Source organism: Tasmannia lanceolata, unplaced genomic scaffold (assembly GCF_043159265.1).
Source record: "Tasmannia lanceolata isolate RefF3 unplaced genomic scaffold, GAP_Taslan_0.1 ptg000018l, whole genome shotgun sequence".
NCBI lineage: Eukaryota > Viridiplantae > Streptophyta > Magnoliopsida > Canellales > Winteraceae > Tasmannia > Tasmannia lanceolata.
This window is the reverse complement of record NW_027518695.1, coordinates 33,549,131-33,693,309: the sequence shown is the minus strand read 5'-3', so window position 1 is coordinate 33,693,309 and position 144,179 is coordinate 33,549,131. Positions and strand designations below refer to the sequence as shown.

The following is a 144,179-nucleotide window of genomic DNA, read 5'->3' as shown; positions in this document are numbered from 1 at the left end:
CAATTCCAATGTGCATCCAAGAGTAGGGCTAGATGTGGGACCAAGAAATCTTGGGTTCCCAAAACCCCCATATGATGATATTCATATTGTGTAGATTAGGGGTTTTTGAACTTAAAATTGAATATATTTTCATTTGTATGTTTTGTTTGATAACCCCTCTTGTATTGTAAAAATATTTTAACTAGGGGGAGTTAAAATTGAATTTTTCTTTGAAAAAGGGGGAGCTTTAAAATCGTAAATTTTAAACCCTTGTTTTTTCTTACCCCTTCTTTTTGTTGATGACAAAGGGGGAGAAGAATCTAGAGTAAAGTCTCTAGTGTAAGAAAAATGTGAAAAGAATATATGCTTTGATTTGTAAATCTCTTGTGCTTGTCATCATCAAAAAGGGGGAGATTGTAAGCCCAATGGTTTTTACCTTGGCATTCCCATCTTGTTTTGATGATTCCAATACACAAGTGATCATTTATCACTAATGTGTTTGTTTGTCTAAGTTGTAGATCTTGATAAAGTAAGATCAAGGATGCTTGGATTGAAGGCCAAGAAGCCCACATTGGACCACTAATTGGAAGGCCAAAGTCATCAAGCAAGAAGTCATGAAGACATGAAGACATGAAGAAATTAATATTGAAGACCATTTTTTAATGTAATTGATCCAAACCTAGATTAGGTTTTTAGAGGCATAATTAAAGTAATCTCACACACCCTAAATAAACAAGTGATTGTACTTGTGGAGTTCCAACACCTTGGAACCCTCATAGCAATCCCATCTTGGTTGAGAACTGGAAGCCCAAAAACAGAATTGAAAATCTGCTCTGCATAGGCTTCTCGGAACTCCGAGAGGTTTTCTGAGAACTCCGAGAATTCTCGGAACTCCGAGAATTATTCTCGGAACTCCGAGAAATGGTCCAGTAGACTTTTTCCAATTTCTGTGTGGCTTCTCGGAACTCCGAGATTTTTTCTCGGAACTCCGAGAATTCTCGGAACTCCGAGAACACTCCAACGGTCTGAAAAAGAGCCGTTTGGAATTTTGCTGGAATTACCATAATGCCACTGAACGGTCATATTTTGTTTTTCCTATAAATATGGGTGTTCTAAACATACAAACAATCCATCCTAACACTCTTAAACTTCATTTGAATACCCAAGAGTGAATCAAGCTTCAATTGTGCCTCTCATCACCAACTCTAGGATTTGGATCATAGGCTCTCAATTGTACATCTTTTGTAACCCTTGTGAAGGGATTTTTTAGTTCTTTCTTTCATCTTTCAAGATTTGTATTCGGGCGAGTATTCGGAGAAGCGGAGCCCTTTTTCTCCGTGGTGAGGATTGCCACCAAGGTTAAAGCAATTGTAATTGGCACCGATCTTCGCCAAGGTTAAGAAGATCAAATAGTGAAGCCATCAACGGGTTTGGTTGGTGGAGTGGAGTAGGCCTCGGGTTTGAGGACCGAACCACTTTAAATCTCGGGTGCACTCTTTCTATCTCTTTGCTCTTTCATTTGCATTGCACCATTAGATTTAACTTGTATGCTAAATATTGTTTTTGATCTCTTAATCGGTTTAAGTTTTTCAAATTGGTAAATTCTATTTTTCTTAAACAACCGTATTCTCCCTCCTCATAGTTGCCATTTCTATTATAACTTGGGACCCCCTATATCGGATTTTCAACTTTAAATTTTCTTCGCATTTCAGAAGGTATACACCCGCCTTTTCCAGTGCCATACACTATGGACTTTAGAAGAAAGTGAATATCAATGAAAAACAGACTTCTAAGGACTCAACAAAGAAGATGCAGATTATTAAAGGGACTTGACTCACTTTCGATTCACCCTTAGATCTGATGTGTTATTTTGTTATGGTAAGGCTAGCCACTTTTAGAGTAATCTCGAGAACAATATCAAGAGGTTCTAATTTCCTCCATCAGGATTTCCGTCATGGTTATTACCCCCTTCGGATTGCTTAGTCTTAATGCCCCTAGTTTAGAAAGGTGTCAAAGTAAGTCCTGTCGACCCTACTCAGATTCCAAGATCCTTCCCTGTGTAGTGATTGTTTCTCCATCTTTTCGATTTCACTCTTCCCAAGAAGTCACAACTATTGTTCTTCCATGTTTTCGGTCTAACAAACCACTTGTCTCAACTCTTGCTTGCACTACTCGCACTCGAATTTTGGAATTCTTCATAACTGAGGAACTCTTCCTTTATCTCATGAGCTCACTATTTATGAAAAATCCTTGCCTCTGACTAGATTGCCTTCTTGAGTTTTCATTCTATCAGACCGCTACCCTCACTTTGCATAAGCCCACTCCTTTGGTTGTAGACTTAGCAAGAAAATAATTCTCACTTTTCTCTAGGCCGCCCTTTCGGGTTTTCAACCTAGCGGGTCTTCAGACTCTCGTTCTTTTCTTTTCTTTCTGTTTTTTTATTCGCCTTGAACCTTTGCTTGTTTCACCAGAAGGACTTTTTAGGTAGGCTCGGGTTCAAAAGGGTTAGATATCAAAAGTTCAAACGATTTGGACCGAATCTGGTCTTGCCAGACTACCTACGTACCCCAAAAATGGAGGATCAGGTCCCCGTAGTTCGCTTTGGGGTTTACAAAGAATGGTTTAGCTTTTTAGCTTCAAAATTTTGGAAGGGAATAATTGACATTTATTCCAAAGGTTGACCGAACCTGAGTTGATCAAGTTGCCTACGTACCTCTGAAGAGGTGGGGATCAGGTCCGCGTAGTTCAAACTTATAAAAAAATGCCCCTGGTTTATAATGTGGTTAGAAAAAAAATGGTTTGATTTGAATTTTTGGCCCAAAGGGTTTACAAACGAATTTTTAAACGTTAGGATTTTGGCTATAAAGACTCAAACGTCCAAGGATGACCTCCTGGTGTTTTGGCGCATAAGCTCTTCCGCTTAAGGTTCAAAGACTTTGAATTTTTTTATCGAGGAGTTTGGCGGTTTTCTGGCAAGACTTTAACAACGGTGCTCCATTCTCTTCTCGAGATCTTGAATTCATGCTCAAGATTCTTCAACTTTCATTTGTCTCCAAATAGTAAAGACGATTCTCATATGCGATCTATCTCATTGACTCCATCATCTGGGTCTTTGATATTCCAAAAGAATTGTCATATGGACACATTCCATTCTCTTTGTCTTTCTCTCATATTCTAAACATAAAAAATGTCATTTTTTTCTTGAAATATTCCACCTCAGAATCATAATGAAAATACACAACCCAATTGTTCTTTTAGGGCTCAAATCTATGACTTCATTTTTAGAAAGTCTTCTCTCACTTCTTCATCAGCTCCATAGAACGTCTGATGTCCATCTCTCTTGAATTTTGCTCTTTGACCCGATGTCTCAAACAAATGGAGTCTTGCTTTGCACCATACCTTGGCATTCACCTGGTTTATCCTTATAGGATCAAGCAAGACTACTATGCACCCTTCTAAATAGGTTTATCAATTCTTCGCGCTCCTCGAGAGATAAAATTTTGCCAATCCATCTTTCTTGAGTTTCGGATTTCAATACCACTATCAATAGCTTTGATTTCTTCTTCAACTGGCTATGCTAGACGCTCTTCCTCTCATTTGACCATTTTTCAGATCTTGAGGGGAATTTCGTCTGCATTCTCGTTCGAGAAAGGTGTATTTAGTCATTTAAACATTAGATCTAAGAGTGAACCAAAGAATATCAAAGATACGAAATCAACAACTTTATTGAATTGAAATATATAAGTACATCAGTAACTCTTTGACGTGCCTCAATGGGCTCTACATCAGACTTAACAGCAGATTGGACATTGACTCGACAAGAAGACTGACAAACACTATATATTCTGAATTATTGATGACACGGCTAGACTTACCGAATTTGACACAAGAGTTAGTATAAACTCAACAAAAGACAAACTCTGAAAACTTGACACTTCTTCATGAGCAAGAGAGTGGCATTGAAAGTTCTTGGGCGGTATACCCTCCTCCATGATAAAAGTATCTACTGAGTTCGATCCCGAAGTAGGAATCTCGGAAAGGATAACCCTTCAAGGCCAGGGTTAAGTAAGACAATAAAAGACTATGTTGGCAATGTAGGGGAAGCAATAGACTGTCTGGATCAAATGTGATTGGACATGGTTAGTCTTTTGGAGGAATGGTCTTTCGTTGAACACAGACTCTTGACTTGGAAGCGCACACACTAGATCAACAGTCATGAGATAAGAATTCTGAACAAATAAAAATAAGAGAAATCTTGAGCATATCTGTTGGTAACTCAAGTCAAAATGTCAAAAATGATGACATGATCTAAGCAAACTGGGTCTCAAAGAAATCCTCAATCAACTCCTTTAAATTTTCTTCGGGTATGACTTCTCTTCTTTCGGGTATGAAAGAGTCAAGAACGATAAACACCCTTAATCTAAATAGGTTTTGATCTCAGCATGTATCATGCACTCATGGGATAAATGGGCAAGACATAACCAATCCATTAATGATCACGGTATGATACAAGAGTACAAAGTGAAGGAAGGGAAAACATAAATCAAATGGATAATCAATGGCTCATATGATAGACCATGGCCATAAGAATGACAAAAGTAGGGTCAAAGACTAGATCTAAAATTTGAATGAAAGATGAACACGCAAATAATTTTTATGTACAAAGAATCTCTATAAAAAGGTAAATCCTAACCAATGGATATACAAGTGGAATGTAACCAATAGATTTACAAGTGGAATGTAACCAATGGATCAAAAGATAAACCACGGCCACGAAAGTGATAGAGAAAGAGCCATAGGCTAAGTCAAAATCTGAAAATTGAATTGATATAATTGATTTGAATTAGATAAGGAACCCTCATTAAATACGAAAGCCCTAAACTAATAATCAATATAAATAGGTACATATATATATACACCCTAATCAGGGGCACCAGCTCTAAATATAATCCCGCAGAGTCAAGACATTTGACTCAAGACAGACATGTGAGTACACTAGAATTGCGTTGTAGCCACATAAGGTGAGCTACAATAATCTATGGATAGGACATGGCTCCTAAATCTAGGCTCCAACATGCGTAAGCAACACATGTTCGTCTTTATATGGATGTAATATATATATAAGCACATGCAGATCCTAATTGGGTTTCACTAAGTCAGCAGATATATTTATATACATAATATATTTAAAATGAAAGTAGGGCTCCGGACTCAATATATCGGGTACTATGCTTATGATCCATACTTAACATGTATAACACAAGTACGCCTAGTGTTATACATAGTATACTTCATTGCTAATCGGCTGCTATAAACACAAGTACACCTAGTGTTTACGGCTGCAGCACCGACACATAGCTTGGAAATAAATACAACAGCACCATCAGGGTATGGTATCCCAGTCGGGCACGTATTGTATCCATCCCGTGGAGCCAAGAATAATGAAAAACAATGGAAAAAAAAGTAATGCATAAGCAATATGATAATATGTGATGTGCAGTGTGTGAATTCCTTGTTTTAATTACGCACCTATCTGGTGCCCCTGGATTCTAATCGATTAAATTCCCATTTATAATGATTTTAGCCCAAAATTCTTCAAAGTTAGTAACAAATGGCATTTTTAAAAAGCAACAATGTTCCAAGAAATCCCCAGCAGAGTCGCCAGCCTATGGACCCCGATCCGAGAGAGAGGTGGGGGACGAGCCACCAGCGGCCTCTTAGGATCATCCACGTGAATGGAGAGCTCTACCAAGGAACTCTCGAAACGGATGTCACCCTCATAGCATAGTACGAGTGGCGATATAAAAGAGATACCTTTCGATTCGGGAACAAATCCGGATTCGAAACGTACCTAAACAAACTCAGAGTCGCCATCCATAGTATACGGCCATGGATCCTTCAACAAAATAGGCTCTGTATACCATGGATAACCAGAAATGAATGAGTTCGTGCCTAATTACGAATGGAGAAGGTCTGAAGAGCACCCCCAATTCGTCCGAGTGCAAGCACTTGGTCTCTTATGCCATTTATTATTAACCTCAAAGCATTTCGGGCGAAGATCATATGAAATAGGAACAATTCTCAGGAATCGTCTACCTAAGCATGCATTTCCAGAGAATAAAAAAAATAAGCATACACGAAATGAAATGAAATATGTGTCACCTAAGCAAAGCTAGGTTATGAGTGACATGCCTAATACGTGTCTAAGTTCTGGTGGACATACACATGCAAGCTACAACTAAAGGTATAAGTCTGTACAGGAAAGGAAATCTAAAATTAACAGTTAATCATGAATAGTAAATGAAATAAGGAATAAACAAAATGCCAAGCAAATAACAGAATAATGAAATAAAACACCTACGGCGTGCACATAGCGCCTATCTACAATGGGGCGAATACATAGCGCCTAATATAAAATCCTAACGCATTTCATCTAGAAAGCAGTAAATGACATATAGCAATTGCAATAATACAAACCTATGGCGTGCACATAGCGCGTATCTACAATGGGGCGAATACATAGCGCCTAATATAAAATCCTAACACATCTCATCTAAAAAGCAATAAATGACAAATAGCCATTGCAATAATAAAAACCTATGGCGTGCACATAGCGCCTATCTACAATGGGGCGAATACATAGCGCCTAATATAAAATCCTAACACATCTCATCTAGAAAGCAGTAAATGACAGATAGAAAATGTAGTAATACCGTAAAGTGTTACAGCTAAGAAGATAAACATGCGCAATGAGCAAACGTCAGTAGATGATAGTAAAAAGATAATAATCAATAACCGCATAACGATAGAGAATTACAGCTAAGCACGTAAGAACTACAACTAAGCAACTAGGTAAAACACATAAGCAGGTAAATGTTACAGCTAAGTATGTAAGTAAACAAGGAAATGCACACACGCTGCCATGATCCTACGCGAAAATCATCAACAAAATCAAACACAAGCCCTAAAGTGCCATCAACAAGACCTAAGACTCTAATGCTTCAGCCCGAGTCTTTAGATGATCTGATAATCATCCAAAGAAGCCTACGTATCCCCGCCTCCATGAGAATCAAGGCAACGTAGTTCTTCGCACCTATTCTAAACTATGATGCCTAAGACACCTAGACCTCTATCTTAAACTCGATCTAAAAGACCGGAATAATTCTTAAAGCTTCTTGTGCGATTATTTAAATTCCAATGGATTGTAGATTTCAGGACACCCTGTATGCCCTAACTAAATGCAGGTTAGCCCTAAGCTAATGCAGGTGGTTCCTACAACCTATGTGTAACTGGGTTGTGTTTCCTAAGAAAAACCACGGGATCACTAACGCATCTTAGACCTAGTCATCAGTCGGCGATGTGTATCGCCAACTGACCGGACGGAGGCGCTCCTATAACTCTAGGACCAACCCCTAACACTAAAACAAACACAAACAAGCACACAACAAATCAAAGACAAACTCCTAACTCTAAAACTCTTTATCTAGGACAAACTCCTAACTCTAGAGGAAGATCTTGTTGAAAACAAGGTTTTGAAGAAAAAGGGTTAAAGCATTTTTATTTACAAAATTTGGCTGGACTTGGGATATGTATCCCAAGCTGCACTACGTACCTTGTGGAAGACGATCAAGCCAACGTAGTTCGAAAATCGAACTCTCCTAACTAAAACCTAACACTCCAAATGATTTAAAGATTTTTAATGTATTTTTTTTAATGTTTTTGATATTTTTAAAGTTTTCAAATGTTTCTTGAGTTTCAAATTTCTAATGTTTTTTTTGGATTTTAAAGCTTTTCCAATGTTTCGGATCTTTAAATATTTTCACTCTTAAAGGGAACATGCAAGTACAACCACAAACTAGGGCAAAGCCCTAAAGCAAAAAGGGGAAACCCCGAACAAACAACAAATGTCTCAAAGAGACGATCTACGACAAGCAAACATGTGCTCCAAGAGCAGCGAAAACAATCTAAGATCCTGGCACTGAAGATTCTATATGACTAAGATAGTCTTTAACAAAGAAAAGTGCTAACAACCCTAAGGGATAAACTCCTATAACCAACTCTAAATGGGAAGCAAATGAGTCAAAGGCTCGTTCTAGAAAGGAGGGTTCTAACATAAGGCTAGGTAAGTCTCCTAAAGGGAAACTCTCTAAACGAGACAAGGCTTGTCTCCTATGGGCGAACTCCTGTAAATGAGGTCAGGCATGCTTGCTATGGGTAAACTCTCTACCAGACTAAAATGCACTCTCGAAGGGGGAGGCTCTAAACCATAAGGCTTGCCTTCAAAGAAGGACTACCTTAATGAGACAAAGTGTGTATCCTAAATGAGGGCTCTAGATAACTCTTTCATTGCCCATGCAATGATAAAAAAAACTAATGTCTAAAAAAAAATCCAAAAGACTAGGAAAACTCTACCTAAAGAAGAAAAAGGAAGAGATGGTACTTCTATAAGTCGGTGAGTCTCTTAGAAAACACCACCATTTTGCAAGCAGAATGATCTGGACATTACAACTTTGCAAAAACAAAGAAAAACAAAAAAAAATAAAAATGAAAGCAAATGAGAATACTAATCTCGGAGAGATTTCATAACTTAGGCTATTGAATGACAAGTTGAGCTCTGTTAGTGCTCTAAAAGCAGAAATACAAGTAGGGATTCCACCAAATATAGAGTTATTTGCTATGTTGAGAATCAAAAGAGACAAAATCGAAGCAGGAAAGCAGGAAAGAGTTTCTGAAAGATTGTTAGATGAGAGATCAAGAAACAGGAGCGACTGATTAAAATCTTGCAATATTCCACGTAAAAGATTCTTCGAGAAGTCTAAATGTTTCAGAGATTACAAGCAAAATAAGCTCTCAGGAATTTCTCCAAAAAAAAATTCGATCCGAGATCGAGTTTTTTTTTTAAATCTGTAGAGAAATCCCCAATCCATTCAGGAATTAAACCTCCGATACCAAAATTTTCTGCAAGGGAAAGCTCTTGGAGAGATCCGAAGCTGGAAAGTTCCTTCGGAATCGCACTGCGAAACCTATTTTTTTCTCAGATCTAGGGTTTTTACGGTTTGGAATTGTCCAAAACAGGGCGGGATCGAGCCGGATAAATTGTTGTAAGAGAGGATTAGTGATTCAAACATCGGAAGATTGCAGAAACTCGAATGAATCGGTCCTGATAAATTCAAGTAACTGAATTCGACTCGGATAACTCGGCCGGTCCGATTCTCACAGGTTATTCCAGTCCAGTTAGTGCATTTGGATCCGATCCAACTTGCTAAGTTCTGTTTCGGTCGCTCATCCACGATCTAAATTTCATAAGCGAATCTCTATCTTCGGCATGGAAATCGACCTTCGTAGAAATCATCACAACAGTTGAACATAGTAGCAGTAAAATGAGTTGAAATAGTAGCAAGGTAGGGTTTTAGCTTTGGATCTAAAGTTAATGGTGCTGAAATTAATAAAGAAAAAGAGAAACTAACTTGTGGAAGATAGATCCGCCGGAATTTAGCCGGATTCCGATCGAGATCTGCGAAGATCCGGACTTGCTTTGAGTTCTCGAGCTTGAGTTTGCGAGCGTAGGCGGCATAGGTGCCCACGAGAGATTTGTGATCGTTAGCCTGCTTGTAGATCTGGTCAAATCTAGCTTTCAGAGGGTCGGATTTGAGATTTCACCGGAAAAGGTTGATCGGAGAAGAGGAGTAATGGTTAGGGTTAGAATTTGGGGAAAATCCCTTTCATTCTCTCTCGCTTAGAATTTTGGGGAAAATGAAACCCTCGAATCTATTTTTTTTTAAAAACAAACGAAAGCCTTTGATCGGTATTTATAAGTGTTCGGACAAATTTTTAACCCCCATTATGTACCTTGGACAACCCCCTTTTGCTCATTTTAACTTATTTTGTATAGCTACGGATGGTCCACAGAAAACTGCTTTAATGAAAAAAAATAAGGAATAAATTCGTCCCCCTTTTGAATATCCATGGACACCCTCCTGCAGCAAATTACCCATGTTTATTCCCCACCAGGACACCTCCTGGTCAGGAAAATGTACACCCCTTGTTCGACACTAAATTTACACAACACTGCCTACCCCTCTCGTTTGCTATGTAAACCGCAACGGATTTTTCTGAAATTTTGCAGGGACCTAGATGAGACCCTGACCTAGCTTAGGGTGAAGTTTGGGACCCTTATTCATTCATTTGATGGGGTTTTGCATAAAATTGGAAGGTGAAGGGCACGGTCAAAATGGGGTGTCTACAGTATACTATATGCATGTGTGGGGTAATCTAGAGGTAAGGCCAAGAGTTCCCTTAGCGCGAATCCGTGCTCAATATACTGTACCAGTGTCCGGCGTATCAGTATGTGAATAAGAGATCCATTTAAGCACCATAAAGGTACTAGGCTAAGAGTGGAATGCTTCTCTAGCACAGAGAAACCAGGTGATGAAATCCCAGTCAACCATGCTAGATAACACTCCGGGTTCCTAAAATAGGACGTGTGTGCATGTGAGATGCAAGGGTTTAAATGCAAGTGATGTAAGTATGTGCAATAAGTTTGCGCAAACTATGATGCCTTCAGGTTTTGTTAGATTAAATTTGAGTAAAATGTGATGAGAAAATAAAACATACAAACTAATCTAATAAGTATAAGATATAAGATAGAGTATTTTATGAGCCAGTTAAATTAAATTCAAATGAGTTATCCTTTCAAGTTTTAATGAAGTTAGGTGGTCCCCAGCAGAGTCGCCAAACTATAGGACCCGATCCCGCGAGAGGGTCGCGAGCGCGCGAGGCGCTATACTCTCTCTTGGTCTCTCGTACCCACGCGAATGTCGTGTGCTTTTTATTATTAATTTTAATTACCCAACCATGCAGGCAGCAACCAAGCCATAGGGTGCAAACAAACGTGTAAGCCCAAGGGTTCCCCATGGGTTTATTCAATCACCTTGTTTTGATGATTAACAAACACAAATTGATTAGTCGTTTATGGAATGATCATTTTCCTTGAGTGTGGTGCTTTAGACAGGTCCTACAGAAGTCAAATCATACTAGCACACACCTTGTTGGCCTATGCTTGAAGATGAACCAAACATAATGGCAAAAGAGCTCGGAACATACTTGGACCAATCACACCTTGGAGGTACCAAGGAGAAGCTCATCATCAACCATCTCAAAGCATTGAACAAACAAAGGAAGATCAATGAAGGCCAAAGCTTGTGAATCAATAACTTCCAAAGGAGCTTGAACCAAATGGTGGCATCATCCTTGGAAGGTGTCAAGCAAAGAAACTCAACCTTGAAGATCCCAAAGCAAGCCATGGACTCAAAGAGAAGATCAAGCAATGACTAGCTCAAGAGTTCATTCAAGAGAGTGGTAAAAATGGTCGATTGTATCACCTATCTCTCTTGTGTTTTCTCTTATCAAGGCACATCTTAAAACCCCTAAAAATATATTTTTCAAAGAGACTAACACACTCTTTAAGGACTTAAATGGATAAGTTAATGGCCATGGTGGTGTACCAACATGTTGGGACCCATATGACATTCAGCACAAGAACGAACAAAACAGAGTTTCAAAGCAACAACCTGGACCATTAACTAAATCCTATGAAAACTTATTTAAAATATTTTCAAATATTTTTGAAAATATTTTTAATAGATAGCTCTCATTTTTTTCATATCCATAGAGTATAAGAACATCGAAATCCGATGCGAAACGAAGGAGATATGAATTTTTCAAATGGGACACTGTTTGCTGGAAATCCAGTCTCGGAACTCCGAGAAAATTCTCGAAGCTCGGAGAAATGATCCAGGTTCTAAAATTAAAAGCTCTGTTTGAATTCTCGGAACTCCGAGAAATTTCTCAGAACAACGAGAAGTGTTTTTGTTCAAAAAAATATAGCCGTTGTGGTCCAACGGCTAGTTGACTGTTTGACCCGAAAATAACCGTTTTGCGCCTGAAACGGTCATATTGAGTTGGGACACCATATATACCCATCTAATGGGTCTAAAACATAAGATGAACATTGTCCAACTTCAACAAACCTTAGAAAATTATTTGTGAATCATTTTTGGGTTAAAACTCTCACCAACCTCTTGTGCCTTGATTTGGAGAAAATCATTTGAGATTGATTTAGGCTTTAAACTTATGATTGATTTTTCAGAGAATCTTGTGGGAGCTTGAGTGTGCATTTTAGCCTACTTATAGGCAAAGCTAATCTTCTTCTTCATACAATCGGTGGCAAGGGCATCCGTGTTTAATTCCCTTGGGTGAAGCGCTTAGAACTCGGCGGAGAAGGAGAGTCATTGTAAAGGTGGAAGGGCATCCTCATTTAATTCCCTTGGAGCGTAAAAGCCTTAGAGCCGGGCGTCGTGGAGGTCTCAATAGTGGAAATCCTCAAGTGCGACCTTGAGTAGAGTGGAGTAGGCCGTTGGCCGAACCACTATAAATCCTTATGTCGCTTGTGTTGGTATTTCTCGATTTCTCACTCCCTCTCTCACTCTCTTATTTGAGTTTGAGTTAGCATTGCCATCCAACGCGAATATCTTTATATTGCTAATTAGCCCACTAAATCTCCTAATTAAGTTGGTTGTTTAAACAAGGTTTTTTTAAGCTTATATACATTTGTAAAAATTGGTTAAGCTTAACTAATTCAACTTAATTAACCAAGGGTAAAACTAGGGTGAAATTAGTAAAAGTTTTCAAAAGGCAAAAGTTTTATAAACATCCTATTCACCCCCCCTCTAGATTTCCAAACCAAGTCACTACTTGGATTTCAATACGTGCACCCCAGTACCCATAAGCGCAGGGGTAAGCCGCCGAGCCTAGCAAGGTGTAAATTAATTCATCTTTTCCGTAAACTTGGGATCACTAAGGCAATCCGAATTCCACACAAAAGAGAGTGACAGAGTCACCACCTAGATGAGGGATCTAGGACCCATAATTGACCAGAAATCTAGAGTCCTTACCTGGTTACGAGAATGAAAAGCATGAGTTTTGAATTTATAAACGAAACCAATTTCCACGGAGGGTATAGTGTATTTCGGCTGGCATGGACCCATTATTATGAAAAATAAAAATCTTAAGATGGCAGCCCATTAATTGGACGAGGTGGATCATTTTATGGAGATAATTTCAAGGACATTACTAATTTACATTCCAGCCCACTGATTGGACGGTTTAGATCATCCCGTGGAGAAGACTCTTGGAGCACAATGTATTGTGTTGTGGCTCATCAAATAGATAATTCGGTTTATCTTATGGAGGTGGGTTGCTAGGTGCAATTAATTGGATGGCTCGGATTAGTCAATGGAGATAATTTTGGGAGAACAACCAATTTAAATTGTGATGCATCAATTGGGCGGTTTGGATCAACCCATGAAATCGATTGGAGGGAGGAGCAACTAATTCACATATTATGGCCCACAAGTTGAACGGTTTAGATCTTCCCATGAAAATGGCTTTGAGGCGCCACCTACTCGCTTAGTGGCTCGTAAAATGGATGATCGAGATCACCTTGCATGAAGGACCAACAATGGATGGTGTGGATCATCCCATGGTGACTCATGTGGTACTTTAAAGATGAAAAGAAAAGAGTACTACAGCAGCTTCGTTGAAAGAAAGGAGCGATAAGAAATTTGTAATTTCTTTCTAAGAATAGTGAGATTCAATTTAGCAATTTCCTTGGATGGTAGTCCCCACACGGTTTTTCATTGGTAACCTTGTGTAAGAACGGCAAGTTGCTTTCTTTCTTCTATCATATGCTACTGTCACTTTCTAAAAAGGCATTCTTGATTTTTTTTGGGCCGATTGATTTGGCTAGGATTTGTTGGGTTTTTGGTAATTTTATATACTAACAAATTTGGTAATATCGTTGCTGGAATTATTGTGCAATTCTTTTAGAAAGCAAGTTATTTTCCCTCATATGTTCGGCAACTTTTAAACCCACTGGCTTGAATTGATATGGGCATTTTCTCTCTGACCCATTAGAAAAAAAGAAAAAAGAAAAAACCATAGCAGGAGGTGGGTCTCTCCAAAAAGAAAAACAGAGGCTCTAAACGTCCCTCACCCTTTCTACAGTCCTCGTCCCTCACCCTCTCTACAGCCCTCATCCTCACCCTCTCTATCTCTCATTCTCACCCTCTCTCAAAACCGTCTCTATCTCTCATCTCTCCACACCCTCCAAACAGCCCACTCATCTTCCTCAACAGCAGCCTTTCCCTCTCTCTCTCACTCTCATCTCTCCACACTCTCCATAGCCCATACCCATCTCCCATCTCCATCTCTAAACAGCTCTCACCCTCACACGGCAGATCTCATCTCTACCACCCTCTCAACGTCTCCCAAAGCTCTCTGGACAGACCTCTCTACCACCCTCTCAAGGACTCTCTCTCATCTCTACCATCCTCTCAACGTCTCCCAAAGCTCTCTAGACAGACCTCTCTACCACCCTCTCAAGGTCTCTCTCTCATCTCGCCGCCTCTCAACGTTTCTCGCACTCTCCTCTCTCGCACTCCATCGCTCCACAGCAGGCTCGCTCTCATCTCTCAAGCCCTCTCTATCTCTCATTCTCGGCCCTCTCTTATCTCAACCCTCTTATATCATCCCTCTTCCTCTCATTCACTCCACGGTGAAAAAAGAAAAGAGATAAAGCTCGGATTTTCTCGGATTGCACTATATTGGATATCAGCGAATTCTCTCGAATTTTTTTGGGCTTCGGATTCGGCAAGGATCTCGATTAAAGGTAGGTTCTTTCTTCTCAGATTATTCTAGAATTATTCTATATTTTTTTTACATATTTTTGCATGGTTTTAGCATTTACGCTTATTTAATTCAATATTATATGGGTTGGCTCAAAATCGTGTTTTACATGAGTGTTTCAAGTCCGATTCGTCTCAAAATTTAATACATTGATCTATTTAAATAGAATAAAAGAACTATCGGATCGGATCGGACGTTGGATCAAAGGATTTCCAGAATTTGAGTGAAGATTGAAATTTAATTTGAATTAATGACCGGGATATTAAGAAATTGGAAAAAATAGCTATCTTAGGATGTTCTATTTCTTGGAATATTAAAATTTCTTTATGTTCATCATATCAGAATAATGTTAAAGGACATTTTTCAAAGTCATAAGTTTCTCAAAAATCATGTTTTAAAAATAGAAAACTCTTAAAAAACATTTTTTTTAAGAAGAAAAATGGAAAATATACCAAATAAGTTCTAAAATTAATGAAATTTCGTGGAAAAATAATATGATGCTGATATATTCTGCCATGAATTTTTAATGATTTTAGGATTTTATTTGGTATATCGTTTGATAATTTTCTTTGGAAACAACAAGATTTTGTGAGGTTTAATTAATATAAAATCATAATTAAAATTTTTAAAATTTTATAGTAGTCTTATATTACAAATATTATGTTTCTGTAAAATTTTCAATTGATTTACATTTCTTTTTCTAAGGGTTTCTTTGTAATTTTAACAATCTGGTCTCATTGTTATTAAATCAAAAATTAATAGCAGCTTAATATAAAAATCTATGAAAGTTTTTCAGTAAGCTATATTCATTCATATCTTGTTACTGTAGAAATTTCAATTTATTTCGAATTTGTTTGCAATGAGTTCATTTGTAAAATCATTCATGTGATCTGAAATTGATAAAATCTATTAAAAATTGAAATTAACCAAAATCATTATCAAAATTTCTAGGGAACTTTAATTTTCTGTCATGCATTTATTCCTTAAGCTACTGAAACAGAAATCTTAGGAGTGTTTGATTTTCTTTGTAAAATGGCCCTACTAGGATAAGTTTCGATGCCAAGGATGCATCCATAATCGTATCCTAATTACAATTGATCCTTGACAATTTGAGTATTTAAATTATAGCATCTTATTGGCTCCGAGGTTTACTGTCCACGGAAATCCTGAGAGATATGCCAGGCAATAAGGTGCTATAACTTAAGTATTAAATTCCGCAAGGGAAGAGCGCACGATTCCCTTCCATGGATGCAATTCGAGGCCGAGATTTGTGAACCATAGAGCCTTTGGTATTCCTTAAGTGTTTAGGAATCAAAAATTCTTGAAATCGGAAATCGTTAACTTCAACAATTTGAATCAATTTACCTCATGTCTTTCGGAACCGTTGGATTGCGATTTTCATCGTAAGAACCATTAGAGCCCTATTTAGGAACACTTGTGTCATGTTGTATTCTAGGTTTTAGGGTGTCCTAGAGTTAGGGAGTTCAGCCTCATCACGACCGATTGCTATTATTAGCAATTGAGTCATAGATCTAGTTACACTACTTATCCCTTTTTCCCATAGGACAAGCCTGGTTACCTAGGATGTAGGTTTACCTGCATTAGTCTAAGGGACAAGTTGCACTTAGATAGGATCATATAGCATCTTAGATGAAGTCATAGGATAATAAAAGCTTCAACTTGAATTAAATAACTTCTCTTAAAACTGTTGAAACAGTCAATCCAGTCTAGATCGGTGTCTTAGATGAGTTAGGCATAAGTAGCTTAGCTTAGGTGCACCGAACTACGTCGACTTTGATCCCAGTGAGGCTTGGGTACGTAGGCAGCTTGGATGCTTGATGGCATACCAATCACGAGTTGGCCCCACACACAAATGGTGGGGTTTTGTATATTAGTTTTCTTATAAATTCTTAATTAAAATATGTAGGATTTCCCTCAAATTAGCATTTAGGAGAACTTTCACTTAGATTGAATTCAAACAAATTAAGAAAGTCAAGATACACATTTAGGAATCACATTGAAATTACATCGTAGGATGCATGTCACATAGTTCGCACATTAATATAGAGTTAAATGAGCCATTTAAAAGAAATTCGAAAGAGGTAACTTTTGGAATTGAAGATCGATTATCGGGCAGGAATGGTGCATGTGGTGGTAACTCCCCATACCTTCCATTCTCGTAACCAGGTAACGAGTCTAGATTTCTGGTCAATTATGGGTCGTAGATCCCTCATCTATGTGGCGACTCTGTCACTCTCTTTTGCGTGCAATTCGGATTGCCTTAGTGATCCCAAGTTCACGGAAAAGATGAATTAAATCACACCTTGCTAGGCTCGGCGGCTTACCCCTGCCCTTATGGGTACTGGGTTGCACGTTTGTTTGCACCCTATGGCTTGGTTGCTGCCTGCTTGGTTGGGTAATTAAAATCAATAATAAAAAGCACACGCCAATCGCGTGGGTACGAGAGACCAAGAGAGAGCGTGGCGGCTCGCGACCACTCTCGCGGGATCGGGTCCCACAGTTTGGCGACTCTGCTGGGGATCACCTAACTTCATTAAAACTTCAAAGGATAACTCATTTGAGTTTAATTTAACTGGGTCATAAAAACTCTATCTCTTATATGTTTGCTAGATTAGTTTGTTTCTTTTGTTTTATCTTCTCATCACATCATACTCAAACTTAATCTAACAAAACCTGAAGGCATCATAGATTGCGCAAACTTATTGCACACACTTACATCACTTGCATCTAAACCCTTGCATCTCACATGCACACACATCCTATTTTAGGAACTCGGAGTGTTATCTAGCATGGTTGACTGGGATTTCATCACCTGGTGCCTCTGTGCTAGAGAAGCATTCCACTCTTAGCCTAGTACCTTTATGGTACGTAAACGGATCTCTTGTTCACGTACTGATACGCCGGACATTGGTACAGTATATGGAGCACGGATTCGCGCTAAGGGAACTGTTGGCCTTCCCCCTAGATTAACCCACACATGCATGTAGTATACGAACACATGTGCATCACATGTGTGAGCCAAGTTTAGGATATCCTACCCATTTGTGTCTAGATTAGGCCGTAGTCCTTCTTCCAATGGCTACGATCGGTCCTTAGGTACAAAAACAAAGTCATGAGTCGAGATCCTCTCTCCACTCCACTAGATTAGGATTAGGGTTTGATGCCTTCAGGTAACACTGTTAAAATGTACGAAGATTAAAAACCTTCCCTTTGGGGTTAGGATATAAATCCCATCTTTCCTAAGATCTCATACGATTGGCCTATTCTTGATCTATCCGTTGAAAGTAATCATATGCAACCTCATCTAATCTTTTGATCATATGCCTTTCATTCTTCTATCATGTGATTCGATCATGTCTTCATACTTCCTTTAAGCTGGCAGGAACTTGTCCCAATCTCATGTTTATGTAATCTTGATCATTCTTGTATCCCTCCTCTTGGCTTACCGGCACCATGTCTACTCGTACAATTCTTGATTGGATCCGTGGTACATTAAGAGAATCACACATCTATGCCATAAGTGAGCAAGAGAAAAATCTCTTCGGTTACGTGGCAACCATTAAGCTCCATTGGGGATTACTCTATGCCGCATCAGAGTGTTGGGATCCCGATCATCATGTCTTCCATTTTGGCAACCAAGAAATGTGTCCCACTTTTAAGAATGGTGTGCCTTGTTGGAATATCCTGTGGATGGCCCTTTGGTGAAGCCATCCTGTGTGCCGAATTATCGTCCTTTGTTCCTTCGCTTAATGAATAATCCAGATGAATCCATGGACTCTTTCATAAAAGGCCAAGAAGTGTCCATGCAACAGCTGATCGACACTTACCCTCCTATTGGACACATTGGCGCCTCTGATATTCAAAAGGCCCGACGTCGCGCTTTGAGATTCTGCTCCTTTGCTAGGTTCCTCACTATCAGTTGTTCTTTTAGATCTCGTTGATCAAATGGATCGTGACGCCAATCCAATTCCTACTATACTTGCAGAAACCTTCAATGGGTTGGATGATATGGCTCGCCTTCGTGCCAGCTCAGGTCTAGGCTCTTATGTTCGCTCTTTTGTTGGGTCCTTCTCAGGATGTCCTGCATTACTCCAGGTGTGGTTATGCCACAAGCTAAAAATTGCAGCTCCTGTACATTTCGATCATACGTTGTACACCTTCAGCGAATGGCGTCATGATGTTTCCTTCGATCATAAAAGCGATTGGGCTGATTGGTTAAGTTCCCGCCAACAAGATCAGATTCGTTGGCAAATCCCTGGAATCCAAGAGGCTGTCTTCAACACTGGAGAAGCTAACTACGTTCGCCTTCTTGGTCTCAAAAAGACTTCCTTTTATGTTCCTGCAAGGATTCTGCGTCAGTATGGAAGGGAGCAATCTATTGTGCCTCCCCTTCATCATTTTTATCCGCCTGAGGATCTCAAGCCCAAGATTGTCAAAGCCGTTTCATCTGCTTGGGATGTCAAAATCATCAAACCTTTAAAAGAGTCAGCTGAGGAAGATTGTCGTCCGAAAAAGAAGTCTAGAAAGAGTGCTTAGTTTCATGTTTAATCTTTGAAAGAGTGAATCATGTACTCAAGCTTTAATGATTGATCAATAAAGTTCATCTTTCTCTCTCATTATCCTGGTCTATGCATGTATCATTGTCTGCTTCTTTCTATGATTTTAAAATATGTCTTTCAAATATTTCAGGGCAGTAACACCATAGCTAATCCTACTACTCCTTGTGTTCGGATCTCTTCCCGATTAGAGAGGAAATCTGTATCCCCGCCACCTTCTCTGAGAACCCCATCATCTCCTTCTTTTTCATCCTCATCCTCGCCAATGGCAGAAAACTAAGATAATCTTCCACCCGCTGCCATTACCGATACTCTCACCTTAATTCTCCAGCAACTTCAAGACCTCAAAGAGGAGAACCGAGTTATCAAGGCTCAACTTTCTGAGAAGTTGGCGCCGTCGTCTTCCAAAGATAAAGGGCCTATGCACCAAGCAGCTGCTTCAGCAGCACCTGCCCAACCAGTGTTCATCACTATCCCTGATAAAGCTTAAGAAGACTTAGAAAAGGAACAGTACAACGAGGATCGCAGTAAGCCTTCTCAGTCCGCGGTTGATAAGACAGTTATGGAGAAATTAGAAAATCTTACCAGGAAAGTTCAAGACATCCAGTTTCAAGACCAGGGTGGTTTCAACCCAAGTGATCTTACATTGTTTCCCGAAATCCGTCTCCCTGACAATTTTCAAATGCCGGATTTTGATAAATACGATGGTTTGGGTTGTCCAATCACCCATTTACAGATGTTTACTATCATGTGCCAACCTCAAGGTCTTTCTGCTGAGCAAATGGCTCAATTGTTCCCGGTTTCTCTAACAAAGGTCGCTAGAAGGTGGTTCATGGTCCTAGACAAGACTCGTTATAGGACATGGAAGGATATCGGTGAACAATTCATCAGGCAATTCAAATATGATGATGGGACGGAAATCACTAGAAAGGATTTAGAGAGAACCAAGCAAAACTCGAGGGAGTCTTTTCTAATTTTTGTGAAAAGATGGAGGAGACTAGCAGCCCAGATGATAGAGCGCCCTTCTGAGGAAGAGCATGTTCAAATAATCATGAAAAATATTTTCCCCCAACTCCAGTATCACATGTCATTGCAATATTATCCAGACTTCAAACACTTCATCGTGGCAGGCACCCAGATAGAGGAGGCTATGGCTCATGGTGTATTCAACCGTAGCAACCCAAACACCAGAGATTTCAAAAAGTCCCCTCCAGCCCAAGTCAGTAGTATTTCTCGTTCCAATGCTCAGTCCTCTAAGTCCCAGGAACCTCTAGTGATGGACTATGCCCAACCCGCGACCGCACCTCGGCAACAAACCCAGGTAGAATTTACCCCTCTTCCTATTCCATCTTCAGAAGTACTTAAGCAGTGTCTTGCCTCAGGTCGCATAACCCTACCAGCCATCCGGCCTCCCCCCAATCCTCTACCTGCAAATTGGCGAGCTGACCTACACTGTGAGTATCACAGGGGTCCTGGTCATCTTACTGACAACTGCATTGCCTTGAAATTTAGAATCCAGAAACTCATTGATGAGAAAGTCATTGCATTCCAGCCAAGACCCAATATTACCCAAAACCCGCTACCTAGTCATGCTAATCCTCCTGCTGCCGTTAATGCCATAACCATAGGACATTCTGAGTTTGACCCTCTCACCCTCATATGTGCCTTAGAACCCATTTCTGAACCCCAAATCATCTTCTATGATGAGTCATACCTAAGAGAGTCCGTATCTCCCTTGGTGATCACCTATGAGCCACAAGTCCCTCAAGTTATTACTTATGATGAGCCATAATTGGATGAAGTTAGACATGTTACAAGGGGCGGAAGAATTTTCAAACCTGTTGAATTGAGAGTCGAAAATCCAGGGGCATTGGCTTGAGGAGAAGAGCCGCAATATGTGAAAGACCCAGATGATGAAATTGTGCACCAGTTGAAGAAAACTGAGGCCGTTATATCTGTATGTATGGGGATTATTGATAGCATCAAAGAAACACAGAGTAGCCGTGTTAAAAGAATTGAATACCACACAGATGTCCTCAAAAATATCTCCAGAGAAACTGGCTGAAGTTATCGCTCTGACCCAGGCCACCAGAGTCATTACTTTCTCAGATCAAGAGCTGCCTCCTCAAGGTCGGAATCATGCTAGAGCTCTTCATGTCACTATTGTCTGTGAAGGCAAGAAAGTACCATCTGTGTTAGTAGATAACAGATCTGCGTTGAATGTATGTTCGTAGAGAATTGCTGTTACCTTGGGTTTTGGCCCCACTGATTTTGCCGAATCAACCCTTGGAATCCTCGCATATGCCAACACCCGCAGAAATGTGGTCGGGGTCCTTACCACTAAAATTGTTGTAGGTGGTCTAGAATTTGAGGTTGAGTTTCAGGTTATTAATATCAAGGCCTCGTTTAATATGCTTCTGGGACGTCCCTGGTTGCATAAGGAAGGCGCTGTTGCTTCAACCCTTCATCAAAAATTGAAGTTCAGCAAAGATGGAAAGTTGATCACTGTCAGGAGTGACGAAGAACCGGAAATAGGACAAATAACGGGAGAAACTCTGATCCTTCCAGTTGCAAAAGCAGAAGACTACAACTTGAATGGTTTCGCGTTCGACGTTGCTGCTATTTCCTATGAAGAGGCCTCTCGGGAGGAGTTGTGTTTACCTTTTGCCATCAGTCCTGTGGTTGCCAAGATAATGAGAAAAATGAATTACTTTCCTGGTATGAATTTGGGCCATAATCCAATTAAGGCGTCTCACTGGCGCCCAATCAAAGCAAACCATGGAACTGTCGGTCTTGGATATATACCTACTGAGGAAGAGGAAGAAGCCATGAAAGAATTGTTGAAATTGAGGGAAGAAATCCGCCGCACCAGAAGGGTACTCCCAATGGCTCCATATTCCTTATCGATGAACGGTCACTTTGTCAAAGAAGGCGAGACTTCACCATACTATGGGTTTTCTGAACCATGGTATGACTCGGTGACAGGAATCATGATACGTGGTTTTGAAATATTTAGCGGCCTTGCTCTCCCAGAAACAGAACCGCCAGTATATTATGTTGAGAAAACTGTTGAGGACTGGTTAGTCTACCTTGAGATAGATATGTTGGTGTCCTTGTTTGAAGAAGATGAGCCTGATGTTGCTTGGCAGGAGTTGCCAGTTTTAGACTATTCTGAAGAACAAGAGACAGACCGTGAAGATGTGCTAGTAGCGGTTATTCAGAGCGATTCTACCTTTACTGAACCTCAGAGTCAGATTGCACCTGCAACAGAAAATCTTTCAAACTGGAGTTCTAATGTTTTTCCTACTTATCTTATTGCTAAGTCGAGTCCAGTCAAGTCTGTTAAGTCTGTGTCGATGCCTAGTCCAGGCGAGTCATTTTCTGATTTTATTTTCAATGTGAATCCTGAGCCTGTTCAGGATGAGTCCGATGATGATGATGTAATTTCTTTTAATCCAATGAAATTTGATTCTCAGTATGTCTCTGTGTTTGCTTCTGACTTTAATAATAATAACACTCCCTCCTCAGACGAGGAAGAAGGGATCGACGAAACTCCCCTTGAATTGCAGCACATGCTCAAACAAGAGGAGGAGCGCCGAGCTCAGCCTCTTAAAGATGAAATCGAAATTATAAACATCGGAACAGAAGATTTAATACAGGAAATACGAATTGGAAATACTCTATCTCCTGAAGAGCGCAATGAATTAATAAACCTACTTAAGGAATATAAAGAAATTTTTGCCTGGTCCTACAAAGATATGCCCGGGTTGAGCGAAGACATTGTTCAGCACAAGCTACCTTTGTTACCGGGAATTAAACCTAAAAAGCAGAAGCTAAGGAGAATGAAGCCCGAGTGGGTCTTGAAAGTAGAGGAAGAGGTTACTAAGCAGTTGAATGCTGGGTTTCTGCAAGTAGTGGAATATCCAGAATGGCTCGCAAATATAGTACCTGTACCAAAGAAAGATGGAAAGGTGAGAATGTGTGTAGATTTCAGGGATTTGAGCAAGGCAAGTCCAAAAGATGATTTCCCTCTACCACATATCGATATCCTGGTAGACAATACGGCCGGGCATGAATTACTATCCTTCATGGATGGTTTCTCGGGCTACAATCAAATTAAGATGGCACCTGAGGACATGACTAAGACCTCGTTCATTACACAATGGGGGACCTATTGCTATCGGGTAATGCCATTTGGTCTCAAGAATGCCGGTGCGACATACCAAAGAGCAGCTACAGCCTTACTCCATGACATGATACATAGAGAAGTCGAAGTTTATGTTTTTGATATGATTGTAAAAGCCAAGAAAATGAGAGATCATATCCCGAACCTTAAGAAGTTCTTTGAAAGAATACTCAAATACCAGCTTCGCTTGAATCCTAGCAAGTGTGTGTTCGGGGTTACCTCTGGTAAGTTGCTAGGATTCATGGTGAGCCAAAGGGGCATAGAGATAAATCCTCAGAAGATTAAGGCTATCCAGGAGATGCCGCCGCCTAAAACTGAGAAGGAAATTCGGAGATTCCTAGGAAGGATACAGTTCCTAAGATGATTCATCGCTCATCTTACATCAACTTGTGAACCTATCTTTAAGCTCTTAAAGAAAAATACTTCCAAAGAATGGACAGAGGAATGTCAATAGGCCTTTGAGAAGATAAAGCAAACTTTGTCTCAACCACCGATAGTAGCACCAGTAATACCGGGACACCCATTGCTGCTTTACTTGTCAGTAACAGAAACCACCATGGGTTGTATGTTAGCACAGCATGATCCAGAAACCAAGCATGAAAAGGCTGTGTATTATCTTAGTAAGAAGATGTTGGAGTATGAACAGAAGTACACTGTCCTAGAAAAAACCTGCTTAGCTTTGGTTTGGGCTACTCAGCGACTCAGGCATTATCTTTTATCACATAAGGTTCTGCTTTTGTCAAGGATGGATCCTCTGAAGTATCTCTTTGAAAAACCAACCCTGATAGGCAGAACTGCCAGATGGTTATTATTGTTATCTGAGTTTGACATCAGCCATGTAACCTAGAAATCAGTAAAGGGCCGAGCCATTGCTGAACAATTGGCGGAAGCACCCCGAGAAGAAAGTCAGCCTTTCAAGCCAATGTTCCCAGCTGAAGAGATCATGATGGTAGAAGATGAATATCCAGAAACTGGTTGGACCCTCTATTTTGATGGTGCAGCAAACCAAACAGGGCAAGGAGTAGGGGCATTGCTTGTGTCACCCCGAAATGAGCATGTTCCCCTTGCCGTTAAGTTACAATTTAATTGCACCAATAATATGGCAGAGTATGAAGCATACATCGTTGGGTTTGAGGCCGCATTGGCCTTAGGCATAGAGAATCTTGACGTATATGGAGATTCAAAGTTAATCATTTGCCAAATTCAAGGAAAATGGAGAACCAAAGAAGAAAAGCTACAGCCATATCATGAATACTTGGATGTTCTTGCTCAACAATTTCGGTGCATCACTTTCAGTTATTTACTAAGGTTGAAGAATAGATTCGTCGATGCCTTAGCAACATTAGCTTCTATGATTGACATACCTCACAATATTAAGATGAGGCCCATCACGGTTCAGGAACAATGGGCTCCTGCATATGTTGATGCTATAGAAATAGCTGCAAGATGTCCCGATGGTAAGCCATGGTATACGGACATAAAGAACTACATCTCAGGCCAGGGGCATCCTAATGAGGAGTCGAGTAAAGAAATAAGGACTTTGCAAAGATTGGCAGCTAATTTTGTCATTTGTGGAGGGGAGTTGTATCGACGGTCTTTCGATGGAATTCAACTCTTATGTGTCACTGAAGATCAGGCAGAAGAAATTCTCGCAGATATTCATGAAGAGGTGTGTGGACCTCATATGAATGGAAAGATGTTGGCAAAGAAGATCCTACGTCTGGGGTACTATTGGCCAACATTGGAAGCAGATTGTCACACATTTGTGAAGAAATGCTATAAATGTCAGATACATGCGAATCTCATCCATGTACCACCCACCGAATTGCATTCTCTTACCTCTCCTTGGCCATTTTCGATATGGAAAATTGACATTATTGGCAAGATTTCTCCTAGGTCATCTAATGGTCACGAGTACATACTCGTTGCAATTGACTACTTCACCAAGTGGGTTGAGGCCGCTTCTTACGCAAAGCTTACATCCGCATCAGTTGCTAAATTCATACGCACCAATATCATATGCAGATATGGAATTCCCCATGAACTTATCTCAGATAACGGATCTCATTTCAAGAAGGAAGTAATCACTCTTTGTCAATAGTTCAAGATTAAACATCATAAATCCTCACCTTATCGGCCGCAGACAAATGGAGCGGTAGAAGCTGCAAACAAAAATGTCAAGACTATCATTAGCAAAATATCAGAAACTTATAAGGATTGGTCGAATAAGTTACCGTACGCCTTGTGGGCTTACAGAACATCAATTAGAGCATCAACTGGGGCAACCCCTTATTCTCTAGTTTATGGGATGGAAGCAGTGCTACCTGTTGAGATCCGTGTACCTTCGCTCCGAGTGTTGACTGAGGCTAAGTTGCCAGGAAATGAATGGGCAGATGCCAGATATAAAGAGTTGAACATCCTAGATGAGAAGAGGTTAAAGGCGCTTTACCATGTGCAGGGTTACCAGCGCAGAATAGCCCGGGCTTTTAATAAAAAAGGTTAAGGTAAGAGATTTAGAAGAAGGCAATCTTGTTCTGAAAGAGAATCGAGCACCGGTGTTTGACCCAAGGGGCAAGTTCAAACCAAACTGGTCAGGACCCTACATTGTGGACCAAATCTTACCTGGAAAAGCCGTCAAGCTCCGTAATTTAAATGGAGAAATATTGCCAGAACCAACAAATCTTGATCAACTCAAGAGGTTCTATGCTTGAACACCAGAAGGCCGTCTTTTGGCCGAATAAATCCCAAATTCATAACCCAAAATTAAAAAATATATAACCTTTTGCGAACCCTTTTGAGCCTAAAATAACATTTTCCTTCAAAAACCCAATATACTAGGGGGCATCCGCCCTGAACTACGCATGACCTGATCCCTACCCTGGGGTACGTAGGCAGCTCGGTCAAACCAAGTTCGGTTGTTTTAAAAGAAGAAATTCAATCATTCCAAAAAGAAGTTGAAAAGGAAAAAGAAAAGAAAAAGAAAAAAAATTCATGCAAAAAGAAAAAGGAAAAGAAAAAGAAAAAATTTCATGCAAAAAAAGAGAGAGAAGAAAAATCAATTAACCTTCAAACAATTTATCGTCAAACTAGGGGCATTCGCCCTGAACTACACACGACCTGATTCCTGCCCTGGGATACGTAGGCAACCTGTTAACAGGTTCGGTCGAAATTTTTGTTGAACCTTAAGCCATTCTTTGAAAAGCCCTATCCTACCTATAAAGTCCTTTTGGTGTTCAAGTAAAGAAAAATGATAAAAAAAAGAAAAAAAAAAGAAAACAGAAAAAGAAAAAAAGAAATGGAGCTCGAAGATCCGCTAGATTGAAAACCTGAAAAGGCGATTTAAGCAAAATTTAGGATCATTTCCCTTCTAAGTTGAAAACCTGAAAGGGCGGCTTAGGCAAAAGTTAAGGGGGTGGTCTGCTGAGTTGAAAACCTGAAAAGGCGATTTAGGCAAAAGTTAAGGCCGAGCGGTCCGCCAAGTTGAAAATCCAAAAAGGGAGACTTGGTCGTGGTAAGATTGGATTCACGCCAGAAGAATTACATCGATCTCTGAAATTACAGTTGGTCAGGCAAAAATAACAACGATTCCTGAAACTAGGGGCATTAATTTGTAGCAATCAGAAAGTTGATAGAAAAATAAATGAAGTATCACTGTCTTAAATAATAAGTGAAGATGTTTATCAATGGAAAAACATTATTTAAATAAGGCTAGCCTAACCCAAAAGAAAATACTGATAAGTTGGAAGCATCATGAGATTACTTGAGTAATCTTTCTTATTTCGTCATTTTATTACAAATGTCTGTGGTTCTATTTTTATTTTTATTTTTTTAAAATTACGAATTCTATTTTAAGAATTGTTGTAGGATGCAATCGCTCTGAAAACAGGTTCATTAACAGGTTCTGAGAAACTTGGAAAATGCAAGACTGCCATGAATGGCGAAAAATCTTTGAAGAATGATCTCTGGTCAATGAATAGGAGAAAGTTAGAATGCCTCCAACTGGGGCAGGTTGCTAATGAAGTGGCGTCTCAAATTCGGGCCTGGAAAGTCCTTTATTATATGGTGTTATTAAATCCTTTGCTTCCAAAGTTATTAAGTGGAGATTTCGATTTCCTTTTTCGGATAATCTCTGTCAAAACTCAAATTATCATGTCTCTTATTTTCTTCGAGCATCATACTAATGTGATGTCTCATTTTCTTGGAATCCGTAAAAATACGGTATTTCATTCTCTTTGAGTCCATTAAAAAATGGTCTCTTAATTCTCTTTGAACATCATACAAATATGATGTCTCATTTCGTTGGAATCTGTAAAAATACGGTATTTGATTCTCTCTGACTCCATTCGAAAGTGGTCTCTTATTCTCTTTGAACATCATATCAATATGATGTCTCATTTCCTTGGAATCCGTAAAATTACGGTATTTCAATTTATCCGAGTCCATTTAAAAATGGTCTTTTCTCTTTGAGCATCATATCAACATGATGTCTCGTTTCCTTGAAATCCGCACAAATACGGTATTTCAATTTATCCAATTCCATTTAAAAATGGTCTTTTCTCTTTGAGCATCATATCAACATGATGTCTCGTTTCCTTGAAATCCGTATAAATATGGTATTTCATTCTCTCTGAGTCCATTTAAAAATGGTCTTTTCTAGTTGAACATCATACGAATCTGATGCCTCATTTCCTTGAAATCCGTATAAATACAGTGTTCCATTTTCTCCGAGTCCATTAAAAAAAATGGTCTCTTATTCCTCTTTGGGATCCATACAGATATGGTTGCTCATTTGTTTGGGAAACCGTACAAAGACGGTGTCTCATTCTGATGTCTCATTCCCTTTAGGCCCGTACAATTATGGTGTCTCATTCTTTTTTAGTCCGTACAGATACGGTCTCTTAGCCCTTCGAACCCGTACAAATACGTTGTCTCATTCTTTTTGAATCCATTCGAAATGATATCTCATGTCCTTTGAACCCATACAAATATGGTATCACATTTTATCTGAGCCCGCGATGCTTCGTTTTCTTTAAAATCTTTCGAAAGTCATCCATTATTCTCTCTGAGACCATTTGAAAATGGCGTCTCATTTCCTTTGAAACCGTTCAAAAACGGTATTCCTTTCCCTCCGAAAATCCGTTTGAAAATAGTATCCCATTCCTTCATTGCCCGTTCGAAAACGGCGCCTCATCATAATCATCTTTTGTTCTGGATTGCAAGATTTTTGCACCAAGAAGAGTAAAGCCGATTTTCCGTTATTCTAAACTGCCATCTCATGGTGTTTAGAGTAAATGATTTTTGATAGATGTTCAAATTCTAGGACTTCATCTAGGGTGTTGCATTATGTTAGGTTCCATGCATTCGCATTTAGGTTGCATTTTGTCTAGGGAGTCCTTTGTTGGCAAAACGCTGCACAAAATGGTGTTGTCACTTTTGCTTTGGTACTCAATGACTACATCATCTCTATCAAAGAGGGGCATCTGTAGACACCCCATTTTGCTCCGCTTTAATCAACAAAGAAGTTAGTATTTTTCTATCGGTTTTCTAGTGTCTCTCCTTTCCGCGGCCGTCTCTTGCAATTTTTTTTTAATCTTTTCGGTCATTTCCACGATGTTTTGTAGTTTTCTGCCAAGTGTTGAGAAGGATTATTCACAAGAATCCAAACAAGGGAGAATTTGGACCCGTTTGGTAGGCCCATATTGAATATATTGATTAGATCAAGTAAGTGTACCCCGCATTGTTTTGATGAAAAGCATGAGTTTTGAATTTATAAACGAAACCAATTTCCATGGAAGGCATAGTGTATTTCGCCTGGCATGGGCCCATTATTATGAAAAATAAAAATCTTAAGGTGGCAGCCCATTAATTGGACGAGGTGGATCATTTTATGGAGATAATTTCAAGGACATTACTAATTTACATTGCAGCCCACTGATTGGACGGTTTAGATCATCCCGTGGAGAAGACTCTTGGAGCACAATGTATTGTGTTGTGGCACATCAAATAGATAATTCGGTTTATCTTATGGAGGTGGGTTGCTAGGTGCAATTAATTGGATGGCTCGGATTAGTCAATGGAGATCATTTTGGGAGCACAACCAATTTAAATTGTGATGCATCAATTGGGCGGTTTGGATCAACCCATGAAATCGAATGGAGGGAGGAGCAACTAATTCACATATTATGGCCCACAAGTTGAACGGTTTAGATCTTCCCATGAAAATGGCTTTGATGCGCCACCTACTCGCTTAGTGGCTCGTAAAATGAATGATCGAGATCACCTAGCATGAAGGACCAATAATGGATGGTGTGGATCATCCCATGGTGACTCATGTGGTACTTTAAAGATGAAAAGAAAAGAGTACTACAGCAGCTTCGTTGAAAGAAAGGAGCGATAAGAAATTTGTAATTTCTTTCTAAGAATAGTGAGATTCAATTTAGCAATTTCCTTGGATGGTAGTCCCCACACGGTTTTTCATTGGTAACCTTGTGTAAGAACGGCAAGTTGCTTTCTTTCTTCTATCATATGCTACTGTCACTTTCTAAAAAGGCATTCTTGATTTTTTTTGGGCCGATTGATTTGGCTAGGATTTGTTGGGTTTTTGGTAATTTTAGATACTAACAAATTTGGTAATATCGTTGCTGGAATTATTGTGCAATTCTTTTAGAAAGCAAGTTATTTTCCCTCATATGTTCGGCAACTTTTAAACCCACTGGCTTGAATTGATATGGGCATTTTCTCTCTGACCCATTAGAAAAAAAGAAAAAAGAAAAAACCATAGCAGGAGGTGGGTCTCTCCAAAAAGAAAAACAGAGGCTCTCAACGTCCCTCACCCTTTCTACAGCCCTCGTCCCTCACCCTCTCTACAGCCCTCATCCTCACCCTCTCTAACTCTCATTCTCACCCTCTCTCAAACCCTCTCTATCTCTCATCTCTCCACACCCTCCAAACAGCCCACTCATCTTACTCAACAGCACCTTTCCCTCTCTCTCACTCTCATCTCTCCACACTCTCCACAGCCCATACCCATCTCCCATCTCCATCTCTAAACAACTCTCACCCTCACACGGCAGATCTCATCTCTACCACCCTCTCAACGTCTCCCAAAGCTCTCTGGACAGACCTCTCTACCACCCTCTTAAGGTCTCTCTCTCATCTCTACCATCCTCTCAACGTCTCCCAAAGCTCTCTGGACAGACCTCTCTACCACCCTCTCAAGGTCTCTCTCTCATCTCGCCGCCTCTTAACGTCTCTCGCACTCCATCGCTCCACAGCAGGCTCGCTCTCATCTCTCAAGCCCTCTCTATCTCTCATTCTCGGCCCTCTCTTATCTCAACCCTCTTATATCATCCCTCTTCCTCTCATTCTCTCCACGATGAAAAAAGAAAAAGAAAAAGAAAAAGAAAAGAGATAAAGCTCGGATTTTCTCGGATTGCACTATATTGGATATCGGCGAATTCTCTCGGATTTTTTTGGGCTTTCGGATTCGGCAAGGATCTCGATTAAAGATAGGTTCTTTCTTCTCAGATTTTTCTAGAATTATTCTGTATTTTTTTTACATATTTTTGTATGGTTTTAGCATTTACGCTTATTTAATTCAATATTATATGGGTTAGCTCAAAATCGGACGTTGGATCAAAGGATTTCCAGAATTTGAGTGAAGATTGAAATTTAATTTGAATTAAGACCGGGATATTAAGAAATTGGAAAAAATAGCTATCTTAGGATGATCTATTTCTTGGAATATTAAAATTTCTTTATGTTCATCATATCAGAATAATGTTAAAGCACATTTTTCAAAGTCATAATTTTCTCAAAAATCATGTTTTAAAAATAGAAAACTCTTAAAAAACATCTTTTTGAAGAAGAAAAATGGAAAATATACCAAATAAGTTCTAAAATTAATCAAATTTCGTGGGAAAATAATATGATGCTGATATATTCTACCATGAATTTTTAATGATTTTAGGATTTTATTTGGTATATCGTTTGATATTTTCTTTGGAAACAACCAGATTTTGTGAGTTTTTTTATTAATATCAAATCATAATTAAAATTTTCAAAATTTTTACAGTAGTCTTATATTACAAATATCATGTTGCTGTAAAATTTTCAATTGATTTACATTTCTATTTCTAAGGTTTTCTTTCTAATTTTAACAATCTGGTCTCATTGTTATTAAATCGAAAATTAATAGCAGCTTAATATAAAAATCTATGAAATTTTTTCAGTAAGCTATATTCATTCATATCTTGTTACTGTATAAATTTTAATTTATTTTGAATTTGTGTACAATGCGTTCATTTGTAAAATCATTCATGTGATCTGAAATTGATAAAATCTATTAAATATTGAAATTAACCAAAATCATTATCAAAATTTCTAGGGAACTTTAATTTTCTGTCATGCATTTATTCCTTAAGCCCCTGAAACAGAAATCTTAGGAGTCTTATATTTTCTTTGTAAAATGGCCTTACTAGGATAAGTTTCGATGCCAAAGATGCATCCATAATCGTATCCTAATTGCAATTGATCCTTGACAATTTGAGTATTTAAATTATAGCATGTTATTGGCTCCGAGGTTTACTGTCCACGGAAATCCTGAGAGATATGCCAGGCAATAAGGTGTTATAACTTAAGTATTAAATTGCGCAAGGGAAGAGCGCACGATTCCCTTCCAAGGATGCAATTCGAGGCCGAGATTTGTGAACCATAGAGCTTTTGGTATTCCTTAAATGTTTAGGAATCAAAAATTCTTGAAATCGAAAATCATTAACTTTAACAAATTGAATCAATTTACCTCATGTCTTTCGGAACCGTTGGATTGCGATTTCCATTGTAAGAACCATTAGAGCCCTATTTAGGAACACTTGTGTCATGTTGTATTCTAGTTTTTAGGGTGTCCTAGAGTTAGGGAGTTCAGCCTCATCACGACCGATTGCTATTATTAACAATTGAGTCATAGATCTAGTTACACTACTTATCCCTTTTTCCCATAGGACAAGCCTGGTTACCTAGGATGTAGGTTAACCTGCATTAGTCTAAGGGACAACTTACACTTAGATAGGATCATATACAACCTTAGATGAAGTCATAGGATAATAAAAGCTTCAACTTGAATTAAATAACTTCTCTTAAAACTGTTGACACAGTCAATCTAGTCTAGATCGGTGTCTTAGAGGAGTTAGGCAGAAGTAGCTTAGCTTAGGTGCACCGAACTACGTCGACTCTGATCCCAGTGAGGCTTGGGTACGTAGGCAGCTTGGATGCTTGATGGCATACCAATCACGAGTTGGCCCCACACACAAATGGTGGGGTTTTGTATATTAGTTTTCTTATAAATTCTTAATTAAAATATGTAGGATTTCCCTCAAATTAGCATCTAGGAGAACTTTTACTTCGATTGAATTCAAACAAATTAAGAAAGTTAAGATACACATTTAGGAATCGCATTGAAATTAGATCTTACGATGCATGTCACATAGTTCACACATTAATATAGAGTTAAATGAGCCATTTAAAAGAAATTCGAAAGAGTTAACTTTTGGAATTGAAGACCGATTATCGGGCAGGAATGGTGCATGTGGTGGTAACTCCCCATACCTTCCATTCTCGTAACCAGGTAAGGAGTCTAGATTTCTGGTCAATTATGGGTCCTAGATCCCTCATCTAGGTGGCGACTCTGTCACTCTCTTTTGCGTGGAATTCGGATTGCCTTAGTGATCCCAAGTTCACGGAAAAGATGAATTAAATCACACCTTGCTAGGCTCGGCGGCTTACCCCTGCCCTTATGGGTACTGAGTTGCACGTTTGTTTGCACCCTATGGCTTGGTTGATGCCTGCTTGGGTGGGTAATTAAAATCAATAATAAAAAGTACACGCCAATCTCGTGGGTACGAGAGACCAAGAGAGAGCCTAGCGGCTAGCGACCCCTCTCGCGGGATCGGGTCCCACACTAAGGAATACCAAAGGCTCTATAGTTGGCAAATTTCAGCCTTGAGTTGCATCCATGGAAGACATCGTGCTTTGAATCCTTGTATAATTTAACACATAAATTATAGTATATTATTGCCTGGCATGATTCTCAGGATTTCCGTGGACAGTGGACCTCGGAGCCAACAACATACTATAATTAAATGCTCAAATTATGCAGGAACGATCACAATTAGTATACGATTATGAATGCGATCTCGGCAGTTAAACCGTAACAGCATAGTCAATTTACAAAGGGAATCTACATCCTCTAGGGTTTCTGTTTCAAACAATTTTAAGGTTAAATATATGATGAAAAATTAGGATTTTCTAGAAGTTTTCACTGACTTTTGTGTTGATTTGCTATTAACTTATGATTTATTAACATTAAGACCAGATTGTTAGGATTACACAGTTACCCTAAGCAATCAAACTCCAAATTCATTACAACTTTTTCAATAATAAGATATGAATGAGTTTAGACTACTGGAAGAGTTTCATGAATTTGGAATAAGTTCGGCTATCAATTTCCAAATTTCCAAATTTTAGGTCAGATTGGAAATTAACAAATCAACTCATTGTATACGAATCTCAAATCAAGTAATACTATTACAGTATAGATAGAATCTTGGTATTAGACTACTGTAAAAATTTCAAAGGTGTTTATCAAGATTTGATGCTAATTAAAATTCACACAAAATTCGGATAAACTCAATGAATCAATTAAAAAGTAGTTCAAATGGTATCCTAAAATCATGTACAAATTCCAGTAGATATAAAATAAGTTATATGATTTACTGTCAAATTTTCAAGACCTAATAATTAATGCGCCTCCATAAACTTGATTTTTGAATAAAAAAGGGATTTCATTTCCTATGAATTAAAACCCGTTTTTTTAAAAGAAAATTGTTAAATCATATTAAACCTTTGTAACATCTTTTGAAACTTTTTCACTAACCTTCTAATGGCCTAAACTACTAGTTTGTAGGAAAAAGATTCGAAATTTCATTAATTTAATATAAAAAAGAATTACGACACGTAAAACGAAGAAGCTATTAGAAAACAAATAAAAAACATTTTCTCGAAAAAATTAATTTCATGAGAAATTCAATTTATTATTGAACATTAATTCTGGAGTGTTTCATCAATTTTTAAAATATTTTGATATTTATTAAAAATTGCCGATATTTAAAATAATTTAAAACCGGATTAAAATATTTCAAAAAAAATCCAAAAATTTTTGGTGGGTCTGGAAATCAAAAAATTGGTTTGCAAACAAGATTGGTTTGTAAAATCATTATTAAATGGAGGAAAATTAATTTGTGAAATCTTGTCAAAACAATTTTTTGATTTCCAGGCCACCCAAACGATTTTGAATTTTTTTTGAATTATTTTAATCCGGTTTTAATTTATTTTAAATTTCGGCCATTTTTAATAAATATCAAATGGTTTTAAAAATTGATGAAACTCTCCAGAACTAATGTTCAATAATAAATTGAATTTCTCATGAAATTATTTTTTCGAAAAAAGGTTTTTTTATTTGTTTTCTAATCGCTTCTTCGTTTCACGTGTCGTAATTCGTTTTTATATTAAATTAATGAAATTTCAAATCTTTTTCCTACAAACCAGTAGTTTAGGCCATTAGAAGGTTAGTGAAAAAATTTTAAAAGATTTTATAAAAGTTTAATATGATTTCAAAATTTTCTTTTAAAAAAACGGATTTTAATTCCTAGGAAACGAAATCCCCTTTTTATTAAAAATTTTTTTTATGGAGGAGCATTTGTTATTAGGTCTTGAAATTTTGACTGTAAATCATATAACCTATTTTATATCTACTGGAATTTGTACATGATTTTATGATACCATTTAATCTACTTTTTAATTGATTCATTGATTTTATCCGAATTTTTTGTGAATTTTAATTGGCATCAAATCTTGATAAACACCTTTGAAATTTTTACAGTAGCCTAACGCCATGATTCTATCTATACTGTAACAGTTTTACTTGATTTGAGATTCGTATGCTATTAGTTGATTTGTTAATTTGCAATCTGACCTAAAGTTTGGAAATTCGAAAATTGATAGCAAAACTTATTCCAAATTCATGAAACTCTTCCTGTGAGGCTTGGGTGAGTAGGCAGCTTGGATACGCTATGGCATACCAACCACGAGTCGGCCCCACACACAAATGGTGGGGTTTTGTATATTAGTTTTTTTTTAATAAATTCTTAATTAAAATAGGATTTCCCTCAAATTAGCATTTTAGGAGAATATTCACATAGATTGAATCCAAACAAATTAAGAAAGTCAAGATATACATTAGGGAATACATTGAAATTAGATCTTAGGATGCATGTCACGTAGTTCGCACATTAATATAATGTTACATGAAACATTTAAAAGAAATTCAAAAGAGTTAACTTTTGAAATTGAAGACCGATTATCGGGCAAGAATGGTGCATGTGGTGGTAACTCCCCATACCTTCCATTCTCGTAACCAGGTAACGAGTCTAGATTTCTGGTCAATTATGGGTCCTAGATCCCTCATCTAGGTGGCGACTCTGCACTCTCTTTTGTGTAGAATTCAGATTGCCTTAGTGATCCAAAGTTCATTGAAAAGATGAATTAAATCACACCTTGCTAGGCTCAGCGGCTTACCGCTGCCCTTATGGGTACTGGGTTGCACGTTTGTTTGCACCCTAAGGCTTGGTTGCTGCCTGCTTGGTTGGGTAATTAAAATCAATAATAAAAAGCACACGCCATTCGCGTGGGTACGAGAGACCAAGAGAGAGTGTAGCGCCTCGCGCGCTCGCGACCCTCTCGCGGGATCGGGTCCCACAAAAGGGAATTTAAAGACCTCTGATTGGTAGAAACTTCACCACATTCGGACATAAAATGAGAGTGTAATGGAGGTTTTAATTTTTGGTGATTTTTTTCCACTGAAAGAGAATTAGAAGACCTCTGATTGGTAGAAACTTCACCACTTTTGGACTTAAAATGAGAGAGTTATAGAGGTTTTAATTTTGGGTGACGTTTCGCACACACTTTCTGAAACGCACTTTCCCATATTATTTTTAAATCAGATTTTTTTTCGTTGAAAGAGAATATGGAGACCTCCGATTGGTAGAAAGTTCACCACTTTTGGACCTAAAATGGGAGAGTTATGGAGGTTTCAATTTTGGGTGACGTTTCGCACACTCTTTATAAAAGGTACTAGAACTCTCCCAGGCACCTGAATGTTGAAACGAGGTTTCTTTCCCTTGAAAGAGAATTTGAAGACCTCTGATACGTAGAAATTTCACCACTTTGAAACAAAATGAGAGAGTTATGGAGGTTATAATTGTGGGTGATGTTTCGGACACTCTTTATGAAACGGACAAGAACTTTCTCATCCCACCAAATTTTCAAACGAGATTTATTTCCCCTGAAAGAGAATTTGAAGACATCCGATTGGTAGGAATTTCACCACTTTTAAACAAAAAATGGTAGAGTTATGGAGGTTTTCAGTTTGGGTGACGTTTCGCCCACTATTTAGGAAACAGACCAGAAAACTCTGATCCCACCGAATTTTTAAAGGAGATTTATTCCGTCGAAAGACAATTTGAAGACCTCTGATTGGTAGAAATTTGACCACTTTTGGACTTAAAATGAGAGACTTATGGAGGTTCCAATTTTGGGTGACGTTTCGCACACTCTTTATAAAACGGACCAGAACTCTCTCATCCCCCTGAATTTTGAAACGAGATTTCTTTCCGCTGAAAGAGAATTTGAAGACCTCCTATCGGTAGAAATTTCACCACTTTTAAACTTAAAAAAGAGAGTTATGGCGGTTTTAATTTTGGGTGACGTTTCACACACTCTTAATAAAACGAACCAGAACTCTCTCATCACACCGAATTTTGGAGCGAGATTTATTTCCCCTGAAAGAGAATTTGAAGACCTTTGATTGGTAGACATTTCACTACATTTAAACTTAAAATGAGAGAGTTATGGAGGTTTTAATTTTGGATGACGTTTTGCACACTCTTTATGAAATAGACCAGAAGTCACTCATCCCACAAAATTTTGAATTGAGATTTTTTTCCGTTGAAAGAGTATTTCAGGTCCACCGGTTGGTAGACATTTCACCACATTTACAATTGAAATGAGAGAGCTATGGAGGTTTTAATTTTGGGTTACATTTCAGACCCACTTTATGAAACTCACCAGAACTCTCACAACCCACCTAATTTTAAATGAGATTTTTTAGCATTGAAAGAGAATTAGAAGACCTCCGATAGGTAGAAACTTCACCACTTTTGGACTTAAAATGAGAGAGTTATTGAGGTTTTAATTTTGGGTGACGTTACGCACACTCTTTATGAAACGGACGAGAACTCTCTCCTCCCATAGTATTTTTAAATGAGATTTTTTTTCCGTTGAAAGAAAATTTGGAGACCGCCGATTGGTAGAAAGTTCACCACTTTTGGACTTTAAATGAGAGAGTTCTGGAGGTTTCAATTTTGGCTGACATTTCACACACTCTTTATAAAACGGACCAGAACTCTCTCATCCCCCTGAATTTTGAAACGAGATTTCTTTCCCCTGAAAGAGAATTTGTTTACGGTGATGTTTCACACACTGTTTATAAAACGAACCAGAACTCTCTCTTCCCACCGAATTTTGAAATGAGCTTTCTTTCTCCTGAAGGTGAATTTGAAGACCCTCGATTGGTAGATATTTCACCACTTTTAAACATAAAATTTCTCAGTATGTCTCTGTGTTTGCTTCTGACTTTAATAATGATAACACTCCCTCCTCAGACGAGGAAGAAGGGATCGACGAAACTCCCTTGAATTGCAGCATATGCTCAAACAAGAGGAGGAGCGCCGAGCCCAGCCTCTTAAAGATGAAATCGAAATTATAAACATCGGAACAGAAGATTTAATACAGAAAATACGAATTGGAAATACACTATCCTCTGAAGAGCGCGATGAATTAATAAACCTACTTAAGGAATATAAAGAAGTTTATGCCTGGTCCTACAAAGATATGCCCGGGTTGAGCGAAGACATTATTTAGCACAAGCTACCTTTGTTGCGAGGAATTAAACCTAAAAAGCAAAAGCTAAGGAGAATGAAGCCCGAGTGGGTCTTGAAAGTAGAGGAAGAGGTTACTAAGCAGTTGAATGCTGGATTTTTGCAAGTAGTAGAATATCCAGAGTGGCTCGCAAATATAGTACCTGTACCGAAGAAAGATGGAAAGGTGAGAATGTGTGTAGATTTCAGGGATTTGAACAAGGCAAGTCCAAAAGATGATTTCCCTCTACCACATATCGATATCCTGGTAGACAATACGGCCGGGCATGAATTACTATCTTTCATGGATGGTTTCTCGGGCTACAATCAAATCAAGATGGCACCCGAGGACATGGCTAAAACCTCATTTATTACACAATGGGGGACATATTGCTATCGGGTAATGCCATTTGGTCTTAAGAATGCTGGTGCGACATATCAAAGAGCAGCTACAGCTTTACTCCATGACATGATACATAGAGAAGTCGAAGTTTATGTTGATGATATGATTGTAAAGGCCAAGGAAAGGAGAGATCATATCCCGAACCTTAAGAAGTTCTTTGAAAGAATTCTCAAATACCAGTTTCGCCTGAATCCTAGCAAGTGTGTATTCGGGGTTACCTCTGGTAAGTTGTTAGGGTTCATGGTGAGTCAAAGGGGTATAGAGGTGGATCTGGATCCATCATCAGAGAACGAGAGACATCTACTGCTCCGGAGGAGGCGGTGGCTGATGAGAAGAACTGCCCGGTGCCTGGCCCCACTGATCACTGGAGATGTAGCGATAATAGGAGGCCCACTGGTCATCAACGTGGGTAGTCAGGGTCTGGAAGCGAGTCAAAATCGCAGAGTCGACATGGGTAGACAGCTGCGCAAAGTGTGTGGCCATGGATCGCTCAATAGCCTCCTCCATGTGAGCCAAATCCTGGCGAGTACAGAATTGAGATGTATCCTGTGACGGCTGGGGTGCCGGTGCAGCCTGGGCCTCGGCTTCGTAGCCGCCTCCATCGTCAGAATCAACGTCAATTGCTGCTTGATTCAGAGCCATGCGGTTAAAGGTCTGATCATCAAACGGGGCAGTCAGAGTCATGGTCATTTCTCCATCCAAGGTGATGCCAAAGTGGCGGAAGACACGGGTGAGAATCATGCCATATGGCAACGAAGAGCGGTAGCATCCAAGGGTCTGAAACATGTAGCGAAACATGATATACGGCAGACAAAGTTGGCGTCCCTCGAGGATGCTGTAGATAATATAGGCCTCCAAGGGTCTTAGGGCTTCACGCATTCCAGTACGAGGGATGAAGATGTGGTACATGAAGTTATGGAGCATGCGTGCAACCGGAATGAGGTCGGCGGATTGTATGGGGATATTAGAACGGTAGCGCCGCGTAATCCGACCATAGACAGTGTCATGATCAATATCATCAAGTGAATGTGTCCCATCTTCCGGCCAGAAATAGTGTGAGAGACCCTCAGAGCTAATCCCAAGAAGTGTGGCAAGAGTGTGATAGTTGAGTTTGATGACTGTTTTCTTGATTTTGGATTCGATTTCGAAGAAGGAAGGGGAAATGGTGAGATTGGCATAGAAGAGACGCACCAATCGAGGGTAAACAGGTTCGTTGAGGTGAAGGATGGGTGTCCAATGAAGGGCATCAAATTTGGCTTTAAAGTCGAAATTTTGAAGGACAGGGGGATCAATGTACCTGCCGGTGAGGATGCCCCTAGTGCCGACGTCGGCCCAGAGTTTCTTGGCCTTATCCCCAGTGAAAAATGAGTTGGGCATAACCTCGGCCGCCACAGCCTTTGCCTTCGCCTTCTTCCGAGAAGGCCCTTCTTCCTCGGGAACTTCTTCAGGAACGTATTCAGGGTCTGCAGCTTGGGAGGAGCCTCCAATGTTGAGATTTTTGATTTTAGGAGGCATTGTGAGAGGAAATGTGAAGGGAGAGAAAAATAAAGAGAAATATCCCTAAAATGAAGGAAAATAGGAGAAATAGAGAGAAATAGAGAAGGATAATGGTGTAAAAAGAGAGAATAGCCCTAGAATGGAGGAAATTAGGAGAAATGGAGAAAGGAAGAAGGAAAAAAATGAAAAAAGGGGTGAAATCCTAGGGTTTGAAGAAGAAAAAAAAGGTTTTAGGAAGAAGAGAGGGATTTTGAAGGGAGAAGAGGGTTGTGGAGGAAGGTGTAGGGAGAAAAGGAAGAAAAACAACGAAAATGGAGGTAGGGTTTGAGGAGAAATGGAAGGAAGAGAGAAAAATAAGAAAAAATGAACCGGGTCCAAGGATTTTAACGCTCGTGGCCCGATTCTCGGAGCTCCGAGAAAAATCTTGGAGTTCCGAGAACACACGTAATTTTTTTTTATTTTCTACTGGACCTAATCTCGGAGCTCCGAGAAATGTTCTCGGAGCTCCGAGGACCTCCTGGACGAAATCTCGGAGTTCCGAGAACCTTTCCAGGTGCCCTCTGTCCCTTTTCTCGGAGTTCCGAGACAAAATCTCGGAGTTCCAAGAATTTTTTTTTATTTTTTATTTTTTGAATGTATGGATGACATGATCCAATGCATGTAAGTTACACATATGACTTATCGAAGGTTTAGATGATGGCACATGGCCAAAGTTTTAGGTATCTTAATTAAGGGTGATGGTACCGACTCCCCCTTCACATGAAGTGGGCTATGGGTACCAATTGAGTGAGTTTTAGAGTTAGGGTTGGATCATCTAAAACCATGTAGTCACTATAAAAAAGATATATATATATATATATATATATATAGATAAATACATGGAGAATTGTGTCTTCTATTCATGCTTCATGTGCAAACTCTTTGACTTGATTCAAGCTCCAAATGTTGAGTCCACTCCTAAGGTCACAAAATTGATCCTCATTAAGAGGTTTTGTGAAGATATCCGCCAATTGTTCATTGGTGTGGATGTACTTAATTTCAATATCCCCTTTTTGAGAATGATCTCTTAAGAAATGATGCCTTACCTCTATGTGCTTAGTTCTAGAATGTTGAATTGGATTTTTTGTCAAGTTAATGGCACTTGTATTATCACAATGGATTGGAACATTATAAAATGCAAGATTTTAGTCCATGAGAGTGTTCTTCATCCATAGGATATGTGCACAACAAGCGCCGGCCGCAATGTATTCTGCTTCAGTTGTAGACAAGGCTACCGAGTTTTGTTTTTTGCTAAACCAAGACACTAGAGACCTTCCTAGAAATTGACAAGTGCCACTTGTGCTTTTTCTATCAATTCTACAACCGGCAAAGTCGGCATCCGAAAATCCTACTAGTTTGAATTCATTCGATCGTTCATACCATAAACCTAAAGAAGGAGTTCCTTTGAGATATTTGAATATCCTCTTAACGGCACTCAAATGAGACTCTTTAGGACCCGATTGAAACCTAGCACAAATGCACACGCTAAACATTATATGCGGCCGACTAGTGGTCAAATATAATAGACTACCTATCATTCCTCTAAATTTTTTCTCATCAACCGATTTCCCACTTTCATCCTTTTCTAATTTGGTGGAAGTGCTCATAGGAGTTGGCTTGATTTGTGAGCTATCCATGCCAAATTTCTTAAGGAGTTCCTTAGTATACTTCTCTTGGTTGATGAAAATTCCATTTTTACATTGTTTGATTTGAAGTCCTAGGAAATAGGTAAGCTCTCCCATCATACTCATCTCAAACTCTTTTTGCATGGATTGTGCGAATTCTTCACACATCTTATCATTGGTAGCACCAAATATTGTGTCATCTACATAGACTTGAACAATAAGCATATATTTTCCTTTTCTTTTAATGAACAAGGTTTTGTTAACCGTGCCCATTTGAAAGCCATTCTCTAATAGGAAGGAGCTAAGCCTTTCATACCAAGCTCTAGGAGCTTGCTTTAAACCATACAAGGCTTTGTCCAACCTATATACGTGATTAGGGTATTTGAAATCCTCAAAACCGGGAGGTTGTTCAACATAAACTTCCTCCATAATATACCCAGTTAGGAATGCACTCTTCACATCCATTTGATACAACTTAAAGTTTTTATGGGATGCAAATGCAAGTAGCATCCTTATGGCTTCCAATCTAGCAACCGGAGCAAAGGTCTCATCATAATCGATACCTTCCTCTTGGTTGTAACCTTGGGCTACTAATCTAGCTTTATTCCTTTGAATATCTCCATGCTCATCGAGTTTGTTTCTAAACACCCATTTAGTCCCAATAACCGGGTGATCACTAGGCCTAGGAACTAACCTCCATACTTGATTTCTCTCAAATTGGTTTAGTTCCTCATTCATAGCAATCATCCAAAATTCATCTTTTTCAGCTTCTTTTATGGACTTGGGTTCTATTTGGGAGATAAAGGCCATGTTGGCACAAACATTCTTATAGTGAGATCTTGTCTTAACTCCTTGTGAGGTTTCACCTATGATTTGAGTAGAAGGGTGACTAGACATGATTCTACTATGTTTAGGAAGACCTTCTACTTTAAGTTCTTCTATATGTTGACCTTCTAAATCAAGATTTTCTAAGGGTTGAACAATGGACTCTACTAGGCTATGAGGCTCTAGAAGATTGACACCGTCATCATCTTCATTAATGACTTTAGAGGTTCAAATGACTCATCAAATTTGACATGCACGGATTCTTCCACAATTTGAGTTCTTTTGTTATAGACTCTATAAGCTTTACTATGGGTTGAATAGCCTAAGAAGATACCTTCATCGGATTTTGAATCAAACTTGTGCAAGATGTCTTTCATGTTTAATATAAAACATTTACAACCAAAAACTTTGAAATAGCTAACTTTGGGGGGTGTTCCACTCCATAGTTCATAAGGTGTTTTGTTAAGGTGAGGTCTAATGAGCACTCTATTTAAAATATAGCAAGCCGTGTGAACGGCTTCCGCCCAAAAGTTTCTTGGAACATTGTGCTCATTTAACATGGTTCTAGCCATTTCAATAAGTGATCTATTTTTCCTTTCAACTACCCCATTTTGTTGGGGAGTTCTTGGAGCCGAGAAATTGTGTTTGATTCCATTTTCATTACAAAAGGTATCAAACTCAATGTTCTCAAACTCGGTTCCATGATCACTTCTTGAAATACTCAAGAGGGGGGGTGAATTGAATTTAACTCAATATTAGGCCTTTTGAAAATTATCTATAAACCCTAATTGGAATTTTTCTTCACTTAAATAAATATTTGGTTAGTGCAAATATAATTGAAAGAACAAAGTGAAATGCCAAACCAAAACAATAATGGAAATGCAAGAGTGAGAAATTGACACACCGATATATAGTGGTTCGGCCAACGGCCTACTCCACTCTACTCAAGGTCGCACTTGAGGGATTCCACTATTGGAGACCTCCACGATGCCCGGCTCCGAGGCGGTTACAATTCCAAGGGATATTAAACAAGGATGCCCTTACACCTTTACAAAGACTCTCCTTCTCCGCCGAGTTCTAAGCGGTTGCTCTCTAGGGAATTAAAAAAGGAATGCCCTAGCCACCTATACAAGATTTGAAAGAGAATAGCTTGGCTTCTTCTTGAAAGCTTGATGCTCTTTGTAGACCCTTGATTGCTCTTCAAAGATGGTGATTTGCAAGTGAAAGCACTACTATATCCAAACTCAAAAGATTCACAAGTGAAAGGCAAGTTTGGGATGAAAAACAAAAACTCAAGCTAAAATGGATTGCAAATGTTTTTGATGCTTAAGGATGTTTTTCAAAGATCAAGAGAGAGTGAATAACTTCTCTACATGTTGTATATATAACCACACCAAAGAATATGACCGTTTGGGGGTGGACATATCAAAAACCAACAATTAATTTGAATCCCAACGGCTATTTTTTAGTCTGTCGCGAGGTTCTCGGAGTTCCGAGAACCATTCTCGGAGTTCCGAGAATTCTCGGAGTTCCGAGAATTCTCGGAGTTCCGAGACAACGGCCAGAAGAAATAAAATTTCTACTGGACCATTTCTCGGAGTTCCGAGAAATTGTCTCGGAGTTCCGAGAAAGTGTCCAGATGCTACTGGACCTTTTCTCGGAGTTCCGAGGGAACTCTCGGAGTTCCGAGCTCGGAGCTCCGAGAAAAATTCTCGGAGTTCCGAGAAGCCTAAAAATCCGCAGTTTTTGATTTTTATTGCAAATTTGATTTTTAGCTTTTGGAACTCAACTCCTATGGTTATTTTGGAATGTTTATGAGGGTCCCAACATGTTGGTCCACCACATAACCATTCACTAATGCATTTTAAGTTCTTAAGTGTTCTTTGAAAAACAAGTTGAAAACACTTTGCCTTGACTTGGAAATCTAAAGAGAAAGGATGTACAATGATACCTATGCAATCTTCAACTTCTCTTTAGTCTTGGTCTTCAATTGATCTTCCATCTTGTGTATGCTTTGCTTGAGAGATGAGGTGAGCTTCACTTAGCTCCTTTGACTCTTGTATGGGATATCTCCAAGCATGACCATGTTGTGTGTTGGTTTCTTCAATGATCAATCCTATCTCAAACACAACACTTCAAAGCAAATTGATTAGTATTCAAAAACACAATCAATTATGTTTAGAATCATCAAAACAAGATAGGAGAGTAGACCCTTGGGCTTACACTTCTAATTTCATTTATGAAAACCCCTTGTTCATTTTGAATTCGCTTGCATAAGTTGACAAATTTCTTGAAGGTTTCATCTTTACTAGTTAAAAACAACACCCAAGTGAACCTAGAGTAGTCATCAACAATCACATATACATATCTACTGCCTCCTCTACTACTAGTCTTTATGGGACAAAATAGGTCCATGTGAAGGAGTTGTAGTGGACAAGAGGTAGATAATACACTTATGGGTTTAAAAGAGTCTTTAGCATGTTTTCCATGAATGCAAGCATTACAAACTTTATCTCTAATGTATTTGAGTTTAGGTAACTCTCTCACAAGATTCTTAGAAGATAATCTTGAAATCAAATCCATATGAGCATGACCAAGTCTCCTATGCCATAACCAAGGGTTATCATCCATGGCGGAGAGACATTGGACGTTTTGATTTTCAAGGTCTTCTAATGCTAATGAATACATATTGCCATCTCTATATGCAACAAATTCAATTTTATTATTCTTAGCATTCAAAATCTTACAACTATCTTTTTCAAAAAGAACTTTGTGACCAAGATCACATAGTTGACTAATGCTTATTAAATTAAATGAAAGACCGTCAACGAGCAAAACATGTTCAACCTTAATGTCCTTAATTTTAATGGTACCTTCACCGATGATTTTGCTTCTTGTATCATCTCCAAAGGTGACATTTCCTTGATGACTCATGGTGACAAAGGCGAACTTGGTTACATCTCCCGTCATGTGCCTTGAGCAATCGCTATCCAAGAACCACTTGTCCTTTGAGGGTTTTCCTTTCAAGCACACCTACAAGAATCAAAGCTCATGTTGAAGTTTTAGGTACCCACTTTTTCTTGGGTCTTTCAAGGTTAGCAACATCATAAAGCTCATCCTTTTTAACCCACATAAATTTAGATGCTTTTGATTTCTTAACATTGCATGCAAACCTTAAGTGTCCTATTCTACCACAATAGTGACAAGTAGAAATAAAGGCACTAGTGTTAGCATGGATGTGGGAGGAATTTATTATAAACTTATTTTTGAATGAAGCTTTTCCTTTAGAAAAGGGTTGGTAACCAAGACCATTTTTTTCTAAAGAGACAAGCTTATTTTCAAGAATTTCATCTAGTTTGTTTTTGCCACATGAGAATTTTCTAAACGTTAAATCAAGTTCTTTGCATTTCAAAACAAGTGTCTCATTTTCCTCTTTCAAGCTTTTGTTTTCAAGGATTAATTTGTCTATTTCTTCATTCAAAGCTTTGTTTTCCAAAATCAATTTTTCACTTGTATTGGTTTGCAAATCAAATTCCCTAGTGATATCTTGTAAGGATTTTTTCATTGTTTTGTTTTTGGCAAGTTGTAAATCCAAATTTTCATGAAGTTTTTCACAAGCAAATATTAGTTCATCATTAGAGAATTCATGAGACATATCATCAACATCATTTACCTCGGATATGGTGATATCTTGTGTCACATCGGCGAGTCCCATGAAGCAAAGGTCATCTTCATCCTTTCTGTTGGATTTATTTCCGGATGAAGCACTCCCTTCATCCCAAGCCGCCGCACACAAAGCTTTTTTGTCATTTCTTCTATTCTTCCTATCCTTGTCATTGTTGTTGATGAGTGGGCAATTTGGTCGTATATGACCAACCTTGTTGCACTTATAGCATCTCATCTCCTCTTTGCTTGAAGGCCTATTTCTTCCTTGGCTAGAGTTGCCCCCTTTCTTGAACTTGAGAAATTTCTTGAATCTCTTGGTGAAGAGAGCAAGATCATCTTGTGTGTCTTCTTCACTCTCTTCCTCTTCACTCTCAACTCTTGCTTTGAAAGCTATTAATTTCCTTTTTTATCTTTCTTTTGTTTGTTTAAGGTTTCTCTTCCTTTTAAAACCATTTCAAAAGTTATTAAGGAACCTATTAAGTCTTCTAAGCCCATTTTTGATACGTCTTTTGCTTCTTCAATGGCGGTGACCTTAGGATCCCAGTCTTTAGGTAATGACCTAAGTATTTTGGTAACTAAGTCCTTGCTAGACAATTGTTTACCTAATGATCTCAACCCATTTGTTATGTTTGTGAACCCAGTATGCATTTCGGCAATGGTTTCATTAGGGTCCATCATGAATAGTTCATACTCTCTAAAGAGAAGATTCATCTTGGACTCTTTCACTTGATTTGTCCCTTCATGAGCTATCTCTAACATATCCCAAATCTCCTTAGCGGGTTCAAGAGTAGAAACTCGATTGAACTCCTCGAGAGATAAGGCACAAATCAAGGTATTCATTGCTTTTGCATTGATAGTGGATTCTTTTCTTTCATTTTCATCCCATAGTTCCATATCAATACTAGGTTCATTATATCCATTTTGGATACTTCTCCAAACATCAAAATCTAAGGATTTTAAAAACACTCTCATTCTAGCTTTCCAATATGGATAGTTTAAGCCATTGAAGAAGGGAGGTCTAGTAGTGGATTGCCCCTCATTGCTATGAGAAAAGGTTGCCATTTAGATCTTTCCCTTGTAGGTTTTCAAAGAGAAATCCTATGTAAGAGCCCATGCTCTGATACCAAGTGAAATTCCACTTAGCAACCCAAGAGGGGGTGAATTGGGTTTCTTTTCAAATTTTAAGGATTTTGCAAACTTAGATTGGACTAGTTTTAGATTGAATAGGAAATCAAAAGTAGTATTTAAAGCAATAGTAAAAAGCTTACCACAAGAGAAGAAGTGAAGAGACAAGGAAGCTTTGACACAAGGGTTTTTATAGTGGTTCGGTCTTAGCTCAAGACCTACTCCACTCTTCTCAAGTTTCTCTCCTTGAGGATTCCACTATCTTCTCCAAGGAACTTAAATACGGCGTTCCTTCCGCCTTGTACAAATCGAGCTTCACACTCTAAGGGTCTTCTACGGCGCCCTTTGTGCCAAATACAAAGAAGATGAAATAAAAAAGCTTGCTTGCCTCTAGATAGGCTAATTTAAAGTAAAGCTCACTCACTCTCACAGGAACAAGATGAACAAATGAAGGTCCTAAAGTCTCTCAAGAATAATCTAAGGTAAATGGCACAAGAGAGAGATGGAGAGTGAAGATCTTCAAGAGAAGGAGAATGAATGCCTTTTAGTGCTCTTGAAATCTTTGTAAACTCCTTAGATGATGTTCCAAGAGTCTCATGGTTCCTATTTATAGAGGAGAAAAAAATACACAATTTTTTAGCTCTCCAACGGTCTTCTCGGACTCCTGGCTTGGAGCTCCGAGTCTATTTTTTTTTTAACCTGGAACAATTCTCGGAGTTCCGAGAAGCCTACGACAGCAGATTTTTTCTTATATTTTGGCTGTTTTCGTTTGGGCTTTTGGAACTTTGATTTATCAAGATAATTAGAATGTCATGAGGGTCCAACAATGTTGGGACACCACTATGATCATTCACAAACCTATTAAGTTCTAATTAGATTGATTTTAAATCTCCTTTGTGCCATAGACCTAGATTAAACATGAAGGACTATTTACATTCTAAATTTATTTGGTCTTCAATCTTGTTGGCACCTTGTAGAGGCTTTGACATGTCTTCACTCAGCTCCACTGATGCTTGAGCCAAGCTTGAACTTTTGAGTTGATTACCATTCTTGTTAGGCTAGAGTTCAACCTTGTCTTTGAATACCTTTGAGATGGTGATGCCTTCTTCATGCCTTTGATATCACTTTGAGCTTGAATGATTTGCCATTTGTCATGCACTCTTGAGGATGCTATGCTGTGAACATTATAACTTTGCCAATGGAAATCATTAGTGTGTAAAGCCTTTATTTTATAACAAATGGAGTTTGTTAATCATCAAAACATTTCAATGGGAGTACTTGTTGAACCCTTGGGCTTACACTTCTTCTTCTCCAGGGCATCACACAATCAAGGATTATTGGAGTATTCTTTGGATCTTTTTTAGCGTATAAAAGGGTTGGACAAAGCGTATCTTGGATCACCAACCCTAGAGACAAGGATCGCGATCAACGGTAAGGATTCCTCATCTTTGTGAAGTAGAAAAACATGCTAGGGTTTTAATTTTGATGGATCAAATCAACGAGTTTTTCTTTGAAATTATAGTATGTTATAATATAGATTATGAGTTTTCAAAATCCAAAATTTGATCCAAAAATTAATTTTTCTTCATTTAAAATGGTTTTCTTTTGTTTTTTATTCAATATGGATTTAAATTAGATTATCAAGCAAGTGTTTGAAAACCTGGTTGTTTTTAAAAAATGATATTTTCTTGGTTTTATATAAAATACAAAACTACTGTAAACTTAATTTCCAACCGCGGTTCGGCCTTTTTATTTTCCATTCTATTTTTCAAAGAATAACCCCGAAAAGGGTTATTTCTTGATGAATGGAGCCAAACGTATATCAAATCATGTCCAAATTTAGTGAAAGTTTGTTTCCAGTAGTTTTACAAGGTTTTTAGATCACCCAAAAATTTTCATATTTTTTGAAGTTTTTTTAATCGGATTATTAATTATTTTAAATTCCGGCTATTTTTAATAAATACCAAATCATTTTAAAAATTGATGAAACTTTCCAGAATTAAATCCTAATAATAAATGGAAGTTTCCATTGAAAAATATTTTTTAAAAAATATGGTTTTTACTGTTTTCTAATCGCTTCCCCGTTTTACGTGCCATAATTCTTTTTCTTATTAAATTAATATATTTTTAACATTTTTCTTTACAAACCACTAACTTAGGTTACTGGAATGTTAGAGAAATATTTTCAATTAATTTTGGAAAGATTTGATAAGGTTTTACAATTTATTTTAATAAACGGGTTTTAACGCCTAGGAAACAAATTGATCTCTTATATTTAAAAACCAATTTTATGGAGGAGATTTAATTTTTAAGTTTTGAAATTTTGATAAAAAATTTATAATCTTTTATATATCTACTGGAAGTTTTTATTTGATTTTAGGATACCATTAGGTTTGCTTTTTAAGTAATTCTTTGGTTTCATCTGATTTTTGTGTGAATTTAAATGGGCATCAAATCGTAATAAAAATCCATGAAAGTCATACAGTAGTCTAGGATCATGATTATCTTTATACTGTAAGAGTTTAAGTTGATTTGAAATTGATATGCTATAGGTTGCTGTGTTAATCTATAATCTGATTTGAATTTTAAAAAATCAGAAATGGTGGCGACTCTGTTACTCTCTTTTGTGTGAAATTCGGATTGCCTTAGTGATCCCAAGTTCACGGAAAAGATGAATTAAATCACATCTTGCTAGGGTCGGCGGCTTACCCCTGCCCTTATGGGTACTGGGTTGCACGTTTGTTTGCACCCTATGGGTTGGTTGCTGCCTGCTTGGTTGGGTAATTAAAATCAATAATAAAAAGCACACGCCATTCGCGTGGGTACGAGAGACCAAGAGAGAGAGTAGCGCCTTGCGCGCTCGTGACCCTCTCGCGGGATCGGGTCCCATAGTTTGGCGACTCTGCTGGGGACCACCTAACTTCATTAAAACTTCAAAGGATAACTCATTTGAATTTAATTTAACTGGCTCATAAAAACTCTATCTCTTATATGCTTGGTAGATTAGTTTGTTTACTTTCTCATCACATAATACTCAAACTTAATCTAGCAAAACCTGAAGGCATCATAGATTGTGCAAACTTATTGCACACACACTTACATCACTTGCATCTAAACCCTTGCATCTCACATGCACACACGTCCTATTTTAGGAACCCGGAGTGTTATCTAGCATGGTTGACTGGGATTTCATCACCTGGTGCATCTGTGCTAGAGAAGCATTCCACTCTTAGCCTAGTACCTTTATGGTGTATAAACGGATCTCTTGTTCACGTACTGATACGCCGGACACTGGTACAGTATATTGAGCACGGATTCGCGCTAAGGGAACTCTTGGTCTTACCCCTAAATTAACCCACACATGCATGTAGTATACGAACACACGTGCATCACGTGTGTGAGCCTAGCTTAGGATAGCCTACCCATTTGTGTCTAGATTAGGCCGTAGTCCATCTTCCAATGGCTACGATCGGTCCTTAGGTACACAAACAAAGTCATGAGTCGAGATTCTCTCTCCACTCCGTTAGATTAGGATTAGGGTTTGATGCCTTCAGGTAACACTGTTAAAATGTACGAAGATTAAAAAACTTTTCCTTTGGGGTTAGGATATAAATTCCATCTTTCCTAAGCTCTCATAGGATTAGTTATTCTTGATCTACCCGTTGAAAGTAATCTTATGTAATCTATCTAATTTTTTGATCATCTGTCTATGATTCGCCTCTTGTGTGATTCGATTATATCTTCATTCCCTTTCTCAGTTGGTAGGAATTGTGTCTCAATCATTTGATTGTGCAATCTTGATGATCTGATCGTACTTGTACCCTTAGTCTCTTCCTACTCTAAGGGCAACCTTTTTCAAGAATATTTTGCTAAGTCCTTCAGAGTTCACTCTCACAATCCTTGAACTAGGGGCATTCCCCTATACGAATCTGTCATCATTGTCATGTCTTGGTCCTTTAGGATTCATTCTATTGTCCCAATTACTTGCTTAAATGTGTAATCTTTTTTTCAGTCATTGAGTAAGTGGAAAATATTGATCAAATTGTATTTAAAACATAATGATGAGAAACAACATCAAGGTGTGCAAGGGCTTCTATCATTCTCACATGTCAATCAAAAGGATGGAAGGGAAAGAGGAGCGCATGAATCATCAAAATGTAGTTATACAGATATTCCAAAGTAGGGGCTAAAACGGGGGGTTCCTATGTAAAACAGGGCTGAAATAATGGCTAAACTTGTTACAACAAAGCAGGGGGCTGCACATGTTAAAACAAGGCGGGGCAGCACATGTTAAAACAATGTGGGGCTGCGCATGCCAAAACAAGGTGGGGTTGCCATTGTAAAGGGCCATGGGCTATTAGCACCAAGAGTGTAAGTGCTGTCATTACCAAAATGAAGAAGTGACTGCCATGGATATCATCATGCTCAGCCAATAAAATGAGGGCTGAATTGGTGGCCAGAACTTCTGCCAAACAGGGGGCAGATTTGCGCAAAAAACTGGGGCTAAATGATGGACAGAATTCTGCCAAAACTGGGGCCAAACATGGACTGAGTTTACATGAAAACAAGGAGTATTGCCATGGACTGTATTGTGCTAAAAACAGGGCTGATTCGAGGGCTGAACTGTATCAAAACAAGGGTTGAAACATAAGCTAATTCATGGGCTGAAATGTACTAAAACAAGGAGTACAACCATGGGCTGAAATGCTAAAAGCAGGGACTGATTTATAAGTGTAGAGCAGCAAATATTAAAGTGAAATGAGTGGGCTGCAAATATTAAAGTGAAAAAAAGGCTGCTGCAATCAAAGGTGTGTATGACCTGCAATGACTTGAATTATGATGGGTTTTAACAGACATGAGAACCCCTTGCGATATTAACTTAACAGAACATACTATGTGATTTTTCTACATGGACAAACTCAAAATTAAATTTTCAATGGAAATAATTTGATGAAATGATTCTTGCTAATCCAATATCCCGCGATCATTTATACACCTTATAACACACTTCAACCAGCCATATGATATATCTAAAATTCCATAAAGAGATTACCTCACTTTGATTCTCACAATTCAAACCTCAGACAAAATGGAAACCCTCCCCTATGAAAGCTTCATTAAGAATTCATTACATCCACTTCACAAAATAGTAGGTGTATAACATGTAGCTCTGATTTCTTATATTTTTCGTGAACCTGTTCTCCATCATATTTCAATTTCTTTGCTTTCCATTACACTTCAAACACAAATACCAATCAAAATCAAAACTCATGAGCTAACGTGTAACAATCATGTATTTAAGTGACCTACTTATGCATTCATCCAATCTCATCAGGCCTTCATTATACATTCAATAGTTCTAAATACTCTTTCAACACAGAACCAGCAGTTCTGAGTTTGTATTCAACAAAACTATGCAAACATTTAACAAATTTAAGCATGCATTCAACAGAGCCGAGTATATTTAACAAATCAGAGCTTATGTTCAATAAATCTGAGCATGAATTAAACAAATCCAGGCAGATATTCATCAAATATGAAATAAAATACCTTCTCAAAAATTCAACAAAGAGAATAAAGGATATTACCTCAATTCAACGATTTTCCTTTCTATTAAAGACGAAATCCACATAAATTGATGCTCAATCGAAACTCCAACAGAACAAACCTGATTTTTCTTTCTTCTCCCTCGGATTTCTTTCAGATCTCCTAATATCTATTGATCTTCTTCAATCCCTCTCCTCAGCTTCTCTTTCTTTCTTCACTGATTTTTATTAGGTCGTTCGATCTCCATTAACACAAGTTCCTCTCTATCTTTTTGGAATTCTCCCCTCTCTGAAACTCTCATTCTCATAGATCTCTCTATTTCTGTAATTCCTCTTATTCTCTCAGATTTACAGAGATCTAGACTAAAAACAATAGAGTTTTGATTGGATCTTAGAGGTTTTGACGAAGAAGAAGGCAAATGTAGGGTTTCGAATCAAAGATTTTTAGATCTGCTGTTTTAATTATGGATCTAAGGTTTTCTATGACAGATTTAGGGCTTGAAAAGAACTAGAATTTCAAGGTTAGGGTTTAAGGACTATTAAGAGTGTAGAGAATGTGGAGGAGATGACAATATCTTGAACAACCGGAGCTTGACCGGATTCCGGTGGATTTCTGCCGGAGAAGAAGCACGAAGTGCTAGTGTTTCAACAAGGATTTTCTCCCTCTCTTGCTTTCTCTCCCTGTCTCTGCTGAAGTATAGAAAAAATGGAGAGAATCCTTTCTAAATGAATTTTTATTTATTTTTATAGGTAAGATGGGGCTATTGATATTGGCACTACCCATTTTAATGGGCGCGCGGGGATGAGGCGCGCGAAGAAATCGTGTCCTTTCCGCCCCAGGCCGCGTCCTTTCCAGGATAAATTCGCCCCCCCCTTCAGGATAAATTCACCCCCTTTTCTGATTTACACTACGACACCGCCTCGGCTCGATCGCTAGGCAAATGCGCTCGGATTCTAACGAAATTTTACAGGGACCTAGATGAGACCCTAAGCTAGCTTAGGGTGAAGTTTGGGACCCTAATTCATTCATTTGATGGGGTTTTGCATAAAATTGAAAGGTGAAGGGCACGGTCAAAATGGGGTGTCTACACACCCCATCCCTAAGGTTTACTAAGTCTACAAGATTGATGTTTTATAATGTTTCTAAAATAAGAAACTTTTATGTTTTCAATCTCCATCCTCCATCAACTAAATCTACGATTCAATACCATCTCATCCTCATCTCAAAACTTGGCTAAAAGCTACTTAACACCTTCTCTAGGATTTTTTATGTCTGAAAGATAGATGTTTTATAAAGCTTCTAAAAACAGAAACTTTCTATTTTTTATATCTCCATCCTTTATCAACTAAATCTAAGATTCAATACCAGCTCATCCTAGTCTCAAAACTTGGCTAAAAGTTCGTTGACATCATCTCTAGGGTTTCTTATGTTTAAAAGATTGATGTTTTAAAAAGTTTCTAAAATAAGAAACTTTCTATTTTTTCAATCTCCATCATTCACAAACTAAATCTAAGATTCAAAACCAACTCATCATCATCCTAAAACTTGCCTAAGAGCTCAATGACACCATCTCTAGGGGTGTTTTATAAACTTTCTAAAATAAGAAACTTTCTATTTTTTCAATCTCCATCCTTCATCAACTAAACCTAAGATTCGAAACCATCTCATCGTCATCCCAAAACTTGGCTAAAAGCTCCTTGACACCTTCTCTAGGCTCTCCTGTGTTTAAAAGATGGATATTTTTCCAATCGCCATCCTTCATCAACTTAATCTAAGATTCAATACTATTGCATCCTCATCTCAAAACTTGGCTAAAAGCTCATTGACACTATCACTAGGTTTTTATATGTCTAAAAGATAGATATTTTATAAAAAATTTAAAATAAGAAACTTTCTATTTTTTCAATCTCCATCCTTCATCAACTAAATCTAAGATGCAATATCATCTCATCCTCGTCCTAAAACTTGGCTAAAAGCTCCCTTACACCTTCTTTACGGTTTAATAAGTCTAAAAGAATCATATTTTATAAAATTTGTAAAATAAGAAACTTTCTATTTTTTCAATCTCAATCCTTCATTAACTAAATCTAGGGTTTCCTACTTCTAAAGGATGGATGTTTTATAAAGTTTGTAAAATAACAAACTTTCTATTTTTTCAATCTCCATCCTTTATCAACTAAATCTAAGATTTAATACCATCTCATCCGCATTTCAAACCCTGGCTAATAACAACTTTACACCATATCTAAGGTTTATAAACTCTAAAAAATTGATGTTTTATAAAGTTTCTAAAATAAAAAACTTTGTATTTTTTCAATCTCTATCCGTCATCAACTAAATCTAAGATTCAATACCCTCTCATTCTCATCCCAAAACATGGCTAAAAGCTCCTTGACACCATCTCTAGGATTTCCTATGTCTGAAAGATTTATGTTTTATAAGGTTTCTAAAATAAGAAACTTTCTATTTTTTCAATCTCCACCTTCCTCAACTGAATATAAGATTCATTGCTGTTAGGCCTAAAATCAGTAACAGATATGACAGTGACGTAAGAGCCGAGCTGGAGGGCCCGAGAAACTGAGGTGAGGGAGCTGAGCAGCTGAGCCCTGCGTAAAGAGCAAACGAGGTCAGAATGACCAACCCGGAATGTTACTCCGGACAGGCCCTTCGACACTCAAGTCAGTATGAGCAGGAGTGGAGAGCGAGTTTTAGAGTGGTGGGTGAGAATTTATTACCCTTTTATTGAGCTTTGGAAGCCCTTTTATAGAGGGAAAATTGGGGTAGTTGGGGAGTTATTACTCCAGGACAGGTGTCGGCCAGCTATAGGTTCGAGCTCACCTACTCTGCTGTAATTACCAAACTACCCCTGCTAATGCGGGGTCTGCGGTGGGCCATCCTCGGGCCACCTGTCGACAGCTAATAGGCTGTCGTTTTTATACCCCATCAGTACCCCTGCTGACGCGGGGTCTGCGGTGGGCCATCCTCGGGCCACGTGTCGACAGCTAATAGGCTGCCGTTTTTATACCCCATCAGTTGCCCCCCAGTTCTCCAAGTCATTATGGTGACTTGGGGAACTGTGGTGAGTTATATCTCAGATTGGTGGGAGTCTGTCCGGGTTGAGAATCAGTCAAGAAATTTGTCAGTCCGGCGTGGGAATCAGTCCGGAAATTTGTCAGTCCGGCCTATGAGTCAGTTCAGAAATTTGTCAGTCCGGCCTGGGAATCAGTCCGGAAATTTGTCAGTCCGGCCTGGGAATCAGTCCGAAAATTTGTCACTCCGCCCTGTGAGTCATCCGAAAATTTGTCAGTCCGGCCTGGGAATCCGTCCGGAAATTTGTCAGTCCGGCCTGTGAGTCAGTTCGGAAATTTGTCAGTCTGGCCTGTGAGTCAGTCCGGCTTGGGCCGGACTGATTTTTGTCGTGTAGCGAGACACGTCATATCCAGTCCGGCTTGGGCCGGACTGATTTTTGTCGCGTAGCGAGACGCGTGATATCCAGTCCGGCTTGGGCCGGACTGATTTTTGTTGTGCAGCGAGACGCGTCATATCCTGTCCGGCTTGGGCCGGACTGATTTTTGTCGTGTAGCGAGACGCTTGAAATATGCAAGAGGGGGGGTGAATTGAATTTAACTCAATATTAGGCCTTTTGAAAATTATCTATAAACCCTAATTGGAATTTTTCTTCACTTAATTAAATATTTGGTTAGTGCAAATATAATTGAAAGAACAAAGTGAAATGCCAAACCAAAACAATAATGGAAATGCAAGAGTGAGAAATGACACACCGATATATAGTGGTTCGGCCAACGGCCTACTCCACTCTACTCAAGGTCGCACTTGAGGGATTCCACTATTGGAGACCTCCACGATGCCCGGCTCCGAGGCGGTTACAATTCCAAGGGATATTAAACAAGGATGCCCTTACACCTTTACAAAGACTCTCCTTCTCCGCCGAGTTCTAAGCGGTTGCTCTCTAGGGAATTAAAAAAGGAATGCCCTAGCCACCTATACAAGATTTGAAAGAGAATAGCTTGGCTTCTTCTTGAAAGCTTGATGCTCTTTGTAGACCCTTGATTGCTCTTCAAAGATGGTGATTTGCAAGTGAAAGCACTACTATATCCAAACTCAAAAGATTCACAAGTGAAAGGCAAGTTTGGGATGAAAAACAAAAACTCAAGCTAAAATGGATTGCAAATGTTTTTGATGCTTAAGGATGTTTTTCAAAGATCAAGAGAGAATGAAAAACTTCTCTACATGTTGTATATATAACCACACCAAAGAATATGACCGTTTGGGGGTGGACATATCAAAAACCAACAATTAATTTGAATCCCAACGGCTATTTTTTAGTCTGTCGCGAGGTTCTCGGAGTTCCGAGAACCATTCTCGGAGTTCCGAGAATTCTCGGAGTTCCGAGAATTCTCGGAGTTCCGAGAAATATTCTCGGAGTTCCGAGACAACGGCCAGAAGAAATAAAATTTCTACTGGACCATTTCTCGGAGTTCCGAGAAATTGTCTCGGAGTTTCGAGAAAGTGTCCAGATGCTACTGGACCTTTTCTCGGAGTTCCGAGGGAACTCTCGGAGTTCCGAGCTCGGAGCTCCGAGAAAAATTCTCGGAGTTCCGAGAAGCCTAAAAATCCGCAGTTTTTGATTTTTATTGCAAATTTGATTTTTAGCTTTTGGAACTCAACTCCTATGGTTATTTTGGAATGTTTATGAGGGTCCCAACATGTTGGTCCACCACATAACCATTCACTAATGCATTTTAAGTTCTTAAGTGTTCTTTGAAAACCAAGTTGAAAACACTTTGCCTTGACTTGGAAATCTAAAGAGAAAGGATGTACAATGATACCTATGCAATCTTCAACTTCTCTTTAGTCTTGGTCTTCAATTGATCTTCCATCTTGTGTATGCTTGCTTGAGAGTGTAGACACCCCATTTTGACCGGACCCAAGTTCGCTATGCTTGGGCGAAATCCCGTTCAATCATTTCCGCCATGTTTCGCACTTTTCCGTTAAGTGTTGAGAGAGATTATTCCCAAGAATCCGAACAAGAGAGAATTTGGATCCGATTGATGGGCCCGTCTTGAGCATTTGTTTAGATTTGGATCAAACAGGGTGGCCCGCACATTGTTTTAGTGAAAAATGAGTTTTGAACCTACTTCGATCCAACACCTAAAGATGATCATCAAGAGAACGGTCAAGATCTCAGAGAAGTCGTTTTAACAACCAATTTTGTTTCGATCATCAGGTTGAGTTACTCGGATCAGCCCATTGAAATGATTTAGGAGGACACAACCTACTTAGGTAGGGGACCCATCAATTGGATGGTCTGGATCGTCATAGAGGAATGATTTAAGGGGGCACAACCAATTTACATTGCGACCCACCATTTGAACGGTCAAGATCATCAATTGTCGCCCATCAAATGGACGGTTCGGATCATCAAATGGGAGTGATTTAAAAATGGGGTAACATATTCACATTTTGATCTATTGGATGGTTTGGATCAGCCCATAGGATTGATTAGTGGAGCACAAATTAAATCACATCGCAGCCCACTATTTGAACGGTCAAGATCATCAATTGTCGCCCATCAAATGGACGGTTCGGATCATCAAATAGGAGTGATTTAAAAATGGGGTAACATATTCACATTTTGATCTATTGGATGGCTTGGATCAGCCCATAGGATTGATTAGCGGAGCACAAATTAAATCACATTGTCGCCCATCAAATGAACGGTTCCGATCATACTTTGGAGTGGGGCATATGATTTTATGCACAATTGGGAATTTGGTCACATATGGGACCCATTTGGGTTATCTTTTACCTACTCAAAAGAACTTTAAAAAACATGCATGGGGCCACACACATGTCAAAATTCAATGTCCACAATGGTGGCCACCTACCATGGAATATGTCCACAATGGTGGCCACCTACCATGGAATAAGTCCACAATGGTGGCCACCACCCTCCCATTCCTTTGCTATAAATGGTTCAATGAGGGTGAGTAAGAGGGAAGGAGAACTCATTTCTCTTCTATCATGTGTTCTAACAAAGTTGCTATGAGGGGTTGAAAAGAAAAAAAAAGAAAAGAAACAAGAAAAGAAGAAAAAGAAACAAAAAAAGAAGCAAAAAGAGAAAGAAAGCGGAAGCGATCGCACGGAGGCGGAATTTTCGAGTTTTTCGGCTCTTGGATTCGGCGAGGATTTCGATCACAGGTAGGTACACCGTTCTCGGAATTTTTTTTAGAATTATTTGGTATATTTTCGGATTTTTGCATGATTTTTAACAAAGAAAACTAAACGATATACTAAACAGATTCCAAAAATAATGAAATTTCGTGGGAAAATAATATGATAATGATACATTCTACCATGAATTTGTGAGAATTTTTGGATTTTGTTTGGTATATTATTTTACGCATTCTTTGAAAATTATCAGATTTTGGGAGAATTGTTACTGACGTCAAATCACAGATACAATTCTCCAAAGTTTTACAGTAGTCTTAAATTCTATACTTCTTGCTTCTGTAAAATTTTCAAGTGATTTGGATCTTGTTTCATATGAGCTGTAGTGTTAATTCATAATCTGGTTTGAAATTTGAAAAATCCGAAACTGATAGTAAATAGTTTTCTAAATTCATGGAAATCTCACAGCATGCTATTTTCACTTATCTCTTACTACTGTAGAAATTTCATGGAATTTAGATATCTATTTCTAGTAGTTTATGTGTTATTTTTGCAATCTGGTTAATTAATTTTTAAATCCATATTAAATATGAGTTTAATGTAAAAATCTGTAAAAATCTTCCAGTAAATTACATCTCATCATATCTTGTTGGTGGAGAAGTTTCAACTCATTTTGAGTTCGTTTGCAACAGCTTCACTTGTAAAATCACTCATATGGTTAAAAATTGGTAAAATCCATTAAAAAAATAAAAATTAAGTGAAAATCATCTTAAAATCTCTAAAGCACCTTCATCTTTGTGTGTGTTTGGGAGACCCGCCCGGTCTCATTCTCTCGTTAGTCCTCTTTGTGCGCCGTTTGGTTTTGGAAGAACGCCCTACTCGGCTTGGCTTCATACCCCTACCCTTATGGGTATTGGGTTGCACATTTGTTGCACCCTAGGGCTAGGTAGCTGTCCGGCCCGGCTGGGTGTTTTAACTCTGCCAAATGTGCAAATTCGTGTTTCCTTTTCTTTTAGAGAGTCTTTGACTCATCTATCCTTTAGTTGGTGTTATTGGAGTCTTTGACTCATGTTTCCATTTCTTTTAGAGAGTCTTTGACTCATTCGTTCTTTTGTTGTACTACTAGGAAGTCTTTGACTCATTGGTTCTTCTGTTGGCGTTATTTGGGAGTCTTTGACTCATTCCTCCTCTAAGTTGTAGTATTAGAGAGTCTCTGACTCATTTGTTCCCCTCTTTAGTGTTGTTAGTTCGGAGTTTCTCCTTTAGAGTTGTTGATTACTTCGCTTTTGATTAGAGGCTAACTCAGTCTTATTAGAGCTTTGCTTGCTTAGGATCTTGGACCATTTTCTCTCTTCTTGGGACGCTATCTTTCTTGTTGTGGTTTGTCTCTTTGAGACGCTAGTTGCTTATTCGGGGTTTCCCCTTTTGCTTTAGGGCTTTGCCCTAGTTTGTGGTATTACTTGCGTGTTCCCTTTAAGATTAAAAATATTTTAAGGTCCTGAGCATTGGAAAAGCTATAAAATCCAAAAACATTAGAAATTTAAAACTCAAAAAACATTTGAAAACATCAAAAACCTTAAAAAAAATCTAAAGTGTTGAGTGTTTCTTTTAGAAGCGTATTAGGCGAGTTCGATTTTCGAACTACGTTGGCTTGATCCTCTTCCGAGGTACGTAGTGCAGCTTGGGATTTACATCCCAAGTCCAGCCAAACTTTTTTTATAAATAAACGTTTTAAACCTTCTTCAAAAACCTTTAAAATATTGTTTTCAAAAGACCTTCCTCTAGAGTTAGGAGTTTCTCCTCGATAGAGAATTTTAGAGTTAGGGTTTTTCTTTTGATAGGTTGTTTGATTGATTGTTTGCTGTGTGCTTGTTTTAGAGTTAGAGGTCTGTCCTAGAGTTATAGGAGCGCCTCCGTCCGGTCAGTTGGCGATCCACATCGCCGAGTGATGACTAGAGTAGGATACGCTAGTCCACCCTTGGTTTTCCTTAGGAAATACAGCCTAGTCACACATAGGTTGTAAGAACCACCTGCATCAGCGTAGGGCTAATCTGCATTTAGTTAGGGCATATAGGGTGTCCTAAAATTCACAATTCACTGGAATTTAAATAATCGTACAATAAACTTTAATAATTGGTCCGGTCTTTTAGATCGAGTTTAGGATAGAGGGCTAGGTGTCTTAGGCATCATAACTTAGAATAGGCGCGAAGAACTACGTTGCCTTGATTCTCGTGGAGGCGGGGATACGTAGGCTTCTTTGGATGAATACCAGACCATCTGAGGACTCGGGCTAATCACTTTTAAAACTGTTGAAACAATCAAATCACTTAGGATTTTCCATGAAATTAGAATTTTAGGAGAACTTTCACTTAGATTGAATCCAAACCAATTAAGAAATCAAGATACACATTTAGGATTCACATTGAAATTAGATCATAGGATGCATGTCACATAGATAGCACATTAACAAGAGAGTTGAATGAGCCATTAAAAATGAATTTAAAAGAGTTAACTTTTGGAATTGAAGACCGATTATCGGGCAGGAATGGTGCATGTGGTGGATAAATCCCCATACCTTCCATTTTTGTAACCAGGTAGCGAGTCTAGATTTCTGGTTAATTATGGGTCCTAGATCCCACATCTAGGTGGCGACTCTGTCAGTCTCTTTTGTGTGGAATTCGGATTGTCTTAGTGATCCCAAGTTCACATAAAAGACGAATTAAAATCAATAATGAAAGGCACACGCCAATCGCGTGGGTACGAGAGACCAAGAGAAGAGAGCGCGGCGGCTCGCGCCCCACGCCCCTCTCGCGGGATCGGGTCCCACAGACTGGCGACTCTGCTGGGGATAACCTAACTTCATTACAATTCCAAAGGATTACTCATTTGAATCTATTTCAACTGGCTCATGAAAACTCTATCTCTTTTATGCTTGTTAGATTACTTTGTATGCTTTATTTTCTCATCACATTTACTCAAACTTAATCTAACAAAACCTGAAGGCATCATAGATTGCGCGAACTTATTGCACACACTTACATCACTTTCATCTAAACCCCTGCATCTCACATGCACACACGTCCTATTTTAGGAACCCGGAGTGTTATCTAGCATGGTTGACTGGGATTTCATCACCTGGTGCCTCTGTGCTAGAGAAGCATTCCACCCTTAGCCTAGTACCTTTATGGTACGTAAACGGATCTCTTGTTCACGTACTGATACACCGGACACTGGTACAGTATATCGAACATGGATTCGCGCTAAGGGAACTCTTGGCCTTACCCCTAGATTAACCCACACATGCATGTAGTATACGAACACATGTGCATCACGTGTGTGAGCCTAGTTTAGGATATCCAACCCATTTGTGTCTAGATTAAGCCGTAGTCCATCTTCCAATGGCTACGATCGGTCCTAGGTACACAAACAAAGTCATGAGTCGAGATCCTCTCTCCACTCCGCTAGATTAGGGTTAGGATTGATGCCTTCAGGTAACACTGATAAAATGTGCGAAGATTAAAAAAACTTTTCCTTTGGGGTTAGGATGTAAATCCCATTCATTTCCAAAGATCTCATAGGATTAGTCATTCATGATCCATCCGTTGAAAGCAATCTTATGCTATCTCATCTCATCTTGATCTAATCATATTGGTCTACAGTTGTTGATATCCATCATTCAGATTTTAGATCTGGCCCTGGACTCTACTTTTGTCATTCTTATGGCCATGGTCTATTATCTGAGCCATTGATTTTTCATTGATCAATGTTTACCTATCATATATCTTTTACCCTTGGATCATATCGAAATCATTGATGGAGAAGTTTGATCTTACCTGTATTCTTTGAGTGCATGATCGTTGCTGAGATCGAAACTTATTTTGATTAGGGATGTTTATCGTTCCTGACTCTTTCATTCCCAAAAGAAGAACGGTTATACCCAAAGAACATCTTAAGGAATAGATTGAGGATTCTTTCCAAATTAACATACCCGTTGATGTATTTCAAGATTACTCTTTTCTCTATTTGTTTAGAATTTTTATCCCATGACTATTGAGATAGTGTGATTGCTTCTAAGTCAAAAGTCTGTGTTCAACAAAAAGCCCCTCTTCCAAAAGACTGACCATTTCTGAATTCATTCGATACATCAGTCTATTGCTTTACCCACATTGTCAGCATAAGCCTTTTGTTGCCCCATTTAACCTAGACCTTGTGGAGTTGCCTTTTCTGGGATTCCTACTTCGGGATCGAACTTTGTAATTATCATTATCATGAAGAAAGGTGTATCACCTATAAACTTCCAGTGCCGGTTCACTACCTTTGAAGAAGTGTCCTGTGTCTTTAGATTTGTCTTTCATTGAGTGTACATCAACTTTCTTCTCTCGAAGTTGGAAAAGTTCAGTTATGTTGATGTTAAAAAAAGAAAAGAAAATGTGTCATGTCAATCAGTCTTTCTCGTTCAGAGTCGGTGTTTAGCTTTTTGATTAAATTCAATGTAGAGCCTACTGAGGCGCGTTCAAAGTCATCTATGTACTTCAAAGTATTTCAATTCAATAAAGCATTCGAGTCTGTATCTTCAAATTTTTATGATTCACTCTTGGATCTAATGTTTAAATAACTAAAGACCCCCTTCTCGGATGAGAATGCAGACGAAATTCACCTCGAGATCTGAAAGATGGTCGAACGAGAGGAAGAGCGTCGAGCATAACCACTTAAAGAAGAAATCGAAGCCATTGATAGTGGTATCGAAATCCGAAACTCGGGAGAAATGGATTGGAAAAACTTTATCTCCTAAGGAGCGCAAAGATTTGATAAACCTGTTTAGAGGGGTTTGAGGTAGTCTTGCTTGATCCTATAAGGATAAACCAGGGGAATGCCCTGTCGTTGAGCAAAGCAAGACTTCATCTGCTTTAGACATCCAGTTGAAGAGTAAAATTTTAAAGAGATAAGCGTCAGACATCCTGTGGAGCTGATGAAATATTGAGAGAAGATTTTCAGAGGGAGTGGAGCACAGTGGTTGAAGTTTTGCCAGAAAACCGCCAGACTCCTCGATAAAAAAAAAAAATTCTAAGTCTTTGAATCTTAAGCAAAAGAGCTTGTATATCAAATACATCAGAAGGCCATCCTTGGGCGTTTGAACTTTTATAGCCAAAATCCTAACATTTTAAAATCCTTTTGAGGACCCTTTGGGCCAACAATTTAAAGCCAATGTTTCTTTTCAAACATATTATAAATCCGGGGCATTGTGCACCCGAACTACGTCGGACCTGATCCCCATTTCTTCAGGGGTACGTAGGCAACTTGATTAATTCAAGTTCGGTCAAACCTTGGGATAAAATCCCTTTTCAAAATTTTGAAGCTAAATGCTAAACCATTCTTTGAAAAATCCTTAAGCGAACTACGCGGACCTGATCCTCCATTTTTGGGGTACGTAGGTAGTCTGGCTAGACCAGATTCGGTCCAAATCCTTAGAACCTTAGGTATTCAACCCTTTTGAACCCGAGCCCACCTAGAAAGTCCTTTTGGTGAAACAAGTAAAGGTTCGAGGCGAATGAAAAGAAAAACAGAAAGAAAAGAATGAGAGTCTGAAGATCCGCTAGGTTGAAAACCCGAAAGGGCGGCCTAGAGAAAGGTGAAAGTCGTTTTTCTTGCTAAGTCAACAAGCAAAATGATTGACTTATCAGAAGGTAAGGGTAGTGGTATGCTGGATTGAAAACTTGAAGAGACAATCTAGTCAGAGGCAAATACTTCCCATGAAAAGTTGAGTTGAATAGAAGCAGAAGGAGGTCCTCAGTTACGTAGAATTCCCAAGTTTGAGTACAAGCAAAAATTGAGATAAGTAGTCTTTTAGACTGAAAGCTTGGAAAGCAAAAGTTGAGATAAGTGGTCTTTTAGACTGAAAACTTGGAAGACATTAATTTTGACTTCTTCCGAAAAGACAAATCAAGGAGACCGAGAAGCAACCTCTATAGGGCAGGATCCTGGAATCCGAATAGTGTCAGCAAGGCTTACTTTGACACCTTTTTAAACTAGGGGCATTAAAACCGAGCAATCCGAAGGGGTATAACCATGACGGATGTCCTGATGGAGGAAACTAGAGCCTTTTGGCATGGTTTTTGAGACTACTCTAAGAGTGGCTGACCTTACCATTTAAAAATAACACATTTGATTTAAGAGTGAATCAAAATTTAGTCAAGTCCCATGAATATTGTAAGTCTTCTTTGAAAGAGTCCTCAGGAGTTTGTTCCTTGTTTCTCATTGTTTTCTTTTAGAATCAAAAGTGTTTGGCACTGGAGAGAATGGGTGTACACCTTCCGAAATGTAAAGAAAAATCTAGAGTAGATCCTGGTTTAAGAATCAAAGAAGGGCAAGAGATTTGTTATTCAGACCTGCCTGAAACATCAAAGCCTCAAGCACTGAGCAAAATGAAGAACTCTTACGTTCAGCCTTTGTGAAGGTGGTCTTACCATTATACCAAAGAAAGAACCCATGCAAACTCAAATTTTTCCTACTTACCTTGGTTCTGCTTTCTTAAAACCTTGTCATGGAAGCACATCATACTAGGGGCATCTTTTATGACTTGCGTCATAAAAGATATTACACAATGATAACTGGGATATCTATTCTTAGCAAATAGAAACCAGAGAAGCTTGAACATACTCTTTGAGTTGAAGTCCCTTGATCAAGTTGTTTCTTTTGGAGTCAAAGTTTCATAAACTTCAATTCCCAGCGGGGTATATAATCTACTCCTGCATCCTTCAAACCTCATTAGAATGCTAAAGAGAGTCAGCACCTAAAAATCTCATCAATCTACTTGAGTTTTGCTTTCAGCAAAGATCATGCACTCCCATTTATTCTCGGCAGGAGATCGCTATGCTATCAATGAACTCGATATAAGATCGATAAATATTTTTGTGTTGATTTGAGACTCTTTGAGTAGTTAAGGCCCTTTGAGTGTTACAGACTCTTCGGGTAGTTGAGACTCTCTGAGTATAAATGTTTTGATTTGTTTTGAGACTCTTTGAGTAGTTGAGACCCTTTGAGTGTTACAGACTCTTCGGGTAGTTGAGACTCTTTGAGTATAAATGTTTTGTGTTGATTTGAGACTCTTTGAGTAGTTGAGACCCTTTGAGTGTTACAGACTCTTCGGGTAGTTAAGACTCTTTGAGTATAAATGTTTTGTATTGATTTGAGACTCTTTGAGTAGTTGAGACCCTTCGAGTGTTACAGACTCTTCGGGTAGTTGAGACTCTTTGAGTATAAATGTTTTGTGTTGATTTGAGACTCTTTGAGTAGTTGAGACCCTTCGAGTGTTACAGACTCTTCGGGTAGTTGAGACTCTTTGAGTATAAATGTTTTGTGTTGATTTGAGACTCTTTGAGTAGTTGAGACCCTTCGAGTGTTACAGACTCTTCGGGTAGTTGAGACTCTTTGAGTATAAATGTTTTTGTTGATTTCAGACTCTTTGAGTAGTTGAGACCCTTTGAGTGTTACAGACTCTTCGGGTAGTTGAGACTCCTTGAGTATAAATGTTTTGTGTTGGTTTGAGACTCTTTGAGTAGTTGGGACCCTTTGAGTGTTACAGACTCTTCGGGTAGTTGAGACTCTTTGAGTATAAATAGTTTTTGATGTATTTGAGACTCTTTGAGTAGTTGAGACCCTTTGAGTGTTACAGACTCTTCGGGTAGTTGAGACTCTTTGAGTATAAATAGTTTTTGATGTATTTGAGACTCTTTGAGTAGTTGAGACCCTTCGAGTGCTGCAGACTCTTCGGGTAGTTGAGGCTCTTTGAGTATAAATGTTTTTTGTGTTGATTTGAGACTCTTTGAGTAGTTGAGACCCTTCGAGTGTTACAGACTCTTCGGGTAGTTGAGACTCTTTGAGTATAAATGTTTTTGCGTTAATTTGAGACTCTTTGAGTAGTTGAGACCCTTCGAGTGTTACAGACTCTTCGGGTAGTTGAGACTCTTTGAGTATAAATGTTTTTGTGATGTATTTGAGACTCTTTGAGTAGTTGAGACCCTTTGAGTGTTACAGACTCTTCGGGTAGTTGAGGCTCTTTGAGTATAAATGTTTCTCTATGTAGTTGAGACTCTTTCGAGTATAAATGGTTTTTGTATATTTGAGACTCTTTGAGTAGTTGAGACCCTTCGAGTGTTACAGACTCTTCGGGTAATTGAGACTCTTTGAGTATAAATGTTTTTGTGTGCGTTTGAGACTCTTTGAGTAGTTGAGATCCTTTGAATGTTACAGACTCTTCGGGTAGTTGAGGCTCTTTGAGTATAAATATTTTTTGTGTTGATTTGAGACTCTTTGAGTAGTTGAGACCCTTTGAGTGTTACAGACTCTTCGGGTAGTTGAGACTCTTTGAGTATAAATGTTTCGCCATGATTTGAGACTCTTTGAGTAGTTGAGACCCTTCGAGTGTTACAGACTCTTCGGGTAGTTGAGACTTTTTGAGTATAAATGATCTTTGTTGATTTGAGACTCTTTGAGTAGTTGAGATCTTTTGAGTGTTAGTTGAGACTCTTTGAGTATAAATGTTTTTGTGATGTATTTGAGACTCTTTGAGTAGTTGAGATCCTTTGAGTGTTATAGACTCTTCGGGTAGTTGAGACTTTTTGAGTATAAATGATCTTTGTTGATTTAAGACTCTTTGAGTAGTTGAGATCCTTTGAGTATTACAGACTCTTCGGGTAGTTGAGACCTTTTTTTAGTATAAATGTTTTGCGTTAATTTGAGACTCTTTGAGTAGTTAAGGCCCTTTGAGTGTTACAGACTCTTCGGGTAGTTGAGACTTTTTGAGTATAAATGTTTTGCGTTAATTTGAGACTCTTTGAGTAGTTAAGCCCCTTTGAGTGTTACAGACTCTTCGGGTAGTTGAGGCTCTTTGAGTATAAAGATTTCTATGAAGCTCTCTGAGTGTTTGATTTGAGACTCTATGAGTGTTACATACTCTTTGAGTAATTTGATTTGATATTCTTTGAAGGGTTGATTTACGTCTGCATCGATAGTGGTCTGCTTTCTTTGAGGTAATTTCATTGGGTTCGTTTTCTTAAAAGCTTTATTTTAACAGAGTATGTTTGTGTTTGCTTTAATAGAGTCTTTGCGTATTGATTTAAATAGTTGAGTTGTGAGTATTAGAGAGAGGCCATCTCATTGAGATGTCGTGATTGCCGAGTTAAGGGTCGGTGAGAGGTCATCTCCCTTTTGCTTCTAGTCTTTCAGTCTCGTAGTGCTATTTTGTTGTTTTACCCTGATGAACATCATTTTAAAAAAAAAAAAAAAAAAAACTTGTTTTACTTTGTTTTCGGGCCGGCCAAAATGTGTCGTCTGTTCAGCTTTGCCATTCGTGTGTTACACACGCTTTGCCAAAGAGGGGCATCTGTAGACACCCCATTTTGACCGGACCCAAGTTCGCTATGCTTGGGCGAAATCCCGTTCAATCATTTCCGCCATGTTTCGCACTTTTCCGTTAAGTGTTGAGAGAGATTATTCCCAAGAATCCGAACAAGAGAGAATTTGGATCCGATTGATGGGCCCGTCTTGAGCATTTGTTTAGATTTGGATCAAACAGGGTGGCCCGCACATTGTTTTAGTGAAAAATGAGTTTTGAACCTACTTCGATCCAACACCTAAAGATGATCATCAAGAGAACGGTCAAGATCTCAGAGAAGTCGTTTTAACAACCAATTTTGTTTCGATCATCAGGTTGAGTTACTCGGATCAGCCCATTGAAATGATTTAGGAGGACACAACCTACTTAGGTAGGGGACCCATCAATTGGATGGTCTGGATCGTCATAGAGGAATGATTTAAGGGGGCACAACCAATTTACATTGCGACCCACCATTTGAACGGTCAAGATCATCAATTGTCGCCCATCAAATGGACGGTTCGGATCATCAAATGGGAGTGATTTAAAAATGGGGTAACATATTCACATTTTGATCTATTGGATGGTTTGGATCAGCCCATAGGATTGATTAGTGGAGCACAAATTAAATCACATCGCAGCCCACTATTTGAACGGTCAAGATCATCAATTGTCGCCCATCAAATGGACGGTTCGGATCATCAAATAGGAGTGATTTAAAAATGGGGTAACATATTCACATTTTGATCTATTGGATGGCTTGGATCAGCCCATAGGATTGATTAGCGGAGCACAAATTAAATCACATTGTCGCCCATCAAATGAACGGTTCCGATCATACTTTGGAGTGGGGCATATGATTTTATGCACAATTGGGAATTTGGTCACATATGGGACCCATTTGGGTTATCTTTTACCTACTCAAAAGAACTTTAAAAAACATGCATGGGGCCACACACATGTCAAAATTCAATGTCCACAATGGTGGCCACCTACCATGGAATATGTCCACAATGGTGGCCACCTACCATGGAATAAGTCCACAATGGTGGCCACCACCCTCCCATTCCTTTGCTATAAATGGTTCAATGAGGGTGAGTAAGAGGGAAGGAGAACTCATTTCTCTTCTATCATGTGTTCTAACAAAGTTGCTATGAGGGGTTGAAAAGAAAAAAAAAGAAAAGAAACAAGAAAAGAAGAAAAAGAAACAAAAAAAGAAGCAAAAAGAGAAAGAAAGCGGAAGCGATCGCACGGAGGCGGAATTTTCGAGTTTTTCGGCTCTTGGATTCGGCGAGGATTTCGATCACAGGTAGGTACACCGTTCTCGGAATTTTTTTTAGAATTATTTGGTATATTTTCGGATTTTTGCATGATTTTTAACAAAGAAAACTAAACGATATACTAAACAGATTCCAAAAATAATGAAATTTCGTGGGAAAATAATATGATAATGATACATTCTACCATGAATTTGTGAGAATTTTTGGATTTTGTTTGGTATATTATTTTACGCATTCTTTGAAAATTATCAGATTTTGGGAGAATTGTTACTGACGTCAAATCACAGATACAATTCTCCAAAGTTTTACAGTAGTCTTAAATTCTATACTTCTTGCTTCTGTAAAATTTTCAAGTGATTTGGATCTTGTTTCATATGAGCTGTAGTGTTAATTCATAATCTGGTTTGAAATTTGAAAAATCCGAAACTGATAGTAAATAGTTTTCTAAATTCATGGAAATCTCACAGCATGCTATTTTCACTTATCTCTTACTACTGTAGAAATTTCATGGAATTTAGATATCTATTTCTAGTAGTTTATGTGTTATTTTTGCAATCTGGTTAATTAATTTTTAAATCCATATTAAATATGAGTTTAATGTAAAAATCTGTAAAAATCTTCCAGTAAATTACATCTCATCATATCTTGTTGGTGGAGAAGTTTCAACTCATTTTGAGTTCGTTTGCAACAGCTTCACTTGTAAAATCACTCATATGGTTAAAAATTGGTAAAATCCATTAAAAAAATAAAAATTAAGTGAAAATCATCTTAAAATCTCTAAAGCACCTTCATCTTTGTGTGTGTTTGGGAGACCCGCCCGGTCTCATTCTCTCGTTAGTCCTCTTTGTGCGCCGTTTGGTTTTGGAAGAACGCCCTACTCGGCTTGGCTTCATACCCCTACCCTTATGGGTATTGGGTTGCACATTTGTTGCACCCTAGGGCTAGGTAGCTGTCCGGCCCGGCTGGGTGTTTTAACTCTGCCAAATGTGCAAATTCGTGTTTCCTTTTCTTTTAGAGAGTCTTTGACTCATCTATCCTTTAGTTGGTGTTATTGGAGTCTTTGACTCATGTTTCCATTTCTTTTAGAGAGTCTTTGACTCATTCGTTCTTTTGTTGTACTACTAGGAAGTCTTTGACTCATTGGTTCTTCTGTTGGCGTTATTTGGGAGTCTTTGACTCATTCCTCCTCTAAGTTGTAGTATTAGAGAGTCTCTGACTCATTTGTTCCCCTCTTTAGTGTTGTTAGTTCGGAGTTTCTCCTTTAGAGTTGTTGATTACTTCGCTTTTGATTAGAGGCTAACTCAGTCTTATTAGAGCTTTGCTTGCTTAGGATCTTGGACCATTTTCTCTCTTCTTGGGACGCTATCTTTCTTGTTGTGGTTTGTCTCTTTGAGACGCTAGTTGCTTATTCGGGGTTTCCCCTTTTGCTTTAGGGCTTTGCCCTAGTTTGTGGTATTACTTGCGTGTTCCCTTTAAGATTAAAAATATTTTAAGGTCCTGAGCATTGGAAAAGCTATAAAATCCAAAAACATTAGAAATTTAAAACTCAAAAAACATTTGAAAACATCAAAAACCTTAAAAAAAATCTAAAGTGTTGAGTGTTTCTTTTAGAAGCGTATTAGGCGAGTTCGATTTTCGAACTACGTTGGCTTGATCCTCTTCCGAGGTACGTAGTGCAGCTTGGGATTTACATCCCAAGTCCAGCCAAACTTTTTTTATAAATAAACGTTTTAAACCTTCTTCAAAAACCTTTAAAATATTGTTTTCAAAAGACCTTCCTCTAGAGTTAGGAGTTTCTCCTCGATAGAGAATTTTAGAGTTAGGGTTTTTCTTTTGATAGGTTGTTTGATTGATTGTTTGCTGTGTGCTTGTTTTAGAGTTAGAGGTCTGTCCTAGAGTTATAGGAGCGCCTCCGTCCGGTCAGTTGGCGATCCACATCGCCGAGTGATGACTAGAGTAGGATACGCTAGTCCACCCTTGGTTTTCCTTAGGAAATACAGCCTAGTCACACATAGGTTGTAAGAACCACCTGCATCAGCGTAGGGCTAATCTGCATTTAGTTAGGGCATATAGGGTGTCCTAAAATTCACAATTCACTGGAATTTAAATAATCGTACAATAAACTTTAATAATTGGTCCGGTCTTTTAGATCGAGTTTAGGATAGAGGGCTAGGTGTCTTAGGCATCATAACTTAGAATAGGCGCGAAGAACTACGTTGCCTTGATTCTCGTGGAGGCGGGGATACGTAGGCTTCTTTGGATGAATACCAGACCATCTGAGGACTCGGGCTAATCACTTTTAAAACTGTTGAAACAATCAAATCACTTAGGATTTTCCATGAAATTAGAATTTTAGGAGAACTTTCACTTAGATTGAATCCAAACCAATTAAGAAATCAAGATACACATTTAGGATTCACATTGAAATTAGATCATAGGATGCATGTCACATAGATAGCACATTAACAAGAGAGTTGAATGAGCCATTAAAAATGAATTTAAAAGAGTTAACTTTTGGAATTGAAGACCGATTATCGGGCAGGAATGGTGCATGTGGTGGATAAATCCCCATACCTTCCATTTTTGTAACCAGGTAGCGAGTCTAGATTTCTGGTTAATTATGGGTCCTAGATCCCACATCTAGGTGGCGACTCTGTCAGTCTCTTTTGTGTGGAATTCGGATTGTCTTAGTGATCCCAAGTTCACATAAAAGACGAATTAAAATCAATAATGAAAGGCACACGCCAATCGCGTGGGTACGAGAGACCAAGAGAAGAGAGCGCGGCGGCTCGCGCCCCACGCCCCTCTCGCGGGATCGGGTCCCACAGAGAGATGAGGTGAGCTTCACTTAGCTCCTTTGACTCTTGTATGGGATATCTCCAAGCATGACCATGTTGTGTGTTGGTTTCTTCAATGATCAATCCTATCTCAAACACAACACTTCGAAGCAAATTGATTAGTATTCAAAAAACACAATTAATTATGTTTAGAATCATCAAAACAAGATAGGAGAGTAGACCCTTGGGCTTACAATCTCCCCCTTTTTTATGATGACAAACAAAATTGATTATGAGGTGTGTGTGGAGTGACATAGTAGGCAAGTGAATACTAGAACTCCCCCTCAATATATGCACACATATAAATGATACAAGTTATAAGCAAGTGGTGCATATAGTCAATTGAATAGATAATCAATTTCAAACTTCTCCCCCTTTTGTCATCGACAGAAAAGGGTGTAAAAAAAAATAGGAGTGGATAACTCCCCCTGAATCAATGCTTATGGTATAAAATTATATAACCAAGTAATGCACATATACCTGTTCATGATCGAGATGTTGACATATGTCAAGATGTTAGGTATTTTAATTAAAGTGAAGATACCTCTCCAACTTAGAAAAACTAAGAAGGCTAAGAATATCAATTGAGTGATTTTTAAGATTAAAAAATTTGACATCTCATTCATGCAGATACTACCAAACAAAGATTATATATATAAATACTATATAGATAAGCTGGTTAAAGGCACAAAGTATTTATTTGGCAATTTCTTTGATTTGATCCGCACTCCATATGTTTAAGGCACTTCGGATATAGCAAATTCTATCATCACTAAGGGGTTTTGTAAAGATATCCGCTAATTGTTCTTCAGTGTTGATATATTTTAAGCAAATATCCCCTTTTTGTGAGTGATCTCTGATGAAGTGGTGCCTAATCTCAATGTGTTTTGTTCTTGAGTGTTGTATGGGGTTCTTTGTTAAGCTTATAGCACTAGTATTGTCACATTGGATGAGAATATTTTCCATTTTGATTGCATAGTCCATCAATGTGCTTTTCATCCATAGGACTTGAGCACAGCAAGCTCCAGCTGCCACATATTCTGCTTCTGTTGTGGACAGAGCTACTGAATTTTGCTTCTTGCTAAACCATGAAACAAGTGATTTACCCAAGAATTGGCAAGTCCCACTAGTGCTTTTCCTATCTACTCTACATCCAGCAAAGTCTGCATCTGAATATCCGATGAGAGTGAAGGAAGATGATCTTTCATACCACAGTCCTCGACTTTGGGTTCCTTTTAAGTACTTGAAGATCTTCTTAACTGCCGATAGGTGAGATTCTTTAGGATCCGATTGAAATCGAGCACAGAGACAGACAGTAAACATAATGTCTGGTCTGCTGGCTGTCAAATAGAGCAAACTACCTATCATACCCCTATACAATTTCTGATCCACAGATTTGCCAAATTCATCTTTTTCTAGCTTAGCAGTAGTACTCATGGGAATTCTTGATGTCTTACTGCTATCCATGCCATACTTCTTTAATAACTCCTTTGTATATTTTTCTTGATTTAAAAATATTCCATTTTTGTATTGTTTAATTTGGAGTCCTAAGAAGTAGGTTAACTCTCCCATCATGCTCATTTCAAATTCATTTTTCATTAAGGTTGCAAATTCATCACACAATTTTTGATTAGTTGAGCCACAGATGGTATCATCCACATAGATTTGGACAAGGAGGATATCATGATTTTCTCTTTTGATAAATAAGGTTTTATCCACCTTTCCCATCTCGAATCCCTTTTCAACTAAGAAAGTGCAAAGCCTCTCATACCAAGCTCTAGGAGCTTGCTTTAATCCATATAAAGCTTTATCAAGCCTGAAGACATGATTTGGATGTTTGAAGTCTTCAAAACCTGGAGGTTGCTCAACATACACTTCCTCTTGGATATAGCCATTTAGGAAGGCACTTTTGACATCCATTTGATATAGTTTAAATCCTTTATGAGATGCATATGCCAAAAGTATCCTAATAGCCTCCATACGGGCAACAGGAGCAAATGTCTCATCATAATCTATCCCTTCCTCCTGATTGTACCCTTGGGCTACAAGCCTAGCTTTATTCCTAGTGATAATTCCATTTTCATCCAATTTATTTCTATACACCCATCTCGTGCCAATGACTGGATGATCACTAGGTCTAGGTACTAGCCTCCATACCTTGTTCCTTTCGAATTGACTCAACTCTTCTTGCATGGCCATCAACCAATATTCATCCTTTTCTGCTTCCTTGATGGATTTTGGTTCCAATTCGGATAGGAATGCCAAATTATTGCTCACACTACGATAGTATGATCTAGTTCTTACTGGCAAGGTGGCATCACCTAAGATTTGGGATTCAGGATGATCAACCAATGTTCTCCTATCCCTAGGTAATGAGGCATCATTTTCATTTTCTACTTCCTCACTAGGTGGTGTGTGACTAGTAGATGCATGAGGAGGAGCACTCAATTTTGGAAAAAGATGTTCAACGGGTTCATCCTCATCATGTGGCATTTCTTGAGGTGTTGGCTCTCTTTCATCAAATGTCACATGCATGGATTCTTCTACTACTAGGGTTCTCCTATTAAATACTCTATATGCTTTGCTATGAGAAGAATACCCTAAGAATATTCCATCATCCGACTTCTTATCAAATTTATGTAAATTATCTCTAATGTTCAAAATGAAGCATTTACATCCAAACACTCTAAAATAGCTTATATTTGGTTTCAAGTTTTTCCAAAGCTCATAAGGTGTTTTCTTAGAGATTGGCCTTAAGTATACCCTGTTTATGATATAGCAAGCGGTGCTAACCGCTTCCGCCCAAAAATATCTAGGGAGATCATTTTCATGCAACATTGTTCTAGCCATTTCTTGGAGAGTTCGATTCTTTCTTTCTACTACTCCATTTTGTTGAGGTGTTCTAGGTGCGGAAAAATTATGTTTAATGCCATGTTCATTACAGTAAGTGTCAAACTGTACATTTTCAAATTCCGTTCCATGATCACTTCTAATGTGGGAGATGGCAACACCTTTTTCATTTTGAATTTGATTGCATAATGTTAGGAAGTTTTCATAAGTTTCATCTTTATGTCCTAGAAATATGACCCATGTGAATCGTGAGTAGTCATCAACAACTACAAACACGTACCTCTTTCCACCTAGGCTACTAGTCTTCATTGGTCCAAAAAGATCCATATGAAGTAGCTCCAATGGGTAGGAAGTTGAAATCATATTTTTAGGTGCAAAAGAGCTTTTCAATTGTTTTCCTAATTGACAAGTTCTACAAATGTGATCCTTTATGAATTTGAACTTAGGCAATCCTCTAACACTTTCTTTTGAGGAGAGGGTCGAAATGAGATCCATTCCGGCATGACCCAACCTCCTATGCCATAGCCAAGAATCCTCACTAATGGCATTTAGACAAGTCACTTTTTGGAGTCTAAGATCATCTAGTCCAATTGTATAAATGTTATTGTCTCTAGACCCTATGAATTTTACTTCTCCATTTATCTTATTTTTAACAATGCATTTGTCGGGATTGAAGACAACTTCAAAACCATTATCACATAATTGACTAATGCTAATAAGATTATGGGACAAGCCATCAACAAAGAGTACATCATGTATGGGAGAGGTAGAGTTACCTATGGTGCCTTCACCTTTGACTTTTCCTTTCTTGTCATCTCCAAAGGTAACTTCTCCACCATCCTTGAGTGATAGTGATGCGAATTGAGTGAGATCTCCGGTCATGTGTCTAGAGCATCCACTATCAAGGTACCATGTGTTCCTCTTGTTGTGGCTTTTAAGGCATACCTACATAGGAATAGGCAAGTGAGATCCCTTAGGTACCCAAATCTTCCTAATCTTGCTATGTTCATTTGTTTTCACTTTAGAGTTCAATTTGATCTTATCTTGTTTAGCATGTAAGCAAGCAACTTTATAATGACCTAACAATCCACAATAAAAGCAAATTTTGGTACTACTAGAGGAAGTCTTTTCAAGTTTGTTTTTATAGTTAGATATTGTGGTATTCCATCTATGTCCAAGTCCACTTTTGTCACTTGACATTCTTTGAAGATTTACAAGTTTATCCAATTTTAATGAACTATTTTCAAATTTTTCAAAGAGTTTCTTGAGTTCATCAAATTCAAAAGATAGTTTACCGTTTTCATGCTTTAGTTTGTTATTTTCAATAGAAAGATTTTGTCGATTTTCATTCAAAGTCTTAATGGTAGCATTTAGCTTATGAATATCTACTTTGCATTTTTCATTTTCATTATCTAAGAATTCATGATCCTTTTTTAACCAACCAAATTCTTTTGTCATGTTAGCAAGAGAATTTTCAAGTGATGCAATCTTATCAAATTGAATTTCAAGTTCATCATTTGCACTTTGTAAGGAATCTAAAACTTCTTGTAAGATAATGACATCATTTAAGGTGTTTACCTCATTGTTGTCGTTTGTTGAGGCCATGAAGCACACATTTCTTGCTAATAGGCAATCTTCCCCATCATTTTGTTCGCCTTCGCTCTCAATCTCCTTATCCCATGTGGCGGACATTCCTTTCTTGCCTTCTCTTCTCTTGAAGCGGTTGTTTGAAGTAGGTTCATTGTTGAGTGGACAATCCGGGCGAATGTGTCCAAGCTTCTTGCAACCGTAACATCGGGGTTGAGAAGATCCATCACCAACTTCTTCTTTCTTCTTGAATGGAGGATTGGTCCTTCTATTTCTCATGCCTCCCATGTTTCTTTGCAAGAATTTGATCCTTCTTGTTAGGAGAGCTACTTCATCCTCGATGTCTTCCTTTGCATCTTCACTTTCACCTACATTACAAGCAAAAGCAATTCCTTTTCCTTTTTCGATTTTAGTTTCGATTTCGGGTGCTTTTGTTTTGAAAATCATTTCATGTGTGATCAAGGACCCTATAAGTTCATCTAGGTTCAAAGTGTTTTAAATACTCAAGAGGGGGGGTGAATTGAATTTAACTCAATATTAGGCCTTTTGAAAATTATCTATAAACCCTAATTGGAATTTTTCTTCACTTAAATAAATATTTGGTTAGTGCAAATATAATTGAAAGAACAAAGTGAAATGCCAAACCAAAACAATAATGGAAATGCAAGAGTGAGAAATTGACACACCGATATATAGTGGTTCGGCCAACTCTACTCAAGGTCGCACTTGAGGGATTCCACTATAGGAGACCTCCACGATGCCCGGCTCCGAGGCGGTTACAAATCCAAGGGATATTAAACAAGGATGCCCTTACACCTTTACAAAGACTCTCCTTCTCCGCCGAGTTCTAAGCGGTTGCTCTCTAGGGAATTAAAAAGGGAATGCCCTAGCCACCTACACTAGATTTGAAAGAGAATAGCTTTGCTTCTTCTTGAAAGCTTGATGCTCTTTGTAGACCCTTGATTGCTCTTCAAAGATGGTGATTTGCAAGTGAAAGCACTACTATATCCAAACTCAAAAGATTCACAAGTGAAAGGCAAGTTTGGGATGAAAAACAAAAACTCAAGCTAAAATGGATTGCAAATGTTTTTGATGCTTAAGGATGTTTTTCAAAGATCAAGAGAGAGTCAAAAACTTCTCTACATGTTGTATATATAACCACACCAAAGAATATGACCGTTTGGGGGTGGACATATCAAAAACCAACAATTAATTTGAATCCCAACGGCTATTTTTTAGTCTGTCGCGAGGTTCTCGGAGTTCCGAGAACCATTCTCGGAGTTCCGAGAATTCTCGGAGTTCCGAGAAATATTCTCGGAGTTCCGAGACAACGGCCAGAAGAAATAAAATTTCTACTGGACCATTTCTCGGAGTTCCGAGAAATTGTCTCGGAGTTCCGAGAAAGTGTCCAGATGCTACTGGACCTTTTCTCGGAGTTCCGAGGGAACTCTCGGAGTTCCGAGCTCGGAGCTCCGAGAAGCCTAAAAATCCGCACTTTTTGATTTTTATTGCAAATTTGATTTTTAGCTTTTGGAACTCAACTCCTATGGTTATTTTGGAATGTTTATGAGGGTCCCAACATGTTGGTCCACCACATAACCATTCACTAATGCATTTTAAGTTCTTAAGTGTTCTTTGAAAAAACAAGTTGAAAACACTTTGCCTTGACTTGGAAATCTAAAGAGAAAGGATGTACAATGATACCTATGCAATCTTCAACTTCTCTTTAGTCTTGGTCTTCAATTGATCTTCCATCTTGTGTATGCTTTGCTTGAGAGATGAGGTGAGCTTCACTTAGCTCCTTTGACTCTTGTATGGGATATCTCCAAGCATGACCATGTTGTGTGTTGGTTTCTTCAATGATCAATCCTATCTTAAACACAACACTTCAAAGCAAATTGATTAGTATTCAAAAACACAATCAATTATGTTTAGAATCATCAAAACAAGATAGGAGAGTAGACCCTTGGGCTTACAATCTCCCCCTTTTTGATGATGACAAACAAAATTGATTATGAGGTGTGTGTGGAGTGACATAGTAGGCAAGTGAATACTAGAACTCCCCCTCAATATATGCACACATATAAATGATACAAGTTATAAGCAAGTGGTGCATATAGTCAATTGAATAGATAATCAATTTCAAACTTCTCCCCCTTTTGTCATCGACAGAAAGGGTGTAAAAAAAAATAGGAGTGGATAACTCCCCCTGAATCAATGCTTATGGTATAAAATTATATAACCAAGTAATGCACATATACCTGTTCATGATCGAGATGTTGACATATGTCAAGATGTTAGGTATTTTAATTAAAGTGAAGATACCTCTCCAACTTAGAAAAACTAAGAAGGCTAAGAATATCAATTGAGTGATTTTTAAGATTAAAAAATTTGACATCTCATTCATGCAGATACTACCAAACAAAGATTATATATATAAATACTATATAGATAAGCTGGTTAAAGGCACAAAGTATTTATTTGGCAATTTCTTTGATTTGATCCGCACTCCATATGTTTAAGGCACTTCGGATATAGCAAATTCTATCATCACTAAGGGGTTTTGTAAAGATATCCGCTAATTGTTCTTCAGTGTTGATATATTTTAAGCAAATATCCCCTTTTTGTGAGTGATCTCTGATGAAGTGGTGCCTAATCTCAATGTGTTTTGTTCTTGAGTGTTGTATGGGGTTCTTTGTTAAGCTTATAGCACTAGTATTGTCACATTGGATGAGAATATTTTCCATTTTGATTGCATAGTCCATCAATGTGCTTTTCATCCATAGGACTTGAGCACAGCAAGCTCCAGCTGCCACATATTCTGCTTCTGTTGTGGACAGAGCTACTGAATTTTGCTTCTTGCTAAACCATGAAACAAGTGATTTACCCAAGAATTGGCAAGTCCCACTAGTGCTTTTCCTATCTACTCTACATCCAGCAAAGTCTGCATCTGAATATCCGATGAGAGTGAAGGAAGATGATCTTTCATACCACAGTCCTAGACTTTGGGTTCCTTTTAAGTACTTGAAGATCTTCTTAACTGCCGATAGGTGAGATTCTTTAGGATCCGATTGAAATCGAGCACAGAGACAGACAGTAAACATAATGTCTGGTCTGCTGGCTGTCAAATAGAGCAAACTACCTATCATACCCCTATACAATTTCTGATCCACAGATTTGCCAAATTCATCTTTTTCTAGCTTAGCAGTAGTACTCATGGGAATTCTTGATGTCTTACTGCTATCCATGCCATACTTCTTTAATAACTCCTTTGTATATTTTTCTTGATTTAAAAATATTCCATTTTTGTATTGTTTAATTTGAAGTCCTAAGAAGTAGGTTAACTCTCCCATCATGCTCATTTCAAATTCATTTTTCATTAAGGTTGCAAATTCATCACACAATTTTTGATTAGTTGAGCCACAGATGGTATCATCCACATAGATTTGGACAAGGAGGATATCATGATTTTCTCTTTTGATAAATAAGGTTTTATCCACCTTTCCCATCTCAAATCCCTTTTCAACTAAGAAAGTGCAAAGCCTCTCATACCAAGCTCTAGGAGCTTGCTTTAATCCATATAAAGCTTTATCAAGCCTGAAGACATGATTTGGATGTTTGAAGTCTTCAAAACCTGGAGGTTGCTCAACATACACTTCCTCTTGGATATAGCCATTTAGGAAGGCACTTTTGACATCCATTTGATATAGTTTAAATCCTTTATGAGATGCATATGCCAAAAGTATCCTAATAGCCTCCATACGGGCAACAGGAGCAAATGTCTCATCATAATCTATCCCTTCCTCCTGATTGTACCCTTGGGCTACAAGCCTAGCTTTATTCCTAGTGATAATTCCATTTTCATCCAATTTATTTCTATACACCCATCTCGTGCCAATGACTGGATGATCACTAGGTCTAGGTACTAGCCTCCATACCTTGTTCCTTTCGAATTGACTCAACTCTTCTTGCATGGCCATCAACCAATATTCATCCTTTTCTGCTTCCTTGATGGATTTTGGTTCTAATTCGGATAGGAATGCCAAATTATTGCTCACACTACGATAGTATGATCTAGTTCTTACTGGCAATGTGGCATCACCTAAGATTTGGGATTCAGGATGATCAACCAATGTTCTCCTATCCCTAGGTAATGAGGCATCATCTTCATTTTCTACTTCCTCACTAGGTGGTGTATGACTAGTAGATGCATGAGGAGGAGCACTCAATTTTGGAAAAAGATGTTCAACGGGTTCATCCTCATCATGTGGCATTTCTTGAGGTGTTGGCTCTCTTTCATCAAATGTCACATGCATGGATTCTTCTACTACTAGGGTTCTCCTATTAAATACTCTATATGCTTTGCTATGAGAAGAATACCCTAAGAATATTCCATCATCCGACTTCTTATCAAATTTATGTAAATTATCTCTAATGTTCAAAATGAAGCATTTACATCCAAACACTCTAAAATAGCTTATATTTGGTTTCAAGTTTTTCCAAAGCTCATAAGGTGTTTTCTTAGAGATTGGCCTTAAGTATACCCTGTTTATGATATAGCAAGCGGTGCTAACCGCTTCCGCCCAAAAATATCTAGGGAGATCATTTTCATGCAACATTGTTCTAGCCATTTCTTGGAGAGTTCGATTCTTTCTTTCTACTACTCCATTTTGTTGAGGTGTTCTAGGTGCGGAAAAATTATGTTTAATGCCATGTTCATTACAGTAAGTGTCAAAGTGTACATTTTCAAATTCCGTTCCATGATCACTTCTAATGTGGGAGATGGCAACACCTTTTTCATTTTGATGTTGATTGCATAATGTTAGGAAGTTTTCATAAGTTTCATCTTTATGTCCTAGAAATATGACCCATGTGAATCGTGAGTAGTCATCAACAACTACAAACACGTACCTCTTTCCACCTAGGCTACTAGTCTTCATTGGTCCAAAAAGATCCATATGAAGTAGCTCCAAAGGGTAGGAAGTTGAAATCATATTTTTAGGTGCAAAAGAGCTTTTCAATTATTTTCCTAATTGACAAGTTCTACAAATGTGATCCTTGATGAATTTGAACTTAGGCAATCCTCTAACACTTTCTTTTGAGGAGAGGGTCGAAATGAGATCCATTCCGGCATGACCCAACCTCCTATGCCATAGCCAAGAATCCTCACTAATGGCATTTAGACAAGTCACTTTTTGGAGTCTAAGATCATCTAGTCCAATTGTATAAATGTTATTGTCTCTAGACCCTATGAATTTTACTTCTCCATTTATCTTATTTTTAACAATGCATTTGTCGGGATTGAAGACAACTTCAAAACCATTATCACATAATTGACTAATGCTAATAAGATTATGGGACAAGCCATCAACAAAGAGTACATCATGTATGGGAGAGGTAGAGTTACCTATGGTGCCTTCACCTTTGACTTTTCCTTTCTTGTCATCTCCAAAGGTAACTTCTCCACCATCCTTGAGTGATAGGGATGCGAATTGAGTGAGATCTCCGGTCATGTGTCTAGAGCATCCACTATCAAGGTACCATGTGTTCCTCTTGTTGTGGCTTTTAAGGCATACCTACATAGGAATAGGCAAGTGAGATCCCTTAGGTACCCAAATCTTCCTAATCTTGCTATGTTCATTTGTTTTCACTTTAGAGTTCAATTTGATCTTATCTTGTTTAGCATGCAAGCAAGCAACTTTATAATGACCTAACAATCCACAATAAAAGCAAATTTTGGTACTACTAGAGGAGGTCTTTTCAAGTTTGTTTTTATAGTTAGATATTGTGGTATTCCATCTATGTCCAAGTCCACTTTTGTCACTTGACATTCTTTGAAGATTTACAAGTTTATCCAATTTTAATGAACTATTTTCAAATTTTTCAAAGAGTTTCTTGAGTTCATCATATTCAAAAGATAGTTTACCGTTTTCATGCTTTAGTTTGTTATTTTCAATAGAAAGATTTTGTCGATTTTCATTCAAAGTCTTAATGGTAGCATTTAGCTCATGAATCTCTACTTTGCATTTTTCATTTTCATTATCTAAGAATTCATGATCCTTTTTTAACCAACCAAATTCTTTTGTCATGTTAGCAAGAGAATTTTCAAGTGATGCAATTTTATCAAATTGAATTTCAAGTTCATCATTTGCACTTTGTAAGGAATCTAAAACTTCTTGTAAGATAATGACATCATTTAAAGTGTTTACCTCATTGTTGTCATTTGTTGAGGCCATGAAGCACACATTTCTTGCTAATAGGCAATCTTCCCCATCATTTTGTTCGCCTTCGCTTTCAATCTCCTCATCCCATGTGGCGGACATTCCTTTCTTGCCTTCTCTTCTCTTGAAGCGGTTGTTTGAAGTAGGTTCATTGTTGAGTGGACAATCCGGGCGAATGTGTCCAAGCTTCTTGCAACCGTAACATCGGGGTTGAGAAGATCCATCACCAACTTCTTCTTTCTTCTTGAATGGAGGATTGGTCCTTCTATTTCTCATGCCTCCCATGTTTCTTTGCAAGAACTTGATCCTTCTTGTTAGGAGAGCTACTTCATCCTCGATGTCTTCCTTTGCATCTTCACTTTCACCTACATTACAAGCAAAAGCAATTCCTTTTCCTTTTTCAATTTTAGTTTCGATTTCGGGTGCTTTTGTTTTGAAAATCATTTCATGTGTGATCAAGGACCCTATAAGTTCATCTAGGTTTAAAGTGTTCATGTCCTTGGCTTCGGTGATTGCGGAGGTTTTGGATTCCCAAGACAAAGGTAGGGACCTAAGAATTTTAGTTACTAAATCTCTATTGGAAAATTGTTTTCCAAGTCCCCTTAATCCATTTACAAGGTTGGTGAATCTAGTGTACATGTCGGCAATTGTTTCATCGGGTGTCATTTGAAAAAGTTCGTATTGCCGAAAAATATGGTTCATTTTAGATTCTTTAACTTGATTGGTTCCTTCATGGGTGACTTCTAGAGTGTCCCAAATTTCCTTAGCCGAATTCAAATTTGATACTCTATTGAATTCTCCGGGAGATAGAGCACAAATGAGAGAATTCATGGCTTTGGCATTATAATTCGAAGCTTGTTGTTCGGCTTCGGTCCAATCATTTAAATTTCTTGTGGGTAGGATATATTCATTATTAATTGCTCTCCACATTTGATAGTCTTGAGTTAAAAAGATTTTCATTTTAGTTTTCCAAAAACCATAATTTGTACCATCAAAATAGGGTGGCCTAGTGTTTGAATAACCTTCATGATGTTGAGGGTAGTTTGCCATTTTTGAATCTTTACTCTAAACCGGTTAGGGTTTTCAAAAAAAATAGAGACGAGGCTCTGATACCAATTGAAATACTCAAGAGGGGGGGTGAATTGAATTTAACCCAATATTAGGCCTTTTGAAAATTATCTATAAACCCTAATTGGAATTTTTCTTCACTTAAATAAATATTTGGTTAGTGCAAATATAATTGAAAGAACAAAGTGAAATGCCAAACCAAAACAATAATGGAAATGCAAGAGTGAGAAATTGACACACCGATATATAGTGGTTCGGCCAATGGCCTACTCCACTCTACTCAAGGTCGCACTTGAGGGATTCCACTATAGGAGACCTCCACGATGCCCGGCTCCGAGGCGGTTACAAATCCAAGGGATATTAAACAAGGATGCCCTTACACCTTTACAAAGACTCTCCTTCTCCGCCGAGTTCTAAGCGGTTGCTCTCTAGGGAATTAAAAAGGGAATGCCCTAGCCACCTACACTAGATTTGAAAGAGAATAGCTTGGCTTCTTCTTGAAAGCTTGATGCTCTTTGTAGACCCTTGATTGCTCTTCAAAGATGGTGATTTGCAAGTTAAAGCACTACTATATCCAAACTCAAAAGATTCACAAGTGAAAGGCAAGTTTGGGATGAAAAACAAAAACTCAAGCTAAAATGGATTGCAAATGTTTTTGATGCTTAAGGATGTTTTTCAAAGATCAAGAGAGAGTCAAAAACTTCTCTACATGTTGTATATATAACCACACCAAAGAATATGACCGTTTGGGGGTGGACATATCAAAAACCAACAATTAATTTGAATCCCAACGGCTATTTTTTAGTCTGTCGCGAGGTTCTCGGAGTTCCGAGAACCATTCTCGGAGTTCCGAGAATTCTCGGAGTTCCGAGAAATATTCTCGGAGTTCCGAGACAACGGCCAGAAGAAATAAAATTTCTACTGGACCATTTCTCGGAGTTCCGAGAAATTGTCTCGGAGTTCCGAGAAAGTGTCCAGATGCTACTGGACCTTTTCTCGGAGTTCCGAGGGAACTCTCGGAGTTCCGAGCTCGGAGCTCCGAGAAAAATTCTCGGAGTTCCGAGAAGCCTAAAAATCCGCACTTTTTGATTTTTATTGCAAATTTGATTTTTAGCTTTTGGAACTCAACTCCTATGGTTATTTTGGAATGTTTATGAGGGTCCCAACATGTTGGTCCACCACATAACCATTCACTAATGCATTTTAAGTTCTTAAGTGTTCTTTGAAAAAACAAGTTGAAAACACTTTGCCTTGACTTGGAAATCTAAAGAGAAAGGATGTACAATGATACCTATGCAATCTTCAACTTCTCTTTAGTCTTGGTCTTCAATTGATCTTCCATCTTGTGTATGCTTTGCTTGAGAGATGAGGTGAGCTTCACTTAGCTCCTTTGACTCTTGTATGGGATATCTCCAAGCATGACCATGTTGTGTGTTGGTTTCTTCAATGATCAATCCTATCTTAAACACAACACTTCAAAGCAAATTGATTAGTATTCAAAAACACAATCAATTATGTTTAGAATCATCAAAACAAGATAGGAGAGTAGACCCTTGGGCTTACAGTGTTCATGTCCTTGGCTTCGGTGATTGCGGAGGTTTTGGATTCCCAAGACAAAGGTAGGGACCTAAGAATTTTAGTTACTAAATCTCTATTGGAAAATTGTTTTCCAAGTCCCCTTAATCCATTTACAAGATTGGTGAATCTAGTGTACATGTCGGCAATTGTTTCATCGGGTGTCATTTGAAAAAGTTCGTATTGCCGAAAAAGATGGTTCATTTTAGATTCTTTAACTTGATTGGTTCCTTCATGGGTGACTTCTAGAGTGTCCCAAATTTCCTTAGCCGAATTCAAATTTGATACTCTATTGAATTCTCCGGGAGATAGAGCACAAATGAGAGAATTCATGGCTTTGGCATTACAATTCGAAGCTTGTTGTTCGGCTTCGGTCCAATCATTTAAATTTCTTGTGGGTAGGATATATTCATTATTAATTGCTCTCCACATTTGATAGTCTTGAGTCAAAAAGATTTTCATTTTAGTTTTCCAAAAACCATAATTTGTACCATCAAAATAGGGTGGCCTAGTGTTTGAATAACCTTCATGATGTTGAGGGTAGTTTGCCATTTTTGAATCTTTACTCTAAACCGGTTACGGTTTTTAAAAAAAATAGAGACGAGGCTCTGATACCAATTGAAATATGCAAGAGGGGGGTGAATTGAATTTAACTCAATATTAGGCCTTTTGAAAATTATCTATAAACCCTAATTGGAATTTTTCTTCACTTAATTAAATATTTGGTTAGTGCAAATATAATTGAAAGAACAAAGTGAAATGCTAAACCAAAACAATAATGGAAATGCAAGAGTGAGAAATGACACACCGATATATAGTGGTTCGGCCAACGGCCTACTCCACTCTACTCAAGGTCGCACTTGAGGGATTCCACTATTGGAGACCTCCACGATGCCCGGCTCCGAGGCGGTTACAATTCCAAGGGATATTAAACAAGGATGCCCTTACACCTTTACAAAGACTCTCCTTCTCCGCCGAGTTCTAAGCGGTTGCTCTCTAGGAAATTAAAAAAGGAATGCCCTAGCCACCTATACAAGATTTGAAAGAGAATAGCTTGGCTTCTTCTTGAAAGCTTGATGCTCTTTGTAGACCCTTGATTGCTCTTCAAAGATGGTGATTTGCAAGTGAAAGCACTACTATATCCAAACTCAAAAGATTCACAAGTGAAAGGCAAGTTTGGGATGAAAAACAAAAACTCAAGCTAAAATGGATTGCAAATGTTTTTGATGCTTAAGGATGTTTTTCAAAGATCAAGAGAGAATGAAAAACTTCTCTACATGTTGTATATATAACCACACCAAAGAATATGACCGTTTGGGGGTGGACATATCAAAAACCAACAATTAATTTGAATCCCAACGGCTATTTTTTAGTCTGTCGCGAGGTTCTCGGAGTTCCGAGAACCATTCTCGGAGTTCCGAGAAATATTCTCGGAGTTCCGAGACAACGGCCAGAAGAAATAAAATTTCTACTGGACCATTTCTCGGAGTTCCGAGAAATTGTCTCGGAGTTCCGAGAAAGTGTCCAGATGCTACTGGACCTTTTCTCGGAGTTCCGAGGGAACTCTCGGAGTTCCGAGCTCGGAGCTCCGAGAAAAATTCTCGGAGTTCCGAGAAGCCTAAAAATCCGCAGTTTTTTATTTTTATTGCAAATTTGATTTTTAGCTTTTGGAACTCAACTCCTATGGTTATTTTGGAATGTTTATGAGGGTCCCAACATGTTGGTCCACCACATAACCATTCACTAATGCATTTTAAGTTCTTAAGTGTTCTTTGAAAACCAAGTTGAAAACACTTTGCCTTGACTTGGAAATCTAAAGAGAAAGGATGTACAATGATACCTATGCAATCTTCAACTTCTCTTTAGTCTTGGTCTTCAATTGATCTTCCATCTTGTGTATGCTTGCTTGAGAGATGAGGTGAGCTTCACTTAGCTCCTTTGACTCTTGTATGGGATATCTCCAAGCATGACCATGTTGTGTGTTGGTTTCTTCAATGATCAATCCTATCTCAAACACAACACTTCGAAGCAAATTGATTAGTATTCAAAAAACACAATCAATTATGTTTAGAATCATCAAAACAAGATAGGAGAGTAGACCCTTGGGCTTACAGATATGAAGCCGGACCGGAAATTTGTCAGTCCGGCCTGTGAGTCAGTTCGGAAATTTGTCAGTCTGGCCTGTGAGTCAGTCCGGCTTGGGCCGGACTGATTTTTGTCGTGTAGCGAGACACGTCATATCCAGTCCGGCTTGGGCCGGACTGATTTTTGTCGCGTAGCGAGACGCGTGATATCCAGTCCGGCTTGGGCCGGACTGATTTTTGTTGTGCAGCGAGACGCGTCATATCCTGTCCGGCTTGGGCCGGACTGATTTTTGTCGTGTAGCGAGACGCTTCATATCCAGTTCGGCTTGGGCCGGACTGATTTTTGTGCCGAACTCAATCGCTTTTGAGAGCTATCCTTCAGACGAGCACTTTCACGGATGCCCTTAGTCTTTTGGAGATACGCGCGTAATTTTACTTACGCCCTTGCCTCGAAGTTCGTGCCCGTCATTAATGAAAGACATGTGGCACCGTACAGGCACCCTCGACGCGCGTGCCCTTCATTAAATGCAGACCCCCATCGCCAGGCTCATAAAAGGAGGGTTTTCACCCTTCATTTCTTACTTTTCACTTTTTACTCTACTTCTGCTTTTTGCTCTGCCAGTTCGGTTCAGGCCAGTTCGGCTCGCGTAGTTCGTGGTTGTGAACGGCTGTGGATTTGGGAGCTTTCAGTTCGAAACCGGGAGATTTCAGTTCTGACCGGTAATCTTCTTGAGCGCGCCTTTGATTCATTTATTTTCCGGCTTTCATGTCAAGTAGTAGCTCTAGTTCTGAGTCCGGCTCGGGGGAGTCGTCTTCTAGTAGCTCAGGGTCTAGTTCGTCGGGTAGGACCCAGGATAGGCCGATCAGGACACCAGCCCCACAAATGGCAAGTCCTGATGTTAGTGTCGATATCGTAGGTAGTGATGACGAGGTGGTTGGGGACGAAGTGATTTTGGATTTGAACACCACTCCGCTCCCAACGGATAGTTATCTCCAAGCAGAGGGGAGTGTTGGTAGTGACGCCGCCGAGGCGTCCACAACGTTTCTCCCTGACCGGGCCGTTAAGGTCGTTGCGAGGGCCCGGCTCGACGCCAATCCTAAATACAACGTACAGGCTCTTCAAGAGGAGAATTACCTTGATGAGTCCATGATGGTGGACATTAGGGATAGGTACTGTGTTCCCCCCAGGTTTGGGCTCAGGGAGGCGACGGAGGGAGATAGGGCCTGTAATGAAAGCTCTGATGTTTGTATATACGATGAGTCGTTGAGGGCCGGACTCAGGTTCCCTCTGCAGCCATTCTTCGCCACGGTGCTTCGACACTACGGGCTGGGTTCGGCTCATGTTGTGCCAAACTCATGGAGGATGCTGATGGGGTTCGTATACCTCGTCCAGGGCTGGCTTCAGAGGAACTTGTCTGTGCCGTTGTTCCGCGCGTGTGCGCAATTGAAGAGGCACAAGGGCGGGGGTTGGGTTTACATTAGCCAGCGCCCAGAGGTGAAAATGATCACTGGCATTCCCTCTTCGATACACTTATGGAGGAATAGGTTCTTCTACGCCGAGGACAGGGAGTCCAATGAGCCCTGGCCGGTTCCTTTGAAATGGGACGCCTCTTATACAGTCGCAATGAGTCGCAAGCCGTTACTTGAGGGCGAGGATGTGAGGATGTTTGCCCTAATCCGAGAGGAACTGGACCGTGAGGGACCCATTCATTGTTCGGATTTCCACGGGGAAGAGATTCTGGTTGGGCTTGGCCTTAGTACTGCGACCCCGGCATGTATGTGGCTAGTGTTGTTTTAAAAACTCTTTTTCCTCTTTCTTGCTTTTGACTGGTTTTGTTTGTCTATGTCGACTTTCAAAGATGCAGCAGCAGTCCCTGGTAGACAGAATGAGGTAGGGGGCATTCGGGGAAGGCCCAGCAGGGCCAGAAAAGAAAAGCCGTAGAGATGGCGAGTCCGGCCCAAATCCAGGACACGCCACCGCCTCCCAAAGCCAAGACTACAGTGAGGTTGGTGGGCACCTATCACCGGGGCGCGGGGTCCTCGAAGTCGGGGGGGACATCTGTTGGAGCCCGTCCTCCCCAGGCGAGGACTGGAGACAATGTTTTTCGGCCCAATTGGGCTGTCCAGAAAAATGACACCGGCCTTGGTGAGAGCCGGGTGGCTAAGGAGCTCCTCAGTAATGACAAGCTTCAGGTTCTCAACAAACCTCCAGCTGCGGCTGATGAGGCCATATTTTTGTCAGTTTACCAGGTGAGATGACCCTCGAGTCCTGGTTTATCTTTATCTCGTGCCTCGATTTCCTGTGTTAACATTGGCTGGTCTGTAGGTTTTATTGTATTATAACGACCTCTAAGAGAAGAGCCAGAAGTTTTCTGAGCCAATAACGAAGTCCGAGGAGGAGAACGAGAAATTGATGCAGGAGGCAAAAGAGCTACAGAGGTCCGTTGAAAAGACGGTCGAGGAAAACAAGCGGCTCAGAGAAGAGTTTGCCGCTCAGTTGGCCGCACAGAAGGAGAAGGCAGCAGAAGCCCTCAACACTCAGAGAGAGAGAGAGAGAGAGAGCCCGAGAGAGGCAGATAGCGGCCGTTCAGAAAAAGGAGGACGAACTCTTTATTCTGTCCAGCGAGTCCTACAAGATTGGGTTCTTTGACTGCCTTGAGCAGGTTAAGGAATCCAATCCGGCCGTGGTTTTGACGGGAATGGTTCTCCCTGACCCACCGACGATTGGCGGTGGCGGTGACGAGCCGGCCACCACTGCTGCATCCGTGGCCCCGGAGGCGGATCCAGCACGGGATGGTAGCCAGGGGGTGCCTTGAGCTCCCCCTCTTCCTTCTCTTTTGACGATTTCTTTTTGTAATGGTCCCTTGGAGGCCCAACTTTTGTAACAGCCTTTTGAGGCCTTATTTTTGTAATGGCCCTTCGAGGCCCTACTTCATGAATTGAAAGTAAATTTTATTGTCCACCCTTCTCCACTTGTCTGTTTCTAGTTAATACTATTTGGTTCTATGCTGTGTCGATAACACTCCAGACAGGCGTTTCGAGCTTAGGTTGAACCTGGTCCTCGCGGGGGCAAACCGTGGTGTTCTAACCATCGAGTACCCTAGCTTCAGCGACTAGTTCCGGACTATGAGTACCAAAGTTTTAACGAACTGGGTTTCCAATTTGATGAGTACCCAAGTTTTAGCGAACTAGGTTTCCGAGGAGCTTTGGTTTTTTGCATCCCGACTGGTCCCGGACCAGGAGTGCGCTCCCGGTCTTTGCGGAGACGAGCAGTGGCGAACCAAGCGTCGAGTACCCTAGTTTTAGTTAACTGGGTTTCCAATTTGATGAGTACCCAAGTTTTAGCGAACTGGGTTTCCGAGGAGTACGAAGAGATTTGCAAAAGAGCTTCTTTCATTCACATTTCAGTATGTATTTACAAAGTCACTTTTACGCCGGGTAGCTTACTACTGATAGTATTTGCGGATGTTCTTTGAGTTCCAGGCATGGGGTAGTAGCTGCTCCTCAAGTGTTTCCAACTTATAACTTCCCGGGCGAATCACCTCTTTTATTCGGTACGGCCCCTCCCAGGTTGGGGAGAGTTTTCCGGCCTTCTTTGGTTGGGAGATAGCAGCTTTCCTTAAGACCAAATCCCCTGCTCGGAATTCTCTGGGGTGCACCTTGGAGTCATGATAGTTGGACACTTTCTGCTTGTAGGTGGCAACTCTGATTCGGGATTCTTCCCTGACTTCCTCCAATAAGTCGAGATTTGCACGGAGCCCGTCACCATTGAGCTGTTCATTGAAGTTGGCGACTCTGGGAGACGGGGTGCCTACATCGACCGGTATTACTGCCTTTGTTCCAAAGGACAGGTTGAATGGTGATTCACCCGTTGGTGTGCGCGGAGTGGTGCGATACGCCCATAGAACGTGATAAAGCTCATCTGCCCATCGGCCAGCCTTTTCATCCAGCCTTTTCTTTACCCCCTGCAGTAGGATTCGGTTCGTCACATATGTCTGCCCATTGGTCTGCGGGTGCGCTACTGAAGTAAACCTTTGTTCGATTTTCAAGTCGGAGCAAAACTTCTGAAAGTTCCGGTAGTCGAACTGTTTACCGTTATTTGTTATCAAGAAGCGTGGGATCCCGAATTTGCAAACCACTGACTTCCAAAAAAAGTTCTGCACGTTCTGCTCTGTGATCTGGGCTAGAGGTTCAGCCTCCACCCACTTAGTAAAATAATCGATGGCCACTACTACGAACGCGCGCCTTCCGGAGGCCGGTGGAAAGAGGCCCAAGATGTCCATCCCCCAAACTGCGAAGGGGAGTGGGCTGATGATCGGGGCCAGAGACACAGCAGGCTGGTGAATGGTGGGGGAACTTCTGGCATCTCTCGCACTTCTTGACCAAGGTCAGTGCATCTTGTCTTAATGTGGGCCAGTACAGACCTCTTAGCAACACTTTGATCGCCAGGGCCTTGCCCCCTAGATGCTCCCCGCAAATACCTTCGTGTGTCTCTCGCAGGACGTACGCGGCAACGCTGGGCCGGAGGTACTTTAGGTACGGGAGGGTGTAGGACCTTTTGAACAGGTTCTCACCATCCAGGGAAAACCGGGCTGCTCTTTGTGTCACTTTGCGGGCTTCTTTCTTGGCTTCGGATAGTTTCCCACTGCGTAGGTAGTCGATGATCTCGTCCATCCAGCAGGACTCGTGCTCCACCTGCATCACTTCAGCGGCCTTATTTTCTATACTGGATTTCTGGAGAAATTCCATGCATATATTCCCGAGAGTTGTGTATCCGGATGCGGCCAGCTTAGACATCACATCTGCTTTTGTGTTTCCTGGTCTGGGGATTCTGATGACTCAAAACTTTTGAACTTAGTGGATAACTGACGGACCTTGGAGAGGTATTTGATCATACGCTCGTCGCGGGCCTCGTAGCTTCCTTAAATCTGGTTTGCAACCAACTGGGAGTCACAGTAGGCTTTCAGTCTTTGGGCGCCGGTCTGGACTGCGAGATTCATTCCGGCGAGGAGGGATTCATATTCAGCCTCGTTGTTGGATGCACGGAATCCGAACCTCAGGGCGTAGTCTAAAGTGAAGTTGTCCCGCCCGGTTAGAACCAGACCGGCTCCACAGCCACCCTTGTTCGAAGATCCGTCCACGTGCACTTCCCAGAGCGGTTCGGCGGTCGATGGATCCTGTTCTGCTGGTGGTATGGGGATGAGTTCTGTTCCAGTTCCATCTTCTGTTCGTTCCTCAGTTGTGTTTGCCTTTCCCGCAGCTGGGGTTTGGACAATTTCGGGTTCGATGATCTGCTGGGGGATGGTGCATTCAGCCACGAAATCTGCCAGCACTTGAGCCCTGATTGCTGGTCTTGGCATGTACTGGATGTTGAATTCGCTCAGCTCCACGACCCATTTCACGAGTCGTCCTGAGGTATCCGGCTTATGGAGAACTTGCTTGAGCGGCTGATCAGTCAGGACCTTTATTGTGTGAGCTTGAAAGTACGACCTCAACTTCCTGGCTGCCATGATCAGGGCGTAGGCCAACTTCTCGACCCGCTGGTATCTGACTTCAGCATCGTGCAGGACTTTGAAAACATAGTAGACCGGTTTTTGTTGGCTGTGCTCTTCACGAACTAGGACAGCTGCTAGAGCCAGGGGGCTCACGGACAGATACAAGAGTAGCTCCTCACCCGGTTCTGGCTTTGTCAATAGTGGTGGGGAGGATAAGTACTGCTTCAGATCCTCGAATGCGGTCTGTCACTCCTCCGTCCACGGCGCAGTCTTGACTCCTTTGACGGCGTTGAAGAAGCGCCCCAGCGCGGCCACCATTCCTGTTAGTTGCCGCACTTCTCTGATGGTTTTTGGTGGAGTGAGCTCCACCACAGCCTTGATCTTCTCTGGATTGGCCTCTATCCCTCTTTGGCTTACCATAAACCCTAAGAATTTTCCCGAGCTGACGCCGAAGGTGCACTTGATGGGATTGAGCTTCATCTTATGCTCTCTCAGAACTTGAAATGTTTCTTTCAAGTCGGAGACGTGATCTTGCGCACTTCGGCTTTTGACCAGCATGTCGTCGACATAGACTTCCATGTTGCGGCCGATCTGGTTCCGGAAGAGCTTGTTCACGAGCCTCAGATACGTGGCCCCGGCGTTTTTCAGGCCGAAGGGCATGACACGGTAGCAGTAGGTCCCCTGGTCTGTTACAAAGGAAGTCTTCGGTATATCTGACTCATACATTCTGATCTGATTATATCCGGAGAAGGCGTCCATGAAGCTCAGTAGTTCGTGACCTGCAGTGGAATCAATGAGCTGATCGATTTTTGGGAGCGGATAGCTGTCCTTGGGACAGGCTTTGTTCAGATCAGTGAAATCAACACAGGTCCTCCACTTTCCATTTGTCTTCTTTACCAGGACTAAGTTTGCCAACCAGTCCGGGTATTGGATTTCTCGAATGAAGTCAGCTCTCAAGAGCCTCTCCACTTCTTCTTTAATTGCCTGCCGCCTTTCGAGGGCAAAGTGTCTTTTTTTTTGCTTTACCGGCCTGCAGGTTGGGTCAACACCAAGTCTGTGCGTGCTGACCTCCGGATCTATAACGGGCATGTCCACGGGAGCCCACGTGAAGACATTTGTGTTTTCTTGAAGAAATTGGGTTAGGCTGTGCTGGGTGCCGCTGTCTAGAGAGGAGCCGATCTTAATGACCTTCTCATCATCATTTTTGCACAAGGGGATGGAAATGAGGTCTTCGACGGGCTGAGTTCCCTGAGCTTCATCTCTCAGATCGAGTAACTCAATCGGCAGCGACTCCACCGCGCTTTTACCCTTGAGTGACATTGCATAGCACTCCCTAGATTGCGGCTGGTCCCCCCGGACTTCTCCCACGCCGTTTGGCATAATAAACTTCATCTTCTGGTGATACGCTGACGCGACGGCGGGGATCAGGTTCTGGCCAGGCCGTCCCAAGATAGCATTATAGACCAAAGTGGCCCTCATTACCAGGAAGTTGACCATGGCGAAAGCTTGGCAGGGCGGCTCTCCGACGAGGACGGGGAGTTCGATCTATCCCTCCACCTTGGCGACCTCTCCTGAGAAACCGAACAGATCTGAATTCGCCGGCCTTAAGCGGTCGTCACCTATCATCATTCTCTCAAAAGCGTGATAGTACAAAATATCGGCCGAGCTCCCATTGTCGACCAGGATTTTCTTCAACTCCTAGTTTGCGACGAGCATGGTTATGACCAGTGCGTCGTCGTGCGGCAGTATCAAATTGTCGAGATCCGCATCTGAAAAGGAGATCTCATTCTCCGTCCTCATCTTCTTGCTGCATGTGTGCACGGCGTTGACTCGGCGTGCATATGCTTTTCTTGCAGCTGATGATGTGCCCCCAGCGGCGGGTCCGCCCATAATCGTGCCGATGACTCCCCTTGGCTGGGATCGGTGTGCCTCTGGTGGTGGACTGGATGGCGGAGGAGATTGACCCCGGGCAGGGGGCCGCCGTGACCGCCGAGGGCTCCGGCCCTAGGGACTTTTCCCTTTGCGCTCACTTCCGTGGCCGTCACTTCGGACGTATTTTTTCAAATAGCCCCGGCCAATCAACTGCTTGATTTCTTCCTTGAGCTGCCAGCATTCGTCCGTGTCGTGACCGTGGTCCCTGTCGAACCGACAGTACTTCGACTTGTCTCTTCTATTTCCCTTGGAGATCATTCTGGTCGGCCACCGCACGAACTCTTCTCTACTGATAGCGGCCAGTATGTGTCTCCAGGGGGTGTTGAGAGGGGTGAAGTTCTCCTCCCTCCTCTGGGGGGACTTTTCTCTTCTGACGGCCTTGTCATCCCTACGCTGTTTAGTAGGGTTCTTGTCTTCAGAGGTTCTCCTCCGATTTGAGTCCAGGGCAGCCAGTGTCTCTTCCACTCATATATATTCCTCTGCCCCGGCCATTAGATCTACTAGAGAGTGCGGATTCCGGCGGGCCACTGCTCGGCAGAAATCATTAGATCTAGCATCTACGAGAAGTGCGTTTGTAGCGGCTGAGGGATCTAGATTCGGTACTTGGAGTGCCTCCCTGTTGAAGCGGCTGACGAAGGCTTTCAGAGGTTCATTACCTCCTGCCGCAAGGCCATCAAGGATGTTGTTGTTTTCCTTTGCCTACGGCTGCTCATAAAGTGGCAGACCAGATCTTCCCTGAAGTCATCGAAGTTGCTGATGGAGTTCGGTTTGATCCTTGAGTACCAGTCCCTTGCCGCACCAGTCAGGGTCGTCGGGAATGCCCTGCAGAGGAAGCCGTCTGACGCACCGTCGAGGAGTGTCATTGTCCTGAACGTCTCCAAGTGGTCCACAGGGTCAGTGGTCCCGTCGTATTGCGGGACGGTTGGCATTTTAAATCCTCTGGGTGCTGGGGCACCCATGACGTCGTCGGTGAACGGCGATCTACTTCAGAACGCCCTAGAAGCGGGCCGGCTATGATCCTTTGCCAGCTCTTCTATTCGGTGGTCCATTTCTTCCATCCTCCGTAGCATCGGGTCAGCTCTACGGTGTGGTTCGTCTAGTGACCTGTTTCTCTCCACCGATTGGCTCGCCGCGGAGTCGGACTGGCTTTCCGGACTCCTGCGATGAGGCCGGAGTTTTTCCTGTGGCGCGCGATCTTCCTGGGCTCGATGCTTTCGTGCAGAGCAGGACCGTGATCTCCGGCGGTGGTGAGGTTCTGTGTTGGCGTGCCTTGTTCTGGAGTGATGGACTCGCCTGGTGGAGTGGTGAGTTCGGTCCTCACCGTGGCGCGCTGACTCTCCCCTGTGGACATTTGACCTTTCCTGGACAGGTCGTGGAGCTTCTGGAGGATGTTGGGGGGGTGCCTGGAGTAGTTGCTGGTATTGACCGACAAGAGCAGTCATCTGTTGAAAGAGAGCTTGCACTTGATCCGAAGTGGGTGTAGGATTGAGGTGGTCCGAACGAGCCGGGCTCTGTTCGGCTGTAGCGGAAGTAGCCACCACCTGTGAGGCGATTCGCTCACTCCGGATCCTGCGAGGTAGCACGGCTTGAGTAGTCCGTGCAATTGGTACCCGAGCATTCCTCCGTCCTGCCATTTTGTTTATAGGGGATCTGAACAGCTTTTAGTTCGCGTCCCACGGATGACGCCAATCTGTTAGGCCTAAAATCGGTAACAGATATGACAGTGACGTAAGAGCCGAGCTGGAGGGCCCGAGAAACCGAGGTGAGGGAGCTGAGCAGCTGAGCCCTGCGTAAAGAGCAAACGAGGTCAGAATGACCAACCCGGAGTGTTACTCCGGACAGGCCCTTCAACACTCAAGTCAGTATGAGCAGGAGTGCAGAGCGAGTTTTAGAGTGGTGGGTGAGAAGTTATTACCCTTTTTATGAGCTTTGGACGCCCTTTTATAGAGGGAAAACTGGGTAGTTGGGGAGTTATTACTCCAGGACAGGTGTTGGCCAGCTAAAGGTTCGAGCTCACCTAGTCTGCTGTAATTACCAAACTACCCTTGTTGACGCGGGGTCTGCGGTGGGCCATCCTCGGGCCACGTGTCGACAGCTAATAGGCTGCCGTTTTTATACCCCATCAGTACCCCTGCTGACGCGGGGTCTGCGGTGGGCCATCCTCGGGCCACGTCTCGACAGCTAATAGGCTGTCGTTTTTATACCCCATCAGTACCCCTGCTGATGCGGGGTCTGCGGTGGGCCATCCTCGGGCCACGTGTCGATAGCTAATAGGCTACCGTTTTTATACCCCATCAATTACCTTCTCATCATCACCCCAAAACTTGACTAAAAGCTCATTGAGACCATCTCTAGGGTCTCCTTTTTCTAAAAGATTGATGTCTCATAAACTTTTTAAAATAAGAAACTTCTATTCTTTCCATCTCCATCATTCATCAACTAAATCTAAGATTAAATATCATCTCATCCTAATCCCAAAACATGGTTAAAAGCTCCTTAACACCATCTCTAGGTTCTCCTATGTTTAAAAGATGGATGTTTTATAAAGTTTCTAAAATAAGAAACTTTCTATTTTTTCAATCTTCATCCTTTATCAACTAAATCTAAGATTCAATATCATCTCATCCTTTTCTCAAACCTTGGCTAAAAGCTCCTTCGCACATTCTCTAGGGTTTCCTATGTCTAAAAGGTTTATATTTTATAAAGTTTATAAACTAAGAGACTTTATATTTTTTCAATCTCCATCCTTCATCAACTAAATCTAACATTCAATTTCATCTTTTCCTTATCCCAAAATTTGGCTAAAAGCTCCTAGACACCATCTCTAGGGTTTCTTATGTCTAAAAGATGGATGTCTTATAAAGTTTCTAAAATAAGAAACTTTCTATTTTTTTCAATCTCTATCCTTAATCAACTAAATCTAGGATTCAATATCATCTCATCTTCATCTCAAAACTTTTCTAATAGCTCCTGGACATCATCTCTAGGGATTCTTATATCTAAATATGGATGTTTTGTAAAGTTTCTAAAATAAGTAACTTTCTATTTTTTCAATCTCCATCCGTCATCATCTAAATTTAGGATTCATTACCCTCGCAATCTCATCTCAAAACTTGGGTAAAAGCGCCTTGATATCATCTCTATTGTTTCTTAAGTCTGAAAGATGGGTGTCGTACAAAGAATCAATAGAAAGTGTTAGATGTTTTAGCCAAGTTTTGAGATGAGGATGACATGGAGATTTTCCTATGTCTAAAAGATGGATGTTTTACAAAGTTTCTAAAATAAGAAACTTTCTATTTTTTCAATCTCGTTCCTATATCAACTAAATCTAAGATTTAATATCATCTCATCCTCATCTCAAAATTTGGCTGAAAGCTCCTTGACACCATCTCAAGGGTTTCCTATGTCTAAAAGATTATTGTTTTATAAAGTTTCTAAAATAGGAAACTTTCTATTTTTTCAATCTCCATCTTTTATCAACTAAATCTGAGATTCAATATCAACTTATCCTCTTCCCAAAACATGGCTAAACGCACCATGACACATTATCTAGGGTCTCTTATGTCTAAAAGATGGATGTTTTATAAAGTTTCTAAAATCTAAAATAAGAAACTTTCTATTTCTCAATTTCCATCCTTTATCAACAAATTCTACAATTCAATATCATCTCATCCTCATCTCAAAACACGGCTAAAACCCCCTTGATACCATCACTAGAGTTCGCTATGTCTTAAAGATTGATGTTTTATAAAGTTTCAAATATAAGAAACTTTCTATTTTTTAAATCTCCAAGTTTAATCAACTAAATCTAAGATACAATCCCTCTCATCATCATCTCAAAAATCAACTAAATCTAAGATACAATACCCTCTCATCATCATCTCAAAACTTGGCTAAAAGCTCCTTCACACCATCTCTAGAGTTTACTAAGTCTAAAAGATTTATGTTTTATAAATATTCTAAAATCAGAAACTTTCTATTTTTTCAATCTCTATCCTTAATCAACTAAATCTAAGATTCAATACCATCTAATCCTCATCTCAAAACATGGCTAAAAGCTCGTTGACATCATCTCTAGGGTTTTCTATGTTTAAAAGATGGATGTTTTATATAGTTTCTAAATTCAGAAACTTTCTTTTTTGACAATCCCCATCCTTCATCAACTAAATCTATGATTTAATACCATCGCATCCTCATCTCAAAACTTAGCTAAAAGATTTCTACCAGAAGAAACTTTTTATTTTTTCAATCTTCATCCTTCATATACTAAATCTAAGATTCAATACCATCTCATCATCATCTTAAAACTTGGCTAAAAGCTCATTCACACCATCTCTTAGGTTTACTAAGTCTAAAAGATTGACAATTTATAAAGTTTTTAAAATAAGAAACTTTATATTTTTTCAATTTCCATCCTTCATCAACTATATCTAAGATTCAATACCGACACGTTCACATCCCAAAACTTACCTAAAAGCTTGTTGACATCATCTCTACGGTTTCCTTTGTCTAAAAGATTGATGTTTTATAAAGTTTCTAAAATATGAAACTTTTAATTTTTTCGATCTCCATCTTTCATCAACTAAATCTAAGACTCCATTTCATCCCATCCCCATCCCAAAGCTTGGCAAAAACCTCCTAAACACTATCTCTAAGGTTTTCTATGTCTAAAGATGGGTGTCTTATAAAGTTTCTAAATTAATAAACTTTCTATTTTCTCAATCTCCATCATGCGTCAACTAAATCTAAGATTCAATATCATTTCATCATCATCTCAAAACTTAGTTAAAAGCTCATTGACATCTCTAGGATTTTCTATGTTTAAAAGATGAATGTTTTGTAAAGTTTCTAAAATAAGAAGCTTTCTATTTCTTCAATGTCCATCCTTCATCAACTAAATCTAAGATTAAATTTCATCTCATCCTCATCCCAAAACTTGCCTAAAAGCTCTTTGACACAATCTCTAGGGTATCCTATGTCTAAAAGATGGATGTCTTAAAAAGTTTATAAATTAAGAAACTTTCTATTTTTACAATCTCCATCATGCGTCAACTAAATCTAAGTTTCAAATTCATCTCATCCTCATCTCAAAACTTGGCTAAAAGCTCATTGACAGTATCTGTAGGGTTTTCTACGTCTAATAGATGTATGTTTTATAAAGTTTCTAAAATCAGAAACTTTCTATTTTTTCAATTCTCATCCTCAACCTAAAACTTGGCTAAAAGCTCATTGACACCATCTACAGGGTTTCATAACCATAGCATCCTCATATCAAAACATGCCTAAAAGCTCTTTCACACAATCTTTAGGGTTTCATGTCTAAAAGATAGATGTTTTATAAAGTTTCTAAAATAAGAAACTTTTTATTTTGTCCCCATCCTTCATCAACTAAATCTAAGATTCAATACCATCGCTAACTCATCCCAAAACTTAGCTCAGAGTACCTTGACACCATTTCTAGGGTTTACTAAGTGTAAAAGATTGATGTTTTACAAAGTTTATAAAATAAGTTACTTTCTATTTTTTAATCTTAATCCTTCATCAACAAAATCTAAGATTTTAAACCATCTCATCATCATCCCAAAACCAGGCAAAAAGCTATTTGACACCATCTCTAGGGTCTCATATGTCTAAAAGATGGATGTTTTATAAAGTTTCTAAAATAAGAAACTTCCTATTTTTTCATTCTCCATCCTCCAACAACTAAACCTAAGATTCAATACCATCTCATCATCTTCTCAAAACTTGGCAAAAAACTCCTTCACACCATCTCTAGGGTTTCATATGTCTAAAAGATGGATGTTTTATAAAGTTTCTATGATTAGAAACTATCTGTTTTTCCATCTTCATCCCTCATCAACAAAATCTATGATTCAATACATTCTCATCCTATGATCAAAATTTGGCTCAAAGCTCATTGAAACCATCTCCTAGGGTTTCCTATGTCTAAAAGGTGGAAGTTTTATAAAGTTTCTAAAATAATAAACTTTCTATTTTTTCAATCTCCATTTTTCAATAACTAAATCTAAGATTCAAAATTATCTTATTTTCATCCTAAAACATGGCTAAAAGCTCATTGACACTATCTATAGGGTCTCATATGTCTAAAAGATGGGTGTTTTATACAGTTTATAAAATAAGAAATTTTCTATTTTTACAATCTCATCCTTTATCAACTAAATCTAAGATTCTTTACCCTCTCATTCTCATCTCAAAACTTGGCTAAAAGCACGTTGACATCATCTGTAGAGTTTCAATACTATAAAAGCACTACAACAAAAACTATATTTACCAGCGGCAATTTAGCAGCGGTCTTAAAAACCGCTGGTGAATGTGGGCCTTTAGGCGTGGTCAATTAGACGACCGCTGCTATATCGTCGGAGAAATCTGTAGACACCCCATTTTGACCTGACCCAAATTTCCCAAAAAGTTTTGAATAAATCCCGAAATCCGAGCCCCGAAGCCGAGCAAATAAGAGCTAAATGTTCCACCCCCATTTTCTACCCAGACCACCCCTCGTAGTTAAAAATAGTAGTCATAAATACACTTGAAGGGGGGTGTCCATGGAACGAGTAGGGGCAAAAATGCCATTTCCCCTTTAAAGAGGGTCGATTAGGGCTTAAAAGGGGAGAGCCCCATTTTCTAAAAAAAAGAAAGGAGCAGAGAAGAGAGAAGAGAGGGAGCCAAGGCAACAACACCACCGTCATCCACCACCAATCTCCACCATCAGAACCCACCACCATCTCCTCCACCGTTCCCATCATCAAAACCCTCTTCGTTATCCCCTTCTGCAAGCCCACCTCCATTGATTCCGGCAAGCTTGCCGGAATCCGACCACCCAAACCTCCATTGAAACCAACCTCCACCGAACCACCACCACCACCACCATCGTCCACCACCTCCATCTCCACCGCACCAGCCACCATCCTCAATCCCCAAAACCCAAACCCATTTCCTCCACTCAAACAGCCGAAACCCACCTCCACCGAACCACCACCACCACCACCCATTCGAAAACCCTCTCCCACCCTCATCTCCTCCAACCCTCACCTCCAAAATCGAAACCCATCTCCACCCCAAACCCTTCTTCAAAACCCAAAACCCAAACCCATTTTCTCCACTCCAACAACCGAAACCCATTTTCTCCACCATCCTCCTCCACAACCCACGGCCATCATCCACCACCTCCATCTCCACCCCAACACCACCCTTCGAAAACCCTCTTCCATCTTCATCATCACCATCCCCAACCTCATTCCTGCCGACCGTTTGCTCCGGCCACTCCCCCCACCACCATTTTCTTTTATCCATTAAACCCACGTGGGTTTTCTTCCATTTACAGCCACTCCTCCCTTCATCTACCAAAACCCAAAACCATTTCTCATTTCTAACACTACTGATTCCGGCAATCTTGCCGGAATCCGGCTGTGTCGCGCCACCATTTCAGGCCATCACCTCTATCCCACTAATTCCCCTCTTCAATTTCAATTTCTTAATCCCAATTGGTCCCATTTTGGCCTCGTTAATACCCACGTCAAATACCCCATCAAAACCCATTTCAATTCCTATTATTTCAGCTTTCATCTCCGGCCTCTTAATTCAAGCTTCACCATCAGCTTCTCTTCCGGCATTTTCAGTACCGGCACCGATACTCCAATGAGCATTTGGTGACACCGATACTCCAATGGGCCTTTGGTGACTGCGATTTCGTCCAGCACAGGTATGTGGAATTGCTATGTGTTAAGGGGTTTCATGGTTAGGGATACCCTTTATTATTTTCCATCATTCTCTTGAGAATATTATCAGTATAACTATGTTGGGTTAGTGTATAATCTCAGCTGGTCTTCAATATTTAGTTGCATGTCTTGGGCTTGCAAATCTGCAACCTCTTTGTTTTCCTGGGATACTCTTTGTGCTTCGGGATCCCCATCGATTTTGGGAACGCTTTGTCGGGTTTAGGTGATGACGGACGGCAACCTCTTGAGCCATAGCCCCTTTCAATCAAAAGGGATAAAAAAACTCATAAAAATCAAATAACAAAAAAAACAACAAAAACATCAAAAAACAACAAAAGCGTATTTTGAAAAGCTGTTTCGAACTACGTTGGCTTGATTCCTTTTCACAGGGTACGTAGGCAGCTTGGGATCGTCATCCCAAGTTCAGTCAAACCTTTTCAATAAAATCGTTCAAACTTTTCAATAAAATCCTTTAAACCCTTCAAAAAAATCATTTCAGCATCTGAAAATATCTTTCAAGCTTTTCTCAAAAATACAAAAAACCAAAATGGGCAAGGATGGTGATTGCCAGGTCACTCGGAGCCTTCTTTTCATTTCATTTCCGATTTTCATCGTGGTTTGCCGGTCTTATCGGTTTTCCGACGTTTTATCGGGTTTTGAGACGGGCGATGACGTAGCGTGGCCCCTTCACAGGGATTGTCCTCGCTGAGCCCAACGATAGGCTATGACGATCGTGAGACTTATCCGATCTTTAGCGGACCAGGATCACTGAGCTCGATTCCTTTAGAATCGCTCCCTGAGTCTATCGTATGTCCCATTTTCTTTTCCCTGGCATCCTGGGTTGGCGCATACCGTCTATTTTCTGATTCCTTTCTTTCCTCGCATCTTTTAGCTTATCATGTGTTTGTCTTTGGTTCCGTGTGTGTTTACTTTCAGCTTGCTTGTTCCTTGTGCGTTTAGTTTCACCTGCTTATTTACTTGCTTAGCTGTGACATTTATTGGCTTACTTATCATGATCATATGCTTAGCTGTAGATATTTACCGCTTTTCTGCTTATCATATCTGCTATTACTTGCTTAGCTGTAGTTGTGCATGCGGATGTTATTGCTTTCCTAGATGTGATGGGTTAGGAGTAGATGCGGTGAGTTAGGATTTGGATGTTTATCTTCTTTTACCCATCCTCGGGTCATGCATGCTTAGATAGACGTTTCTTCGGGGGTGCTCGTTCCCATTTCACATGATTTTAGCCCAAAACTTTTCAAAATTAATTAAAAATGGCATAAGAGACCAGGTGCTCGCACTTGGGCGAATTGGGGGCGCTTAACACCTTCCCCATTCGTCATCAGGCACGGACTTTTGTATCTCTGGTTATCCGTTGCAACAGAGTATTTCATGGGATCCAAGGCCTACTTCCTTGGATGGCGACTCTTTTTTGTTATAGGTACATCTTGGTTCCGGACTAGTCCTTAAAATCGAGAGGTATCTCATTTATATCGCCACCCATGCTGTGAGTGGCATCATTTCGAGAGTTCCTTGGTAGAGCTCTCCTGCACATTGTGGAGATCTTGGAGGATCGGCGCGGGATCTCGCGTCCCTCGTCGCCCAATTCGTCCTTGGGATCAGGGTCCACAAAATCGATACACTAAAAAGCCTTAAAAAAACCACTCGTGCCCTATTTATTTCTCTCCCGCTCCCTCTTTTCCTCTCCCGCGCCGACCTATCTTTTCTTCTCATGCCCTAGCTTTTCTCTCCCGCTAACGATTAGGAGCCCAAAACTGTCGAGAAACCCTAATTTACGTTGCCAATTGAGGAAGGAGAAGAAAGTGAGGAAGAGAGAAGCTTCAAGCCCATCATTTTGTAGGATTTGACAATTCTTTTTCCTTTATTTGGTAGGGTTTCGACCATCCCTCTGCATTTGGTTCCATCTCCACGCCCTCCCTGTTCTTAGCCACTGTCAAACGAAGAAGAAGGGGGCTGATTTGGGGTTAGGGTGCCTTCTAGCCTGAGATATCTACCATCGTTCCAACCATGTGAGTCCCTTTGATTTCTCTTTTCTTTTTGAAAAAGGGTTTCAAGTTATTGGTTATTAGTTCCAGATCTAGAAGCCTTTTTTTTCATGTTATATGTCTTAGATCATGCTAGGGTTTTTTTTTCCTCCTCTCTCTTTCTCTATAGATATGTGCCAAGGCTCTGTTTTTTGTTTTCACTTGTACCCATTTTCTGATTTTCGAGCTAGGGTTCCTTTGTATTTTAAGTTGTTTTTCATTTCATCTGTTAATAGATTTATGATTCTCTTTCCCTTTGGTAATTTCGGCAAGATTAGAGAAGGATAAGACAAAGGAGAAGAAAAGATGAAAAGGAATCTTAAGTAGAGGTAACTTTTGTTTTTTTTCCTTAATTTTCTAGTTTTGTCATGATATTTGTGATTTGGTTTGGTGTTTATTTTATTTTGTTATCTCTATGGATCTTCTCCTAATTGAGTCTCGAATTTGACAGATGTTTTCATTTTAAAGGATCGATTTCCTTTTCTTGTCCAAAGCAGTATTATAAGTTAAGACCTCAGAAGAAAAAGCATAGGCATTTGAGCAGACATTTTTTGTTACTGTTATTAAACAGGCGAGAGATGTAGATTTTGTCAGGTACAGAAAGATTTGTTGATCTTTATAGGTAGATGTGGTTTGGTGCAGGAAGAATAGAGCATGAGTGACAAGGACAGAATAGTTTACTTCTTTTGATGGATTGAAGTGATTTTCAATTTGATAAGTAAGAAGAGGGGGTTTCAGAGGAGTATTTAATATTTCTACTCCTGTCAAATAAAAGAGGTTTAATGATGAAAGGAAAACGACCAAGTTCTTTTTATGAACTCAGATGAGTTAATTAAAAAAAAAATCCAAAAACAGCCTTCATGATGAGTTCCTGACCAGAATGATTAGCTTGATTATAGTTGAGATTTTGTACATCGATATATTGCATCAACAGCTGACTGGGTATAACCTATGTTGCATAGGTTTTTCTAGATGGGCAACGTACTAACGTCGAATATTGACACTGTGGATTCAAGTGTGATTTTTTTGAAAATGTGGATTCTAGTGTAAATAAGAAGTTATCAAGTTGTGGATGGGTCATGAGTCGAGAGTTGAGAAGTTGTTGCTCACTTTCCCTACAGACACGAGATCTACGATGAGAAAGGTAGATACCTCAAGATTCTCAAGATTCTCAACAAGTGGTGCAACTAATCAATTTAGGTTTATCACCCTGAGCTTGGATTAGGTAACATCAATGTATGTTTCTTAGCTATTTATATGTAAAAAAGGTAACATTTCATAATTTCAGTCTCCTGCACTGTAATCTGCTATTCTGCATTCTCCATAACTTATCACAGAAATAAACATTATTATGCAATGGAGTTCAATTAAATTTGTCTATTAAAGGTTTCATTTTTTCTCTTCATGGATGGAAGGATTTATTGCTGGTAATAATGTTGATCTTGATCTAGCTGGGATTAAGAGGTCTATGGAAATAAAATAGTGAATGGAATAGAAAATTTGATATTCTTCTGATCTATAATTTGATCTATTGATGAAATACATCTTCAAATACATGCTCTTTACCTATTTATGTTAATCAGTTGTTCAGAAGTGTCCTACCATATATAGCTTGAACAATTTGTTACTTTGAAGTGGCCATTTTGAAACTTTAGATTAGATTTGACATGTTGCATCCACATGCACACTCTTATTTGCGCTTTGATTTAGGAATTACGAAAAGGTTGTCTACTGTAATGTTGTGGCGCCGTTCACTTACCAAATGTTACTTTTGTGCAGGCCAAATATTGTCTCCATTGTGAACTCTGCAATTAATCACACTGGATTTATTGATACAATTGACTCTTCACCTTCTGCAGTAAGTTATCTGCATCTATATTCCCTTACTCTCGTTGTTCTTTTTTGTTTGTCTTGGTATGCACGGACTCGCAGGCAAACTTAAGTCATGTATGTGTGTACTGATACAAGTATTCAGATCTGATATGGACACCAAGCATTGAACTGAACAAACGCCATGAAATATGAGGATCTTCAATAGGTTCTTAATGTGTAATGTATTATTTAGATTCCATTCAAAATGTTTTATTCACATTACAAAAAGATTTATGCTAGCTTGTATAGAACTCAAAATCTACGTAAATGTAAGGCCTAACATTGTGATCTTTTGCTTCCTTCAGGGACCACACTTTGAGTCGATCAATTACACACTATTGTTATTTAGAAAGTCATAAGCTTCTTTGGTTAGAAGATTGATAGTCTATGACCATGAGATCAAATCCCAAGTCATCGGTAGTGCAATTTCCTCTCATTGATGCTATCAATGTGTACAAGTCCCCACACTCATGGATAGGGAGTCCTATGATCAAGAATCATCACCACCACCTCACATATGACACGTGTATAAGTGAGATTTCCCGACTCCTCTTTCTGTTATAGTTTATGTACACAAAACATTGTGTTCTTTCTCTTCCTTCAGAGATCACTCTTCTAGTGAATCACACACTAGTGTTATTCAGAAAATTAGAAGCTTCTCTGTTCATGGGATTGATATAGTGTACGACCATGAGATCAAATCCCAAGTCATCGGTAGTGCAATTTCCTCTAATTGACCATGTCATTGTGTACAAGTACCCACCCTCATATTTGAATAGGGAGTCCTATCATCACCACCACCTCACACATGACAGCTGTATAAGTGAGATGTCCCGACACCCCCCCTGTTGTGATAGTTTGTTGATCTACACATATTCAGAGAATCTGTTTTTTTTAATCTACATCTATAACAATCTTTAACATCTGATTCTCTCATATTCCCAAGAGAAACAATCTATATCCAATGAGGGGACACTTGCAATCTAATTAATCGGGTGGAAGAGAGTCAATATTCTCATATCCATCGGAAGAGGTCAAGTGATCTCAAACCAATCAAAGGAGAAAAGAGACCCAACACCCAATATATTCGCAATGTATTCCATAATATTATTATGATTATATGATTAACAATGCATGTAGTCAGGTACATCACATCAATTACTATCCAGGGAAACGATACTAACAACTACTCAAGGCCTTGTACCAAGAGGTGACGAAACCAAAATGACTCATTTGAGTTTTGAGTCGTGGTAGTGAGTTATAACTTGTTCAATAACCCGCATCTCCACAAACTTTATAACCATTCAAATAAAAAGAGTTTTAACTTGTTGAGGACATTTTTTGAATGATAAACTTTTTGAGTACATATGACCATGTACTTTGAGGTGTGGAAACTCAGATGATTCATACTTGTTTTGATTCATGGTGGTGAATTTTGTTTTTTTTTAAATGTGTGGAAAAATGGGAGGTCTCTTAACAAGTCAAAATGTTGTGATTATTCTGATTGCTCTAAACCATTAAGGATGGGCAATAGTATACATGACTATACCAAATTATGCCCAACTCAAGAGTAGAGTCCCCAGCTGGGCCGATCGTGCTATGGATGAATTATGTTCAAAACTTAGTGCTCACAAATGTGGTAGTGTCAAAGGCAATGAAGTAACTTAAAAAGGCTAAATTATCCTGGAAAACTCATTTTTCAGTGAAAAAGTTTTCCAAGAAATTTTCCATGCATCTAAACGCCTAGCCAAGATTAGTTGTTTACTCCTTGAGCATTCACCTTTTGATCTAGGTGATCACATAGGCAACCTTTATTAGCTTAGGTTCAGGTGCCTAGGCAGGTCTCACGTAGGAAGTAGAACCTTGGATATGTCATGGCCTTTAAAAGACACAGTGCCATCCTTCATTAGCTTTAGTTAACCACGCAAGAGTTGCACACAGACTTATTTTCCTTTCAATGGGTCCCTTTTCATCTTGCCACTTTGTGAGAGTGTTAATTTTCAGAGTTGACCTCACATTTATTTTGAAATTTGGTACAACATCTCTCTCTTTGACGATGGGCTGTTTTCGTATCATATACAGTAGTAGTAGTGTAGTACAGTACAGATTGATCTAACTATCGACTACAAAATCCATTTATGATATTTTGTATTTGTACTTTTAAATTTTTTGAATTTGGATTCGTAGTGTAGTACATATTGATCTAATTATCAACTATGAAAATCCATTTATGATATTTTGTATTTGTGCTTCTAAATTTTCAGAATGTGGATATGGATAATTTTGATGACTTTGGCGTTGATTTATATCCTGTTCTTGAGGCATCCTTATCGGACTCGGATCCTGATGCTGGCATGATGAATTGTATTAGGGATAAAAAAGCACCTAACATTGTTCCAAGGTTTGACTTTCTTAATAGTTTCAGATCTCTGTGTGTACCTCTTTCCTTCAACTTTTGTCCTTGTGCTACAGTTCTCAGTTCTCACTAATATGTCAAGTCTATAAATGGGATTTATTAGCGACTTTTGCAGAAAAGCATTTCGCGGCTGTCTGTTGCATGAGAGAGCAGCCACTCAAATGAATTAAATGAATAAGACAAAACCTGCTGAAAAGTGAGCCTATGTGGCTGCTCTATCATGCAACAGCCCGCTGTGAAATGCCTTCATTCAACAGCCACACACACACACACACACACACACTTACTTCATGCATGAGTTATTACAATTTCATCCTCTATCATAGAACGCTTTTTCAGTTCATATTAAGCCTTTATTAGTATTGTAAGAAGTCATGTTTGCTTTCTGAGAGTTAGTCTTTCAATCATCATTTCTATTTGCTCCTCGATGAATAGTTAAGACTTAAGAGAAGTAGTTATATGCATGGTTTTAAATTTCAGCCGAAACGAAACGAAATTACCGAAATATTTCGTTTAAATAACAGAATGCTGAAATTACATGAATGATCATTGTTCTTTTGTTAAAAAAATAATGAAACATTCAAATTGTATGAATCAAATTGTTACTGAAGTATCATATAACGCATTTCCATGTTTTGCCTAGTCAGCCATTTTGGGCGAAGGCTCAGTCTCAATTGGATATCGTGTTGAGCTATCTAAGTTCCTCAACTGAATCCTCTTCTAGTGTGCGCCTTTGAACTGTGCTGCGAATTTGTAAGTATTTTGTGAATCGCTCATACATATTTTGTGAATATATGGTATGGGTACAGGCATGCATCACTTTCATCTTCTGTGTATAAATTTTGCTCTCAATGTTACCATTCTTAAATATCCAGCTAGTACAGTGTAACTAGTATGATTGATTTCCAGAGTTTAAGCAGATTCTAAACTTGCTACTTGCCCCTTCTTTTCTATCACAATGTATCTGTAAAACGAGTATAATTGGTGTACGTTGACTCTGATTCTCCGAGCCTTCTATTTCAAGATATCAAAAGTTCGTACCAAGTGATCTCAGTGAGGCTAGTTCAAGAGGTAAATGCTTTGGCTCTTTTCTTTTGTATTAATCTCTAGAAATTTATCTAAGCTTCTCACGCTCCACTATGATTAAAATATCAGGAAGCCTCTAGACTTCTCACACTCCACTATGATTGAAATATCAGGAATCCTCAAGAAGCACTCTGATATGGATCGTGGTATTGAAGGGGATAGATTGCCAAAGAAATCCGAAGAACAAATGAACTTGGAGTAAATTTCTTTGTGCTCATTTCCCTTCATGCTTTTACTTTCTACCTATATCTATGGCTCCCCATGTTTGTTAATTCTATGTTACAATGGAATTTTATAGAGAGGTAGATACCAGTACTCCAACATTGACAAACACAGAATTGCCTGCGGAGCTGAGGTGCTCTCTTTGCAACACAATCTTCAAAGAGGCTGTGATGATACCATGCTGCCAGCATAGCTTTTGCGACAAGTGTAAGCTCATTCACGAATATTCTCAAAGTTCCAAATATGATGAATTGTCCCTATCAACTTGCCCGTAGCTTTATTCATTGGCTTGTAAGACCTGTTAAGAATCCCAGATAAATCACAATAAGATAAAAATTACATCATCTCCCCAAGGGCTGTTTTTTGTCATTGGGAAGTGTTGGTAACTTTCTAGTTTCTACAAACATAAGCGGACTTCATTTTACGTACCTGCATTTATTAATTTTTACCTTAAACGTGCCATTTGGCTGCAGGTATACGTTTGGTATTGGTTAAGAAGGAAAGGTGTCCAAAGTGTTCTTCTACCAAATGTAGATTAGATGATTTGCTTCCAAACGTATCCCTCAGGCAGACAATTGAACATTTTCTCGAGTCTCAAGTAATAATCAGTGGTTCAGACAATATTCTTCCCAAATATGCTCCAGGTGAGATAGATCAATAATTCTTGAAGTAAAACATACCAACCAAAGATCTAAGAATGGCCCGTGTCCATTATTTTAACATTTGAAAATTCAGATGGTGAGTCAGGGGTCCAAGTGAAAGAGGTATCATGCGCCATATCTATCCTCCAACGAGAGCCGCTATTACCCAATTCACCATCTGCAACAGGGAAAGAATCAAATCAAGTTATGGCAGAATCTGCATGTGAATCACGGACCAAAAACAATGGAGCAGCTCTTGGAACTGGTTCACGTATCATTCGTCTAAATGTGGACAAATCTGTGAAATCAGCTTCTTCGCCGCACAATATAAAACAGATAAAAAATGGTGATGAAGCCTTAGAATCTATGACTGATTTTCGAGGAGATAGCCAGCCCTTCAAACTTTCTCATGCTCAACTCCAAAAGGATGAGGGTAGGATCGATTGACTAATTTGGATCTATATCCATTTGTTTTTTGTTTTTTTTTGTTTTTTTGAAATTTTTTCCATTTGTTATTTGTTACTTGCATTTATGTGATTAGTTGATGCATGTTGCTAATTTTGGCACCATTTTCATATGCCCTAAGTTGCTAGCATTTTATTTTATGGTTTCTTAAATTTGGTTGACTGCCTCATGAATTCAATACGTTTCGGTAGATTATTATAGAATTTATTGAAACTTTGGCAGTAATAATTTGGATAAAAAAAAAATAGAAATGAACATGTTGTTGAAGTATCATCAACTAGCATAGTGTTCCATTAATATTTACTACTGCATGTTAATTCTAAAATGCTCGATGAAGCATGCCAGGTGTCTGATTATATGTATTCGACCACCTCGGTCTTATTTATAAGTAATAAATATTTTCACCATTCCAAAAAATAAAAAGTTGCCTATCATGTAACTGTAATTTTCTGAGCACCTTTGATCTCATCAGAATTTAAGTTGTCCTGGTAGCTTAACTATGGCTCTCAAAATAGTCCTGGAAGTTTTGTTGGTTAAGCAAAAGACATGTTGCTGTATCTGTATAATTCATTTTGTTCTACTATATTTGGTAGTTCTTTCCAGCTTCTCTAACATATTGATAAGTGGCTCCTTGCCTTATAGTTTTCATTCACACCTCAACTATCTAATGTCACTTATCTAATCCAGCAAGCAATCTAATCCAGTAAGCAAAAACAAGAAAGAAGGGCCTGTGGGTTAATACTTCAGGTAAAGTCTTAACATGCCAAATTTTGTATTGTTTAGTATGTAAAATAACCGAGTTTCTCATTCTTTAGATATAACATTTGCTCATCTAATTTGAAAATTGCTGTTATGGATTTTCTAGATGGAAGTGGGAGCTTTATGCACAGGAGCAGAAGCAGTTTATTGGATATAGAGTTTACTCAGCAAAAAGGTAGCCCGTTTGGGTTGCTAGAGCAGTTTCTTGCCTTTCTTTTTTTTGCTGCAGCTTTGGCTTTTTGTTTTAGTCTCTTAGTCTTTGGGCCTCCACCCTCCTATGGGAGTTGTTTATTTATCTTATTGTTATGCTCTTAAGATTTAAAAAATGCAATGGGGTTTTATTACTTCTGAATCTGTAAAATGATCTTACACACGTTCAGCGTTTCTGGAATATGTACAGCAGGTTCTGAATATGTACAGCAGGTTCTGTATGTGTCACAGATATTCAGCGTGTATTTTTTTTTAAAAAAAATTCACACATTTACCAGCGGTTATAACCGCTGGTATATATCTCCTATACATGCGTGAGAACATCACCTATACCCGCGGTTATGACCGCTGGTATATATCTCAATATATACCAGCGGTTATAACCGCTGGTACTTATTACTGATATATACCAGCGGTTAAAACCGCTGGTATATATCTGTGGTTCCCTAACGACATTGAGATTTACCAGTGGTCCTAACCGCTGCTAATTATGACACTACAACAGCGGTGTTAATAGCCACGGTCATAACCGCGGGTATATATCGATATATACCAGCGGGTATAACCGCTAGTAAATTTGACAGATACACTAGCGGTTGTAATAGCTACGGTTACAACCGCGGGTATATATCGATATATATACCCGCGGTTATAACCGCTGCTAAAGTTGACAAATACACTAGCGGTGTTAATAGCTACGGTTTTAACTGCTGGTAAATGATGCACCGACAGGACATACACCAGCGGAAAGGAAACCGCTGGTAAAGTGTATACCAGCGGTGTTACCTAATATTAGCAGCGGTTATGACCGCCGGTAAATATAGTTTTTGTTGTAGTGAAGATAATTCTAAAAGCTCTTTAATGCGGGTGCTTAAGAGGGAAGAAGAAGAAAATTACAACTCAAGAACACAACAAGGAAAGAAGAAGAAAATGGGAGCAAAGCTCAACCCAATTGATATTCCATCAATTACATAAGTTTATCAACATCCAAAATCCCCTCTAAAGATGATTTCTAACTCTTTAAATAAAAGAAAACCAAAGCAAATTCGTTCAAGATCCTCCACTAGCTAGCTTAGGGACTAACATAACATTAATTGCATTGGAACTCACTAACTTTGACTGTTTTGGGAACCCACAGACACATTCCACAAAAACTACCATAACTTTCTGCGCTCTTGTCCAATTTTCAATCACAAATACTTGTTGGAAAGATCTCAAAGAGACCTACAATTTTCAGTTTACCACTTTTCATAATTCTTCCATTTAGAAGCTCAAAAATCAGGTTCAAAATGGGCTAGCAACATTAATGAGGGACGGCACCTTGGAACTCCACCAAAACCACCTAGGCATGACATGGCTGCCATGTTGGCACTGCATCATTATCTCCGAGTGAGAAAGAACTCGTTCACGAGTTCTCATCAAGCTCTCCATGATAAGTTGTCAAGTCTTTAACATTGAAGTTGGGTGAGTATTGATATTTGGAGGGAGCTCAACCTTGAATGCATTATCCCCAATTTTCTTAAGCACTTGAAAAGGGGCATCCACACGATCTTGAAATTTGCTAAACTTCTTTGGTTCAAGAAAACTCGCCCTCGAACCTTGAAGTATCGAAGAATGATCATCAATTGAAACTTTTCAAGATCAAACTCCGCTTTATAATCTCCATGAAGAAGTGATAATCTGTCTAGATTTTGAACATGTTTGAATATATAAATATCAACTGTGAGCTTCAATGTAGGATCGAATAAAAATGGATCAATGTAATTGGATGAAAAATTTGATGTAATATTTTTCCATTCACCCATCACTTCAATATCCATCGATTCACCTAATATGTAATCGGATCCAATTTTTTTGGTGATGAATTCATTGAATTGCCGTTGAAGTTTCTCGTACTCCTCGTTAGTTTCAACAAGTAGAGCATTGAATTTACCATTATCATTGGTCTCTTGATCAAATTCGTTCTTGGAAATAAAAAAGTTACTCTCATACCCTTTCTTGAACCATGCAATCCGATACGGCTTTGGATGTTGTTCGGTTTTGAGCTTGTGCTTGTTCACCATTTTATGAGATACGATGTTCTCACAACTCCCACCATCGATCATAATGGAGTAAACCTTGTCATGAGATTCGCATCGAGTCTTGAAAATATCGGAACGAAGCCAATCCTCATCGGATTCAACCTTTGATGTAGCAGTGCTCTTTGGATCACCAAACTTTCTCCTTCTTCGGATTCGATTTCTTCATTTTGTATGCCGTCTTCCTCATCATATGTGGGTTGATTTGAATAGTCAATAAGATCCTCATCATATATGGGCTGATTTGAATCATCAACAAAATTATCATAATTTTCTTCATCACCGAAGGCAACTACTTGCCTCTTTGGACAATCTTTGAAACGATGGCCAACTTGACCACACTTGAAACAAGCATTTGAATTGTTTGGACGATTGAGCTGATTTCCAACTTGATGTGTAAGGGCTAATTTTGTAGAATTTTTGTTGAAATATTCGGACCTTGACTTTGTACCTCCACCATGTGAAGATTCACCTTTAGAAGAAGGATAGAGACTACGAGCATCCACATACTTTTTAGCACCACGACAAGAAAGCTTAGCCTCCACCTTCAAGGCTAGTTGATAAGCATCATTGACTCTCAATGATCGGTGCATTTCCACCTCATCACGAATGGAAAACTTCAAACCATCAACATACCTTGCTACAAGTTGATCTTCACCCTCTTGAATATCATTACGAGCCATGAGTTTGTAGAATTCTTCGATGTAGTCCAACACACTCTTTGATTCTTGGCATAGGTTGTTGAATTGAGAAAAGATAATTTGGGAAAAATCCAACGGAAGAAATTTCTCCTTAAGCCTTGACTTCATTTTCTCCCAATAAGAGATCTTACGCTTTCCTTTGCGGATTCTCATCTCTTGAACCTTATCCCACCATGTTGAAGCGTAGCCACGAAGCCTTGTAGCCACAAGCTTCACACGTTGGGTGTCTCATTGTAATCAAAGAACTTCTCAATGGCACTAAGCCATTCAAGAAACTCTTCGGGTTGTAGACGACCATGGAACTCCGGCAAGTCAATCTTGACGGTGTCGAAATCATGATAGAACCTTCCCAACCTAGCCTCTTCACGAGTATCGGCGAAGGGATTCACATCGGATTCATCACTAGAACCTCCACGGCTTGATCTACCATGCTCACTACGAGCCTCTTGGCGTTCAAGTCGCATGGTAAGTTGCTCAACTTGTCTTCGAAGTGCTTGAAGTTCATCATCTCTTTCATCTCTCAAATCTTCCTTCATTTAGTTACCACGCCTTCCTCTACCTCTTCGTGCCGCCATGAAAATCAAATTGAAGCTAGCCCAAGAGAGTAACGTTGGTTTTGATACCAGATAATGCGGGTGCTTAAGAGATAAGAAGAAGAAAATTACAACTCAAGAACACAACAAGAAAAGAAGAAGAAAATGGGAGCAAAGCTCAACCCAATTGATATTCCATCAATTACATAAGTTTATCAACATCCAAAATCCCCTCTAAAGATGATTTCTAACTCTTTAAATAAAAGAAAACCAAAGCAAATTCGTTCAAGATCCTCCACTAGCTAGCTTAGGCGCTAACATAACAATAATTGCATTGGAACTCACTAACTTTGATTGTTTTGGGAACCCACAGACACATTCCACAAAAACTGCCATAACTTTCTGTCCTCTTATCCAATTTTCAAGCACAAATACCTGTTGGAAAGATCTCAAAGAGACCTACAACTTTGTAGTTTACCACTTTCCATAATTCTTCTATTTAGAAGCTCAAACATCAGGTTCAAAATGGGCCAGCAACATTAATGAGGGACTACACCTTGGAACTCCACCAAAACCACCTAGGCATGACATGGCTACCATGTTGGCACTGCATCACTCCTTGACAACATCTCCACGGTTTACAATGTCTAAAAGATTGATGTTTTTAAAAGTCTCTAAAATACAAAACTTTTTTTTTTCAATCTCCATTCTTCATCAACTAAATCTAAGATTCAATACCCTCTTATTCTCAAGTCAAAACATAGCTAAAAGCTCATTGACATCATCTCTAGGGTTTGTTATGTCTAAAAGATGGATGTTTTATAAAGTTTCTAAAATAAGAAACTTTCTATTTTTTCAATCTCCATCATTCATCAACTAAATCAAAGAATTAATTTCATCTCATCCTCATCCCTAAACTTGGTTAAAAGCTCCTACACACCATCTCTAGGGTTTCCTACGTCTAAAAGATGGATGTCTTATAAAGTTTATAAATTAAGAAACTTTTTATTTTTTCAATCTCTATTATGCGTAAAATAAATCTAAGATTCAATATCATCTCATCCTCATCTCAAAACTTGGGTAGAAGCTCCTTGACAGCATGTCTAGGATTTTCTATGTCAAAAAGATGTAAGTTTTATAATGTTTCTAAAATCAGAAACTTTCTGTTTTTTCAATTCTCATCCTCATCCTAAAACTTGGCTAAAAGCTTTTTAACACCATCTATAGGGTTTCCTATGTCTAAAAGATAGATGTTTTATAAAGTTTCTAAAATCAGAAACTTTCTGTTTTTTCATTCTTCATCAACTAAATTTAAGATTCATTACCTTCGCATCCTCATCTCAAAACTTGGCTAAAAGCTCTTTCAAACAATCTCCAGGGTTTCATATGTCTAAAAGATAGATATTTTATAAAGTTTCTAAAATAATAAACATTTTATTTTGTCCCCATCCTTCATCAACTAAATCTAAGATTCACTACCATCGCTAACACATCCCAAAACATGGTTCGGAGCTCCTTGACACTATTTCTAGGGTTTACTAAGTGTAAAAGATTGATGTTTTACAAAGTTCCTAAAATATGAAACTTTCTATTTTTTCAATCTCCATCATTCAACAAATAAATCTAAGATTCAATACCGTCTCATTCTTATTCAAAAACTTGGCTAAAAGCTCCTTCACACCATCCCATTCTCATCTCAAAACTTGGCTAAAAGCTCTTTGTCATAATCTCTTGGGTTTCCTTTGGCTAAAATATGGATGTTTTATAAAGTTTCTAAAATAAGACACATTTTATTATTTTAATCTACATCCTTCATCAACTCAATCTAAGATTCAGTACCATCTAACCCTCTTCTCAAAACTTGTCTGAAAATTCCTTGACACGATCTAGAGGGTTTCTTATATCTAGAAGATGGATCTTTTATTAAACTTCTAAAATAATAATTTTTTTATTTTTTCGCTATCGTTCATTAACTAAATTTAAGATTCAATACCATCGCTAACTCATCTCAAATCTTGTCACAAAGCTCCTTGACACCATCTCTATGGTTTTCTATGTCTAAAAGATGAATGTTTTGTAAAGTTTCTAAAATAAGAAACTTTCTATTTCTTCAATCTCCATCTTTAATCAACTAAATCTAAGATTCAATTTCATCTCATCCCCATCCCAAAACTTGGCTAAAAGCTCCTTGGCACTATCTCTAGGGTTTCCTATGTCTAAGAGATAGATGTCGTATAAAGTATCTAAATTTCAATCTCCCTCATGCGTCAACTAAATCTAAGATTGTAAGCCAAATGGTTTTTACTTTGGCATTCCCATCTTGTTTTGATGATTCCAATACACAAGTGATCATTTATCACTAATGTGTTTGTTTGTCTAAGTTGTAGATCTTGATAAAGTAAGATCAAGGATGCTTGGATTGAAGGCCAAGAAGCCCACATTGGACCACTAATTGGAAGGCCAAAGTCATCAAGCAAGAAGTCATGAAGACATGAAGAAATTAATATTGAAGACCATTTTTTAATGTAATTGATCCAAACCTAGATTAGGTTTTTAGAGGCATAATTAAAGTAATCTCACACACCCTAAATAAACAAGTGATTGTACTTGTGGAGTTCCAACACCTTGGAACCCTCATAGCAATCCCATCTTGGTTGAGAACTGGAAGCCCAAAAACAGAATTGAAAATCTGCTCTGCATAGGCTTCTCGGAACTCCGAGAGGTTTTCTCGGAACTCCGAGAATTATTCTCGGAACTCCGAGAAATGGTCCAGTAGACTTTTTCCAATTTCTGTGTGGCTTCTCGGAACTCCGAGATTTTTTCTCGGAACTCCGAGAATTATTCTCGGAACTCCGAGAACACTCCAACGGTCTGAAAAAGAGCCGTTTGGAATTTTGCTGGAATTACCATAATGCCACTGAACGGTCATATTTTGTTTTTCCTATAAATATGGGTGTTCTAAACATACAAACAATCCATCATAACACTCTTAAACTTCATTTGAATACCCAAGAGTGAATCAAGCTTCAATTGTGCCTCTCATCACCAACTCTAGGATTTGGATCATAGGCTCTCAATTGTACATCTTTTGTAACCCTTGTGAAGGGATTTTTTAGTTCTTTCTTTCATCTTTCAAGATTTGTATTCGGGCGAGTATTCGGAGAAGCGGAGCCCTTTTTCTCCGTGGTGAGGATTGCCACCAAGGTTAAAGCAATTGTAATTGGCACCGATCTTCGCCAAGGTTAAGAAGATCAAATAGTGAAGCCATCAACGGGTTTGGTTGGTGGAGTGGAGTAGGCCTCGGGTTTGAGGACCGAACCACTTTAAATCTCGGGTGCACTCTTTCTATCTCTTTGCTCTTTCATTTGCATTGCACCATTAGATTTAACTTGTATGCTAAATATTGTTTTTGATCTCTTAATCGGTTTAAGTTTTTCAAATTGGTAAATTCTATTTTTCTTAAACAACCGTATTCTCCCTCCTCATAGTTGCCATTTCTATTATAACTTGGGACCCCCTATATCGGATTTTCAAAGATTCAATATCATCTCATCCTAATATCAAAACATGGCTAAAAGCTCCTTGTCAGCATTTCTAGGGTTTTCTATGTCTAAAAGATTAATATTTTGTAAGGTTTCTAAAATAAGAAACTTTCTATTTCTTCATTCTCCATCCTTTATCAACAAAATCTAAGATTAAAGTTCATCTCATTCTCATCAAAAAGCTCCTTCACACTATCTCTAAGGTTTCCTATGTCTAAAAAATGGATGCCTTATAAAGTTTTTAAATTAAGAAACTTTCTATTTTTTCAATCTCCATCATGCGTCAACTAAATCTAAGATTCAACATTATCTTACCCTCATCTCAAAACTTGGCTGAAAGCTCATTGACAGCATCTGTAGGGTTTTCTATGTCTAATATATGTATGTTTCATAAAGTTTCTAAAATCAGAAACTTTCTGTTTTTTCAATTCTTATCGTTAACCTAAAACTTGGCTAAAAGCTCCTTGACACCATCTATAGGGTTTCCTATGCGCAAAAGATGAATGTTTTGCAAAGTTTCTAAAATCAGAAACTTTCTACTTTTTCATTCTCCATCCTTCATCAACTAAATTTAAGATTCATTAGCATCGCATCCTCATCTCAAAACTTGGCTAAAAGCTTCTTGACACAATCTCTAGTCTTTCATATGTCTAAAAGATAGATATTTTATAAAGTTCCTAAAATAAGAAACTTTTTATTTTCTACCCATCCGTCATCAATTATATCTAAGATTCAATACTATCACTAAGTTATTACAAAACTTAGCTCAGAGCTCCTTCACACCATTTCTAGGGATTACTAAGTGTAAAAGATTGACGTTTTATAAAGTTTCAAAAATAAGAAATTTTCTATTTTTTCAATCTCCATCATTCAACAAGTAAATCTAAGATTCAATATCGTCTCATTCTTATCCCAAAACTTGGCTAAAAGCTCCTTAACACCATCTCTATGGTTTACAAAGTCTAAAAAATTAATGTTTTATAAAGTTTCTAAAATAAGAAACTTTCTATTTTTTTCATTCTCCATCCTTCATCAACTAAATCTAAGTTTCAATACCATCTAATCCTCATCTCAAAACTTGGCTAAAAGCTCTTTGACACCTTCTCTAGGGTTTACAATGTGTACAAGAAGGATGTCTTTTAAAGTTTCAAAAATAAGAAACTTTCTATTTTTTCAATCTCCATCCTTAATTAAATAAATCTAAGATTCAATATCCTCTCATTCTCATCCCAAAACTTGCCTAAAGCTTGTTGCCATAATCTCTAGGGTTTCCTAATTCTAAAACTTGGATGTTTTATAAAGTTTCTAAAATAAGAAACTTTCTATCTTATCAATCTTCACCCTTCATCAACTAAATCTTAGAATCAATATCATCTCATCGTCATCCAAAAACTTAGTTAAAAGCACACTGACACCATCTCTAGGGTCTCCTATGTCTAAAAGATGGATGTTTTATAAAATTTCTAAAATTAGAAACTTTCTGTTTTTTCAATCTCAATCTTTCATCAACTAATTCTAAGATTCAATACCATCTCATCCTAATCTCAAAACTTTGCTAAAAGCTACTTCACACCATCTATAGGGTTTCCTATGTCTAAAAATTAGATATTTTATAAAGTTTCTAAAATAAGAAGTTTTCTTTTTTTTCAATCTCCATCTTTCATCAACTAAATTTAAGATTTAAAACCATCTCATCATCATTCCAAAACTAGGCTAAAAGCTCTTTAACACCATCTCTAGGGTCTCTTATGTCGATTGATAGATATTTTTTAAAGTTTCTAAAATTACAAACTTCCTATTTTTTCATTCTTCATCCTCCATCAACTAAATCTAAGATTCAATACCATCTCATCCTGTTCTCAAAACTTGGCAAAAAGCTCATTCACACCATCTCTAGGATTTTTTACATCTAAAAGATGGATGTATTTATAAATTTTCTAAAATTTGAAACTTTATATTTTTTAAATGTCCATCCTTCATCAACTCAATCTAAGATTCAATACCATCTAATCCACATCTCAAAACTTAGCTAACAGCTCCATGACACCATCTAGAGGATTTCATGTCTAAAAGATGGATGTTTTATAAAGTTTCAAAGATTAGAAACTTTCTGTTTTTCAATCTCCATCCTTCAGTAACTAAATCTAAGATTCAATATCATCTCATCCTCGTATCAAAACTTGGCTAAAAGCTCCTTCATACCATCTCCTAGGGTTTCATATGTCTAAAAGATAAATTTTTTATAAAGTTTCTAAAATAAGTAACTTTTATTTTTTCCCCATCCTTCATCAACTAAATTTAAGATTCAATACCATCGCTAACTCATCCCAAAACTTGGCTCAAAGTTCCTTGACACCATCTCTAGGGTTTCCTATGTTTAAAAGGTGGATGTTTTATAAAGTTACTAAAATAAGAAACCTTCTATTTTTTTAATCTCCATCTTTTATCAACTAAATCTAAGATTCATTGCCCCCTCATTCTCATCTCAGAACGTGGCTAAAAGCTCGTTGACATCATCTGCAGAGTTTCAATACTATAAAAGATCAATCTAAAAGCTCCTTGACAACATCTCTAGGGTTTAGTAAGTTTAAAAGATTGATGTTTTATAAAGTTTCTACAATACGAAATTTTCTATTTTTTCAATCTTCATTCTTGATCAACTAAATCTAAGATTCAATACCCTCTCATTCTCAACTAAAAACTTAGTTAAAAGCTCCTTGACTTCATCTCTATGGTTTCCTATGTCTAAAAGATGGATGTTTTGTAGAGTTTCAAAAATAAGAAACTTTCTATTTTTTCAATCTCCGTCATTAATCAACTAAATCTAAGATTCAATTTCATCTCATCCTCATCCCAAAACTTGGCTAAAAGCTCCTTGACACCATCTCTAGGGTTTCGTATGTCTAAAAGATGGATGTCTTCTAAAGTTTCTAAATTAAGAAACTTTCTATTTTTTCAATCTCCATCCTCCGTTAACTAAATCTAAAAATCAATATCATCTCATTCTCATCTCAAAACATGGTTAAAAGCTCCTTGACACCATTTCTAAGGTTTCCTATGTTTAAAAGATGAATATTTTGTAAAGTTTTTAAAATAAGAAACTTTCTATTTCTTCAATCTTAATCTTTCATCAACTAAATCTAAAATTAAATTTCATCTTATCCTCATCCCAAAACTTGGCTAAACGCTCCTTGACACTATCTCCAGGGTTTCTTATGTCCAAACAATGGATATCTTATAAACTTTCAAAATTAAGAAACTTTCTATTTTTTCAATCTCCATCATGCGTCAACTAAATCTAAGATTCAACATCATCTCAAAACTTGGCTAAAAGCTCCTTGACAGCATCTCTAGGGTTTTCTATTTCTAAAAGATGTATGTTTTATAATCTTTCTAAAATCAGAAACTTTCTGTTTTTTCAATTCTCATCCTCATCCTAAAACTTGGCTAAAGCTTCTTAACACCATCTATAGGGTTTCCTATGTATAAAAAGTGATGTTTTTTAAAGTTTCTAAAATCAGAAACTTTTTATTTTTTCATTCTCTATCTTCATCAACTAAAATTAAGATTCATTACAACTGCATCCTCATCTCAAAACTTGGCTAAAAGCACCTTGACACAATCTCTAGGGTTTCATATGTCTAAAAGATAGATGTTTTATAAAGTTTCTAAAATAAGAAACTTTTTATTTTTTTCCCAACCTTCATCAACTAAATCTAAGACTCAATACCGTCGCTAACTCATCCCAAAACTTGGCTCAACGCTCCTTAACACCATTTCTAGGGTTTACTAAGTGTAAAAGATTGATGTTTTACAAAGTTTCTAAAATAAGAAACTTTCTATTTTTTCAATCTCCGTCATTCAACAAACAAATCTAAGATTCAATACCGTCTCATTCTTATCCTAAAACTTGGCTAAAAGTTCCTTGACACCATCTCATTCTCATCCCAAAACTTGGCTAAAAGCACTTTGTCACCATCTCTTGAGTTTCTTATGTCTAAAAGATGGATGTTTTATAAAGTTTCTAAAATAAGAAACTTTCTAAATTTTCAATCTCCATCCTTCATCAAGTCAATCTAAGATTCAGTACCATGTAATCCTCATCTCAAAACTTGTCTAAAAGCTCATTGACACCATCTAGAGGGTTTCCTATGTCTAAAAGATGGATGTTTTATAAAAGTTCTAAGATTAGAAACTTTCTGTTTTTCAATATCCATCCTTCATCAACTAAATCGAAGATTAAATACCATCTCATGCTCATATCAAAACTTGGCTAAAAGCTTCATGACACCATCTCCTAGGGCTTCATATGTAAAAAAGATAGACGATTTTTAAAAATTCTAAAATAAGAAACTTTTATTTTTTCGCCATCCTTCATCAACTAAATTTAAGATTAAATACCATCGCTAAGTCATCCCAAAACTTGGATCAAAGCTCCTTCACACCATCTCTATGGTTTCCTATGCCTAAAAGCTGAATGTTTTGTAAAGTTTCTAAAATAAGAAACTTTTTATTTCTTCAATCTCCATCATTCATTAACTAAATCTAAGATTCAATTTCATCTCATCCCCATCCCAAAACTTGGCTAAAAGCTCTTTGACACTATCTCTAGGGTTTCCTATGTCTAAAAGATTAATGTCTTATAAAGTTTCTAGATTAAGAAACTTTATATTTTTTCAATCTCCATCATACGTCAACTAAATCTAAGATTCAATATCATCTCATACTCATATCAAAACTTGGCTAAAAGCTCATTGACAGCATCTCTAGGATTTTCTATGTCTAAAAAATGAATGTTTTGTAAAGTTTCTAAAAGAAGAAACTTTCTATTTCTTCAATCTCCATCCTTCATCAACTAAATCTAAGATTAAATTTCATCTCATCCTCTTCCCAAAACTTGCCTAAAAGCTCATTCACACTATCTCTAGGGTTTCTTATGTCTAAAAGATGGATGTCTTATAAAGTTTCTAAATTATGAAACTTTATATTTTTCAATCTCCATCAGACGTCAACTAAATCTAAGCTTCAACATCATCTTATCCTCATCTCAAAACTTAGATCAAAGCTCCTTGACAGTATCTGTAGGGTTTTCTATGTCTAATAGTTGTATGTTTTTTAAAGTTTCCAAAATAAAAAACTTTCTTTCTTTTCAATTCTCATCCTCAACCTAAAACTTGTCTAAAAACTCCTTCACACCATATATAGGGTTTCCTATGTCTAAAATATGAATGTTTTATAAAGTTTCTAAAATCAGAAACTTTCTATTTTTTCATTCTACATCGTTCAACAACTAAATTTAAGATTCATTACCATCACATCCTCAAATCAAAACTTGGCTAAAAGCTCCTTGACTCAATTTCTAGGGTTTCATATGTATAAAAACATAGTTGTTTTTTTAAACTTCCTAAAGTAAGAAACATTTAATTTTCTCCCCATCCGTCATCAATTAAATCTAAGATTCAATACCATCGCTAACTCATCCCAAAACTTGGCTCAGTTCTCCCTGACACCATTTCTAGGGTTTACTAAGTGTAATAGATTGATGTTTACAAAGTTTCTAAAATAAGAAACTTTCTATTTTTTCAATCTCCATCATTCAACAAGTAAATCTAAGATTCAATACCGTCTCATTCTCATCCCAATACATGGCTAGCTAATAGCACTTTGACACCATCTCTGTGGTTTACTATGTCTAAGATATTGATGTTTTATAAACTTTCTAAAATAAGAAACTTTTTATTTTTTTTATTCTCCATCCTTCATCAACTAAATCTAAGATTCAAAACCATCTAATCCTCATCTCAAAATTTGGCTAAAAGCCATTTGACATCATCTCTAGGGTTTACTAAGTGTACAAAATTGATGTTTTATAAAGTTTCTAAAATAAGAAACTTTTTATTTTTTCAATCTCCATCCTTCAGCAATTAAATCTAAGATTCAGTACTCTCACTCTCATCTCAAAACTTTGTTAAAAGCTCGTTGACAACATCTCTAGGGTTTCATTTGTCTACAACATGGATGTTTTATAAAGTTTCTAAAATAATAAACTTTCTATTTTTTAATCTCTCCATCCTTTATCGACTAAATCTAAGATTCAATACCCTCTCATTCTCTTCCCAAAACATGGCTAAAAGCAACTTTACATCATCTCTAGGGTTTCAATATCATAAAAGATGGTCCTTCATCAACTAAACCGATGATTAAATACCATCTCATCCTCATCCCAAAACTTGCCTAAAAGCTCCTTCACACTATCTCAAGGGTCTCTTTTGCCTAAAAGATAAATGTTTTATAAAGGTTCTAAAATAAGAAATTTTCTATTTTTTCAAACTCCATCTTTCATCAACTAATTCTAAGATTCAATCGCATCTCCTCCTCATCTGAAAACTTGGTTAAAAGCTCCATAACACAATCTCTAGCGTTTTCTATATCTAAAAGATGGATATTTTATAAAGTTTCAAAAATAAAAAAACTTTTTTTTTTGAATTTCCATCCTTCATCAACTAAATGAAAGATTCAATACCAACTAATCCTCATCTGAAAACTTGGGTAAAAGCTCCTTGACACCATCTCTAGGGTTTACTAAGTGTAAAAGATTGATGTTTTATAAAGTTTCTAAAATAAGAAACTTTTTATTTTTTCAATCTCCATCCTTCAGTAACTAAATCTAAGATTCAGTACTCTCTCATTCTCATCACAAAACTTGGTTAAAAGCTCCTTGACACCATCTATAGAGTTTCCTATGTCTAAAAGATGGATGTTTTAAAAAGTTTCTAAAATCAGAAAATTTCTATTTTTTCAATCTCCATCCTTGATCAACTAAATCTAAGATTCAATACCATCTAATCCTCATCTCAAAACTTGGCTAAAAGCTCATTGACACCATCTAGAGGGTTTCCTATGTCTAAAAGATGGATGTTTTATAAAGTTTCTAAAATAAGAAATTTTCTATTTTTTTAATCTCCTTCATTTATCAACTAAATGTAAGATTCAATACAAACTCATCCTCATATCAAAAGTTCGCTAAAAGTTCCTTAACAACATCTCGAGGGTTTCCTATATCCAAAAGATGGATGTTTTATAAAGTTTCTAAAATAAGAAACTTTCTATTTTTTCAATCTTCATCCTTCAGCAACTAAATCTAAGATTTAATACCCTCTCATTCTCAACTCAAAACTTTGTTGAAAGCTCCTTTACACCTTCTCTAGGGTTTCCTATGTCTAAAAGACGGATGTTTTTTAAAGTTTCTGAAATAAGAAACTTTCTATTTTTTTCAATCTCCATCTTTCATCAACTAAATCTAAGATTCAATACCCTCTCATTCTCATCCCAAAACTTGGCAAAAAGCTGGTTGACATCGTCTCTAGGGTTTCTGTACCATAAAAGATGGTCTTTCATCAACTAAATCAAAGATTCAATACCATCTCATCCTAATCTCAAAACATGGCTAAAAGCTCATTCACACCGTCTCTACGGTCTCCTTTGTCTAAAAGATTGATGTTTTATAAAGTTTCTAAAATAGAAAATATTTTATTTCTTCAATCTTCATCCTTTATCTACTAAATCTAAGATTCAATTCTATCTCATCCCCATCTCAAAATTTGGCTAAAAGCTCCTTAACACATTCTCGAGGGTTTCCTATGTTTAAAAGATGGCTGTTTTATAAAGTTTCTAAAATAAGAAACTTTCTATTCCTTCAATCTCCATCCTTCATCAACTAAATCAAAGATTCATTACCATCTAATCCAAATCTCAATACTTGGCTAAATGCTCTTTGTCACGATCTCTAGGGTTTCCTAAGTGTAAAAGATTAATGTTTTTTAAAGTTTCTAAACTAAGAAACTTTTTATTTTTTCAATCTATATCCTTCAGCAACTGAATCTAAGATTTACTACTGATTTTTCAGGGGTGATGACAACCCAAGAGGGGGGTGAATTGGGTTTTAAAAAAAAAAACTTTGCCAAAAATATTGTCGAAATGAAAAACTAAATGGCAATTTAAAACATTAAACACAAATGAAAATAAACCACAAATGCACAATCACAAAATAAAGAGAGTGAGAGAAATAGAGAGAGTGCACCCGAGATTTATAGTGGTTCGGTCACTCGAGGACCTACACCACTCCACCAAGACCTCTTGGTGCTTTCACTATGGATTCCCTTAATGGCGGGGAATCAACCAAATTACAATGGTTCGGCTCCACCTCGCAAGACTCAGCACGAACCAGAGAAAGCTTTGCGTCTCCAACACTCGCTCTTGAGATGGCTACGCATCTCTTCGCCCTCGCCAAAATTACAATGTTCTTCAAAGAAAGAAAATAAAAAATCCCTTTACAAGGGTTACAAAGGATGGATGTAGATGTACAAATTTAAGCCTAATCTACTTCCTTGGTTAGAGATAAGAGAGGCACTAAGAACACTTTGGTTTGTTCTTTAGAATGTTCAAAATAATGTTCAAAGATGGTTTAGAAAAGTTTAGATAGTGTATATATAGCCCATTTGAAAATATGACCGTGTGGGGGTAAAACTGTAAAAAACGGAGTTGAAAAAGTCAACGAGAAAAAGTCCCAACGGCTCTTTTGCCAGGCGGTAGCGGTCGACAGCGGTTGCTCGCCCTTATCGGGCGCCTTTTTTTTATTTTCAAATTCTCTATCGTCGCGGTCGACCGACCCAGTGGCGGTCGTCCGGCGAGGACTACCTGTTCGCTCAAAAAATTTAGCTCAAAACCTTTACGTAGTCGACCGACCCTTTGCGGTCGTCCGCCCCAACCATGCTGGATTGTTTCTGTATGAAACCGTAACACATCCGCGGTCGGCCAGGACTACCTCGGTCGACCGGTCCGATAAGTTTCGAGATGCCTGGAATTCCAGGTTCCATCTTGCGGTTGCCCGGTCGACCGGCCCTGTATGAAATTCCTATTTTACTTTAAAAACTTTTGGGACTTTTGGGCCATGGACTTTGGGATTTAATCCTATTTTCAAATACATTTTATCCTACGTTTAGTGGCTTTGACATCTTTAAAAACAAGGAGAGGAGTACAAACTCTATTGACTTGAAAAGCACTACAATCTTGTCTTGGTCTTCAAGGCTTCAAGTCCACCAAGCTTCTTGGATCATCCTAGCTTCGGCACTCCAAATGCATTCCAATTTAGCTTCAATGCCTTGATCAAAACTTCCTTGATTGCACACTAATGAGATCTACAACTTAGACAATTAAAAGCACCTTAGTGATATAAAATCACTTGTGTATGGAATCATCAAAACAAGAAGGTAATGCCAAGGATGGAACCATTGGGTTTACATTCAACCCCTTTTTTATGGTGACATTCACAAGAGATTTGCTAATAAGCACATACATTTCTCTCCCCCTATGGCATCAACAAAAAGATGGGGCAAAAGACAATAACAAGGGAAAAGATATGCAATATGAAAACTCCCCCTACTAGGGTTTCCTATGTCTTAAAGATGGATGTTTTATAAAGTTTCAAAAATAAGAAACTTTCTATTTTTTCAATCTCCGTCATTAATCAACTAAATCTAAGATTTAATTTCATCTCATCACATCCCAAAGCTTCGCTGAAAGATCCTTGACACCATCTCTAGGGTTTCATACGTCTAAAAGATGGATGTCTTCTAAAGTTTCTAAATTAAGAAACTTTCTATTTTTTCAATCTCCATCCTCCGTTAACTAAATCTAAGATTCAATATCATCTCATTCTTATCTCAAAACTTGGTTAAAAGCTCATTGACACCATGTCTAAGGTTTCCTATGTCTAAAAGATGAATGTTTTGTAAAGTTTCTAAAATAAGAAACTTAGAAACTTTCTATTTCTTCAATCTCAATCTTTCATCAACTAAATATAAGACTAAATTTCATCTTATCCTCTTCCCAAAACTTGGCTAAACGCTCCTTGACACTATCTCCAGGGTTTCCTATGTTTAAACGATGGATATCTTATAAACTTTCAAAATTATGAAACTTTCTATTTTTTTCAGTCTCCAGCATACGTCAACTAAATCTAAGATTCAATATCATCTCAAAACTTGGCTAAAAGCTCCTTGACAACATCTCCAGGCTTTTCTATTTCTAAAAGATGTATGATTAATAATGTTTCTAAAATCAGAAACTTTCTGTTTTTTCAATTCTCATCATCATCCTAAAACTTGGCTAAAAGCTCCTTAACACCATCTATAGGGTTTCCTATATCTAAAAAATTGATGTTTTTTAAAGTTTCTAAAATCAGAAACTTTTTATTTTTTCATTCTCTATCCTTCATCAACTAAAATTAAGATTCATTACTACCGCATCCTCATCTAAAAATTTGGCTAAAAGCTCCTTGACGCAATCTCTAGGGCTCAATATGTCTAAAAGATAGATGTTTTATAAAGTTTGTAAAATAAGAAACTTTTTATTTTTTCCCCATCCTTCGTCAACTAAATCTAAGACCCAATACCATCATTAACTCATCCCAAAACTTGGCTCGGCGCTCCTTAAAACCATTTCTAGGGTTTACTAAGTGTAAAAAATTAATGTTTTACAAAGTTTCTAAAATAAGAAACTTTCTATTTTTTCAATCATCATCATTTAACAAATAAATCTAAGATTCAATACCGTCCCATTCTTATCCTAAAACTTGGCTAAAAGCTCTTTGACACCATCTCATTCTCATCCCAAAATTTGGCTAAGAGCACTTTGACGCCATCTCTTGAGTTTCTTATGTCTAAAAGATGGATGTTTTATAAAGTTTCTAAAATAAGAAACCTTCTATATTTTCAATCTCCATCCTTCATCAACTCAATCTAAGATTCAGTACCACGTAATCCTCATCACAAAACTTGTCTAAAAGCTCCTTGACACAATCTAGAGGGTTTCCTATGTCTAAAGGATGGATGTTTTATAAAAGTTCTAAGATTAGAAACTTTCTGTTTTTCAATATCCATCATTCATCAACTAAATCTAAGATTCAATACCATCTCATCCTCATATCAAAAATTGGCTAAAAGCTCATTGACATCATCTCCTAGGATTTCATATGTAAAAAAGATAGATGATTTTTAAAAATTCTAAAATAAGAAACTTTTATTTTTTCGCCATCCTTCATCAATTAAATTTGAAAGTCAATACCATCGCTAAGTCATCCCAAAACAAGGATCAAAGCTCCTTCACACCATCTCTAGGGTTTCCTATGTCTAAAAGCTGAATGTTTTGTAAAGTTTCTAAAATAAGGAACTTTCTATTTCTTCAATCTCCATCCTTCATCAACGAAATCTAAGATTCACTTTCTTCTCATCCCGATCCCAAAACTTGGCTCAAAGCTCCTTGACACTATCTCTAGGGTTTCCTATGTCTAAAAGATGAATGTCTTATAAAGTTTCTAGATTAAGAAACTTTCTATTTTTTCAATCTCCACCATGCGTCAACTAAATCTAAGATTCAATATCATCTCATACTCATCTCAAAACTTGGCTAAGAGCTCGTTGACAGCATCTATAGGATTTTCTATGTCTAAAAGCTGAATGTTTTGTAAAGTTTCTAAAATAAGAAACTTTCTATTTCTTCAATCTCCATCCTTCATCAACTAAATCTAAGATTAAATTTCATCTCATCATCATCCCTAAAGTTGCCTAAAATTTCCTTCACACTATCTCTAGGGCTTCCTATGTGTAAAAGAAGGATGTCTTATGAAGTTTCTAAATTAAGAAACTTTCTATTTTTTCAATTTCCATCAGGCGTCAACTAAATCTAAGCTTCAACATCATCTTATCCTCATCTCAAAACTTAGAAAAAAGCTACTTGACAGCATCTGTAGGGTTTTCCATGTATAATAGATGTATGTTTTTTAAAGTTTTCAAAATAAAAAACTTTCTGTTTTTTCAATTCTCATCCTCAACCTAAAACTTGTCTAAGAGCTCCTAGACACCACCTATAGGGTTTCCTATGTCTAAAAGATGAATGTTTTATAAAGTTTCTAAAATCAGAAACTTTCTATTTTTTCATTCTCCATCCTTCATCAACTAAATTTAAGATTCATTACCATCTCATCCTCAACTCAAAACTTGGCTAAAAGCTCATCGAGACAATCTATGGTTTTATATGTATAAAAGATAGTTGTTTTTTTTAAGTTCCTAAAGTAAAAAACATTTGATTTTCTCCCCATCCGTCATCAATTAAATCTAAGATTCAATACCGTCTCTAACTCATCCCAAAACTTGGTTCAATTCTCCTTGACACCATTTCTAGGGTTTACTAAGTGTAAAAGATTGTTGTTTACAAAGTTTCTAAAATAAGAAACTTTCTATTTTTTCAATATCCATCATTCAACAAGTAAATCTAAGATTCATTACCGTCTCATTCTTATCCCAGAACATGGCTAAAAGCTCTTTAACTCCATCTCTATGGTTTACTATGTCTAAAATATTGATGTTTTATAAACTTTCTAAAATAAGAAACTTTTTATTTTTCATTTTTCATCCTTCATCAACTAAATCTAAGATTCAATACCATCTAATCCTCATCTCAAAACTTCACTAAAACCCATTTGACATCATCTCTAGGGTTTACTAAGTGTACAAAATTGATGTTTTATAAAGTTTCTAAAATAAGAAACTTTTTATTTTTTCAATCTCCATCATTCAGCAATTAAATCTAAGATTCAGTACCCTCTCACTCTCATCTCAAAACTTTGCTAAAAGCTCATTGACAACATCTCCAGGGTTTCATTTGTCTAAAAGATGGTTGTTTTATAAAGTTTCTAAAATAATAAACTTTCTATTTTTCAATCTCTCAATCCTTTATCAACTAAATCTAAGATTCAATACCCTCTCATTCTCTTCCCAAAACTTGGCTAAAAGCAACTTTACATCATCTCCAGGCTTTCAATACCATAAAAGATGGTCCTTCATCAACTAAATCTATGATTAAATACCATCTCATCCTCATCCCAAAACTTGCCTAAAAGCTCCTTGACACTATCTCAAGGGTCTCTTTTGCCTAAAAGATGGATGTTTTATAAAGGTTCTAAAATAAGAAATTTTCTATTTTTTCAATCTCCATCCTTTATCAACTAATTCTAAAATTCAATCGCATCTCCTCCTCATCTGAAAACTTGGCTAAAAGCTCCCTAACACAATCTCTAGTGTTTCCTATATCAAAAAGATGGATATTTTATAAAGTTTCAAAAATAAAAAACTTTTTTATTTTTTGAATTTACATCCTTCATTAACTAAATGAAAGATTCAATACCATCTAATCCTCATCTCAAAACTTGGGTAAAAGCTCCTTGACACAATCTCTATGGTTTACTAAGTGTAAAAGATTGATGTTTTATAAAGTTTCTAAAATAAGAAACGTTTTATTTTTTCAATCTCCATCCTTCAGCAACTAAATCTAAGATTCAATACTCTCTCATTCTCATCACAAAACTTAGTTAAAAGCTCCTTGACACCATCTATTGAATTTCCTATGTCTAAAGGATGGATGTTTTATAAAGTTTCTAAAATCAGAAACTTTCTATTTTTTCAATCTCCATCCTTGATCAACTAAATCTAAGATTCAATACCATCTACTCCTTATCTCAAAACTTGGCTAAAAGCTCATTGACACCATCTAGAGGGTTTCCTACGTCGAAAAGATGGATGTTTTATAAAGTTTATAAAATAAGAAACTTTCTATTTTTTTAATCTCCTTCCTTTATCAACTAAATGTAAGATTCAATACAAACTAATCCTCATACCAAAACTTCGCTAAAAGTTCCTTAAGAACATCTCGAGGGTTTCCTATGTCTAAAAGGTGGATGTTTTATAAAGTTCCTAAAATAAGACACTTTCTATTTTTTCAATCTCCATCCTTAATCAACAAAATCTAAGATTCAATACCATCTAATCCTCATCTCAAAACTTGGCTAAAAGCTCTTCCACAACATCTCTAGGGTTTACATAGTGTAAAAGATTAATGTTTTATAAAGTTTCTACAATAAGAAACTTTTTATTTTTCAATTTTTATCCTTCAGCAACTAAATCTAAGATTTAATACCCTCTCATTCTCAACTCAAAACTTAGCTGAAAGCTCCTTGACACCATCTCTAGAGTTTCTTATGTCTAAAAGATGGATGTTTTATAAAGTTTCTAAAATAAGAAACTTTCTATTTTTTTCAATCTCCATCTTTCATCAACTAAATCTAAGATTAAATACCCTCTCATTCTCATCACAACGCTTGGAAGAAAGCTGGTTGACATCATCTCTAGGGTTTCTATATCATAAAAGATGGTCTTTCATCAACTAAATCAAAGATTCAATATCATCTCATCCTAATCTCAAAACATGGCTAAAAGCTCATTCACACCGTCTCTACGGTCTCCTTTGTCTAAAAGAATGATGTTTTATAAAGTTTCTAAAATAGAAAATATTTTATTTCTTCAATCTTCTTCCTTTATCAACTAAATCTAAGATTCAATACTATCTCATCCCCATCTCAAAATTTCGCGAAAAGCTCCTTAACACAATCTCGAGGGTTTCCTATGTCTAAAAGATTGATGTTTTATAAAGTTTCTAAAATAAGAAACTTTCTATTTTTTCAATTTCCATCATTCATCAACTAAATCAAAGATTCATTACCATCTAATCCAAATCTCAATACTTGGTTAAAAGCTCTTTGTCATCATCTCTAGGGTTTCCTAAGTGTAAAAGATTGATGTTTTTTAAAGTTTTTAAAATAAGAAACTTTTTATTTTTTCAATCTACATCCTTCGGCAACTGAATCTAAGATTTAATACTGATTTTCCAGAGGTGATGGCAACCCAAGAGGGCGGTGAATTGGGTTTTAAAAAAAAAAACTTTGCCAAAAGTATTGTGGAAATGAAAAACTAAATGGCAATTTAAAACGTTAAACACAAATGAAAATAAACCACAAATGCACAATCACAAAATAAAGAGAGAGAGAAATAGAGAGAGTGCACCCGAGATTTATAGTGGTTCGGTCACTCGAGGACCTGCACCACTCCACCAAGACATCTTGGTGCTTTCTCTCTGGATTCCCTTAATGGCGGGGAATCAACCAAATTACAATGGTTCGGCTCCACCTCGCAAGACTCAGCACGAACCGGAGACAGCTCTGCGTCTCCAACACTCGCTCTTGAGATGGCTACACATCTCTTCGCCCTCGCCAAAAATACAATGTTCTTCAAAGAAAGAAAACTAAAAATTCCTTTACAAGGGTTATAAAGGATGGATGTAGATGTACAAATTTAAGCCTAATCTACTTCCTTGGTTAGAGATAAGAGAGGCACTAAGAACACTTTGGTTTGTTCTTTAGAATATTCAAAATAATGTTCAAAGATGGTTTGCAAAGGTTTAGATAGTGTATATATAGCCCATTTGAAAATATGACCGTTTGGGGGTAAAACTGAAAAAAAACAGAGTTGAAAAAGTCAACAAGAAAAAGCCCCAACGGCTCTTTTACCAGGCTGCGGCGGTCGACCGGGCCACAGCGGTCGCTCGCCTTTATCGGGCGCCTTTTTTTATATTCAAATTCTCAATCGTCGCGGTCGACCGACCCAGTGGCGGTCGTCCGGCGAGGACTACCTGTTCGGTAGAAAAATTCAGCTCAAAACCTTTACGCAATCGACTGACCCTTTGCGGTCGTCCGCCCCAACCATGCTGGATTGTTTCTGTATGAAACCATAACACATCCGCGGTCGGCCAGGACTACCTAGGTCGACCGGCCCGATAAGTTTCGAGATGCCTGGAATTCCAGGTTCCATCTCGCAGTCGCCCGGTCATCTCGCAGTCGCCCGGTCGACCAGCCTTGTATGAAATTCCTATTTTACTTTTAAAACTTTTGGGACTTTTGAGCCATGGACTTCGGGATTTAATCTTACATTTTCAAATACAATTTTAAATACATTTTATCCTATGTTTAGTGCCTTTGACATCTCTTAAAACAAGGAGAGGAGTACAAACTCTATTCACTTGAAAAGCACTACAATCTTCTCTTGCTCTTCAAGGCTTCAAGTCCACCAAGCTTCTTGGATCATCCTAGCTTTGGCACTCCAAATGCATTCAAATTTAGCTTCAATGCCTTGATCCAAGCTTCCTTGATTGCAGACTAATGAGATCTACAACTTAGACAATCAAAACCACATTAGTGATATAAAATCACTTGTGTATGGAATCATCAAAACAAGAAGGTAATGCCAAGGATGGAACCATTGGGTTTACATTCAACCCCTTTTTTATGGTGACATTCACAAGAGATTTGCTAATAAGCTGTAGACACCCCATTTTGACCGAACACTTTTACGTTTTGTTTAAATAATTACCCTAATAAACTAGTGTTCTGAGGTCCCAAATTATGCCCTAGGTTAGCTTAGGGTCCCACCAAGGTCCCTATAAAATTTTGTCAAGATCCGTGTGTGTTTGCCTAGCAAACAAGCTAAGACAGTGTCGTGGTGCAAGTTCAGAAGGGTGGCGATTTAGCCAGAAAGGGGTTGTGCTGGAATCTGGAAAACCAGTTCAAATTTGCCATTATGGGCTGTCCAGGAGGATCTACGGGTACGCAGATTAGTGTATGACATAATTGAGGGGTGCATTATCCGAGGCTAGGGCATTTTTATAAATAGTAAAGATGCTTTTCTTCCCCTTCAAGTCACCATTAGACCCTAATCGAGATTACTAAGGGGTTAGGGGCTACGATTAGTTGGAAGGCATCTTTGGAAGCTTCCTAGATATTTTTAGGGTTTTGATCCTAGCCATTCATTGTAAGAGGAAATTTGGAGGGTTATGATTTGTAGAGAAAAAGGGAATATATTTACCCCCGTTCCCTACTTGGACCACCACCCCTGTGGGTTAAAAAAGTTGTCAAAAACACATTAAAAGGGGCTGTCCAAGTAATGAATGGGGGGGTGTAAATTTATAATTTCCTCTCTATATTAGCCATCGAATTAGGGTTTGAAGAGAGGCTCATTTTTTTCTAACAGAGAGAGAGAGAGAGAGAGAGAGAGAGAGAGAGATAGCGAGATGGAGGGCTAAGATCAACCTAGAAGAAAGACCTAAGAATAAAGCCTCCACCGAATCAGGGTTTTAGGGAAGGAGGGGGATTTCATTTTCTAAAAGAGGGAGAGAGGGGAGAAAACAAAGAGGAGGAGGTTGGGGGCTGCAACTTAACCACCACGAACCCCATCTCCGGCCGAAGCTCCACCCTCATCCCATCACCACCACCAACAGCCCTACCATCCAAACCCATTTTCATTAGAAACAGGAGGGAGATCCCATTTCGTGGGGAAGAGAGGAAGAAAGGGGAGTCGCCATCTCCGGCCCCATTTCCGGCCACAATCCGGCACCATCATCTTCAACCTCTAGCCACCCTTCCATTTTGTCTCCACCATAACCCTATTTCAACACCCCTTGAAACCCATCTTTGCAAACCCATCCTCCCATCTCTTCTATCATCCCCTCCATCAGCCCACAACACAACCATCCCCATTGATTCTAGCAACTTTGCCGGAATCCAACCGAACCCCCTCAAATCTGACCTCACCCCCACGGTCACCGCCACCATCTACAAGTCTTCCATCTCCGACCACCATAGCAGGTTCTTCATTTTCTTAAAGAGGGGTTTGTAGAGAGAGAGGAGGAGAGAATGGGATAGAGAGAGCTTGACCTCACCTTCAACATCATCTAACCCGGCCAAGCCACCATCTCCACCACCGGACCCACTCACCTCCATCAAGATCCATTTTCACCTACTTCATCTCACCAAAAGCCCATCTTCTCCACCTCCATTTTTCCACCACCTCCAAAACCCATTTTTCTACATCCCCATCATCTCCTCCCATCGGCCCCTTTTTATCAAAAAGGTTTGCAAAGAGAGGGTTAGAAGAAGAAGAAAAATTAGAAGAGGGTTTGGGGTCTTCATCCCCATTTGCGGCTCCCAACAAGGAGAGCAGAAGGAAAAGAGAAAGAGGGGAAGTAGGGATCCGATCATCTTCTCCGATCGGATCCTTCCCACCGGTTGACCCCATCGTCACTAATCATCGCAGCCGTCATCGTTGGACCTTGCGATCAACTCTGGCAATCTTCTCCATTAATCATCATCTCTTCCGTCCACCCCTATGAAAAGAGATCCAATCATTACCAAATCCTTAGGTATTATTTCCATCCCTCTTTCACTTTCAGTACAAGGCTCATGTAGACGTCTTTCCGATAATCTCTGCTTAGAGTTTATAGTATTTGGTCTTTGGATTTGGTTTTGTTTGATTTCTCTTTCTTTTATTGGTTTTTGATCTTTTAATGATATTATCATGATCTATCTTCAAATTTTGGTTTTGGCTTGGATTCTCATTTTGTTGCTCTGTTGGGAAGAAAATAGGATGATACATGAGTTTTGTGGTTGAAATGGCCTAACAGATTTAGACCCATTCGAGTCTTTGGTTGAGGATTCAAAGGTATTAAGCCTTAACCCTTGAACTAGACAACCCATTCGTGATGACAACTTTTTGATTGGAAACTGTTTTAATCATGCTTTTGTAGTTTGAGGGATTTAATATGTCTATTTCTTTCCTCCAGTGTCTCTGATCATTACCGAAGTGTTGCTTGATAATACGACAATGTTTGCTTATTTCATTTAGTTGACCGGATTAATGATAGCAGAAGCCTGTGTTAATATTGGGGTTCAAACCTCATTGGTCTTGATGTAGGCACCAGGTGGAACCCTGGTCACCAAAAAAAAAATCCTTAATCAATGTTGTCGGCACCTCTTGGTTTAGATAAATGGAATGAATTGATTGTTATGGTTCGGATATTCATGACATATATGCCCTGTTCCCAGCTTTCTCCAATTAGACTTGGATATGTCTTGATATTCTTGTACTTTTGCTCTAATATCTCATCTGTCGCTTTATGATCTTGAAACTTCGATATTTCGTCACTCTTTTGTCTAACCTTTGGACAAAAGAGGTCAGCATTTCCTAATCAGTTAAGGTATCCAGTGAGGTGTAGCCTTTTGGCTTTGAATTAGGGTCTCCACAGCCTCTTGCAATTTCTGTGTCCAAGGTTAGAAGATACAAGCGTTTAAATGAATTACAGATCTGGACCATCATGTTCTGAGGCATTCATTGATGGATCTCTTTTAAGGAAGGTAAATCCAGCATTTTAATGGCATTCCGCGTATTCTTTCTTAGACCACTTCATGGTTGAACACTCAAATCTGTGGTGAGTATCAAGTCTTTGGCAAGGTGTCACATATGTTTTGTTTCATGTTGGTAATGATGTCAATCCTTAAAAGACAGGTGTTTGTGTCTCACTATTCCATGAGTATTGCTGATACCACTATGGTTTATCGCTGGTATACATTCGAGTATAAGCAGGGGCTACGTTGAGGCTACTCGGAGCCCCTCCTCTTCCCTTTTCTCTTCTTCCCCTCCAGGCTTTGTATTGATTTACATTACCTGAGTATCCTCTTGTTATCGGGATTTTCATTAGAGTTCAGGGTGTTCACCAGCATTTGATCTTTCCATCGATTTTGGGAACTTCCTCTTGGGTTCTTGGCGACGATGGAACGTTTCTTTAGCCAATCTCTTTCCTTCCTGCCTAAGAGTTTTTACAGGTTAAGAGATTCCCTCATCTTAGAGTGTTTTAACTAGTTAGGACCCTTCCTAAGTGACTGATCGTTTAATAGATCTTCTTATAGAGTTTTTGTCTGTCCCCTTTTGTTTAGAAGTTTACCCTTAGGGTTCGAAGCTTTTCATCTCTCGTTTATTTAGGGTTTTCCCTTCCGGGTTAGATATCGTCTCCTTTGGACATTGATTAGGGCTCGTTAGTTTTTTTTCCGTCTCTTCGTGATTGTTCTTTTCCTTGGGATTTTAGTTCCCTCGTTTTGATTTCTTTCCCCTTAGGCTTTAGGGATCCCGTTTCCCTCTGTAGTACCAAGTGATACCAAGTGAAAATCCGATGTAGGGGGGTCCCAAGTTATACTAGATTGGCAACACAATGAGGAGGGAGAATATGGTTGTTTAAGAAATAGAATCTACCAATTTAAAACCTTTAAACCGATTTTAAGATTAAGAGATCAAGAATCAATATTCAAGTTAAATCTAATGGTGCAATGCAAATAAGAGAGCAAAGAGATAGAAAGAGTGCACCCGAGATTTAAAGTGGTTCGGTCCTCAAATCCGAGGCCTACTCCACTCCACCAACCAAACCCGTTGATGGCTTCACTATTTGATCTTCTTAACCTTGGCGAAGATCGAATGCCAATTACAATAGCTTTAACTTTGGTGGCTATCCTCACCCCAATAGCTTTAACCTCGGTGGCTATCCTCACCACGGAGAATGGGCTTCGCTTCTCCGAATACTCGCCCGAATATAACACTCGAAGGTTTGAAAGAAAGAAATGAAAAATCCCTCACAAGGGTTACAAAATGGATGTACAAATTTGAGCCTATGATCCAAATCCTAAAGATGGTGATGAGAGGCACAATTGAAGTTTGATTCACTCTTGGATATTCAAATGAAGTTTTAGAGTGTTAGGATTTCGTGTTTGAATGTTTAGAACACCCATATTTATAGGAAAAACAAAATATGACCGTTCAGTGGCATTACGGTAATTTCTGGAAAATCCCCAACGGCTCAAAATCCGACCGTTGTAGTGTTCTCGGAGTTCCGAGAAAATTCTCGGAGTTCCGAGAAGAAATCTCGGAGTTCCGAGAAGAAATCTCGGAGTTCCGAGAAGAAATCTCGGAGTTCCGAGAATACACACAGAAGTTGGAAAATGATCTACTGGACCATTTCTCGGAGTTCCGAGAATAATTCTCGGAGTTCCGAGAAAAACTCTCGGAGTTCCGAGAAGCCTATGTCTGAGCAGATTTTCATTTCTGTTTTTGGGCTTCCAACTTAACACCAAGTTGGGATTGCTTATGAGGGTTCCAAGGTGTTGGAACTACCACAAATACAATCACATATATTTTTAGGGTGTGTGAGATTAACTTAATTATGCCTCTAAAAGCCTAATCTAGGTTTGGATCAATTACATTCTAAAAGACAAAAAATGGTCTTCAATATGAATTTCTTCATGTCTTCAAGTCTTCATGACTTCTTGCTTGATGACTTTGGCCTTCCAATTGGTGGTCCAATGTGTGCTTCTTGGCCTTCAATCCAAGCATCCTTGATCTTACTTTATCATAATCTACAACTTAGACAATCAAACAGATTAGTGATAAAAGATCACTTGTGTATTGGAATCATCAAAACAAGATGGGAATGCCAAGGTAAAAACCATTGGGCTTACAATCTCCCCCTTTTTGATGATGACAAGCACAAGAGATTTACAAATCAAAGCATATACTCTTTTCACATTTTTCTTACTCTAGAGACTTTACTCTAGATTTTTCTCCCCCTTTGTCATCAACAAAAAGAAGGGGTAAGAAAAACAAAGGGGTTTAAAATTTACAATTTTAAAGCTCCCCCTTTTTCAAAGAAAAATTCAATTTTAACTCCCCCTAGTTAAAATAATTTTACAATACAAGAGGGGTTATCACAAACCATACAAATGAAATAAATTCAATTTTAAGTTAAAAAAACCCCTAATCTACACAAAAATCATATGGGGGTTTTGGGAACCCAAGATTTCTTGGTCCCACATCTAGCCCTACTCTTGGATGCACATTGGAATTGGTAATGACCATTCATTCCACAAAAATAGCATCTAACAAGAGGGTTAGATACACTAGTCCTATCATGATAAGCATGTTGAGGTCTAAGACTAGTTTTACTTAGGATTATGTCAATAATTTTATTTCCATTTAGAAATCCATGTAAACATAATCTAAGTCTCTCATTTTCATTATGAAGATGGGATGTTTGAACTAAAAGCTCATTTCTTTCATCTTCATAAGAATTGGAGGAGCTTGCCATATTTTGAAATTTTACAAGTTGGCAAGATTTCTCATCCAAACTACCCTTAAGGGTATCAATATCAAGTTTATGATTTGCAAGATTAACTTGTTCTTGAGATATGGAAGAAGATAAATCAATTTTCAAAAAATCAAGTTCTTTTTCTAACTTTAAAATGGATTTTTTAAGAACTTTGTTTTTGGAAATTTGGGTATGCAAGGTTTCACACAATTCATCATAAGGTATGCTATCACTTTTACTACTAGATGAAGAATATGAGGGGTTAGAGTTTACCTCAACTTCATGGGTGAATGTCATGAAGCAAAGATCATCTTTTTTATTTTCTTCCCCTTCACTTGAGCTTTTGCCCGATGTGCTTAACGCATCCCAACCGGTGGCAAGAGCCTTATGCTTCTTCCAATCCTTCTTACCCTTGTACTTAGAGGAAGTTGATTTTAGAAGTGGACAATCCGGTCTTTTGTGTCCAATCTTCTTGCAATTGAAGCATCTTAAGGCTCCATCAACATCACTTTTTTCTTTCTTCTTCTTATCTTTCTTATGCTTCTTTCTCCACAAGCTCTTGAATATTTGTAAAGCTTCTTCTTCGTCAGTATCCGCTTCACTTGATGAGTCTTCCTTAGAAGCCTTGAATGCTAGGGATCTAAATTCCCTCTCCTTCTCCTTTGGCTTCTTTTCCTCTTGTCGGCTAGTAAGAAGCATCTCATGGGTGATGAGAGATCCTACAAGCTCCTCCATGGTTAGCGTCTTGAGATTCTTTGATTCTTGAATCGCGGTGACCTTTGGATCCCAATGTGGAGGAAGAGACCTAAGCAACTTACTTACAAGCTCATCATTAGGATAAGATTTACCAAGATTAGCCAGTTCATTAGAAATAATAGAAAAACGAGTATACATTTCTGAAATACTCTCGTTTGGACTCATTCTAAACATTTCATACTTGCTCTTTAACAAGTTTATTTTGGAATCCTTGACTTGTGATGTTCCCTCATGGGTAGTCGCAAGGGTATCCCAAATAATCTTGGCGGAATAAAAAAGAGCAACTCGATTGAACTCCTCGGTAGCTAAGGCACAAAACAAAGAATTTATTGCTTTGTAGTTCAAATTAGCTTGCCTTTTCTCTACCACATTCCATTCTTCAAATGGTTTGGAAGGTACATTGTATCCATTTTCAACAATGTACCAAAGTTCCACATCTATCGAGAGAAGATAGATGCGCATCCTTGTTTTCCAATGTCCATAGTTTGACCCATTGAAGAAAGGAGGTCTAGTTGTGGAATGGCCTTCCGGAAGTCCGGTTCTAATTTGGTGTGCCATTTCACAAATAGAAGTTGCCAAATAAAATTTTTCCCTAGTTAGATTTTGAAATAACTTTCACAAAAATTTTAAAATCTTTTAAGAGCCAAGGCTCTGATACCAAGTGAAAATCCGATGTAGGGGGTCCCAAGTTATACTAGATTGGCAACACAATGAGAAGGGAGAATATGGTTGTTTAAGAAATAGAATCTACCAATTTAAAACCTTTAAACCGATTTTAAGATTAAGAGATCAAGAATCAATATTCAAGTTAAATCTAATGGTGCAATGCAAATAAGAGAGCAAAGAGATAGAAAGAGTGCACCCGAGATTTAAAGTGGTTCGGTCCTCAAATCCGAGGCCTACTCCACTCCACCAACCAAACCCGTTGATGGCTTCACTATTTGATCTTCTTAACCTTGGCGAAGATCGAATGCCAATTACAATAGCTTTAACTTTGGTGGCTATCCTCACCCCAATAGCTTTAACCTCGGTGGCTATCCTCACCACGGAGAATGGGCTTCGCTTCTCCGAATACTCGCCCGAATATAACACTCGAAGGTTTGAAAGAAAGAAATGAAAAATCCCTCACAAGGGTTACAAAATGGATGTACAAATTTGAGCCTATGATCCAAATCCTAAAGATGGTGATGAGAGGCACAATTGAAGTTTGATTCACTCTTGGATATTCAAATGAAGTTTTAGAGTGTTAGGATTTCGTGTTTGAATGTTTAGAACACCCATATTTATAGGAAAAACAAAATATGACCGTTCAGTGGCATTACGGTAATTTCTGGAAAATCCCCAACGGCTCAAAATCCGACCGTTGTAGTGTTCTCGGAGTTCCGAGAAAATTCTCGGAGTTCCGAGAAAATTCTCGGAGTTCCGAGAAGAAATCTCGGATTTCCGAGAAGAAATCTCGGAGTTCCGAGAAGAA

At 38.5% G+C, this 144,179-nt stretch overlaps 3 protein-coding genes across 7 annotated transcripts; 2 read left to right on the top strand and 1 right to left on the bottom strand.

Moving 5' to 3' along the window:
• Positions 1–49,024: 49,024 nt before the first annotated feature.
• Positions 49,025–113,323, top strand: LOC143851345 (E3 ubiquitin ligase PQT3-like). Of its 5 annotated transcripts, none has more exons than XM_077360734.1 (10): positions 49,025–49,127; positions 107,298–107,376; positions 109,655–109,791; positions 110,454–110,877; positions 111,006–111,090; positions 111,191–111,321; positions 111,588–111,758; positions 111,850–112,188; positions 112,908–112,967; positions 113,086–113,323. In XM_077360734.1, the coding sequence occupies exons 5-9, from the start codon at positions 111,029–111,031 to the stop codon at positions 112,925–112,927; spliced, it is 723 nt and encodes a 240-aa protein (XP_077216849.1). In that variant the 5' UTR covers positions 49,025–49,127; positions 107,298–107,376; positions 109,655–109,791; positions 110,454–110,877; positions 111,006–111,028; the 3' UTR covers positions 112,928–112,967; positions 113,086–113,323. The 5 variants fall into 5 exon arrangements, with proteins under 5 accessions (XP_077216849.1, XP_077216852.1, XP_077216853.1 ...); XM_077360737.1 differs by having other exon boundaries at positions 110,450–110,877; XM_077360738.1 differs by having other exon boundaries at positions 109,655–110,559; positions 110,831–110,877.
• LOC143851774 (uncharacterized) lies at positions 88,398–91,263 on the top strand. Its single transcript, XM_077361258.1, has 2 exons — positions 88,398–90,560; positions 90,637–91,263. Exon 1 carries the CDS (start codon positions 89,077–89,079, stop codon positions 90,106–90,108), a length of 1,032 nt encoding a protein of 343 aa, XP_077217373.1. The 5' UTR covers positions 88,398–89,076; the 3' UTR covers positions 90,109–90,560; positions 90,637–91,263.
• On the bottom strand, positions 91,314–95,185 carry LOC143850303 (uncharacterized). Its single transcript, XM_077359560.1, has 7 exons — positions 94,874–95,185; positions 94,379–94,537; positions 93,255–94,048; positions 92,640–93,141; positions 92,273–92,515; positions 91,970–92,143; positions 91,314–91,394 (listed from the first exon to the last, which is right to left on the bottom strand). Exons 1-7 carry the CDS (start codon positions 95,183–95,185, stop codon positions 91,314–91,316), a joined length of 2,265 nt encoding a protein of 754 aa, XP_077215675.1.
• Positions 113,324–144,179: the final 30,856 nt, after the last annotated feature.

Excerpts from the sequence above, each read along its gene's own strand:
- LOC143851774 (XM_077361258.1), top strand. The coding sequence starts at position 89,077 with ATGTCAAGTAGTAGCTCTAGTTCTGAGTCCGGCTCGGGGGAGTCGTCT.
- LOC143850303 (XM_077359560.1), bottom strand. The coding sequence starts at position 95,185 with ATGCCAAACGGCGTGGGAGAAGTCCGGGGGGACCAGCCGCAATCTAGG. Across the intron at positions 94,538-94,873 it reads TGCCCGTTATAGATCCGGAG|ATCAGAATGTATGAGTCAGA; the intron begins GTCAGCACGCAC and ends GGATATAATCAG. Across the intron at positions 92,144-92,272 it reads ACCGAATCCTACTGCAGGGG|GCAGTAATACCGGTCGATGT; the intron begins GTAAAGAAAAGG and ends TTTGGAACAAAG.
- LOC143851345 (XM_077360734.1), top strand. The coding sequence starts at position 111,029 with ATGGATCGTGGTATTGAAGGGGATAGATTGCCAAAGAAATCCGAAGAA. Across the intron at positions 111,091-111,190 it reads GAAGAACAAATGAACTTGGA|AGAGGTAGATACCAGTACTC; the intron begins GTAAATTTCTTT and ends GGAATTTTATAG. Across the intron at positions 112,189-112,907 it reads TCAACTCCAAAAGGATGAGG|CAAGCAATCTAATCCAGTAA; the intron begins GTAGGATCGATT and ends TATCTAATCCAG.